General features: G+C 56.0%; 1 protein-coding gene across 1 annotated transcript; it reads left to right on the forward strand.

The window, feature by feature from the left end:
• The first annotated feature begins 372 nt into the window (after nt 1-372).
• On the forward strand, nt 373-102,554 carry POLH (DNA polymerase eta). Its single transcript, XM_075584981.1, is given in 14 exon segments — nt 373-860; nt 2,389-2,443; nt 6,906-7,079; nt 12,879-13,013; nt 18,270-18,502; nt 27,642-27,811; nt 28,897-29,000; nt 31,586-31,705; nt 40,848-40,971; nt 45,836-45,901; nt 95,702-95,812; nt 95,814-95,859; nt 96,536-96,560; nt 96,751-102,554. Coding segments are annotated over 13 exon segments (2,787 nt in total). The 5' UTR covers nt 373-860; nt 2,389-2,396; the 3' UTR covers nt 98,183-102,554.
• The last annotated feature ends 39,807 nt before the right edge of the window (nt 102,555-142,361 follow it).

Raw genomic sequence — 142,361 nt, forward strand, 5'->3', positions numbered from 1 at the left:
TCATGCGCAGAGGCCCGTGACGTGTGACCTCTTGCGCATGCGCAGAATCCGTGGCGTGTATCCCTGCCCACCGTGTTCAGTGCTGGTCGCCGCGCATGCGCGTTCCCTGCGGGATATCGAAGCGTTCACATTACTAGAGAACAGTCTGAAGCGGGTTATCTGCGCATGCGCGTATCTCTGGGGGGGGGGCTCCTGCACTGCGCGGGAGTTTTGTCTCTGACGTCACAGTGTCCCGCGCTCCAGGAGCCCGAGGAACCGGAAACTACCGGGGAGCGGAGAGACTGCACCGGAAACTACCGGGGAGTGGAGAGACTGCACCGGAAACTACCGGGGAGTGGAGAGACCACCGGAAACTACCGGGGGAGCGGAAGAGGCTGCACCGGAAACTACCGGGGAGCGGAGAGACCACCGGAAACTACCGGGGAGCGGAGAGGCTGCACCGGAAACTACCGGGGAGTGGAGAGACCACCGGAAACTACCGGGGAGCGGAGAGGCTGCACCGGAAACTACCGGGGAGCGGAGAGACCACCGGAAACTACCGGGGAGCGGAGAGGCTGCACCGGAAACTACCGGGGAGCGGAGAGGGCTGCACCGGAAACTACCGGGGATCGGAGAGGCTGCACCGGAAACTACCGGGGAGTGGAGAGACCACCGGAAACTACCGGGGAGCGGAGAGGCTGTACCGGAAACTACCGGGGAGCAGAGAGGCTGCACCGGAAACTACCGGGGAGCGGAGAGGCTGCACCGGAAACTACCGAGGAGCGAGAGGCTGCACCGGAAACTACCGGGGAGCGGAGAGGCTGCACCGGAAACTACCGGGGGAGCGGAGAGACCGCACAGTATAGTACTCCTCCAGACAGGTGAGCTCTCCCTGCAGTTGTAGTGTTGGCCATCTTTGTGTATCCCGGCACGTCTGTATCCCCAGAGCTGGTAGGGCTGTCCTGTGTCCAGTATTGAATCGGACACTGTCCAGTAATAAATTAGAGCTAATACTGGACATGTATGTGAATACTGGACATGTATGTGAATACTGGACATGTATGTGAATACTGGACATTGGACATGTATGTGAATACTGGACATGTATGTGAATACTGGACATGTATGTGAATACTGGACATTGGACATTGGACATGTATGTGAATACTGGATATGTATGTGAATACTGGACATTGGACATGTATGTTAATACTGGACATGTATGTGAATACTGGACATTGGACATGTATGTGAATACTGGACATTGGACATGTATGTGAATACTGGACATTGGACATGTATGTGAATACTGGACATGTATGTGAATACTGGACATTGGACATGTATGTGAATACTGGACATTGGACATGTATGTGAATACTGGACATTGGACATGTATGTGAATACTGGACATTGGACATGTATGTGAATACTGGTGTCATGAGGGAGAGGATTTGGCCTGGGATTAAAGGGGTTACACCCCATTTTGCCCCCCTTCTCTCACCTGGGAAGCAAGGGGTTAACTGGACTGAGGTCCAGTAATGTGGTTTTTACCTTACTTCAGTATCCAAATGTTTATTCCCCTGTATAAATGTAATGTCTCCTCCTGGTGTTTGCACTCACACATTCACTGGGATTGATGCGGGAGGCTTAAGGGGTTAATGAGCTACAGTTTTAGGAAAATACAAATATGTGTGGTGTCTTTTCAGAAATATCTGGGCTTCAACAGGCGTGATTGAAGTTGGGTGTGAAAAGTACAGAGGGGGTTTAGTGCACAGTATGTTAATACCTAATTTGGCAGGCCAAGGGTATATTGCTGTTAGAGACAGCTAGGACCCAGGCTGGGGCAGTGGGTGTGAAATATAGCACCGGTGACAAATGGTCACTACACACAGGCCCAGCTTCAAAGGATTTCTTGATGGGGGCCAGGGGTGCTGTTACGCAAGGAGATCTCAGAATGAGTGACCTTATTAAATATAAGAATATTATGAGATGTCCTCGGCTGAACGTGCTAAAAGCTAGGTGTGTAACCGGGGGGACCGAGCCGCAAATAAAGATTACAGACACCTGATGTCTGGCAGGTACTAAGAGACAGATATTAATATCTCTCTTAATTTTAGTATTACACGGTAATATTTAGTCTTATTGGGAGCGTCATGCGTGCCGGAATGTATTAATATGTCTCGCGTGCCAGTAAGTATTACTGAACTGAAGTTATGAAGTTATTTAGATAGGAAAAACAGTTTTTAAACGTCCTTGGCTGGGAGGAGTTTTACTCTGAGGAAAACTGTCAACCTCACCACTGATTTATGAGAGGGGCTGGGTTTAGGTTGGTTCAAAGGGAAATAATTGTATAAGAACCAGGCTCAGCCTATGGTTATTGTCTTTCGTGTCTTTGTGATTTTCAAGATTGCTGCATGAACTGCCAGTCTACATATGACTGTTTCATCATTCCCAACTTTAAGTAAGTGCATATTTTGTCTGTTATTTGTATATCTCGTGTGTTCACCTTTTTCAAAGAATAAATTATATTTTATCATATCTAAGTCTCGTTCAGTATCAACCCAGTTATATATTTTGGTGTGTATTATTAATAGCCTGTTTCAAAGCTACCGTCACAACTGGACATTGGACATGTATGTGAATACTGGACATGTATATGTATTATCTCTCTGGACATGTATGTGTATACTGGTATTACCTCTGGAGTCTGGACATAGGGACCTGACCGGCTTGGGGTGGCCGTGGAATTTCCCCTATTTGGACTCATTCATGCCTTATTAACCCTTGTTAGGATACTACCTGGTTACATTATTCCCTACTAGGATACATCCATGTCTCATTGCCCATTTCTTTTTGGTGCTTTCTTTGGGAGACGTGTATAGGGGACTAGGGAAGTACCATTGGATACCCTGTGTCTTTTGGGAACGGGCCTGAAGAAGGGGTTCATACCCCGAAACGTTGCCGCCCCCTTTTCCCCTATACTTTTACGTTGGTTCACCCCACCCCTTCCCTCCCTCCCCCTTTTTGTATTGTGGTTTTTTCACTCACTTTGTTGTGCTCATTAAACTTTTTGGGTTACTGTTCCCCCATTTTCCTTCTTTTGTGTGCAGGGAACATTGTAATAAATAATACATTTCACCTGTCTCGCCAAGCGCCGCATGAGCGTGGCCGGCCTAATTCACATTCATTGTACTCAACGCGCCAAGGGCACTCAGCAGCAAAGTGGCCGCAGCCTTAGATTCAGTACCTGGTGGCGCCCCCTTGAGCAGCAATGACTTCAATTGCGAGTTTCCTATAACTGCCGGTCCGTCTCACATCGGCTTTGACCCATTCCTCCTTACAGAACTGCTTCAACTCAGTGATATTTGAGGACTTCCTTGTATGGACAGATCGCTTCATGTCCTGCCACAACATTTCAATGGGGTTTAGGTCCGAACTTTGACTAGGCCGTTCTAAAACGCAGAATTTCTTCTTCTGGAGCCATTCTTGTGTATCTCTGCTTGTATGTTTAGGGTCATTGTCTTGCTGCATGCCCCACTTTCACTTCAGCTTACGGACGGATGTCCTGACAGTCGCCTCTAGAATCTTCTGATACAATGCAGAAGTCATGGTTGTGTCAATGATGGCAAGCCACCCATGTCCTGAGGCAGCAAAGCCGTCCAAAACCACCCCACTCCCACCGTCATGCTTGACAGTTGGGATGAGGTTCTTCTGTTCAAATGCAGTGTTTGGTTTTCACCAACCATAACGTTTCTCTAAGTTAAAATTTCTACCTTTGACTCATCTGTCCAGAGAACATTGTTCCAGAAGTCTTGTGGATCATCTATGTGCACTTTGGAGAAGTTCAGACAGGCAGCAATGTTCTTTTTAGAAAGCAGTGGTTGGCTCCTGGCTATCCTTCCATGAACACCATCCTTGTTCAGTCTTTTTCTGATAGCTGAGCCATGAACACTTCCATTAGCCAAGGCGAGAGTGGCCTGCAGATCCTTGGATGTTACTCTGGGGTTTTGTGACTTCCTAGATGATTTGCTTGTTTGTTCTTGGAGAGATTTTGGTAGGACGGCCGCTCCTGGGTAGAGTGACGTGGTCGTGAACTTTCTCCATTTGTAGACTAATCTGTCTGATACTGGATTGGTGGAGCCCCAAATCCTTAGAAATGGTTTTGCAACTCTTACGAGACTGATGAGCATCAATAACGGCTTTTCCAGAGATTTATTTTGATCGTGGCATGACGTGTTTCCACACACCTGTATGGTGAAGACCAAACCCACAAAGTTTCTGATCTTTATATAGGGTGGGGACCTCCCAAAGGTCAGCATTGAAGATCTACCTAATTATTAAAACATCTGATTCTAATTATCTTCTTTAATGTAGCTGATTACGTCAGGGTTTCACATACTTTTGCCCATACCCTGACTCTTAATTACTCATTGTTTGTCTAATTCCTACATCATTTTGTTTCAAAAGACATGAAATTGGTTAATATTAACCCTATTGGATACTAAAGAAAAAAACTAGTTTTGATTGAAGAAGGTTATCATGGAAAAACTATGGAATTTCCGTAATTATCATTCTCTCTCGATCTCTCTCGATCTAAACGTCGTTTGTAAATGTTTTTTTCTACTCTGTCATAAAACTCGCCACTGATTTCTGACAGGGGTGCCGGGCTTATTTTGTTTCGGAAAGAGTGTATTTCTAAGTCTTAGCAAAGATTATGAGAATCAGATTTCAACAGAGGCGTGTTTGGACCAAACACGTGAGTCTCACTTCTGCACCAGTGACCTCTCTCTGGGGGAAAACATATGACATATGGTAATGTAAATGTTTTCTTTTATGTTATATCCCTTTATTTTGAGAAACTGTCCTGCATTTGTTGTAATTGTATGTTCCTGTAATCTCTCTTTTTTAGTAATCTAAGTACTGTATTTTTATATATATATTAAAGCATTTAATAAGTGATGCTTTGGGCTCTGAATGAACTGTTGCACGCTCTGGACAGAGTATTTCCATTTTCGGACACATTTTGCTACAACCGATTTTTGTGTGTTAAAGTGCATGTTTTTTTTTTCTATAATAACCTGGGACTCTAGCAAATATTAATTTGATATCTCTTATTTACATAAATATCCAGGCTGGTGGCAGCGTATAGATATCATTATTGCAATTAAGTTAGGGTTTAATATTAACTCATCGGAGGTACTTTGCGCCAGTGAAAGAGGAGTTGGCTAGAGTAGCCGTGTGTATTAACCCTGGTTGCATATCTATGTCACATGCCCACTTGTGTGCTGGTCAGGTGGTAGATGGGGGCGTATTTAGGGGAGATATTACTCATTTGATCGACCTTTACGAAGGTGAAGAGTGGTCCAGCTTGCGAGCCGTGTATTATCCCTTGTCCCGTATGCAGGTCACGTGCTCAGAGGTGTGCCGAACGTGACACGGATAAATGAAAGTTTATGCACTCGGGAAAGGCGACTTAAAAATGTAACTGGGGATAAATTGTGGGAATCCTTGACGGAGAAGGATTTAGGAGTGCTCGTAGGCCGCAGGCTTAGCAATGGTGCCCAAAGTCAGGCAGTACAGGTAGTCCTCGCTTATCCGACACAATGCGTCCTGCAAACCCCTGTCGGATAGCAGATTGCCGGAAAGCGGGACCAAAGTTAACGGATGGCGATTTCCGTCGGATACGCGAAAATTGCGGCGGATAATGCATTTTTATTATTGCATTGGGTGCCGTCGGAAAACGAGTCCAACGGAAAGCGAAACGTCGTACAGTGAGGACGCCCTGTAGCTGCAAAGGCAACAAGATCTTATCTTGCATCAAACGGGCAATGGGTGGAAGGGAAGTAAACATAATTATGCCCCTTTACAAAGCATTAGTAAGACCACACCTTGAATATGGAGTACAATTTTGGGCACCAATCCTAAGAAAAGACATTATGAAACTAGAGAGAGTGCAGAGAAGAGCCACCAAATTAATAAAGGGGATGGACATTCTAACTTATGAGGAGAGGCTAGCTAAAGTAGATGTATTTACATTAGAAAAGAGGCGTCTAAGAGGGGATATGATAACTATATACAAATATATTCAGGGACAATACAAGGAGCTTTCAAAAGAACTATTCATCCCACGGGTAGTACACAGGACTCGGGGCCATCCCTCACAGCCCAGGGTGCTTCCGCATCACGTGGGGCTATCAGAGCGACCAGAATAAGAAGTGAATGCTGCACACCTTGAAAATGATAACACTGATACAATTAGCGGTGCTCCTGTGCTGGAACGAAAGCCTGTTATCAGTCCTAGATCAGCAGCACAAGGAACCCCGGGCACAACGGGTTTGAAAATCCTATGCTCATTTATTTGAGGCAACACAACGTTTCGACCTCGGAGGTCTTTATCCAGTGACTTAGTGCTGCTTTCAGAGCGGCACCACCCTCCTAGCTCCTCCCTGTGTTATTGTGGCATTGGGTGCCAGTGCAACAGGCCTACGGTAACGCAAGCCCCACGTGATGCACCAGCACCCGGGGCTGTGAGGAACCAGTCCCTACCCACACGAACTGACGGACGCGTCTTAGCGAGGAGGAACGACCGTGCAGTCATCCCTGGACTACCTGACTACGGAAGTGTGCATATTCAGTGCCTGAATTGCACTGGTGTTTTGTAAGTGCGTTTTTACCTGTTTCTTGCTAAGTAATCTGTAATACTACACTATGAGGTGTGCGCTGTGTTATAGCTTCCATATGAGTAGGCTATTGTGATTTGTTTTGCGTGTTACATCTGTTGCGTTGGCTGTTTAGTGTTTCCCGCGCGCTTTGTATGTGCGTGTCTCTATGTGATTATCCCTGAGGATATCCGCATCGTTGTTTGATAAGAAGGAAGGGATGGTGTGAAGCTGACCGCTGCTCTCCCCGTCTCTCCCCCTCAGTACATTAACCGCGGTGACGGAAACCTCCCGCCACCCCATGGAGACCGGCAAGGATCGGGTTATCGCGCTGGTGGACATGGACTGTTTCTACGTCCAGGTGGAGCAGAGACTGAAACCGCAGCTGAAGAACAAGCCGGTGGCCGTAGTGCAGTACAAGACCTGGAAGGGAGGCGGGTGAGCGCGGTTAGGGCTTCACGCAGCCTGCGTGTGCGATAGCAAAGTCCTGCTCACAGGGGGGAGCGGTCATGCTGATTACACGTTGTTCACACTTTGCACATACATGTTTAGCTCTTCCTTTAATATGTGATGGAAGTTGAGTATGATGAGGGCGTGAATCCCTTTCCCATACAGTCTGTATCTCTGCCCTCCCTTTCCCGTACAGTCTGTATCTCTGACCTCCCTTTGCCATACAGTCTGTATCTCTGCCCTCCCTTTCCCGTACAGTCTGTATCTCTGACCTCCCTTTGCCATACAGTCTGTATCTCTGACCTCCCTTTCCCATACAGTCTGTATCTCTGACCTCCCTTTCCCATACAGTCTGTATCTCTGACCTCCCTTTCCCATACAGTCTGTATCTCTGACCTCCCTTTCCCATACAGTCTGTATCTCTGACCTCCCTTTCCCATACAGTCTGTATCTCTGACCTCCCTTTCCCATACAGTCTGTATCTCTGACCTCCCTTTCCCGTACAGTCTGTATCTCTGCCCTCCCTTTCCCATACAGTCTGTATCTCTGACCTCCCTTTGCCATACAGTCTGTATCTCTGCCCTCCCTTTCCCATACAGTCTGTATCTCTGACCTCCCTTTCCCATACAGTCTGTATCTCTGACCTCCCTTTCCCATACAGTCTGTATCTCTGACCTCCCTTTCCCGTACAGTCTGTATCTCTGCCCTCCCTTTCCCATACAGTCTGTATCTCCGACCTCCCTTTCCCATACAGTCTGTATCTCTGCCCTCCCTTTCCCATACAGTCTGTATCTCTGACCTCCCTTTCCCGTACAGTCTGTATCTCTGCCCTCCCTTTCCCATACAGTCTGTATCTCTGACCTCCCTTTCCCATACAGTCTGTATCTCTGACCTCCCTTTCCCATACAGTCTGTATCTCTGACCTCCCTTTCCCATACAGTCTGTATCTCTGACCTCCCTTTCCCATACAGTCTGTATCTCTGCCCTCCCTTTCCCATACAGTCTGTATCTCTGACCTCCCTTTCCCATACAGTCTGTATCTCTGCCCTCCCTTTCCCATACAGTCTGTATCTCTGACCTCCCTTTCCCATACAGTCTGTATCTGACCTCCCTTTCCCATACAGTCTGTATCTCTGACCTCCCTTTCCCATACAGTCTGTATCTGCCCTCCCTTTCCCATACAGTCTGTATCTCTGCCGTCCCTTTCCCATACAGTCTGTATCTGCCCTCCCTTTCCCGTACAGTCTGTATCTCTGCCCTCCCTTTCCCATACAGTCTGTATCTCTGCCGTCCCTTTCCCATACAGTCTGTATCTCTGCCCTCCCTTTCCCATACAGTCTGTATCTCTGCCGTCCCTTTCCCATACAGTCTGTATCTCTGCCCTCCCTTTCCCATACAGTCTGTATCTCTGCCCTCCCTTTCCCATACAGTCTGTATCTCTGCCCTCCCTTTCCCATACAGTCTGTATCTGCCCTCCCTTTCCCATACAGTCTGTATCTCTGACCTCCCTTTCCCATACAGTCTGTATCTCTGACCTCCCTTTCCCATACAGTCTGTATCTGCCCTCCCTTTCCCATACAGTCTGTATCTCTGACCTCCCTTTCCCATACAGTCTGTATCTCTGACCTCCCTTTCCCATACAGTCTGTATCTCTGACCTCCCTTTCCCATACAGTCTGTATCTCTGACCTCCCTTTCCCATACAGTCTGTATCTCTGACCTCCCTTTCCCATACAGTCTGTATCTCTGACCTCCCTTTCCCATACAGTCTGTATCTCTGACCTCCCTTTCCCATACAGTCTGTATCTCTGCCGTCCCTTTCCCATACAGTCTGTATCTCTGCCCTCCCTTTCCCATACAGTCTGTATCTCTGACCTCCCTTTCCCATACAGTCTGTATCTCTGCCCTCCCTTTCCCATACAGTCTGTATCTCTGCCCTTTCCCGTACAGTCTGTATCTCTGCCCTCCCTTTCCCATACAGTCTGTATCTCTGACCTCCCTTTCCCATACAGTCTGTATCTCTGCCCTCCCTTTCCCATACAGTCTGTATCTCTGACCTCCCTTTCCCATACAGTCTGTATCTCTGCCCTCCCTTTCCCATACAGTCTGTATCTCTGCCCTCCCTTTCCCATACAGTCTGTATCTCTGCCCTCCCTTTCCCATACAGTCTGTATCTCTGCCCTCCCTTTCCCATACAGTCTGTATCTCTGCCCTCCCTTTCCCATACAGTCTGTATCTCTGCCCTCCCTTTCCCATACAGTCTGTATCTCTGCCCTCCCTTTCCCATACAGTCTGTATCTCTGCCCTCCCTTTCCCATACAGTCTGTATCTCTGCCCTCCCTTTCCCATACAGTCTGTATCTCTGCCCTCCCTTTCCCATACAGTCTGTATCTCTGCCCTCCCTTTCCCATACAGTCTGTATCTCTGCCCTCCCTTTCCCATACGGTCTGTATCTCTGACCTCCCTTTCCCATACGGTCTGTATCTCTGACCTCCCTTTCCCATACGGTCTGTATCTCTGACCTCCCTTTCCCATACGGTCTGTATCTCTGACCTCCCTTTCCCATACGGTCTGTATCTCTGACCTCCCTTTCCCATACGGTCTGTATCTCTGACCTCCCTTTCCCATACGGTCTGTATCTCTGACCTCCCTTTCCCATACGGTCTGTATCTCTGACCTCCCTTTCCCATACGGTCTGTATCTCTGACCTCCCTTTCCCATACGGTCTGTATCTCTGACCTCCCTTTCCCATACGGTCTGTATCTCTGACCTCCCTTTCCCATACGGTCTGTATCTCTGACCTCCCTTTCCCATACGGTCTGTATCTCTGACCTCCCTTTCCCATACGGTCTGTATCTCTGACCTCCCTTTCCCATACGGTCTGTATCTCTGCCCTCCCTTTCCCATACGGTCTGTATCTCTGCCCTCCCTTTCCCGTACGGTCTGTATCTCTGACCTCCCTTTCCCGTACGGTCTGTATCTCTGACCTCCCTTTCCCGTACGGTCTGTATCTCTGACCTCCCTTTCCCGTACGGTCTGTATCTCTGACCTCCCTTTCCCGTACGGTCTGTATCTCTGACCTCCCTTTCCCGTACGGTCTGTATCTCTGACCTCCCTTTCCCGTACGGTCTGTATCTCTGACCTCCCTTTCCCGTACGGTCTGTATCTCTGACCTCCCTTTCCCGTACAGTCTGTATCTCTGACCTCCCTTTCCCGTACAGTCTGTATCTCTGACCTCCCTTTCCCGTACAGTCTGTATCTCTGACCTCCCTTTCCCGTACAGTCTGTATCTCTGACCTCCCTTTCCCGTACAGTCTGTATCTCTGACCTCCCTTTCCCGTACAGTCTGTATCTCTGACCTCCCTTTCCCGTACAGTCTGTATCTCTGACCTCCCTTTCCCGTACAGTCTGTATCTCTGACCTCCCTTTCCCGTACAGTCTGTATCTCTGACCTCCCTTTCCCGTACAGTCTGTATCTCTGACCTCCCTTTCCCGTACAGTCTGTATCTCTGACCTCCCTTTCCCGTACAGTCTGTATCTCTGACCTCCCTTTCCCGTACAGTCTGTATCTCTGACCTCCCTTTCCCGTACAGTCTGTATCTCTGACCTCCCTTTCCCGTACAGTCTGTATCTCTGCGTTCCTTTGGGATAACGAGTATCGGTCTTTGTTATGGGGGTTCCATAGTCCGACAATAGAGGTGTCCTATTTTGTACAAAGAGGAACATCACTGAGGGTAATGTAGGTACATTGTGTGTCTGTGTGTGTGTGTGTGCGTGTGTGCGTGTGTGCGTGCGTGCGTGTGTGTGTGCGTGCGTGCGTGCGCGCGCGTGTGCGCGTGTGTGTGTAGGTACATTGTGTGTCTGTGTGTGTCTAGCAAAAGTGGCAAAGCGCTGACCACAGAAACGGTGTATTGTTCTGTTACTGACACCTCGTGCCTCTCCCCCGCCCGCTCCTCCTCCTCCCGTGCCTCTCCCCCGCCCGCTCCTCCTCCTCCCGTGCCTCTCCCCCACCCGCTCCTCCCCCCGTGCCTCTCCCCCGCCCGCTCCTCCTCCTCCCGTGCCTCTCCCCCGCCCGCTCCTCCTCCTCCCGTGCCTCTCCCCCGCCCGCTCCTCCTCCTCCCGTGCCTCTCCCCTGCCCGCTTCTCCTCCTCCCGTGCCTCTCCCCCGCCTGCTCCTCCTCCCCCCGTGCCTCTCCCCCGCCCGCTCCTCCTCCTCCCGTGCCTCTCCCCCGCCCGCTCCTCCTTCCGTGCCTCTCCCCCGCCCGCTCCTCCTCCTCCCGTGGCTTCCCCCCGCCCGCTCCTCCTCCCCCCGTGCCTCTCCCCCGCCCGCTCCTCCTGTGCCTCTCCCCCGCCTGCTCCTCCTCCCGTGCCTCTCCCCCGCCTGCCCGCTCCTCCTCCCGTGCCTCTCCCCCGCCTGCCCGCTCCTCCTCCCGTGCCTCTCCCCCGCCCGCTCCTCCTCCCGTGCTTCTCCCCCGCCCGCTCCTCCTCCCGTGCCTCTCCCCCGCCCGCTCCTCCTCGTTCCTCTCCCCCGCCCGCTCCTCCTCCCGTGCCTCTCCCCCGCCCGCTCCTCCTCCCGTGCCTCTCCCCCGCCCGCTCCTCCTCCCGTGCCTCTCCCCCGCCCGCTCCTCCCGGGCCTCTCCCCCGCCCGCTCCTCCTCCTTCTGTGCCTCTCCCCCGCCCGCTCCTCCTCCTCCCGTGGCTTCCCCCCGCCCGCTCCTCCTCCCGTGCCTCTCCCCCGCCCGCTCCTCCTGTGCCTCTCCCCCGCCTGCTCCTCCTCCTCCCGTGCCTCTCCCCCGCCTGCCCGCTCCTTATCCCGTGCCTCTCCCCCGCCTGCCCGCTCCTCCTCCCGTGCCTCTCCCCCGCCCGCTCCTCCTCCCGTGCTTCTCCCCCGCCCGCTCCTCCTCCCGTGCCTCTCCCCCGCCCGCTCCTCCCGTGCCTCTCCCCCGCCCGCTCCTCCTCCCGTGCCTCTCCCCCGCCCGCTCCTCCTCCCGTGCCTCTCCCCCGCCCGCTCCTCCTCCCGGGCCTCTTCCCCGCCCGCTCCTCCTCCTCACGTGCCTCTCCCCCGCCCGCTCCTCCTCCTCCCGTGCCTCTCCCCGCCCGCTCCTCCTCCTCCTCCCGTCCCTCTCCCCCGCCCGCTCCTCCTCCTCCCGTGCCTCTCCCCCGCCCGCTCCTCCCCCCGTGCCTCTCCCCCGCCCGCTCCTCCCCCCGTGCCTCTCCCCCGCCCGCTCCTCCTCCTCCCGTGCCTCTCCCCCGCTCCTCCTCCTCCCGTGCCTCTCCCCCGCCCGCTCCTCCTCCTCCCTTGACTCTCCCCGCCCGCTCCTCGTCCTCCTCCTCTCGTGCCTCTCCCCGCCCGCTCCTCCTCCTCCCTTGCCTCTCCCCGCCCGCTCCTCGTCCTCCTCCTCTCGTGCCTCTCCCCCGCCCGCTCCTCCTCCTCCTCTCGTGCCTCTCCCCCGCCCGCTCCTCCTCCTCCTCTCGTGCCTCTCCCCCGCCCGCTCCTCCTCCTCCTCTCGTGCCTCTCCCCCGCCCGCTCCTCCTCCTCCCCTCGTGCCTCTCCCCCGCCCGCTCCTCCTCCTCCTCTCGTGCCTCTCCCCCGCCCGCTCCTCCCCCGTGCCTCTTCCCCGCCCGCTCCTCCTCTCCCGTGCCTCTCCCCCGCCCGCTCCTCCTCCTCCCCCCGTGCCTCTCCCCCGCCCGCTCCTCCTCCCCCCGTGCCTCTCCCCTGCCCGCTCCTCCTCCTCCCCCCGCCCGCTCCTCCTCCTCCCCCCGCCCGCTCCTCCTCCTCCCCCCGTGCAGCATTATTGCCGTTAGCTACGAAGCCCGGGCATATGGGGTGACCAGGAACATGTTTGCCAACGATGCCAAGAAGCTGTGCGCAGATCTGCAGCTGGCGCGCGTGAGAGAGGCGCACGGGAAAGCTGATCTCACAAAGTAAGTCTCGTACCCGTCAGCGGAGGTACACCGGGATCTTCTGTCACTCCCTGGGACACTGGGGTCTTCTGTCACTCCCTGGGACACTGGGGTCTTCTGTCACTCCCTGGGACACTGGGGTCTTCTGTCACTCCCTGGGACACCGGGTCTTCTGTCACTCCCTGGGACACCGGGGTCTTCTGTCACTCCCTGGGACACCGGGGTCTTCTGTCACTCCCTGGGACACCGGGTCTTCTGTCACTCCCTGGGACACCGGGTCTTCTGTCACTCCCTGGGACACTGGGGTCTTCTGTCACTCCCCGGGACACCGGGATCTTCTGTCACTCCCTGGGACACTGGGATATTCTGTCACTCCCTGGGACACCGGGATCTTCTGTCACTCCCTGGGACACTGGGGTCTTCTGTCACTCCCTGGGACACTGGGGTCTTCTGTCACTCCCTGGGGCACCGGGTCTTCTGTCACTCCCTGGGACACCGGGTCTTCTGTCACTCCCTGGGACACTGGGTCTTCTGTCACTCCCCGGGGCACCGGGTCTTCTGTCACTCCCCGGGACACCGGGTCTTCTGTCACTCCCTGGGACACCGGGGTCTTCTGTCACTCCCTGGGACACCGGGGTCTTCTGTCACTCCCTGGGACACCGGGGTCTTCTGTCACTCCCTGGGACACCGGGTCTTCTGTCACTCCCCGGGACACCGGGTCTTCTGTCACTCCCTGGGACACGGGGGTCTTCTGTCACTCCCTGGGGCACCGGGTCTTCTGTCACTCCCCGGGACACCGGGTCTTCTGTCACTCCCTGGGACACCGGGTCTTCTGTCACTCTCTGGGACACCGGGTCTTCTGTCACTCCCTGGGACACCGGGGTCTTCTGTCACTCCCTGGGACACCGGGTCTTCTGTCACTCCCTGGGACACCGGGTCTTCTGTCACTCCCTGGGGCACCGAGTCTTCTGTCACTCCCTGGGGCACCGGGGTCTTCTGTCACTCCCTGGGACACCGGGTCTTCTGTCACTCTCTGGGACACCGGGGTCTTCTGTCACTCCCTGGGACACCGGGGTCTTCTGTCACTCCCTGGGACACCGGGGTCTTCTGTCACTCCCTGGGACACCGGGGTCTTCTGTCACTCCCTGGGACACCGGGTCTTCTGTCACTCCCTGGGACACCGGGTCTTCTGTCACTCCCTGGGACACCGGGTCTTCTGTCACTCCCTGGGACACCGGGTCTTCTGTCACTCCCTGGGACACCGGGTCTTCTGTCACTCCCTGGGACACCGGGTCTTCTGTCACTCCCTGGGACACCGGGGTCTTCTGTCACTCCCTGGGACACCGGGTCTTCTGTCACTCCCTGGGGCACCAAGTCTTCTGTCACTCCCTGGGGCACCGGGGTCTTCTGTCACTCCCTGGGACACCGGGGTCTTCTATCACTCCCTGGGGCACCGGGTCTTCTGTCACTCCCTGGGGCACCGGGTCTTCTGTCACTCCCTGGGACACCGGGTCTTCTGTCACTCCCTGGGGCACCGGGGTCTTCTGTCACTCCCTGGGGCACCGGGTCTTCTGTCACTCCCTGGGACACCGGGGTCTTCTGTCACTCCCTGGGACACCGGGTCTTCTGTCACTCCCTGGGGCACCGGGTCTTCTGTCACTCCCTGGGGCACCGGGATATTCTGTCACTCCCTGGGGCACCGGGTCTTCTGTCACTCCCTGGGACACCGGGTCTTCTGTCACTCCCCGGGACACCGGGTCTTCTGTCACTCCCTGGGACACCGGGTCTTCTGTCACTCCCTGGGACACCGGGGTCTTCTGTCACTCCCTGGGACACCGGGTCTTCTGTCACTCCCTGGGACACGGGGGTCTTCTGTCACTCCCTGGGGCACCGGGTCTTCTGTCACTCCCCGGGACACCGGGTCTTCTGTCACTCCCTGGGACACCGGGTCTTCTGTCACTCCCTGGGACACCGGGTCTTCTGTCACTCCCTGGGACACCGGGTCTTCTGTCACTCCCTGGGGCACCGGGTCTTCTGTCACTCCCTGGGGCACCGGGTCTTCTGTCACTCCCTGGGACACCGGGTCTTCTGTCACTCCCTGGGACACCGGGGTCTTCTGTCACTCCCCGGGGCACCGGGTCTTCTGTCACTCCCTGGGACACCGGGTCTTCTGTCACTCCCTGGGACACCGGGTCTTCTGTCACTCCCTGGGACACCGGGTCTTCTGTCACTCCCTGGGGCACCGGGTCTTCTGTCACTCCCTGGGGCACCGGGGTCTTCTGTCACTCCCTGGGGCACCGGGTCTTCTGTCACTCCCTGGGACACCGGGTCTTCTGTCACTCCCTGGGACACGGGGGTCTTCTGTCACTCCCTGGGACACGGGGGTCTTCTGTCACTCCCTGGGACACCGGGGTCTTCTGTCACTCCCTGGGACACCGGGGTCTTCTGTCACTCCCTGGGGCACCGGGTCTTCTATCACTCCCTGGGACACCGGGGTCTTCTGTCACTCCCTGGGGCACCGGGGTCTTCTGTCACTCCCTGGGACACCGGGTCTTCTGTCACTCCCTGGGACACCGGGTCTTCTGTCACTCTCTGGGACACCGGGTCTTCTGTCACTCCCTGGGACACCGGGTCTTCTGTCACTCCCTGGGACACCGGGTCTTCTGTCACTCCCTGGGACACCGGGTCTTCTGTCACTCCCTGGGACACCGGGTCTTCTGTCACTCCCTGGGACACCGGGTCTTCTGTCACTCCCTGGGGCACCGGGTCTTCTGTCACTCCCTGGGGCACCGGGTCTTCTATCACTCCCTGGGACACCGGGGTCTTCTGTCACTCCCTGGGACACCGGGTCTTCTGTCACTCCCTGGGACACCGGGGTCTTCTGTCACTCCCTGGGACACCGGGGTCTTCTGTCACTCCCCGGGACACCGGGGTCTTCTGTCACTCCCTGGGACACCGGGTCTTCTGTCACTCCCTGGGACACCGGGTCTTCTGTCACTCCCTGGGACACTGGGGTCTTCTGTCACTCCCTGGGACACCGGGATCTTCTGTCACTCCCTGGGGCACCGGGTCTTCTGTCACTCCCTGGGGCACCGGGTCTTCTGTCACTCCCTGGGGCACCGGGTCTTCTGTCACTCCCTGGGACACTGGGGTCTTCTGTCACTCCCTGGGGCACCGGGTCTTCTGTCACTCCCTGGGGCACCGGGTCTTCTGTCACTCCCTGGGACACTGGGATATTCTGTCACTCCCTGGGACACCGGGATCTTCTGTCACTCCCTGGGGCACCGGGTCTTCTGTCACTCCCTGGGACACCGGGTCTTCTGTCACTCCCTGGGACACTGGGGTCTTCTGTCACTCCCTGGGGCACCGGGTCTTCTGTCACTCCCTGGGGCACCGGGTCTTCTGTCACTCCCTGGGGCACCGGGTCTTCTGTCACTCCCTGGGACACCGGGTCTTCTGTCACTCCCCGGGACACCGGGTCTTCTGTCACTCCCCGGGACACCGGGGTCTTCTGTCACTCCCTGGGACACCGGGGTCTTCTGTCACTCCCTGGGACACCGGGGTCTTCTGTCACTCCCTGGGACACCGGGGTCTTCTGTCACTCCCCGGGACACCGGGGTCTTCTGTCACTCCCTGGGACACCGGGGTCTTCTGTCACTCCCCGGGGCACCGGGGTCTTCTGTCACTCCCCGGGGCACTGGGCACCAGGAACTTGTCACTCTTCCCCCCCCCCCCCCCCCACCCCGCACTCTTGGGGGAGAAACCGACACCCACAGAGTGCTGGGGGGGAGATCTGGGTGCGGGTGCTGCGGGGGATCTGGGTGTTGGTGCTGGGGGAGATCTGGGGGGGGGGATCTGGGTGCGGGTGCTGGGGGGGATCTGGGTGTGGGTGCTGGGGGTGAGATCTGGGTGTGGGTGCTGGGGGGATCTGGGTGTGGGTGCTGGGGGTGAGATCTGGGTGTGGGTGCTGGGGTGAGATCTGGGTGTGGGTGCTGGGGGGGATCTGGGTGTGGGTGCTGGGGGGGATCTGGGTGTGGGTGCTGGGGGGGATCTGGGTATGGGTACTGGGGGGGAGATCTGGGTGTGGGTGCTGGGGGGGATCTGGGTGTGGGTGCTGGGGGGGATCTGGGTGTGGGTTCTGGGGGGGAGATCTGGGTGTGGGTTCTGGGGGGGAGATCTGGGTGTGGGTTCTGGGGGGGAGATCTGGGTGTGGGTTCTGGGGGGGAGATCTGGGTGTGGGTTCTGGGGGGGAGATCTGGGTGTGGGTTCTGGGGTGGAGATCTGGGTGTGGGTTCTGGGGGGAGGTGTGGGTGTTGGGGGGGGAGATCTGGGTGTGGGTTCTGGGGGGGAGATCTGGGTGTGGGTGTTGGGGGGGAGATGTGGGTGTTGGGGGGGAGATCTGGGTGTGGGTGCTGGGGGGGATCTTGGTGTGAGTGCTGGGGGAGATCTGTGTGTGTGTGCTGGGGGGGATCTGGGTGTGGGGGCTGGGGGGGAGATCTGGGTGTGGGTTCTGGGGGGGAGATCTGGGTGTGGGTTCTGGGGGGGAGATCTGGGTGTGGGTTCTGGGGGGGAGATCTGGGTGTGGGTTCTGGGGTGGAGATCTGGGTGTGGGTTCTGGGGGGAGGTGTGGGTGTTGGGGGGGAGATCTGGGTGTGGGTTCTGGGGGGGAGATCTGGGTGTGGGTGTTGGGGGGGAGATGTGGGTGTTGGGGGGGAGATCTGGGTGTGGGTGCTGGGGGGGATCTTGGTGTGAGTGCTGGGGGAGATCTGTGTGTGTGTGCTGGGGGGGATCTGGGTGTGGGGGCTGGGGGGAGATGTGGGTACTGGGGGGGAGATCTGGGTGTGGGTGCTGGGGAGGAGATCTGGGTGTGGGTGCTGGGGGTGGATCTGGGTGCAGGTGCTGGGGGGGGATCTGGGTGCGGGTGCTGGGGGGGGGTCTGGGTGCGGGTGCTGGGGGGGGGGATCTGGGTGCGGGTGCTGGGGGGGGAGATCTGGGTGCGTGTGCTGGGGGGGAGATCTGGGTGCGGGTGCTGGGGGAGATCTGGGTGAGTGCTGGGGGGGATCTGGGTGCGTGTGCTGGGGGGGGATCTGGGTGCGTGTGCTGGGGGGGGGAATCTGGGTGCGGGTGCTGGGGGAGATCTGGGTGAGTGCTGGGGGGGATCTGGGTGCGTGTGCTGGGGGGGGGAATCTGGGTCCGTGTGCTGGGGGGGGGATCTGGGTGCGTGTGCTGGGGGGGGATCTGGGTGTGAGTGCAGATAAAGGCTCCACATCCCAACAGGTATCGGGAGGCCAGCGTGGAAGTGATTGAGGTGATGTCGCGTTTCGCGGTGGTGGAACGCGCCAGCATCGACGAGGCCTACATCGACCTGACGGACACCGTGCAGAAGAGACTGCGAGACTTGGGAACCTCTCCCATCCCGGAGGCGCTCCTGCAGAACACCTACGTGCAGGGTTACCCGGAGCCCCGCCAGGGGACGGGGCAGGACGACACGGATCCTGAGCTACCGAAAGGTACAACTCTGCACCGTACCATACCGATAAGGAATAGTTATCACACCGGTAACACCGACTCACTACCATACTGATAAGGAATAGTTATCACACTGGTAACACCGACTCACTACCATACTGATAAGGAATAGTTATCACACTGGTAACACCGACTCACTACCATACTGATAAGGAATAGTTATCACACTGGTAACACCGACTCAATACCATACTGATAAGGAATAGTTATCACACCGGTAACACCGACTCACTACCATACTGATAAGGAATAGTTATCACACTGGTAACACCGACTCACTACCATACTGATAAGGAATAGTTATCACACCGGTAACACCGACTCACTACCATACTGATAAGGAATAGTTATCACACTGGTAACACCGACTCACTACCATACTGATAAGGAATAGTTATCACACCGGTAACACCGACTCACTGCCATACTGATAAGGAATAGTTATCACACTGGTAACACCGATTCACTACCATACTGATAAGGAATAGTTATCACTCCGGTAACACTGACTCACTACCATACCGATAAGGAATAGTTATCACACCGGTAACACCGACTCACTACCATACTGATAAGGAATAGTTATCACACTGGTAACACCGACTCACTACCATACTGATAAGGAATAGTTATCACACTGGTAACACCGACTCAATACCATACTGATAAGGAATAGTTATCACACCGGTAACACCGACTCACTACCATACTGATAAGGAATAGTTATCACACTGGTAACACCGACTCACTACCATACTGATAAGGAATAGTTATCACACCGGTAACACCGACTCACTACCATACTGATAAGGAATAGTTATCACACTGGTAACACCGACTCACTACCATACTGATAAGGAATAGTTATCACACCGGTAACACCGACTCACTGCCATACTGATAAGGAATAGTTATCACACTGGTAACACCGATTCACTACCATACTGATAAGGAATAGTTATCACTCCGGTAACACTGACTCACTACCATACCGATAAGGAATAGTTATCACACCGGTAACACCGACTCACTACCATACTGATAAGGAATAGTTATCACACCGGTAACACCGACTCACTACCATACCGATAAGCAATAGTTATCACACCGGTAACACCGACTCACTACCATACCGATAAGGAATAGTTATCACACCGGTAACACCGACTCACTACCATACCGATAAGGAATAGTTATCACACCGGTAACACCGACTCACTACCATACCGATAAGGAATAGTTATCACACCGGTAACACCGACTCACTACCATACCGATAAGGAATAGTTATCACACTGGTAACACCGATTCACTACCATACTGATAAGGAATAGTTAGCACACCGACTCACTACCATACTGATAAGGAATAGTTATCACACCGGTAACACCGACTCACTACCATATAGTTATCACACCGGTAACACTCACTACCATACCGATAAGGAATAGTTATCACACCGGTAACACCGACTCACTACCATACCGATAAAGAATAGTTATCACACCGGTAACACCGACTCACTACCATACTGATGAGGAATAGTTATCACACTGGTAACACCCATTCACTACCATACTGATAAGGAATAGTTATCACACCGGTAACACTCACTACCATACTGATAAGGAATAGTTATCACACTGGTAACACCTACTCACTACCATACTGATAAGGAATAGTTATCACACTGGTAACACCGACTCACTACCATACTGATAAGGAATAGTTATCACACCGGTAACACCGATTCACTACCATACTGATAAGGAATAGTTATCACACTGGTAACACCGACTCACTACCATACTGATAAGGAATAGTTATCACACTGGTAACACCGACTCACTACCATACTGATAAGGAATAGTTATCACACTGGTAACACCGACTCACTACCATACCGATAAGGAATAGTTATCACACTGGTAACACCGACTCACTACCATACTGATAAGGAATAGTTATCACACTGGTAACACCGACTCACTACCATACTGATAAGGAATAGTTATTACACTGGTAACACCGATTCACTACCATACTGATAAGGAATAGTTGTCACACCGGTAACACCGATTCACTACCATACCGATAAGGAATAGTTATCACACTGGTAACACAGACTCACTACCATACTGATAAGGAATAGTTATCACACTGGTAACACCGACTCACTACCATACTGATAAGGAATAGTTATCACACCGGTAACACCGACTCACTACCATACTGATAAGGAATAGTTATCACACCGGTAACACTCACTACCATACCGATAAGGAATAGTTATCACACTGGTAACACCGACTCACTACCATACTGATAAGGAATAGTTATCACACTGGTAACACCGACTCGCTACCATACTGATAAGGAATAGTTATCACACCGGTAACACCGACTCCATACCGATGAGGAATAGTTATCACACCGGTAACACCGACTCACTACCATACCGATAAGGAATAGTTATCACACCGGTAACACCGACTCACTACCATACCGATAAGGAATAGTTATCACACCGGTAACACCGATTCACTACCATACTGATAAGGAATAGTTATCACACTGGTAACACCGACTCACTACCATACTGATAAGGAATAGTTATCACACCGGTAACACTAACTACCATACCGATAAGGAATAGTTATCACACCGGTAACACTGACTCACTACCATACTGATAAGGAATAGTTATCACACTGGTAACACCGACTCACTACCATACTGATAAGGAATAGTTATCACACCGGTAACACCGACTCACTACCATACCGATAAGGAATAGTTATCACACCGGTAACACCGACTCGCTACCATACTGATAAGGACCAGTTATCACACCGGTAACACCGACTCACTACCATACTGATGAGGAATAGTTATCACACTGGTAACACCCATTCACTACCATACTGATAAGGAATAGTTATCACACCGGTAACACTCACTACCATACTGATAAGGAATAGTTATCACACCGGTAACACTCACTACCATACTGATAAGGAATAGTTATCACACTGGTAACACCTACTCACTACCATACCGATAAGGAATAGTTATTACACTGGTAACACCGACTCACTACCATACTGATAAGGAATAGTTATCACACCGGTAACACCGACTCACTACCATATTGATAAGGAATAGTTATCACACTGGTAACACCGACTCACTACCATACTGATAAGGAATAGTTATCACACTGGTAACACCGATTCACTACCATACTGATAAGGAATAGTTATCACACTGGTAACACCGACTCACTACCATACTGATAAGGAATAGTTATCACACTGGTAACACCGACTCACTACCATACCGATAAGGAATAGTTATCACACTGGTAACACCGACTCACTACCATACTGATAAGGAATAGTTATCACACTGGTAACACCGACTCACTACCATACTGATAAGGAATAGTTATCACACTGGTAACACCGACTCACTACCATACTGATAAGGAATAGTTATCACACTGGTAACACCGACTCACTACCATACTGATAAGGAATAGTTATCACACTGGTAACACCGACTCACTACCATACCGATAAGGAATAGTTATCACACTGGTAACACCGACTCACTACCATACTGATAAGGAATAGTTAGCACTCCGGTAACACCGACTCACTACCATACTGATAAGGAATAGTTATCACACCGGTAACACCGACTCACTACCATACTGATAAGGAATAGTTATCACAACAGTAACACCGACTCACTACCATACTGATAAGGAATAGTTATCACACCAGTAACACTCACTACCATACCGATAAGGAATAGTTATCACACCGGTAACACTGACTCACTACCATACCGATAAAGAATAGTTATCACACCGGTAACACCGACTCACTACCATACTGATAAGGAATAGTTATCACACTGGTAACACCGATTGACTACCATACTGATAAGGAATAGTTATCACACTGGTAACACCGACTCACTACCATACTGATAAGGAATAGTTATCACACCGGTAACACCGACTCACTACCATACTGATAAGGAATAGTTATCACACCGGTAACACCGACTCACTACCATACTGATAAGGAATAGTTATCACACCGGTAACACCGACTCACTACCATACTGATAAGGAATAGTTATCACACCGGTAACACCGACTCACTACCATACTGATAAGGAATAGTTATCACACCGGTAACACCAATTCTTCACACTGATTGCTTGGTAATGTCTCCGTACAGACATCAATGTGTCCACACAGAGAGGGTGTGTTAGTGGGAGCAGATATTGTGCTGTGTGAGTCTCCGTGCTAACAGCCATACCATTAGTACAGAATTATATATATTGTGTCCAGTAACAGGACAGGTTTTAGCAGCTCTCAGCTTAGCATGCTAGGATGTTGAAACGTGCCTACGGTCCACAAAACCCAAAACCCCCTCGCGGATGACCAGTCGTGGCTGGGATAGGTAACCTCAGCGAGCAGTGTGGTGTGAGCGCTGATACAGTATAGAGACCAGTCGTGGCTGGGATAGGTAACCTCAGCGAGCAGTGTGGTGTGTGCACTGATACAGTATTGAGACCAGTCGTGGCTGGGATAGGTAACCTCGGCGAGCAGTGTGGTGTGTGCGCTGATACAGTATTGAGACCAGTCGTGGCTGGGATAGGTAACCTCGGCGAGCAGTGTGGTGTGTGCGCTGATACAGTATTGAGACCAGTCGTGGCTGGGATAGGTAACCTCGGCGAGCAGTGTGGTGTGTGCGCTGATACAGTATTGAGACCAGTCGTGGCTGGGATAGGTAACCTCGGCGAGCAGTGTGGTGTGTGCGCTGATACAGTATTGAGACCAGTCGTGGCTGGGATAGGTAACCTCGGCGAGCAGTGTGGTGTGTGCGCTGATACAGTATTGAGACCAGTCGTGGCTGGGATAGGTAACCTCGGCGAGCAGTGTGGTGTGTGCGCTGATACAGTATTGAGACCAGTCGTGGCTGGGATAGGTAACCTCGGCGAGCAGTGTGGTGTGTGCGCTGATACAGTATTGAGACCAGTCGTGGCTGGGATAGGTAACCTCAGCGAGCAGGCTGGTGTGTGCGCTGATACAGTATTGAGACCAGTCGTGGCTGGGATAGGTAACCTCAGCGAGCAGTGTGGGGTGTGCGCTGATACTGTATTGAGACCAGTCGTGGCTGGGATAGGTAACCTCGGCGAGCAGTGTGGTGTGTGCGCTGATACAGTATTGAGACCAGTCGTGGCTGGGATAGGTAACCTCAGCGAGCAGGCTGGTGTGTGCGCTGATACAGTATTGAGACCAGTCGTGGCTGGGATAGGTAACCTCAGCGAGCAGTGTGGTGTGTGCGCTGATACAGTATTGAGACCAGTCGTGGCTGGGATAGGTAACCTCGGCGAGCAGTGTGGGGTGTGCGCTGATACTGTATTGAGACCAGTCGTGGCTGGGATAGGTAACCTCAGCGAGCAGTGTGGTGTGTGCGCTGATACAGTATTGAGACCAGTCGTGGCTGGGATAGGTAACAGCACACACCAGCCTGCTCGCTGAGGTTACCTATCCCAGCCACGACTGGTCTCAATACTGTATCGGCGCACACACCACACTGCTCGCTGAGGTTACCTATCCCAGCCACGACTGGTCTCAATACTGTATCAGCGCACACACCACACTGCTCGCTGAGGTTACCTATCCCAGCCACGACTGGTCTCAATACTGTATCAGCGCACACCCCACACTGCTCGCTGAGGTTACCTATCCCAGCCACGACTGGTCTCTATACTGTATCAGCGCACACACCACACTGCTCGCCGAGGTTACCTATCCCAGCCACGACTGGTCTCAATACTGTATCAGCGCACACCCCACACTGCTCGCCGAGGTTACCTATCCCAGCCATGACTGGTCTCAATACTGTATCAGCGCACACACCACACTGCTCGCTGAGGTTACCTATCCCAGCCACGACTGGTCTCAATACTGTATCAGCGCACACACCAGCCTGCTCGCTGAGGTTACCTATCCCAGCCACGACTGGTCTCAATACTGTATCAGCGCACACACCACACTGCTCGCCGAGGTTACCTATCCCAGCCACGACTGGTCTCAATACTGTATCAGCGCACACACCACACTGCTCGCCGAGGTTACCTATCCCAGCCACGACTGGTCTCAATACTGTATCAGCGCACACACCACACTGCTCGCCGAGGTTACCTATCCCAGCCACGACTGGTCTCAATACTGTATCAGCGCACACACCACACTGCTCGCCGAGGTTACCTATCCCAGCCACGACTGGTCTCAATACTGTATCAGCGCACACACCACACTGCTCGCCGAGGTTACCTATCCCAGCCACGACTGGTCTCAATACTGTATCAGCGCACACACCACACTGCTCGCCAAGGTTACCTATCCCAGCCACGACTGGTCTCAATACTGTATCAGCGCACACACCACACTGCTCGCTGAGGTTACCTATCCCAGCCACGACTGGTCTCAATACTGTATCAGCGCACACACCAGCCTGCTCGCTGAGGTTACCTATCCCAGCCACGACTGGTCTCAATACTGTATCAGCGCACACACCACACTGCTCGCCAAGGTTACCTATCCCAGCCACGACTGGTCTCAATACTGTATCAGCGCACACCCCACACTGCTCGCTGAGGTTACCTATCCCAGCCACGACTGGTCTCAATACTGTATCAGCGCACACACCACACTGCTCGCCGAGGTTACCTATCCCAGCCACGACTGGTCTCAATACTGTATCAGCGCACACACCACACTGCTCGCCGAGGTTACCTATCCCAGCCACGACTGGTCTCAATACTGTATCAGCGCACACACCACACTGCTCGCTGAGGTTACCTATCCCAGCCACGACTGGTCTCAATACTGTATCAGCGCACACACCACACTGCTCGCTGAGGTTACCTATCCCAGCCACGACTGGTCTCAATACTGTATCAGCGCACACACCACACTGCTCGCCGAGGTTACCTATCCCAGCCACGACTGGTCTCAATACTGTATCAGCGCACACACCACACTGCTCGCCGAGGTTACCTATCCCAGCCACGACTGGTCTCAATACTGTATCAGCGCACACACCACACTGCTCGCCGAGGTTACCTATCCCAGCCACGACTGGTCTCAATACTGTATCAGCGCACACACCACACTGCTCGCCGAGGTTACCTATCCCAGCCACGACTGGTCTCAATACTGTATCAGCGCACACACCACACTGCTCGCTGAGGTTACCTATCCCAGCCACGACTGGTCTCAATACTGTATCAGCGCACACACCACACTGCTCGCCGAGGTTACCTATCCCAGCCACGACTGGTCTCAATACTGTATCAGCGCACACACCACACTGCTCGCCAAGGTTACCTATCCCAGCCACGACTGGTCTCAATACTGTATCAGCGCACACACCACACTGCTCGCTGAGGTTACCTATCCCAGCCACGACTGGTCTCAATACTGTATCAGCGCACACACCAGCCTGCTCGCTGAGGTTACCTATCCCAGCCACGACTGGTCTCAATACTGTATCAGCGCACACACCACACTGCTCGCCAAGGTTACCTATCCCAGCCACGACTGGTCTCAATACTGTATCAGCGCACACCCCACACTGCTCGCTGAGGTTACCTATCCCAGCCACGACTGGTCTCAATACTGTATCAGCGCACACACCACACTGCTCGCCGAGGTTACCTATCCCAGCCACGACTGGTCTCAATACTGTATCAGCGCACACACCACACTGCTCGCCGAGGTTACCTATCCCAGCCACGACTGGTCTCAATACTGTATCAGCGCACACACCACACTGCTCGCTGAGGTTACCTATCCCAGCCACGACTGGTCTCAATACTGTATCAGCGCACACACCACACTGCTCGCTGAGGTTACCTATCCCAGCCACGACTGGTCTCAATACTGTATCAGCGCACACACCACACTGCTCGCCGAGGTTACCTATCCCAGCCACGACTGGTCTCAATACTGTATCAGCGCACACACCACACTGCTCGCCGAGGTTACCTATCCCAGCCACGACTGGTCTCAATACTGTATCAGCGCACACACCACACTGCTCGCCGAGGTTACCTATCCCAGCCACGACTGGTCTCAATACTGTATCAGCGCACACACCACACTGCTCGCCGAGGTTACCTATCCCAGCCACGACTGGTCTCAATACTGTATCAGCGCACACACCACACTGCTCGCTGAGGTTACCTATCCCAGCCACGACTGGTCTCAATACTGTATCAGCGCACACACCACACTGCTCGCCGAGGTTACCTATCCCAGCCACGACTGGTCTCAATACTGTATCAGCGCACACACCACACTGCTCGCTGAGGTTACCTATCCCAGCCATACATACACTACTGCTCTAATACAAACATGTTTCATTCCGCAAACTCCCAGGGTCCTATGTGAGCAAGGCTGCGGTTATACCAGAATACGCCGGTGGTGTCTCCCCGAGCGACACACACACATTGTGAAAAAGCATGCGCTGTCCCCGCTTGGCAGCGGCGAGCGGGAGAGCGCGCAGTTTGGCCACTTATCACATTTCTATTAACCTTGTTTTTTGCGGCGCGCAGTGTCGCTACGGGAGGCACCACCAGCGTTTTCTGGTAAAACCGCACCCTTTAACTCCTCCTATAATCTCCGGATCTCGTCCCCGGAGCGCGCCCGGCTCTTCTCTCCGGTTCTGTTTGTTTACACAATGGGGGCTGCTCCATTTTAAACTCCCGGACGCGCGGTTTCTGAAAGTCCTTTATCTGCTGAACGGAGCTTCAGATTTAAAAAAGAAAAACCGTGTTGGAAACGGCGAGACGCGGTCTCTTAAACTAAATCAAAATGGCGGGCAGTGTGGACTGCTGCTTCAAGTAGATTTGTAATCTCCCAGACATAGCAGTTGCCGCCTCGAGTTTGGTCCGACGTGGCACTACTCCGTGGCCTCGCCTTCCGCGGCACGTCTTGTATTTATGTGTGGTGTTGGCGTTCTGTATAGTTGTTATTGTGTAGCCGGTGAGGTGTGACCCGGGCTGCCCTCTCTCCCCCCCCCCCCTCAGAGGAGCGGCGCCGGCGTGGGTTGGAGCAGTGGCTGGGACCCCTCTCGCTGGGGGACCCGCAGAGCGCAGAGTTACAGCTGACCGTGGGCGCCACCATTGTGCAGGAGATGAGGGACGCGATAGAGGAGGAGACCGGCTTCCAGTGCTCTGCGGGGATCTCTTACAACAAGGTACACAATCGCGCACACACACACACCCACACACGCGCGCGCACACACACACACACACACATGTACACACAGAGGAGGAGACCGGCTTCCAGTGCTCTGCGGGGATCTCTTACAACAAGGTACACAATCGCGCGCACACACACACCCACACACGTGCGCGCACACACACACACACACACACACGTACACAGCAGTGCCACAAACATCTCCCAATACCCCCGGCATTCTCCCTGGGGTCCCCACACACACACAATCTCACACACATGTACACACAGCGTGTTGTCCCGCACACATTTTGTTACTGGGGTGGGAGGTCAGGGAGCAGAGGTCAGAGCTGCGATCTCCCGCTCATACTGACCGGCATTTAGACGGCTTTGTGTGGTCCTTGGATGTACCCGTGTTCCTCCTCATGCCATGCTCATGTTCTCTGCATGTACTTCTTGGTATTAGCGTGTACTCGTGTTCCTCCTCATGCTATGCTCATGTTCTCTGCATGTACTTCTTGGTATTAGCGTGTACTCGTGTTCCTCCTCATGCCATGCTCATGTTCTCTGCATGTACTTCTTGGTATTAGCGTGTACTCGTGTTCCTCCTCATGCTATGCTATGCTCATGTTCTCTGCATGTACTTCTTGGTATTAGTGTGTACTCGTGTTCCTCCTCATGCCATGCTCATGTTCTCTACATGTACTTCTTGGTATTAGCGTGTACCCGTGTTCCTCTTCATGCTATGCTATGCTCATGTTCTCTGCATGTACTTCTTGGTATTAGTGTGTACTCGTGTTCCTCCTCATGCCATGCTCATGTTCTCTGCATGTACTTCTTGGTATTAGCGTGTACCCGTGTTCCTCCTCATGCCATGCTCATATTCTCTGCATGTACTTCTTGGTATTAGCGTGTACCCGTGTTCCTCCTCATGCTATGCTCATGTTCTCTGCATGTACTTCTTGGTATTAGCGTGTACTCGTGTTCCTCCTCATGCCATGCTCATGTTCTCTGCATGTACTTCTTGGTATTAGCGTGTATCCGTGTTCCTCCTCATGCCATGCTCATGTTCTCTGCATGTACTCCCTCTCCCTTCCCCAGGTGCTGGCCAAGTTGGCTTGTGGCTTAAACAAGCCCAACCGTCAAACTATCGTGGCCAGGGGATCCGTGGCCGACATGTTCAACCAGCTGCCCATCGGCAAAATGTGAGGGTCCTGTGCCTGAGAGAGGGGGCTCAGTATGTGTGAGGCCGGCAGTGTCCGGCGCCCCCGTCCCTTACCCCGCAACCCCCCCCCAGTCCCTTACCCCGTGCGTGCCCCCCCCCCCCCGTCCCTTACCCCACGCCCCCCCCCCTGTCCCTTACCCCACGCCCCCCCCCCCCCGTCCCTTGCCCCCCCCCCCCCCGTCCCTTACCCCGCGCACGCCCCCACTCCCGCCCCGTCCCTTACCCCGCGCCCCCCCCGTCCCTTACCCCGCGCGCCCCCCCCCCGTCCCTTACCCTGCGCGCCCTCCCCGTCCCTTACCCCGCGCGCCCTCCCCGTCCCTTACCCCGCGCGCCCCCCCCCTTCCCTTACCCCGCGCCCCCCCCTGTCCCTTACCCCGCACGCGCCCCCCGTCCCTTACCCCACGCCCCCCCCGTCCCTTACCCCCCGCGTGTACTAATGGCAGTGACAGGGTTAAGGGGTCAGTCCCTCCTAGGGGCAAAGTGTACTAATGGCAGTGACAGGGTTAAGGGGTCAGTCCCTCCTAGGGGCAAAGTGTACTAATGGCAGTGACAGGGTTAAGGGGTCAGCCCCTCCTAGAGGCAAAGTGTACTAATGGCAGTGACAGGGTTAAGGGGCCAGTCCCTCCTAGGGGCAAAGTGTACTAATGGCAGTGACAGGGTTAAGGGGTCAGTCCCTCCTAGGGGCAAAGTGTACTAATGGCAGTGACAGGGTTAAGGGGTCAGTCCCTCCTAGGGGCAGAGTGTACTAATGGCAGTGACAGGGTTAAGGGGTCAGTCCCTCCTAGGGGCAAAGTGTACTAATGCCAGTGACAGGGTTAAGGGGTCAGTCTCTCCTAGGGGCAAAGTGTACTAATGGCAGTGACAGGGTTAAGGGATCAGTCCCTCCTAGGGGCAAAGTGTACTAATGGCAGTGACAGGGTTAAGGGGCCAGTCCCTCCTAGGGGCAAAGTGTACTAATGGCAGTGACAGGGTTAAGGGGTTAGTCCCTCCTAGGGGCAAAGTGTACTAATGGCAGTGACAGGTTTAAGGGGTCAGTCTCTCCTAGAGGCAAAGTGTACTAATGGCAGTGACAGGGTTAAGGGGTCAGTCCCTCCTATGGGCAAAGTGTACTAATGGCAGTGACAGGGTTAAGAGGTCAGTCCCTCCTAGGGGCAAAGTGTACTAATGGCAGTGACATGGTTAAGGGGTCAGTCCCTCCTAGGGGCAAAGTGTACTAATGGCAGTGACAGGGTTAAGGGGTCAGTCCCTCCTAGGGACAAAGTGTACTAATGGCAGTGACATGGTTAAGGGGTCAGTCCCTCCTAGGGGCAAAGTGTACTAATGGCAGTGACAGGGTTAAGAGGTCAGTCCCTCCTAGGGGCAAAGTGTACTAATGGCAGTGACAGGGTTAAGGGGTCAGTCCCTCCTAGGGGCAAAGTGTACTAATGGCAGTGACAGGGTTAAGGGGTCAGTCCCTCCTAGGGGCAAAGTGTACTAATGGCAGTGACAGGGTTAAGGGGTCAGTCCCTCCTAGGGGCAAAGTGTACTAATGGCAGTGACATGGTTAAGGGGTCTGTCCCTCCTAGGGGCAAAGTGTACTAATGGCAGTGACATGGTTAAGGGGTCAGTCCCTCCTAGGGACAAAGTGTACTAATGGCAGTGACATGGTTAAGGGGTCAGTCCCTCCTAGGGGCAAAGTGTACTAATGGCAGTGACATGGTTAAGGGGTCTGTCCCTCCTAGGGGCAAAGTGTACTAATGGCAGTGACAGGGTTAAGGGGTCAGTCCCTCCTAGGGGCAGAGTGTAGTAATGGCAGTGACATGGTTAAGGGGTCAGTCCCTCCTAGGGGCAAAGTGTACTAATGGCAGTGACAGGGTTAAGAGGTCAGTCCCTCCTAGGGGCAATGTGTACTAATGGCAGTGACAGGGTTAAGGGGTCAGTCTCTCCTAGGGGCAAAGTGTACTAATGGCAGTGACAGGGTTAAGGGATCAGTCCCTCCTAGGGGCAAAGTGTACTAATGGCAGTGACATGGTTAAGGGGTCAGTCCCTCCTAGGGGCAAAGTGTACTAATGGCAGTGACAGGGTTAAGGTGTCAGTCCCTCCTAGGGGCAAAGTGTACTAATGGCAGTGACATGGTTAAGGGGTCAGTCCCTCCTAGGGGCAAAGTGTACTAATGGCAGTGACAGGGTTAAGGGATCAGTCCCTCCTAGGGGCAAAGTGTACTAATGGCAGTGACAGGGTTAAGGGGTCTGTCCCTCCTAGGGGCAAAGTGTACTAATGGCAGTGACAGGATTAAGGGGTCAGTCCCTCCTATGGGCAAAGTGTACTAATGGCAGTGACAGGGTTAAGGGGTCAGTCCCTCCTAGGGGCAAAGTGTACTAATGGCAGTGACAGGGTTAAGGTGTCAGTCCCTCCTAGGGGCAAAGTGTACTAATGGCAGTGACAGGGTTAAGGGGCACCGTGTACTCTCTTTAATAGCCAGATCTTTGCTTTGCGCATGGTTATATCTGTATAAGGAAGCCATTTAGCAGCAGTCCTGTATCGCACCGGGGGCTGCACCTTTAACCCGCTCTCTCCGCGGATCAGCCGTCACCTCGGAGGGAAACTGGGCAGCTCCATCAGCGCGATTCTGGGCGTGGAGTACATGGGTCAGCTGACCCAGTTCAGCGAATCAAATCTCCAGAGCCACTTCGGGGACAAAACAGGGTAGGTAAAGCAGGCAGCGAGTGTAAGCTCTGCGGGCAGGGGTTCCCTTAGCTGCTGTGTGCTCGTCACCCAACCCCCTCCTCTCTATGGGGGGAGGTACCGCGCGCATGCGGGGGAGGTGTCGCGGGATTGCAGTGAGATACCCTGAATCGGAGGATCAGAGGAGGGGAGCCCACGGGAGGGGAGCCCACGGGAGGGGAGGAGGAGGGGAGCCCACAGGAGGGGAGCCCACGGGAGGGGAGCCCACGGGAGGGGAGCCCACGGGAGGATCAGAGGAGGGGAGCCCACGGGAGGGGAGGAGGAGGGGAGCCCACGGGAGGATCAGAGGAGGGGAGCCCACGGGAGGGGCGGAGGATCAGAGGAGGGGAGCCCACGGGAGGGGAGGAGGATCAGAGGAGGGGAGCCCACGGGAGGATCAGAGGAGGGGAGCCCACGGGAGGGGCGGAGGATCGGAGGAGGGGGGCCCACGGGAGGATCAGAGGAGGGGAGCCCACGGGAGGAGCGGAGGATCAGAGGACGGGAGCCCACGGGAGGATCAGAGGAGGGGAGCCCACGGGAGGGGCGGAGGATCAGAGGAGGGGAGCCCACGGGAGGGGAGGAGGATCAGAGGAGGGGAGCCCACGGGAGGATCAGAGGAGGGGAGCCCACGGGAGGGGCGGAGGATCAGAGGACGGGAGCCCACGGGAGGATCAGAGGAGGGGAGCCCACGGGAGGGGCGGAGGATCAGAGGAGGGGAGCCCACGGGAGGGGAGGAGGATCAGAGGAGGGGAGCCCACGGGAGGATCAGAGGAGGGGAGCCCACGGGAGGGGCGGAGGATCAGAGGAGGGGAGCCCACGGGAGGATCAGAGGAGGGGAGCCCACGGGAGGGGCGGAGGTCAGAGGAGGGGAGCCCACGGGAGGATCAGAGGAGGGGAGCCCATGGGAGGGGCGGAGGATCAGGAAAGGGGAGCCCACGGGAGGGGAGGAGGAGGGGAGCCCACGGGAGGGGCGGAGGATCAGAGGAGGGGAGCCCACGGGAGGATCAGAGGAGGGGAGCCCACGGGAGGGGAGGAGGAGGGGAGCCCACGGGAGGGGCGGAGGATCAGAGGAGGGGAGCCCACGGGAGGATCAGAGGAGGGGAGCCCACGGGAGGGGCGGAGGATCAGAGGAGGGGAGCCCACGGGAGGGGCGGAGGAGGGGAGCCCACGGGAGGGGCGGAGGTCAGAGGAGGGGAGCCCACGGGAGGATCAGAGGAGGGGAGCCCACGGGAGGATCAGAGGAGGGGAGCCCACGGGAGGGGCGGAGGATCAGGAAAGGGGAGCCCACGGGAGGGGCGGAGGAGGGGAGCCCTCGGGAGGGGCGGAGGAGGGGAGCCCACGGGAGGGGCGGAGGATCGGAGGAGGGGAGCCCACGGGAGGGGAGGAGGGGGCTGAGTTTTGTATATTGAGATATATATATACGCACACGCACGCACGCACGCACGCACACACATACACACATACACACATGCACACACATACACACACACACACACACACCAGGGGCGGCCAACTCCAGTCCTCAAAGGCCACCAACAGGTCAGGTTTTCAGCCTATCCCTGCTTCAGCAAAAGTGGCTCAGTCATAAAGACTGCACCACCTGTGCTGAAGCAGGGATATCCTTACAACCTGGCCTGTTGGTGCCCTTGAGGACCTCCCCTGACAGTATGAGAGTGCTGCGAGACCCCCTGTGACCCCGATCTCCCCGCGTGAGGACGGAGTGTGACCTCCCCTGACAGTATGAGAGAGAGTGCTGTGAGACCCCCTGTGACCCCGATCTCCCCGCGTGAGGACGGAGTGTGACCTCCCCTGACAGTATGAGAGAGAGTGCTGTGAGACCCCCTGTGACCCCGATCTCCCCGCGTGAGGACGGAGTGTGACCTCCCCTGACAGTATGAGTGTGCTGCGAGACCCCCTGTGACCCCGATCTCCCCGCGTGAGGACGGTGTGTGACCTCCCCTGACAGTATGAGAGAGAGTGCTGTGAGACCCCCTGTGACCCCGATCTCCCCGCGTGAGGACGGAGTGTGACCTCCCCTGACAGTATGAGAGTGCTGTGAGACCCCCTGTGACCCCGATCTCCCCGCGTGAGGACGGAGTGTGACCTCCCCTGACAGTATGAGAGAGAGTGCTGTGAGACCCCCTGTGACCCCGATCTCCCCGCGTGAGGACGGAGTGTGACCTCCCCTGACAGTATGAGAGTGCTGTGAGACCCCCTGTGACCCCGATCTCCCCGCGTGAGGACGGAGTGTGACCTCCCCTGACAGTATGAGAGAGAGTGCTGTGAGACCCCCTGTGACCCCGATCTCCCCGCGTGAGGACAGAGTGTGACCTCCCCTGAAAGTATGAGAGAGAGTGCTGTGAGACCCCCTGTGACCCCGATCTCCCCGCGTGAGGACGGAGTGTGACCTCCCCTGACAGTATGAGAGAGAGTGCTGTGAGACCCCCTGTGACCCCGATCTCCCCGCGTGAGGACGGAGTGTGACCTCCCCTGACAGTATGAGAGAGAGTGCTGTGATACCCCTGTGACCCCGATCTCCCCGCGTGAGGACGGACTGTGACCTCCCCTGACAGTATGAGAGAGAGTGCTGTGAGACCCCCTGTGACCCCGATCTCCCCGCGTGAGGACGGAGTGTGACCTCCCCTGACAGTATGAGAGTGCTGTGAGACCCCCTGCCTGATCTCCCCGCGTGAGGACGGAGTGTGACCTCCCCTGACAGTATGAGAGTGCTGTGAGACCCCCTGTGACCCCGATCTCCCCGCGTGAGGACGGAGTGTGACCTCCCCTGACAGTATGAGAGAGAGTGCTGTGAGACCCCCTGTGACCCCGATCTCCCCGTGTGAGGACGGAGTGTGACCTCCCCTGACAGTATGAGAGAGTGTGCTGTGAGACCCCCTGTGTCCCCGATCTCCCCGCGTGAGGACGGAGTGTGACCTCCCCTGACAGTATGAGAGTGCTGTGAGACCCCCTGTGACCCCGATCTCCCAGCGTGAGGACGGAGTGTGACCTCCCCTGACAGTATGAGAGAGTGCTGTGAGACCCCCTGTGACCCCGATCTCCCCGCGTGAGGACGGACTGTGACCTCCCCTGACAGTATGAGAGTGCTGTGAGACCCCCTGTGACCCCGATCTCCCCGCGTGAGGACGGTGTGTGCCCTCCCCTGACAGTATGAGAGAGAGTGCTGTGAGACCCCCTGTGACCCCGATCTCCCCGCGTGAGGACGGAGTGTGACCTCCCCTGACAGTATGAGAGAGTGCTGTGAGACCCCCTGTGTCCCCGATCTCCCCGCGTGAGGACGGAGTGTGACCTCCCCTGACAGTATGAGAGAGAGTGCTGTGAGACCCCCTGTGACCCCGATCTCCCCGCGTGAGGACGGAGTGTGACCTCCCCTGACAGTATGAGAGTGCTGTGAGACCCCCTGTGACCCCGATCTCCCCGCGTGAGGACGGAGTGTGACCTCCCCTGACAGTATGAGAGAGAGTGCTGTGAGACCCCCTGTGACCCCGATCTCCCCGCGTGAGGACAGAGTGTGACCTCCCCTGAAAGTATGAGAGAGAGTGCTGTGAGACCCCCTGTGACCCCGATCTCCCCGCGTGAGGACGGAGTGTGACCTCCCCTGACAGTATGAGAGAGAGTGCTGTGAGACCCCCTGTGACCCCGATCTCCCCGCGTGAGGACGGAGTGTGACCTCCCCTGACAGTATGAGAGAGAGTGCTGTGATACCCCTGTGACCCCGATCTCCCCGCGTGAGGACGGACTGTGACCTCCCCTGACAGTATGAGAGAGAGTGCTGTGAGACCCCCTGTGACCCCGATCTCCCCGCGTGAGGACGGAGTGTGACCTCCCCTGACAGTATGAGAGTGCTGTGAGACCCCCTGCCTGATCTCCCCGCGTGAGGACGGAGTGTGACCTCCCCTGACAGTATGAGAGTGCTGTGAGACCCCCTGTGACCCCGATCTCCCCGCGTGAGGACGGAGTGTGACCTCCCCTGACAGTATGAGAGAGAGTGCTGTGAGACCCCCTGTGACCCCGATCTCCCCGTGTGAGGACGGAGTGTGACCTCCCCTGACAGTATGAGAGAGTGTGCTGTGAGACCCCCTGTGTCCCCGATCTCCCCGCGTGAGGACGGAGTGTGACCTCCCCTGACAGTATGAGAGTGCTGTGAGACCCCCTGTGACCCCGATCTCCCAGCGTGAGGACGGAGTGTGACCTCCCCTGACAGTATGAGAGAGTGCTGTGAGACCCCCTGTGACCCCGATCTCCCCGCGTGAGGACGGACTGTGACCTCCCCTGACAGTATGAGAGTGCTGTGAGACCCCCTGTGACCCCGATCTCCCCGCGTGAGGACGGTGTGTGCCCTCCCCTGACAGTATGAGAGAGAGTGCTGTGAGACCCCCTGTGACCCCGATCTCCCCGCGTGAGGACGGAGTGTGACCTCCCCTGACAGTATGAGAGAGTGCTGTGAGACCCCCTGTGTCCCCGATCTCCCCGCGTGAGGACGGAGTGTGACCTCCCCTGACAGTATGAGAGAGAGTGCTGTGAGACCCCCTGTGACCCCGATCTCCCCGCGTGAGGACGGACTGTGACCTCCCCTGACAGTATGAGAGTGCTGTGAGACCCCCTGTGACCCCGATCTCCCCGCGTGAGGACGGAGCGTGACCTCCCATGACAGTATGAGAGAGAGTGCTGTGAGACCCCCTGTGACCCCGATCTCCCCGGGTGAGGACGGAGTGTGACCTCCCCTGACAGTATGAGAGTGCTGTGAGACCCCCTGTGACCCCGATCTCCCCGCGTGAGGACGGAGCGTGACCTCCCATGACAGTATGAGAGAGAGTGCTGTGAGACCCCCTGTGACCCCGATCTCCCTGCGTGAGGACGGAGTGTGACCTCCGCTGACAGTATGAGAGAGAGTGCTTTGAGACCCCCTGTGACCCCGATCTCCCCGCGTGAGGACGGTGTGTGACCTCCCCTGACAGTATGAGAGAGAGTGCTGTGAGACCCCTGTGACCCCGATCTCCCCGCGTGAGGACGGAGTGTGACCTCCCCTGACAGTATGAGAGTGCTGTGAGACCCCCTGTGACCCCGATCTCCCCGCGTGAGGACGGAGTGTGACCTCCCCTGACAGTATGAGAGAGAGTGCTGTGAGACCCCCTGTGACCCCGATCTCCCCGCGTGAGGACGGAGTGTGACCTCCCCTGACAGTATGAGAGTGCTGTGAGACCCCCTGTGACCCCGATCTCCCCGCGTGAGGACGGAGCGTGACCTCCCATGACAGTATGAGAGAGAGTGCTGTGAGACCCCCTGTGTCCCCGATCTCCCCGCGTGAGGACGGAGCGTGACCTCCCATGACAGTATGAGAGAGAGTGCTGTGAGACCCCCTGTGACCCCGATCTCCCCGCGTGAGGACGGTGTGTGACCTCCCCTGACAGTATGAGAGAGAGTGCTGTGAGACCCCCTGTGTCCCCGATCTCCCCGCGTGAGGACGGAGTGTGACCTCCCCTGACAGTATGAGAGAGAGTGCTGTGAGACCCCCTGTGACCCCGATCTCCCCGCGTGAGGACGGACTGTGACCTCCCCTGACAGTATGAGAGTGCTGTGAGACCCCCTGTGACCCCGATCTCCCCGCGTGAGGACAGAGTGTGACCTCCCCTGACAGTATGAGAGTGCTGTGATACCCCCTGTGACCCCGATCTCCCCGCATGAGGACGGAGTGTGACCTCCCCTGACAGTATGAGAGTGCTGTGAGACCCCCTGTGACCCCGATCTCCCCGCGTGAGGACGGAGCGTGACCTCCCATGACAGTATGAGAGAGAGTGCTGTGAGACCCCCTGTGACCCCGATCTCCCCGCGTGAGGACGGAGTGTGACCTCCCCTGACAGTATGAGAGTGCTGTGAGACCCCCTGTGACCCCGATCTCCCCGCGTGAGGACGGAGTGTGACCTCCCCTGACAGTATTAGAGAGTGCTGTGAGACCCCCTGTGACCCCGATCTCCCCGCGTGAGGACAGAGTGTGACCTCCCCTGACAGTATGAGAGTGCTGTGATACCCCCTGTGACCTCGATCTCCCCGCATGAGGACGGAGTGTGACCTCCCCTGACAGTATGAGAGTGCTGTGAGACCCCCTGTGACCCCGATCTCCCCGCGTGAGGACGGAGTGTGACCTCCCCTGACAGTATGAGAGAGAGTGCTGTGAGACCCCCTGTGACCCCGATCTCCCCGCGTGAGGACGGAGTGTGACCTCCCCTGACAGTATGAGAGTGCTGTGAGACCCCCTGTGACCCCGATCTCCCCGCGTGAGGACGGAGCGTGACCTCCCATGACAGTATGAGAGAGAGTGCTGTGAGACCCCCTGTGACCCCGATCTCCCCGCGTGAGGACGGAGCGTGACCTCCCATGACAGTATGAGAGAGAGTGCTGTGAGACCCCCTGTGACCCCGATCTCCCCGCGTGAGGACGGTGTGTGACCTCCCCTGACAGTATGAGAGAGAGTGCTGTGAGACCCCCTGTGTCCCCGATCTCCCCGCGTGAGGACGGAGTGTGACCTCCCCTGACAGTATGAGAGAGAGTGCTGTGAGACCCCCTGTGACCCCGATCTCCCCGCGTGAGGACGGACTGTGACCTCCCCTGACAGTATGAGAGTGCTGTGAGACCCCCTGTGACCCCGATCTCCCCGCGTGAGGACAGAGTGTGACCTCCCCTGACAGTATGAGAGTGCTGTGATACCCCCTGTGACCCCGATCTCCCCGCATGAGGACGGAGTGTGACCTCCCCTGACAGTATGAGAGTGCTGTGAGACCCCCTGTGACCCCGATCTCCCCGCGTGAGGACGGTGTGTGCCCTCCCCTGACAGTATGAGAGAGAGTGCTGTGAGACCCCCTGTGACCCCGATCTCCCCGCGTGAGGACAGAGTGTGACCTCCCCTGACAGTATGAGAGTGCTGTGATACCCCCTGTGACCCCGATCTCCCCGCGTGAGGACGGTGTGTGACCTCCCCTGACAGTATGAGAGAGAGTGCTGTGAGACCCCCTGTGACCCCGATCTCCCCGCGTGAGGACGGAGTGTGACCTCCCCTGACAGTATGAGAGTGCTGTGAGACCCCCTGTGACCCCGATCTCCCCGCGTGAGGACGGAGTGTGACCTCCCCTGACAGTATGAGAGTGCTGTGAGACCCCCTGTGACCCCGATCTCCCCGCGTGAGGACGGTATGTGACCTCCCCTGACAGTATGAGAGTGCTGTGAGACCCCCTGTGACCCCGATCTCCCCGCGTGAGGACGGAGTGTGACCTCCCCTGACAGTATGAGAGAGAGTGCTGTGAGACCCCCTGTGACCCCGATCTCCCCGCGTGAGGACGGAGTGTGACCTCCCCTGACAGTATGAGAGAGAGTGCTGTGAGACCCCCTGTGACCCCGATCTCCCCGCGTGAGGACGGAGTGTGACCTCCCCTGACAGTATGAGAGAGAGTGCTGTGAGACCCCCTGTGACCCCGATCTCCCCGCGTGAGGACGGAGTGTGACCTCCCCTGACAGTATGAGAGTGCTGTGAGACCCCCTGTGACCCCGATCTCCCCGCGTGAGGACGGAGTGTGACCTCCCCTGACAGTATGAGAGTGCTGTGAGACCCCCTGTGACCCCGATCTCCCCGCGTGAGGACAGAGTGTGCCCTCCCCTGACAGTATGAGAGAGAGTGCTGTGAGACCCCCTGTGTCCCCGATCTCCCCGCGTGAGGACGGAGTGTGACCTCCCCTGACAGTATGAGAGTGCTGTGAGACCCCCTGTGACCCCGATCTCCCCGCGTGAGGACGGAGTGTGACCTCCCCTGACAGTATGAGAGTGCTGCGTGACCCCTGTGACCCCGATCTCCCTGCGTGAGGACGGTGTGTGCCCTCCCCTGACAGTATGAGAGTGCTGTGAGACCCCCTGTGACCCCGATCTCCCCGCGTGAGGACGGAGTGTGACCTCCCCTGACAGTATGAGAGTGCTGTGAGACCCCCTGTGACCCCGATCTCCCCGCGTGAGGACGGAGTGTGCCCTCCCCTGACAGTATGAGAGAGAGTGCTGTGAGACCCCCTGTGTCCCCGATCTCCCCGCGTGAGGACGGAGTGTGACCTCCCCTGACAGTATGAGAGTGCTGTGAGACCCCCTGTGACCCCGATCTCCCCGCGTGAGGACGGAGTGTGACCTCCCCTGACAGTATGAGAGTGCTGCGTGACCCCTGTGACCCCGATCTCCCTGCGTGAGGACGGTGTGTGCCCTCCCCTGACAGTATGAGAGTGCTGTGAGACCCCCTGTGACCCCGATCTCCCCGCGTGAGGACGGAGTGTGCCCTCCCCTGACAGTATGAGAGTGCTGTGAGACCCCCTGTGACCCCGATCTCCCCGCGTGAGGACGGTGTGTGACCTCCCCTGACAGTATGAGAGTGCTGTGAGACCCCCTGTGACCCCGATCTCCCCGCGTGAGGACGGAGTGTGACCTCCCCTGACAGTATGAGAGTGCTGCGTGACCCCTGTGACCCCGATCTCCCCGCGTGAGGACGGAGTGTGCCCTCCCCTGACAGTATGAGAGTGCTGTGAGACCCCCTGTGACCCCGATCTCCCCGCGTGAGGACGGAGTGTGACCTCCCCTGACAGTATGAGAGTGCTGTGAGACCCCCTGTGACCCCGATCTCCCCGCGTGAGGACGGTGTGTGACCTCCCCTGACAGTATGAGAGAGTGCTGTGAGACCCCCTGTGACCCCGATCTCCCCGCGTGAGGACGGAGCGTGACCTCCCCTGACAGTATGAGAGAGAGTGGTGTGAGACCCCCTGTGACCCCGATCTCCCCGCGTGAGGACGGAGTGTGACCTCCCCTGACAGTATGAGAGTGCTGCGTGACCCCTGTGACCCCGATCTCCCCGCGTGAGGACGGAGTGTGCCCTCCCCTGACAGTATGAGAGTGCTGTGAGACCCCCTGTGACCCCGATCTCCCCGCGTGAGGACGGAGTGTGACCTCCCCTGACAGTATGAGAGAGAGTGCTGTGAGACCCCCTGTGACCCCGATCTCCCCGCGTGAGGACGGTGTGTGACCTCCCCTGACAGTATGAGAGTGCTGCGTGACCCCTGTGACCCCGATCTTCTCCCCGCGGCAGGTCCTGGCTGTACTTCCTGTGCCGCGGAATAGAAGATGAGCCCGTGATACCCAGACACTTACCCAAATCCATTGGCTGCAGCAAGAACTTCCCCGGGGCAACTGCCCTGTCCACCCGAGAGCAGGTGCGTGGGGCAAACAAGGCGGCCGGTGTAATGCTGCTGCTTCTGTCCCCCAGTACCCCAACTCCTGCAGTGCCTCCAGTGTCAGGAACCCTGACACATCTGGGGATGAGAGAGAGACGGTTACCTGGGGCTTTAGACCAGGGGTGCGCATACGGGGGGCGCGGGCGGCTGCAGAGACCCCGCGCTCTTCCCCAAGGCATTTAAATGAAATGCCGGGGGACCGCACAAGGCCGCTGCAACTTCCCCTTACCGTGATTCAGTCCGCTTCCCGCCGCGTCATTTAACGCTTCAGCGCAGGTAAGGGGAGCGCGAGCAGGATGGGAGAGCCAGCAGGGGGAGCGGGAGCAGGATGGGAGAGCCAGCAGGGGGAGCGGGAGCAGGATGGGAGAGCCAGCAGGGGGGGCGGGAGCAGGATGGGAGAGCCAGCAGGGGGAGCGGGAGCAGGATGGGAGAGCCAGCAGGGGGAGCGGGAGCAGGATGGGAGAGCCAGCAGGGGGGGCGGGAGCAGGATGGGAGAGCCAGCAGGGGGGGCGGGAGCAGGATGGGAGAGCCAGCAGGGGGGGCGGGAGCAGGATGGGAGAGCCAGCAGAGGGAGCGGGAGCAGGATGGGAGAGCCAGCAGGGGGGGCGGGAGCAGGATGGGAGAGCCAGCAGGGGGGGCGGGAGCAGGATGGGAGAGCCAGCAGGGGGGGCGGGAGCAGGATGGGGGAGCCAGCAGGGGGAGCGGGAGCAGGATGGGAGAGCCAGCAGGGGGGGCGGGAGCAGGATGGGAGAGCCAGCAGGGGGAGCGGGAGCAGGATGGGAGAGCCAGCAGGGGGGGCGGGAGCAGGATGGGAGAGCCAGCAGGGGGAGCGGGAGCAGGATGGGAGAGCCAGCAGGGGGGGCGGGAGCAGGATGGGAGAGCCAGCAGGGGGGGCGGGAGCAGGATGGGAGAGCCAGCAGGGGGAGCGGGAGCAGGATGGGAGAGCCAGCAGAGGGAGCGGGAGCAGGATGGGAGAGCCAGCAGGGGGGGCGGGAGCAGGATGGGAGAGCCAGCAGGGGGGGCGGGAGCAGGATGGGAGAGCCAGCAGGGGGGGCGGGAGCAGGATGGGGGAGCCAGCAGGGGGAGCGGGAGCAGGATGGGAGAGCCAGCAGGGGGGGCGGGAGCAGGATGGGAGAGCCAGCAGGGGGGGCGGGAGCAGGATGGGGGAGCCAGCAGGGGGAGCGGGAGCAGGATGGGAGAGCCAGCAGGGGGGGCGGGAGCAGGATGGGAGAGCCAGCAGGGGGGGCGGGAGCAGGATGGGAGAGCCAGCAGGGGGGGCGGGAGCAGGATGGGAGAGCCAGCAGGGGGAGCGGGAGCAGGATGGGAGAGCCAGCAGGGGGGGGGGGCGGGAGCAGGATGGGAGAGCCAGCAGGGGGGGCGGGAGCAGGATGGGAGAGCCAGCAGGGGGGGCGGGAGCAGGATGGGAGAGCCAGCAGGGGGGGCGGGAGCAGGATGGGGGAGCCAGCAGGGGGAGCGGGAGCAGGATGGGAGAGCCAGCAGGGGGGGCGGGAGCAGGATGGGAGAGCCAGCAGGGGGGGCGGGAGCAGGATGGGAGAGCCAGCAGGGGGGGCGGGAGCAGGATGGGGGAGCCAGCAGGGGGAGCGGGAGCAGGATGGGAGAGCCAGCAGGGGGGGCGGGAGCAGGATGGGAGAGCCAGCAGGGGGGGCGGGAGCAGGATGGGGGAGCCAGCAGGGGGAGCGGGAGCAGGATGGGAGAGCCAGCAGGGGGGGCGGGAGCAGGATGGGAGAGCCAGCAGGGGGGGCGGGAGCAGGATGGGAGAGCCAGCAGGGGGAGCGGGAGCAGGATGGGAGAGCCAGCAGAGGGAGCGGGAGCAGGATGGGAGAGCCAGCAGGGGGAGCGGGAGCAGGATGGGAGAGCCAGCAGGGGGGGCGGGAGCAGGATGGGAGAGCCAGCAGGGGGGGCGGGAGCAGGATGGGAGAGCCAGCAGGGGGAGCGGGAGCAGGATGGGAGAGCCAGCAGGGGGGGCGGGAGCAGGATGGGAGAGCCAGCAGGGGGGGCGGGAGCAGGATGGGGGAGCCAGCAGGGGGAGCGGGAGCAGGATGGGAGAGCCAGCAGGGGGGGCGGGAGCAGGATGGGAGAGCCAGCAGGGGGGGCGGGAGCAGGATGGGAGAGCCAGCAGGGGGGGCGGGAGCAGGATGGGAGAGCCAGCAGGGGGAGCGGGAGCAGGATGGGAGAGCCAGCAGGGGGGGGGGGCGGGAGCAGGATGGGAGAGCCAGCAGGGGGGGCGGGAGCAGGATGGGAGAGCCAGCAGGGGGGGCGGGAGCAGGATGGGAGAGCCAGCAGGGGGAGCGGGAGCAGGATGGGAGAGCCAGCAGGGGGAGCGGGAGCAGGATGGGAGAGCCAGCAGGGGGGGCGGGAGCAGGATGGGAGAGCCAGCAGGGGGGGCGGGAGCAGGATGGGAGAGCCAGCAGGGGGGGCGGGAGCAGGATGGGAGAGCCAGCAGGGGGGGCGGGAGCAGGATGGGAGAGCCAGCAGGGGGGGCGGGAGCAGGATGGGGGAGCCAGCAGGGGGAGCGGGAGCAGGATGGGAGAGCCAGCAGGGGGGGCGGGAGCAGGATGGGAGAGCCAGCAGGGGGGGCGGGAGCAGGATGGGGGAGCCAGCAGGGGGAGCGGGAGCAGGATGGGAGAGCCAGCAGGGGGGGCGGGAGCAGGATGGGAGAGCCAGCAGGGGGGGCGGGAGCAGGATGGGAGAGCCAGCAGGGGGGGCGGGAGCAGGATGGGGAGAGCCAGCAGGGGGAGCGCGAGCAGGATGGGAGAGCCAGCAGGGGGGGCGGGAGCAGGATGGGAGAGCCAGCAGGGGGGGCGGGGAGCAGGATGGGAGAGCCAGCAGGGAGGATGGGAGAGCCAGCAGGGGGGGCGGGAGCAGGATGGGAGAGCCAGCAGGGGGGGCGGGAGCAGGATGGGAGAGCCAGCAGGGGGAGCGGGAGCAGGATGGGAGAGCCAGCAGGGGGGGGGGCGGGAGCAGGATGGGAGAGCCAGCAGGGGGGGCGGGAGCAGGATGGGAGAGCCAGCAGGGGGGGCGGGAGCAGGATGGGAGAGCCAGCAGGGGGAGCGGGAGCAGGATGGGAGAGCCAGCAGGGGGGAGCGGGAGCAGGATGGGAGAGCCAGCAGGGGGGGCGGGAGCAGGATGGGAGAGCCAGCAGGGGGGGCGGGAGCAGGATGGGGGAGCCAGCAGGGGGAGCGGGAGCAGGATGGGAGAGCCAGCAGGGGGGGCGGGAGCAGGATGGGAGAGCCAGCAGGGGGGGCGGGAGCAGGATGGGGGAGCCAGCAGGGGGAGCGGGAGCAGGATGGGAGAGCCAGCAGGGGGGGCGGGAGCAGGATGGGAGAGCCAGCAGGGGGGGCGGGAGCAGGATGGGGGAGCCAGCAGGGGGAGCGGGAGCAGGATGGGAGAGCCAGCAGGGGGGGCGGGAGCAGGATGGGAGAGCCAGCAGGGGGGGCGGGAGCAGGATGGGGGAGCCAGCAGGGGGAGCGGGAGCAGGATGGGAGAGCCAGCAGGGGGGGCGGGAGCAGGATGGGAGAGCCAGCAGGGGGGGCGGGAGCAGGATGGGAGAGCCAGCAGGGGGAGCGGGAGCAGGATGGGAGAGCCAGCAGGGGGGGCGGGAGCAGGATGGGAGAGCCAGCAGGGGGGGCGGGAGCAGGATGGGGGAGCCAGCAGGGGGAGCGGGAGCAGGATGGGAGAGCCAGCACGGGGGGCGGGAGCAGGATGGGAGAGCCAGCAGGGGGGGCGGGAGCAGGATGGGGGAGCCAGCAGGGGGAGCGGGAGCAGGATGGGAGAGCCAGCAGGGGGGGCGGGAGCAGGATGGGAGAGCCAGCAGGGGGGGCGGGAGCAGGATGGGAGAGCCAGCAGGGGGGGCGGGAGCAGGATGGGAGAGCCAGCAGGGGGAGCGCGAGCAGGATGGGAGAGCCAGCAGGGGGGGCGGGAGCAGGATGGGAGAGCCAGCAGGGGGGGCGGGGAGCAGGATGGGAGAGCCAGCAGGGGGGGCGGGAGCAGGATGGGAGAGCCAGCAGGGGGGGCGGGAGCAGGATGGGAGAGCCAGCAGGGGGGGCGGGAGCAGGATGGGAGAGCCAGCAGGGGGAGCGGGAGCAGGATGGGAGAGCCAGCAGGGGGGGCGGGAGCAGGATGGGAGAGCCAGCAGGGGGGGCGGGAGCAGGATGGGAGAGCCAGCAGGGGGAGCGGGAGCAGGATGGGAGAGCCAGCAGGGGGAGCGGGAGCAGGATGGGAGAGCCAGCAGGGGGAGCGGGAGCAGGATGGGAGAGCCAGCAGGGGGGCCGGGAGCAGGATGGGAGAGCCAGCAGGGTTAGCGCGAGCAGGATGGGAGAGCCAGTAGGGGGGGCGGGAGCAGGATGGGAGAGCCAGCAGGGGGAGCGCGAGCAGGATATAGGGGGCAGTATTACCCCAGTTCTGGGGATATCAGGGGGGCGTGCCAGGATATAGGGCGCAGTGTTACCCCAGTTCTGGGGGTATCAGGGGGGCGTGCCAGGATATAGGGGGCAGTATTACCCCAGTTCTGGGGGTATCCGTGGGGCGTGCCAGGATATAGGGGGCAGTATTACCCCAGTTCAGGGGACATCCGTGGGGCGTGCCAGGATATAGGGGGCAGTGTTACCCCAGTTCTGGGGGTATCAGTGGGGCGTGCCAGGATATCGGGCGCAGTATTACCCCAGTTCTGGGCACATGCGTGGGGCGTGCCAGGATATCGGGCGCAGTATTACCCCAGTTGTTGAAACCAAGAGCCGTGAGAGTGGTGCCCTGTGGACTCACCCAAAGTGCAGTCTGACCTCTGTGTCCCCAAAGTGACCCCCCGCTCTGTCCCCCTGCGCAGGTGCAGCACTGGCTGCTTCAGCTGTCCCTGGAGCTTGCGGAGAGATTAGGGAAGGACCGGGAGACTGTGAGTATCGCCTCCTGTGCGCAGGATACGCGCAGTGCGAGGGGGCCGCAGGATACGCGCGGTGTGAGGGGGCCGCAGGATACGCGCGGTGTGAGGGGGCCGCAGGATACGCGCGGTGTGAGGGGGCCGCAGGATACGCGCGGTGCGAGGGGGCCGCAGGATACGCGCGGTGTGAGGGGGCCGCAGGATACGCGCGGTGTGAGGGGGCCGCAGGATACGCGCGGTGTGAGGGGGCCGCAGGATACGCGCGGTGTGAGGGGGCCGCAGGATACGCGCGGTGCGAGGGGGCCGCAGGATACGCGCGGTGCGAGGGGGCCGCAGGATACGCGCGGTGCGAGGGGGCCGCAGGATACGCGCGGTGTGAGGGCCGCAGGATACGCGCGGTGTGAGGGGGCCGCAGGATACGCGCGGTGCGAGGGGGCCGCAGGATACGCGCGGTGCGAGGGGGCCGCAGGATACGCGCGGTGCGAGGGGGCCGCAGGATACGCGCGGTGCGAGGGGGCCGCAGGATACGCGCGGTGCGAGGGGGCCGCAGGATACGCGCGGTGTGAGGGCCGCAGGATACGCGCGGTGTGAGGGGGCCGCAGGATACGCGCGGTGTGAGGGGGCCGCAGGATACGCGCGGTGTGAGGGGGCCGCAGGATACGCGCGGTGCGAGGGGGCCGCAGGATACGCGCGGTGTGAGGGGGCCGCAGGATACGCGCGGTGTGAGGGGGCCGCAGGATACGCGCGTTGTGAGGGGGCCGCAGGATACGCGCGGTGCGAGGGGGCCGCAGGATACGCGCGGTGCGAGGGGGCCGCAGGATACGCGCGGTGCGAGGGGGCCGCAGGATACGCGCGGTGCGAGGGGGCCGCAGGATACGCGCGGTGCGAGGGGGCCGCAGGATACGCGCGGTGTGAGGGGGGCCGCAGGATACGCGCGGTGTGAGGGGGGCCGCAGGATACGCGCGGTGCGAGGGGGCCGCAGGATACGCGCGGTGCGAGGGGGCCGCAGGATACGCGCGGTGCGAGGGGGCCGCAGGATACGCGCGGTGCGAGGGGGCCGCAGGATACGCGCGGTGTGAGGGGGCCGCAGGATACGCGCGGTGTGAGGGGGCCGCAGTATACGCGCGGTGCGAGGGGGCCGCAGGATACGCGCGGTGTGAGGGGGCCGCAGGATACGCGCGGTGTGAGGGGGCCGCAGGATACGCGCGGTGTGAGGGGGCCGCAGGATACGCGCGGTGTGAGGGGGCCGCAGGATACGCGCGGTGTGAGGGGCCGCAGGATACGCGCGGTGCGAGGGGGCCGCAGGATACGCGCGGTGCGAGGGGGCCGCAGGATACGCGCGGTGCGAGGGGGCCGCAGGATACGCGCGGTGTGAGGGGGCCGCAGGATACGCGCGGTGTGAGGGGGCCGCAGGATACGCGCGGTGCGAGGGGGCCGCAGGATACGCGCGGTGCGAGGGGGCCGCAGGATACGCGCGGTGCGAGGGGGCCGCAGGATACGCGCGGTGCGAGGGGGCCGCAGGATACGCGCGGTGCGAGGGGGCTGCAGGGTACGCGCGGTGCGAGGGGGCCGCAGGGTACGCGCGGTGCGAGGGGGCCGCAGGGTACGCGCGGTGCGAGGGGGCCGCAGGGTACGCGCGGTGCGAGGGGGCCGCAGGGTACGCGCGGTGCGAGGGGGCCGCAGGGTACGCGCGGTGCGAGGGGGCCGCAGGATACGCGCGGTGCGAGGGGGCCGCAGGGTACGCGCGGTGCGAGGGGGCCGCAGGGTACGCGCGGTGCGAGGGGGCCGCAGGATACGCGCGGTGTGAGGGGGCCGCAGGATACGCGCGGTGCGAGGGGGCCGCAGGATACGCGCGGTGCGAGGGGGCCGCAGGATACGCGCGGCGGTGTGAGGGGGCCGCAGGATACGCGCGGTGCGAGGGGGCCGCAGGATACGCGCGGTGCGAGGGGGCCGCAGGATACGCGCGGTGTGAGGGGGCCGCAGGATACGCGCGGTGCGAGGGGGCCGCAGGATACGCGCGGTGCGAGGGGGCCGCAGGATACGCGCGGTGCGAGGGGGCCGCAGGATACGCGCGGTGCGAGGGGGCCGCAGGATACGCGCGGTGTGAGGGGGCCGCAGGATACGCGCGGTGTGAGGGGGGCCGCAGGATACGCGCGGTGCGAGGGGGCCGCAGTATACGCGCGGTGCGAGGGGGCCGCAGGATACGCGCGGTGTGAGGGGGGCCGCAGGATACGCGCGGTGCGAGGGGGCCGCAGGATACGCGCGGTGCGAGGGGGCCGCAGGATACGCGCGGTGCGAGGGGGCCGCAGGATACGCGCGGTGCGAGGGGGCCGCAGGATACGCGCGGTGTGAGGGGGGCCGCAGGATACGCGCGGTGCGAGGGGGGCCGCAGGATACGCGCGGTGCGAGGGGGCCGCAGGATACGCGCGGTGCGAGGGGGCCGCAGGATACGCGCGGTGCGAGGGGGCCGCAGGATACGCGCGGTGCGAGGGGGCCGCAGGATACGCGCGGTGCGAGGGGGCCGCAGGATACGCGCGGTGCGAGGGGGCCGCAGGATACGCGCGGTGCGAGGGGGCCGCAGGATACGCGCGGTGCGAGGGGGCCGCAGGATACGCGCGGTGCGAGGGGGCCGCAGGATACGCGCGGTGCGAGGGGGCCGCAGGATACGCGCGGTGCGAGGGGGCCGCAGGATACGCGCGGTGCGAGGGGGCCGCAGGATACGCGCGGTGCGAGGGGGCCGCAGGATACGCGCGGTGCGAGGGGGCCGCAGGATACGCGCGGTGCGAGGGGGCCGCAGGATACGCGCGGTGCGAGGGGGCCGCAGGATACGCGCGGTGCGAGGGGGCCGCAGGATACGCGCGGTGTGAGGGGGGCCGCAGGATACGCGCGGTGCGAGGGGGCCGCAGGATACGCGCGGTGCGAGGGGGCCGCAGGATACGCGCGGTGCGAGGGGGCCGCAGGATACGCGCGGTGCGAGGGGGCCGCAGGATACGCGCGGTGCGAGGGGGCCGCAGGATACGCGCGGTGCGAGGGGGCCGCAGGATACGCGCGGTGCGAGGGGGCCGCAGGATACGCGCGGTGCGAGGGGGCCGCAGGATACGCGCGGTGCGAGGGGGCCGCAGGATACGCGCGGTGCGAGGGGGCCGCAGGATACGCGCGGTGCGAGGGGGCCGCAGGATACGCGCGGTGTGAGGGGGGCCGCAGGATACGCGCGGTGTGAGGGGGGCCGCAGGATACGCGCGGTGCGAGGGGGCCGCAGGATACGCGCGGTGCGAGGGGGCCGCAGTATACGCGCGGTGCGAGGGGGCCGCAGGATACGCGCGGTGCGAGGGGGCCGCAGGGTACGCGCGGTGTGAGGGGGCCGCAGGATACGCGCGGTGTGAGGGGGCCGCAGGATACGCGCGGTGTGAGGGGGCCGCAGGATACGCGCGGTGTGAGGGGGCCGCAGGATACGCGCGGTGTGAGGGGGCAGAATACGCGCGGTGTGAGGGGGCCGCAGGATACGCGCGGTGTGAGGGGGCCGCAGGATACGCGCGGTGTGAGGGGGCCGCAGGATACGCGCGGTGTGAGGGGGCCGCAGGATACGCGCGGTGCGAGGGGGCCGCAGGATACGCGCGGTGTGAGGGGGCAGAATACGCGCGGTGCGAGGGGGCCGCAGGATACGCGCGGTGCGAGGGGGCCGCAGGGTACGCGCGGTGTGAGGGGGCCGCAGGATACGCGCGGTGTGAGGGGGCCGCAGGATACGCGCGGTGTGAGGGGGCCGCAGGATACGCGCGGTGTGAGGGGGCCGCAGGATACGCGCGGTGTGAGGGGGCAGAATACGCGCGGTGTGAGGGGGCCGCAGGATACGCGCGGTGTGAGGGGGCCGCAGGATACGCGCGGTGTGAGGGGGCCGCAGGATACGCGCGGTGTGAGGGGGCCGCAGGATACGCGCGGTGCGAGGGGGCCGCAGGATACGCGCGGTGTGAGGGGGCAGAATACGCGCGGTGCGAGGGGGCCGCAGGATACGCGCGGTGTGAGGGGGCCGCAGGATACGCGCGGTGTGAGGGGGCCGCAGGATACGCGCGGTGTGAGGGGGCCGCAGGATACGCGCGGTGTGAGGGGGCCGCAGGATACGCGCGGTGTGAGGGGGCAGAATACGCGCGGTGCGAGGGGGCCGCAGGATACGCGCGGTGCGAGGGGGCCGCAGGATACGCGCGGTGTGAGGGGGCCGCAGGATACGCGCGGTGTGAGGGGGCCGCAGGATACGCGCGGTGTGAGGGGGCCGCAGGATACGCGCGGTGTGAGGGGGCCGCAGGATACGCGCGGTGTGAGGGGGCCGCAGTATACGCGCGGTGTGAGGGGGCCGCAGTATACGCGCGGTGCGAGGGGGCCGCAGGATACGCGCGGTGTGAGGGGGCCGCAGGATACGCGCGGTGTGAGGGGGCCGCAGGATACGCGCGGTGTGAGGGGGCCGCAGGATACGCGCGGTGCGAGGGGGCCGCAGGATACGCGCGGTGCGAGGGGGCCGCAGGATACGCGCGGTGCGAGGGGGCCGCAGGATACGCGCGGTGCGAGGGGGCCGCAGGATACGCGCGGTGTGAGGGGGGCCGCAGGATACGCGCGGTGTGAGGGGGCCGCAGGATACGCGCGGTGTGAGGGGGCCGCAGGATACGCGCGGTGTGAGGGGGCCGCAGGATACGCGCGGTGCGAGGGGGCCGCAGGATACGCGCGGTGCGAGGGGGCCGCAGGATACGCGCGGTGCGAGGGGGCCGCAGGATACGCGCGGTGCGAGGGGGCCGCAGGATACGCGCGGTGTGAGGGGGCCGCAGGATACGCGCGGTGCGAGGGGGCCGCAGGAAACGCGCGGTGTGAGGGGGCCGCAGGATACGCGCGGTGTGAGGGGGCCGCAGGATACGCGCGGTGCGAGGGGGCCGCAGGATACGCGCGGTGCGAGGGGGCCGCAGGATACGCGCGGTGCGAGGGGGCCGCAGGATACGCGCGGTGCGAGGGGGCCGCAGGATACGCGCGGTGCGAGGGGGCCGCAGGATACGCGCGGTGCGAGGGGGCCGCAGGATACGCGCGGTGCGAGGGGGCCGCAGGAAACGCGCAGTGTGAGGGGGGCCGCAGGATACGCGCGGTGTGAGGGGGCCGCAGGATACGCGCGGTGCGAGGGGGCCGCAGGATACGCGCGGTGCGAGGGGGCCGCAGGATACGCGCGGTGTGAGGGGGCCGCAGGATACGCGCTGTGCGAGGGGGCCGCAGGATACGCGCGGTGTGAGGGGGCCGCAGGATACGCGCGGTGCGAGGGGGCCGCAGGAAACGCGCAGTGTGAGGGGGGCCGCAGGATACGCGCGGTGCGAGGGGGCCGCAGGATACGCGCGGTGCGAGGGGGCCGCAGGATACGCGCGGTGCGAGGGGGCCGCAGGATACGCGCGGTGCGAGGGGGCCGCAGGATACGCGCGGTGCGAGGGGGCCGCAGGATACGCGCGGTGTGAGGGGGCCGCAGGATACGCGCGGTGTGAGGGCCGCAGGATACGCGCGGTGTGAGGGGGCCGCAGGATACGCGCGGTGCGAGGGGGCCGCAGGATACGCGCGGTGCGAGGGGGCCGCAGGATACGCGCGGTGCGAGGGGGCCGCAGGATACGCGCGGTGCGAGGGGGCCGCAGGATACGCGCGGTGCGAGGGGGCCGCAGGATACGCGCGGTGCGAGGGGGCCGCAGGATACGCGCGGTGTGAGGGGGCCGCAGGATACGCGCGGTGTTTGGGGATTATACGGCCGGTGAAGTCTCTCCCGGGTGTTTCTCTGTATCTGTGTGTTTGGGGATTATACGGCCGGTGACGTCTCTCCCGGGTGTTACTTTGTATCTGTGTGTTTGGGGATTATACGGCCGGTGACGTCTCTCCCGGGTGTTACTTTGTATCTGTGTGTTTGGGGATTATACGGCCGGTGAAGTCTCTCCCGGGTGTTTCTCTGTATCTGTGTGTTTGGGGATTATACGGCCGGTGAAGTCTCTCCCGGGTGTTTCTCTGTATCTGTGTGTTTGGGGATTATACGGCCGGTGAAGTCTCTCCCGGGTGTTACTTTGTATCTGTGTGTTTGGGGATTATACGGCCGGTGAAGTCTCTCCCGGGTGTTTCTTTGTATCTGTGTGTTTGGGGATTATACGGCCGGTGAAGTCTCTCCCGGGTGTTTCTCTGTATCTGTGTGTTTGGGGATTATACGGCCGGTGAAGTCTCTCCCGGGTGTTTCTCTGTATCTGTGTGTTTGGGGATTATACGGCCGGTGAAGTCTCTCCCGGGTGTTTCTCTGTATCTGTGTGTTTGGGGATTATACGGCCGGTGAAGTCTCTCCCGGGTGTTTCTCTGTATCTGTGTGTTTGGGGATTATACGGCCGGTGAAGTCTCTCCCGGGTGTTTCTCTGTATCTGTGTGTTTGGGGATTATACGGCCGGTGAAGTCTCTCCCGGGTGTTACTCTGTATCTGTGTGTTTGGGGATTATACGGCCGGTGAAGTCTCTCCCGGGTGTTACTTTGTATCTGTGTGTTTGGGGATTATACGGCCGGTGACGTCTCTCCCGGGTGTTACTTTGTATCTGTGTGTTTGGGGATTATACGGCCGGTGACGTCTCTCCCGGGTGTTACTTTGTATCTGTGTGTTTGGGGATTATACGGCCGGTGACGTCTCTCCCGGGTGTTTCTCTGTATCTGTGTGTTTGGGGATTATACGGCCGGTGAAGTCTCTCTCCCGGGTGTTTCTCTGTATCTGTGTGTTTGGGGATTATACGGCCGGTGAAGGCTCTCCCGGGTGTTACTCTGTATCTGTGTGTTTGGGGATTATACGGCCGGTGAAGTCTCTCCCGGGTGTTACTCTGTATCTGTGTGTTTGGGGATTATACGGCCGGTGAAGTCTCTCCCGGGTGTTACTTTGTATCTGTGTGTTTGGGGATTATACGGCCGGTGAAGTCTCTCCCGGGTGTTACTTTGTATCTGTGTGTTTGGGGATTATACGGCCGGTGAAGTCTCTCCCGGGTGTTTCTCTGTATCTGTGTGTTTGGGGATTATACGGCCGGTGAAGTCTCTCCCGGGTGTTACTCTGTATCTGTGTGTTTGGGTATTATACGGCCGGTGAAGTCTCTCCCGGGTGTTACTTTGTATCTGTGTGTTTGGGGATTATACGGCCGGTGAAGTCTCTCCCGGGTGTTACTTTGTATCTGTGTGTTTGGGGATTATACGGCCGGTGAAGTCTCTCCCGGGTGTTACTTTGTATCTGTGTGTTTGGGGATTATACGGCCGGTGACGTCTCTCCCGGGTGTTTCTCTGTATCTGTGTGTTTGGGGATTATACGGCCGGTGAAGTCTCTCCCGGGTGTTACTTTGTATCTGTGTGTTTGGGGATTATACGGCCGGTGAAGTCTCTCCCGGGTGTTACTTTGTATCTGTGTGTTTGGGGATTATACGGCCGGTGACGTCTCTCCCGGGTGTTACTTTGTATCTGTGTGTTTGGGGATTATACGGCCGGTGAAGTCTCTCCCGGGTGTTACTTTGTATCTGTGTGTTTGGGGATTATACGGCCGGTGAAGTCTCTCCCGGGTGTTACTTTGTATCTGTGTGTTTGGGGATTATACGGCCGGTGAAGTCTCTCCCGGGTGTTACTCTGTATCTGTGTGTTTGGGGATTATACGGCCGGTGAAGTCTCTCCCGGGTGTTTCTCTGTATCTGTGTGTTTGGGGATTATACGGCCGGTGACGTCTCTCCCGGGTGTTTCTCTGTATCTGTGTGTTTGGGGATTATACGGCCGGTGAAGTCTCTCCCGGGTGTTACTTTGTATCTGTGTGTTTGGGGATTATACGGCCGGTGACGTCTCTCCCGGGTGTTTCTCTGTATCTGTGTGTTTGGGGATTATACGGCCGGTGACGTCTCTCCCGGGTGTTACTTTGTATCTGTGTGTGTGGGGATTATACGGCCGGTGAAGTCTCTCCCGGGTGTTTCTCTGTATCTGTGTGTTTGGGGATTATACGGCCGGTGAAGTCTCTCCCGGGTGTTTCTCTGTATCTGTGTGTTTGGGGATTATACGGCCGGTGAAGTCTCTCCCGGGTGTTACTTTGTATCTGTGTGTTTGGGGATTATACGGCCGGTGAAGTCTCTCCCGGGTGTTACTTTGTATCTGTGTGTTTGGGGATTATACGGCCGGTGAAGTCTCTCCCGGGTGTTACTTTGTATCTGTGTGTTTGGGGATTATACGGCCGGTGAAGTCTCTCCCGGGTGTTTCTCTGTATCTGTGTGTTTGGGGATTATACGGCCGGTGAAGTCTCTCCCGGGTGTTTCTCTGTATCTGTGTGTTTGGGGATTATACAGCCGGTGAAGTCTCTCCCGGGTGTGTCTCTGTATCTGTGTGTTTGGGGATTATACGGCCGGTGAAGTCTCTCCCGGGTGTTACTTTGTATCGGTGTGTTTGGGGATTATACGGCCGGTGACGTCTCTCCCGGGTGTTACTTTGTATCTGTGTGTGTGGGGATTATACGGCCGGTGAAGTCTCTCCCGGGTGTTTCTCTGTATCTGTGTGTTTGGGGATTATACGGCCGGTGAAGTCTCTCCCGGGTGTTTCTCTGTATCTGTGTGTTTGGGGATTATACGGCCGGTGAAGTCTCTCCCGGGTGTTACTTTGTATCTGTGTGTTTGGGGATTATACGGCCGGTGAAGTCTCTCCCGGGTGTTACTTTGTATCTGTGTGTTTGGGGATTATACGGCCGGTGAAGTCTCTCCCGGGTGTTACTTTGTATCTGTGTGTTTGGGGATTATACGGCCGGTGAAGTCTCTCCCGGGTGTTTCTCTGTATCTGTGTGTTTGGGGATTATACGGCCGGTGAAGTCTCTCCCGGGTGTTTCTCTGTATCTGTGTGTTTGGGGATTATACAGCCGGTGAAGTCTCTCCCGGGTGTGTCTCTGTATCTGTGTGTTTGGGGATTATACGGCCGGTGAAGTCTCTCCCGGGTGTTACTTTGTATCGGTGTGTTTGGGGATTATACGGCCGGTGACGTCTCTCCCGGGTGTTACTTTGTATCTGTGTGTTTGGGGATTATACGGCCGGTGAAGTCTCTCCCGGGTGTTACTCTGTATCTGTGTGTTTGGGGATTATACGGCCGGTGAAGTCTCTCCCGAGTGTTTCTCTGTATCTGTGTGTTTGGGGATTATACGGCCGGTGAAGTCTCTCCCGGGTGTTACTCTGTATCTGTGTGTTTGGGGATTATACGGCCGGTGAAGTCTCTCCCGGGTGTTTCTCTGTATCTGTGTGTTTGGGGATTATACGGCCGGTGAAGTCTCTCCCGGGTGTTACTTTGTATCTGTGTGTTTGGGGATTATACAGCCGGTGAAGTCTCTCCCGGGTGTTACTTTGTATCTGTGTGTTTGGGGATTATACGGCCGGTGAAGTCTCTCCCGGGTGTTACTTTGTATCTGTGTGTTTGGGGATTATACGGCCGGTGAAGTCTCTCCCGGGTGTTACTTTGTATCTGTGTGTTTGGGGATTATACGGCCGGTGAAGTCTCTCCCGGGTGTTACTTTGTATCTGTGTGTTTGGGGATTATACGGCCGGTGAAGTCTCTCCCGGGTGTTTCTCTGTATCTGTGTGTTTGGGGATTATACGGCCGGTGAAGTCTCTCCCGGGTGTTTCTCTGTATCTGTGTGTTTGGGGATTATACGGCCGGTGAAGTCTCTCCCGGGTGTTTCTCTGTATCTGTGTGTTTGGGGATTATACGGCCGGTGAAGTCTCTCCCGGGTGTTACTCTGTATCTGTGTGTTTGGGGATTATACGGCCGGTGAAGTCTCTCCCGGGTGTTACTTTGTATCTGTGTGTTTGGGGATTATACGGCCGGTGAAGTCTCTCCCGGGTGTTACTTTGTATCTGTGTGTTTGGGGATTATACGGCCGGTGAAGTCTCTCCCGGGTGTTACTCTGTATCTGTGTGTTTGGGGATTATACGGCCGGTGAAGTCTCTCCCGGGTGTTACTTTGTATCTGTGTTTGGGGATTATACGGCCGGTGAAGTCTCTCCCGGGTGTTTCTCTGTATCTGTGTGTTTGGGGATTATACGGCCGGTGAAGTCTCTCCCGGGTGTTACTTTGTATCTGTGTGTTTGGGGATTATACGGCCGGTGAAGTCTCTCCCGGGTGTTTCTCTGTATCTGTGTGTTTGGGGATTATACGGCCGGTGAAGTCTCTCCCGGGTGTTTCTCTGTATCTGTGTGTTTGGGGATTATACGGCCGGTGAAGTCTCTCCCGGGTGTTTCTCTGTATCTGTGTGTTTGGGGATTATACGGCCGGTGAAGTCTCTCCCGGGTGTTACTTTGTATCTGTGTGTTTGGGGATTATACGGCCGGTGAAGTCTCTCCCGGGTGTTACTCTGTATCTGTGTGTTTGGGGATTATACGGCCGGTGAAGTCTCTCCTGGGTGTTTCTCTGTATCTGTGTGTTTGGGGATTATACGGCCGGTGAAGTCTCTCCCGGGTGTTACTTTGTATCTGTGTGTTTGGGGATTATACGGCCGGTGAAGTCTCTCCCGGGTGTTTCTCTGTATCTGTGTGTTTGGGGATTATACGGCCGGTGAAGTCTCTCCCGGGTGTTTCTCTGCATCTGTGTGTTTGGGGATTATACGGCCGGTGAAGTCTCTCCCGGGTGTTTCTCTGTATCTGTGTGTTTGGGGATTATACGGCCGGTGAAGTCTCTCCCGGGTGTTTCTCTGTATCTGTGTGTTTGGGGATTATACGGCCGGTGAAGTCTCTCCCGGGTGTTTCTTTGTATCTGTGTGTTTGGGGATTATACGGCCGGTGAAGTCTCTCCCGGGTGTTTCTTTGTATCTGTGTGTTTGGGGATTATACGGCCGGTGAAGTCTCTCCCGGGTGTTACTTTGTATCTGTGTGTTTGGGGATTATACGGCCGGTGAAGTCTCTCCCGGGTGTTACTTTGTATCTGTGTGTTTGGGGATTATACGGCCGGTGAAGTCTCTCCCGGGTGTTTCTCTGTATCTGTGTGTTTGGGGATTATACGGCCGGTGAAGTCTCTCCCGGGTGTTTCTTTGTATCTGTGTGTTTGGGGATTATACGGCCGGTGACGTCTCTCCCGGGTGTTACTTTGTATCTGTGTGTTTGGGGATTATACGGCCGGTGACGTCTCTCCCGGGTGTTACTTTGTATCTGTGTGTTTGGGGATTATACGGCCGGTGAAGTCTCTCCCGGGTGTTACTTTGTATCAGTGTGTTTGGGGATTATACGGCCGGTGAAGTCTCTCCCGGGTGTTACTTTGTATCTGTGTGTTTGGGGATTATACGGCCGGTGAAGTCTCTCCCGGGTGTTTCTCTGTATCTGTGTGTTTGGGGATTATACGGCCGGTGACGTCTCTCCCGGGTGTTTCTTTGTATCTGTGTGTTTGGGGATTATACGGCCGGTGAAGTCTCTCCCGGGTGTTTCTCTGTATCTGTGTGTTTGGGGATTATACGGCCGGTGAAGTCTCTCCCGGGTGTTTCTCTGTATCTGTGTGTTTGGGGATTATACGGCCGGTGAAGTCTCTCCCGGGTGTTACTTTGTATCTGTGTGTTTGGGGATTATACGGCCGGTGAAGTCTCTCCCGGGTGTTACTTTGTATCTGTGTGTTTGGGGATTATACGGCCGGTGAAGTCTCTCCCGGGTGTTACTCTGTATCTGTGTGTTTGGGGATTATACGGCCGGTGAAGTCTCTCCCGGGTGTTACTTTGTATCTGTGTGTTTGGGGATTATACGGCCGGTGAAGTCTCTCCCGGGTGTTTCTCTGTATCTGTGTGTTTGGGGATTATACGGCCGGTGAAGTCTCTCCCGGGTGTTACTCTGTATCTGTGTGTTTGGGGATTATACGGCCGGTGAAGTCTCTCCCGGGTGTTTCTCTGTATCTGTGTGTTTGGGGATTATACGGCCGGTGAAGTCTCTCCCGGGTGTTACTTTGTATCTGTGTGTTTGGGGATTATACGGCCGGTGAAGTCTCTCCCGGGTGTTTCTCTGTATCTGTGTGTTTGGGGATTATACGGCCGGTGAAGTCTCTCCCGGGTGTTTCTCTGTATCTGTGTGTTTGGGGATTATACGGCCGGTGAAGTCTCTCCCGGGTGTTACTCTGTATCTGTGTGTTTGGGGATTATACGGCCGGTGAAGTCTCTCCCGGGTGTTACTCTGTATCTGTGTGTTTGGGGATTATACGGCCGGTGAAGTCTCTCCCGGGTGTTACTCTGTATCTGTGTGTTTGGGGATTATACGGCCGGTGAAGTCTCTCTCCCGGGTGTTACTCTGTATCTGTGTGTTTGGGGATTATACGGCCGGTGAAGTCTCTCCCGGGTGTTACTCTGTATCTGTGTGTTTGGGGATTATACGGCCGGTGAAGTCTCTCCCGGGTGTTTCTCTGTATCTGTGTGTTTGGGGATTATACGGCCGGTGAAGTCTCTCCCGGGTGTTACTTTGTATCTGTGTGTTTGGGGATTATACGGCCGGTGACGTCTCTCCCGGGTGTTACTTTGTATCTGTGTGTTTGGGGATTATACGGCCGGTGAAGTCTCTCCCGGGTGTTACTTTGTATCTGTGTGTTTGGGGATTATACGGCCGGTGAAGTCTCTCCCGGGTGTTACTTTGTATCTGTGTGTTTGGGGATTATACGGCCGGTGAAGTCTCTCCCGGGTGTTACTCTGTATCTGTGTGTTTGGGGATTATACGGCCGGTGAAGTCTCTCCCGGGTGTTACTTTGTATCTGTGTGTTTGGGGATTATACGGCCGGTGAAGTCTCTCCCGGGTGTTTCTCTGTATCTGTGTGTTTGGGGATTATACGGCCGGTGACGTCTCTCCCGGGTGTTACTTTGTATCTGTGTGTTTGGGGATTATACGGCCGGTGAAGTCTCTCCCGGGTGTTTCTCTGTATCTGTGTGTTTGGGGATTATACGGCCGGTGAAGTCTCTCCCGGGTGTTACTCTGTATCTGTGTGTTTGGGGATTATACGGCCGGTGAAGTCTCTCCCGGGTGTTACTCTGTATCTGTGTGTTTGGGGATTATACGGCCGGTGAAGTCTCTCCCGGGTGTTACTCTGTATCTGTGTGTTTGGGGATTATACGGCCGGTGAAGTCTCTCCCGGGTGTTACTTTGTATCTGTGTGTTTGGGGATTATACGGCCGGTGAAGTCTCTCCCGGGTGTTTCTCTGTATCTGTGTGTTTGGGGATTATACGGCCGGTGAAGTCTCTCCCGGGTGTTACTCTGTATCTGTGTGTTTGGGGATTATACGGCCGGTGAAGTCTCTCCCGGGTGTTACTTTGTATCTGTGTGTTTGGGGATTATACGGCCGGTGAAGTCTCTCCCGGGTGTTACTTTGTATCTGTGTGTTTGGGGATTATACGGCCGGTGAAGTCTCTCTCCCGGGTGTTTCTCTGTATCTGTGTGTTTGGGGATTATACGGCCGGTGAAGTCTCTCTCCCGGGTGTTACTTTGTATCTGTGTGTTTGGGGATTATACGGCCGGTGAAGTCTCTCCCGGGTGTTACTTTGTATCTGTGTGTTTGGGGGTTATACGGCCGGTGAAGTCTCTCCCGGGTGTTACTCTGTATCTGTGTGTTTGGGGATTATACGGCCGGTGAAGTCTCTCCCGGGTGTTACTCTGTATCTGTGTGTTTGGGGATTATACGGCCGGTGAAGTCTCTCCCGGGTGTTTCTCTGTATCTGTGTGTTTGGGGATTATACGGCCGGTGAAGTCTCTCCCGGGTGTTTCTCTGTATCTGTGTGTTTGGGGATTATACGGCCGGTGAAGTCTCTCCCGGGTGTTACTCTGTATCTGTGTGTTTGGGGATTATACGGCCGGTGAAGTCTCTCCCGGGTGTTACTTTGTATCTGTGTGTTTGGGGATTATACGGCCGGTGAAGTCTCTCCCGGGTGTTTCTCTGCATCTGTGTGTTTGGGGATTATACGGCCGGTGAAGTCTCTCCCGGGTGTTACTTTGTATCTGTGTGTTTGGGGATTATACGGCCGGTGAAGTCTCTCCCGGGTGTTACTCTGTATCTGTGTGTTTGGGGATTATACGGCCGGTGAAGTCTCTCCCGGGTGTTACTCTGTATCTGTGTGTTTGGGGATTATACGGCCGGTGAAGTCTCTCCCGGGTGTTTCTCTGTATCTGTGTGTTTGGGGATTATACGGCCGGTGAAGTCTCTCCCGGGTGTTTCTCTGTATCTGTGTGTTTGGGGATTATACGGCCGGTGAAGTCTCTCCCGGGTGTTTCTCTGTATCTGTGTGTTTGGGGATTATACGGCCGGTGAAGTCTCTCCCGGGTGTTTCTCTGTATCTGTGTGTTTGGGGGTTATACGGCCGGTGAAGTCTCTCCCGGGTGTTACTCTGTATCTGTGTGTTTGGGGATTATACGGCCGGTGAAGTCTCTCCCGGGTGTTACTTTGTATCTGTGTGTTTGGGGATTATACGGCCGGTGAAGTCTCTCCCGGGTGTTACTTTGTATCTGTGTGTTTGGGGATTATACGGCCGGTGACGTCTCTCCCGGGTGTTACTCTGTATCTGTGTGTTTGGGGATTATACGGCCGGTGAAGTCTCTCCCGGGTGTTTCTCTGTATCTGTGTGTTTGGGGATTATACGGCCGGTGAAGTCTCTCCCGGGTGTTTCTCTGTATCTGTGTGTTTGGGGATTATACGGCCGGTGAAGTCTCTCCCGGGTGTTTCTCTGTATCTGTGTGTTTGGGGATTATACGGCCGGTGAAGTCTCTCCCGGGTGTTACTTTGTATCTGTGTGTTTGGGGATTATACGGCCGGTGAAGTCTCTCCCGGGTGTTTCTCTGTATCTGTGTGTTTGGGGATTATACGGCCGGTGAAGTCTCTCCCGGGTGTTACTTTGTATCTGTGTGTTTGGGGATTATACGGCCGGTGAAGTCTCTCCCGGGTGTTTCTCTGTATCTGTGTGTTTGGGGATTATACGGCCGGTGAAGTCTCTCCCGGGTGTTTCTTTGTATCTGTGTGTTTGGGGATTATACGGCCGGTGAAGTCTCTCCCGGGTGTTACTTTGTATCTGTGTGTTTGGGGATTATACGGCCGGTGAAGTCTCTCCCGGGTGTGTCTCTGTATCTGTGTGTTTGGGGATTATACGGCCGGTGAAGTCTCTCCCGGGTGTTTCTCTGTATCTGTGTGTTTGGGGATTATACGGCCGGTGAAGTCTCTCCCGGGTGTTACTTTGTATCTGTGTGTTTGGGGATTATACGGCCGGTGAAGTCTCTCCCGGGTGTTACTTTGTATCTGTGTGTTTGGGGATTATACGGCCGGTGAAGTCTCTCCCGGGTGTTACTTTGTATCTGTGTGTTTGGGGATTATACGGCCGGTGAAGTCTCTCCCGGGTGTTTCTCTGTATCTGTGTGTTTGGGGATTATACGGCCGGTGAAGTCTCTCCCGGGTGTTACTCTGTATCTGTGTGTTTGGGGATTATACGGCCGGTGAAGTCTCTCCCGGGTGTTTCTCTGTATCTGTGTGTTTGGGGATTATACGGCCGGTGAAGTCTCTCCCGGGTGTTTCTCTGTATCTGTGTGTTTGGGGATTATACGGCCGGTGAAGTCTCTCCCGGGTGTTACTTTGTATCTGTGTGTTTGGGGATTATACGGCCGGTGAAGTCTCTCCCGGGTGTTTCTCTGTATCTGTGTGTTTGGGGATTATACGGCCGGTGAAGTCTCTCCCGGGTGTTTCTTTGTATCTGTGTGTTTGGGGATTATACGGCCGGTGAAGTCTCTCCCGGGTGTTACTTTGTATCTGTGTGTTTGGGGATTATACGGCCGGTGAAGTCTCTCCCGGGTGTTTCTCTGTATCTGTGTGTTTGGGGATTATACGGCCGGTGAAGTCTCTCCCGGGTGTTACTTTGTATCTGTGTGTTTGGGGATTATACGGCCGGTGACGTCTCTCCCGGGTGTTTCTCTGTATCTGTGTGTTTGGGGATTATACGGCCGGTGAAGTCTCTCCCGGGTGTTTCTCTGTATCTGTGTGTTTGGGGATTATACGGCCGGTGAAGTCTCTCCCGGGTGTTACTTTGTATCTGTGTGTTTGGGGATTATACGGCCGGTGAAGTCTCTCCCGGGTGTTTCTCTGTATCTGTGTGTTTGGGGATTATACGGCCGGTGAAGTCTCTCCCGGGTGTTTCTCTGTATCTGTGTGTTTGGGGATTATACGGCCGGTGAAGTCTCTCCCGGGTGTTACTTTGTATCTGTGTGTTTGGGGATTATACGGCCGGTGAAGTCTCTCCCGGGTGTTTCTCTGTATCTGTGTGTTTGGGGATTATACGGCCGGTGAAGTCTCTCCCGGGTGTTTCTCTGTATCTGTGTGTTTGGGGATTATACGGCCGGTGAAGTCTCTCCCGGGTGTTTCTCTGTATCTGTGTGTTTGGTGATTATACGTCCGGTGAAGTCTCTCCCGGGTGTTACTTTGTATCTGTGTGTTTGGGGATTATACGGCCGGTGAAGTCTCTCCCGGGTGTTTCTCTGTATCTGTGTGTTTGGGGATTATACGGCCGGTGAAGTCTCTCCCGGGTGTTTCTCTGTATCTGTGTGTTTGGGGATTATGCAGCCGGTGAAGTCTCTCCCGGGTGTTTCTCTGTATCTGTGTGTTTGGGGATTATGCAGCCGGTGAAGTCTCTCCCGGGTGTTACTTTGTATCTGTGTGTTTGGGGATTATACGGCCGGTGACGTCTCTCCCGGGTGTTTCTCTGTATCTGTGTGTTTGGGGATTATACGGCCGGTGACGTCTCTCCCGGGTGTTACTCTGTATCTGTGTGTTTGGGGATTATACGGCCGGTGACGTCTCTCCCGGGTGTTACTCTGTATCTGTGTGTTTGGGGATTATACGGCCGGTGAAGTCTCTCTCCCGGGTGTTTCTCTGTATCTGTGTGTTTGGGGATTATACGGCCGGTGAAGTCTCTCCCGGGTGTTTCTCTGTATCTGTGTGTTTGGGGATTATACGGCCGGTGAAGTCTCTCCCGGGTGTTACTCTGTATCTGTGTGTTTGGGGATTATACGGCCGGTGACGTCTCTCCCGGGTGTTTCTCTGTATCTGTGTGTTTGGGGATTATACGGCCGGTGAAGTCTCTCCCGGGTGTTTCTCTGTATCTGTGTGTTTGGGGATTATACGGCCGGTGAAGTCTCTCCCGGGTGTTACTCTGTATCTGTGTGTTTGGGGATTATACGGCCGGTGAAGTCTCTCCCGGGTGTTTCTCTGTATCTGTGTGTTTGGGGATTATACGGCCGGTGAAGTCTCTCCCGGGTGTTTCTCTGTATCTGTGTGTTTGGGGATTATACGGCCGGTGAAGTCTCTCCCGGGTGTTTCTCTGTATCTGTGTGTTTGGGGATTATACGGCCGGTGAAGTCTCTCCCGGGTGTTACTCTGTATCTGTGTGTGTGGGGATTATACGGCCGGTGAAGTCTCTCCTGGGTGTTTCTCTGTATCTGTGTGTTTGGGGATTATACGGCCGGTGAAGTCTCTCCCGGGTGTTTCTCTGTATCTGTGTGTTTGGGGATTATACGGCCGGTGAAGTCTCTCCCGGGTGTTACTCTGTATCTGTGTGTTTGGGGATTATACGGCCGGTGAAGTCTCTCCCGGGTGTTTCTCTGTATCTGTGTGTTTGGGGATTATACGGCCGGTGAAGTCTCTCCCGGGTGTTTCTCTGTATCTGTGTGTTTGGGGATTATACGGCCGGTGAAGTCTCTCCCGGGTGTTTCTCTGTATCTGTGTGTTTGGGGATTATACGGCCGGTGAAGTCTCTCCCGGGTGTTACTCTGTATCTGTGTGTTTGGGGATTATACGGCCGGTGAAGTCTCTCCCGGGTGTTTCTCTGTATCTGTGTGTTTGGGGATTATACGGCCGGTGAAGTCTCTCTCCCGGGTGTTTCTCTGTATCTGTGTGTTTGGGGATTATACGGCCGGTGACGTCTCTCCCGGGTGTGTCTCTGTATCTGTGTGTTTGGGGATTATACGGCCGGTGAAGTCTCTCCCGGGTGTTACTTTGTATCTGTGTGTTTGGGGATTATACGGCCGGTGAAGTCTCTCCCGGGTGTTACTTTGTATCTGTGTGTTTGGGGATTATACGGCCGGTGAAGTCTCTCCCGGGTGTTTCTTTGTATCTGTGTGTTTGGGGATTATACGGCCGGTGAAGTCTCTCCCGGGTGTTTCTCTGTATCTGTGTGTTTGGGGATTATACGGCCGGTGAAGTCTCTCCCGGGTGTTTCTCTGTATCTGTGTGTTTGGGGATTATACGGCCGGTGAAGTCTCTCCCGGGTGTTACTTTGTATCTGTGTGTTTGGGGATTATACGGCCGGTGAAGTCTCTCCCGGGTGTTACTTTGTATCTGTGTGTTTGGGGATTATACGGCCGGTGAAGTCTCTCCCGGGTGTTTCTCTGTATCTGTGTGTGTGGGGATTATACGGCCGGTGAAGTCTCTCCCGGGTGTTACTTTGTATCTGTGTGTTTGGGGATTATACGGCCGGTGAAGTCTCTCCCGGGTGTTTCTCTGTATCTGTGTGTTTGGGGATTATACGGCCGGTGAAGTCTCTCCCGGGTGTTTCTTTGTATCTGTGTGTTTGGGGATTATACGGCCGGTGAAGTGTCTCCCGGGTGTTTCTCTGTATCTGTGTGTTTGGGGATTATACGGCCGGTGAAGTCTCTCCCGGGTGTTACTTTGTATCTGTGTGTTTGGGGATTATACGGCCGGTGAAGTCTCTCCCGGGTGTTACTTTGTATCTGTGTGTTTGGGGATTATACGGCCGGTGAAGTCTCTCCCGGGTGTTACTTTGTATCTGTGTGTTTGGAGATTATACGGCCGGTGACGTCTCTCCCGGGTGTTTCTCTGTATCTGTGTGTTTGGGGATTATACGGCCGGTGAAGTCTCTCCCGGGTGTTACTCTGTATCTGTGTGTTTGGGGATTATACGGCCGGTGAAGTCTCTCCCGGGTGTTACTTTGTATCTGTGTGTTTGGGGATTATACGGCCGGTGAAGTCTCTCCCGGGTGTTTCTTTGTATCTGTGTGTTTGGGGATTATACGGCCGGTGAAGTCTCTCCCGGGTGTTACTTTGTATCTGTGTGTTTGGGGATTATACGGCCGGTGAAGTCTCTCCCGGGTGTTTCTCTGTATCTGTGTGTTTGGGGATTATACGGCCGGTGAAGTCTCTCCCGGGTGTTACTTTGTATCTGTGTGTTTGGGGATTATACGGCCGGTGAAGTCTCTCCCGGGTGTTACTTTGTATCTGTGTGTTTGGGGATTATACGGCCGGTGAAGTCTCTCCCGGGTGTTTCTCTGTATCTGTGTGTTTGGGGATTATACGGCCGGTGAAGTCTCTCCCGGGTGTTACTCTGTATCTGTGTGTTTGGGGATTATACGGCCGGTGAAGTCTCTCCCGGGTGTTACTTTGTATCTGTGTGTTTGGGGATTATACGGCCGGTGAAGTCTCTCCCGGGTGTTTCTCTGTATCTGTGTGTTTGGGGATTATACGGCCGGTGAAGTCTCTCCCGGGTGTTACTTTGTATCTGTGTGTTTGGGGATTATACGGCCGGTGAAGTCTCTCCCGGGTGTTACTCTGTATCTGTGTGTTTGGGGATTATACGGCCGGTGAAGTCTCTCCCGGGTGTTTCTCTGTATCTGTGTGTTTGGGGATTATACGGCCGGTGAAGTCTCTCCCGGGTGTTACTTTGTATCTGTGTGTTTGGGGATTATACGGCCGGTGAAGTCTCTCCCGGATGTTTCTCTGTATCTGTGTGTTTGGGGATTATACGGCCGGTGAAGTCTCTCCCGGGTGTTTCTCTGTATCTGTGTGTTTGGGGATTATACGGCCGGTGAAGTCTCTCCCGGGTGTTACTTTGTATCTGTGTGTTTGGGGATTATACGGCCGGTGAAGTCTCTCTCCCGGGTGTTTCTTTGTATCTGTGTGTTTGGGGATTATACGGCCGGTGAAGTCTCTCTCCCGGGTGTTTCTTTGTATCTGTGTGTTTGGGGATTATACGGCCGGTGAAGTCTCTCCCGGGTGTTTCTTTGTATCTGTGTGTTTGGGGATTATACGGCCGGTGAAGTCTCTCTCCCGGGTGTTTCTTTGTATCTGTGTGTTTGGGGATTATACGGCCGGTGAAGTCTCTCTCCCGGGTGTTTCTCTGTATCTGTGTGTTTGGGGATTATACGGCCGGTGAAGTCTCTCCCGGGTGTTACTTTGTATCTGTGTGTTTGGGATTATACGGCCGGTGAAGTCTCTCCCGGGTGTTTCTCTGTATCTGTGTGTTTGGGGATTATACGGCCGGTGAAGTCTCTCCCGGATGTTACTTTGTATCTGTGTGTTTGGGGATTATACGGCCGGTGAAGTCTCTCCCGGGTGTTTCTCTGTATCTGTGTGTTTGGGGATTATACGGCCGGTGAAATCTCTCCCGGGTGTTTCTCTGTATCTGTGTGTTTGGGGATTATACGTCCGGTGAAGTCTCTCCCGGGTGTTACTCTGTATCTGTGTGTTTGGGGATTATACGGCCGGTGAAGTCTCTCCCGGGTGTTTCTCTGTATCTCTGTGTTTGGGGATTATACGGCCGGTGAAGTCTCTCCCGGGTGTTTCTCTGTATCTGTGTGTTTGGGGATTATACGGCCGGTGAAGTCTCTCCGGGTGTTTCTCTGTATCTGTGTGTTTGGGGATTATACGGCCGGTGAAGTCTCTCCCGGGTGTTACTTTGTATCTGTGTTTGGGGATTATACGGCCGGTGAAGTCTCTCCCGGGTGTTTCTCTGTATCTCTGTGTTTGGGGATTATACGGCCGGTGAAGTCTCTCCCGGGTGTTTCTCTGTATCTGTGTGTTTGGGGATTATACGGCCGGTGAAGTCTCTCCCGGGTGTTTCTCTGTATCTGTGTGTTTGGGGATTATACGGCCGGTGAAGTCTCTCCCGGGTGTTTCTCTGTATCTGTGTGTTTGGGGATTATACGGCCGGTGAAGTCTCTCCCGGGTGTTTCTCTGTATCTGTGTGTTTGGGGATTATACGGCCGGTGAAGTCTCTCCCGGGTGTTTCTCTGTATCTGTGTGTTTGGGGATTATACGGCCGGTGAAGTCTCTCCCGGGTGTTACTTTGTATCTGTGTGTTTGGGGATTATACGGCCGGTGAAGTCTCTCCCGGGTGTTTCTCTGTATCTGTGTGTTTGGGGATTATACGGCCGGTGAAGTCTCTCCCGGGTGTTACTCTGTATCTGTGTGTTTGGGGATTATACGGCCGGTGAAGTCTCTCCCGGGTGTTACTTTGTATCTGTGTGTTTGGGGATTATACGGCCGGTGAAGTCTCTCCCGGGTGTTTCTCTGTATCTGTGTGTTTGGGGATTATACGGCCGGTGAAGTCTCTCCCGGGTGTTTCTCTGTATCTGTGTGTTTGGGGATTATACGGCCGGTGAAGTCTCTCCCGGGTGTTACTTTGTATCTGTGTGTTTGGGGATTATACGGCCGGTGAAGTCTCTCCCGGGTGTTTCTCTGTATCTGTGTGTTTGGGGATTATACAGCCGGTGAAGTCTCTCCCGGGTGTTACTCTGTATCTGTGTGTTTGGGGATTATACGGCCGGTGAAGTCTCTCCCGGGTGTTACTTTGTATCTGTGTGTTTGGGGATTATACGGCCGGTGAAGTCTCTCCCGGGTGTTACTTTGTATCTGTGTGTTTGGGGATTATACGGCCGGTGAAGTCTCTCCCGGGTGTTACTTTGTATCTGTGTGTTTGGGGATTATACGGCCGGTGAAGTCTCTCCCGGGTGTTTCTCTGTATCTGTGTGTTTGGGGATTATACGGCCGGTGAAGTCTCTCTCCCGGGTGTTACTTTGTATCTGTGTGTTTGGGGATTATACGGCCGGTGAAGTCTCTCCCGGGTGTTTCTCTGTATCTGTGTGTTTGGGGATTATACGGCCGGTGAAGTCTCTCCCGGGTGTTACTTTGTATCTGTGTGTTTGGGGATTATACGGCCGGTGAAGTCTCTCTCCCGGGTGTTTCTCTGTATCTGTGTGTTTGGGGATTATACGGCCGGTGAAGTCTCTCCCGGGTGTTACTCTGTATCTGTGTGTTTGGGGATTATACGGCCGGTGAAGTCTCTCCCGGGTGTTACTTTGTATCTGTGTGTTTGGGGATTATACGGCCGGTGAAGTCTCTCCCGGGTGTTTCTCTGTATCTGTGTGTTTGGGGATTATACCGCCGGTGAAGTCTCTCCCGGGTGTTTCTCTGTATCTGTGTGTTTGGGGATTATACGGCCGGTGAAGTCTCTCTCCCGGGTGTTTCTCTGTATCTGTGTGTTTGGGGATTATACGGCCGGTGAAGTCTCTCCCGGGTGTTACTTTGTATCTGTGTGTTTGGGGATTATTCGGCCGGTGAAGTCTCTCCCGGGTGTTACTTTGTTTCTGTGTGTTTGGGGATTATACGGCCGGTGAAGTCTCTCCCGGATGTTTCTCTGTATCTGTGTGTTTGGGGATTATACGGCCGGTGAAGTCTCTCTCGGGTGTTACTTTGTATCTGTGTGTTTGGGGATTATACGGCCGGTGAAGTCTCTCCCGGGTGTTACTTTGTATCTGTGTGTTTGGGGATTATACGGCCGGTGAAGTCTCTCCCGGGTGTTTCTCTGTATCTGTGTGTTTGGGGATTATACGGCCGGTGAAGTCTCTCTCCCGGGTGTTTCTCTGTATCTGTGTGTTTGGGGATTATACGGCCGGTGACGTCTCTCCCGGGTGTTACTTTGTATCTGTGTGTTTGGGGATTATACGACCGGTGAAGTCTCTCCCGGGTGTTACTTTGTATCTGTGTGTTTGGGGATTATACGGCCGGTGAAGTCTCTCCTGGGTGTTACTTTGTATCTGTGTGTTTGGGGATTATACGGCCGGTGAAGTCTCTCCCGGGTGTTTCTCTGTATCTGTGTGTTTGGGGATTATACGGCCGGTGAAGTCTCTCCCGGGTGTTTCTCTGTATCTGTGTGTTTGGGGATTATACGGCCGGTGAAGTCTCTCCCGGGTGTTTCTCTGTATCTGTGTGTTTGGGGATTATACGGCCGGTGAAGTCTCTCCCGGGTGTTACTTTGTATCTGTGTGTTTGGGGATTATACGGCCGGTGAAGTCTCTCCCGGGTGTTACTTTGTATCTGTGTGTTTGGGGATTATACGGCCGGTGAAGTCTCTCCCGGGTGTTTCTCTGTATCTGTGTGTTTGGGGATTATACGGCCGGTGACGTCTCTCCCGGGTGTTTCTCTGTATCTGTGTGTTTGGGGATTATACGGCCGGTGAAGTCTCTCCCGGGTGTTACTTTGTATCTGTGTGTTTGGGGATTATACGGCCGGTGAAGTCTCTCCCGGGTGTTACTTTGTATCTGTGTGTTTGGGGATTATACGGCCGGTGAAGTCTCTCCCGGGTGTTACTTTGTATCTGTGTGTTTGGGGATTATACGGCCGGTGAAGTCTCTCCCGGGTGTTTCTCTGTATCTGTGTGTTTGGGGATTATACGGCCGGTGAAGTCTCTCTCCCGGGTGTTACTTTGTATCTGTGTGTTTGGGGATTATACGGCCGGTGAAGTCTCTCCCGGGTGTTACTCTGTATCTGTGTGTTTGGGGATTATACGGCCGGTGAAGTCTCTCCCGGGTGTTTCTCTGTATCTGTGTGTTTGGGGATTATACGGCCGGTGAAGTCTCTCCCGGGTGTTTCTCTGTATCTGTGTGTTTGGGGATTATACGGACGGTGACGTCTCTCCCGGGTGTTACTCTGTATCTGTGTGTTTGGGGATTATACGGCCGGTGAAGTCTCTCCCGGGTGTTACTTTGTATCTGTGTGTTTGGGGATTATACGGCCGGTGAAGTCTCTCCCGGGTGTTTCTTTGTATCTGTGTGTTTGGGGATTATACCGCCGGTGAAGTCTCTCCCGGGTGTTACTCTGTATCTGTGTGTTTGGGGATTATACGGCCGGTGAAGTCTCTCCCGGGTGTTACTCTGTATCTGTGTGTTTGGGGATTATACGGCCGGTGAAGTCTCTCCCGGGTGTTACTCTGTATCTGTGTGTTTGGGGATTATACGGCCGGTGACGTCTCTCCCGGATGTTTCTCTGTATCTGTGTGTTTGGGGATTATACGGCCGGTGAAGTCTCTCCCGGGTGTTTCTCTGTATCTGTGTGTTTGGGGATTATACGGCCGGTGAAGTCTCTCCCGGGTGTTTCTCTGTATCTGTGTGTTTGGGGATTATACGGCCGGTGAAGTCTCTCCCGGGTGTTTCTCTGTATCTGTGTGTTTGGGGATTATACGGCCGGTGAAGTCTCTCCCGGGTGTTACTCTGTATCTGTGTGTTTGGGGATTATACGGCCGGTGAAGTCTCTCCCGGGTGTTTCTCTGTATCTGTGTGTTTGGGGATTATACGGCCGGTGAAGTCTCTCCCGGGTGTTACTTTGTATCTGTGTGTTTGGGGATTATACGGCCGGTGAAGTCTCTCTCCCGGGTGTTTCTCTGTATCTGTGTGTTTGGGGATTATACGGCCGGTGAAGTCTCTCCCGGGTGTTTCTCTGTATCTGTGTGTTTGGGGATTATACGGCCGGTGAAGTCTCTCCCGGGTGTTTCTCTGTATCTGTGTGTTTGGGGATTATACGGCCGGTGAAGTCTCTCCCGGGTGTTTCTCTGTATCTGTGTGTTTGGGGATTATACGGCCGGTGAAGTCTCTCCCGGGTGTTACTTTGTATCTGTGTGTTTGGGGATTATACGGCCGGTGAAGTCTCTCCCGGGTGTTACTTTGTATCTGTGTGTTTCGGGATTATACGGCCGGTGAAGTCTCTCCTGGGTGTTTCTCTGTATCTGTGTGTTTGGGGATTATACGGCCGGTGAAGTCTCTCCCGGGTGTTTCTTGGTATCTGTGTGTTTGGGGATTATACGGCCGGTGAAGTCTCTCCCGGGTGTTACTTTGTATCTGTGTGTTTGGGGATTATACGGCCGGTGAAGTCTCTCCCGGGTGTTTCTCTGTATCTGTGTGTTTGGGGATTATACGGCCGGTGAAGTCTCTCCCGGGTGTTTCTCTGTATCTGTGTGTTTGGGGATTATACGGCCGGTGAAGTCTCTCCCGGGTGTTACTTTGTATCTGTGTGTTTGGGGATTATACGGCCGGTGAAGTCTCTCCCGGGTGTTTCTCTGTATCTGTGTGTTTGGGGATTATACGGCCGGTGAAGTCTCTCCCGGGTGTTTCTCTGTATCTGTGTGTTTGGGGATTATACGGCCGGTGACGTGTCTCCCGGGTGTTTCTCTGTATCTGTGTGTTTGGGGATTATACGGCCGGTGAAGTCTCTCCCGGGTGTTTCTCTGTATCTGTGTGTTTGGGGATTATACGGCCGGTGAAGTCTCTCCCGGGTGTTTCTCTGTATCTGTGTGTTTGGGGATTATACGGCCGGTGAAGTCTCTCCCGGGTGTTTCTCTGTATCTGTGTGTTTGGGGATTATACGGCCGGTGAAGTCTCTCCCGGGTGTTACTCTGTATCTGTGTGTTTGGGGATTATACGGCCGGTGAAGTCTCTCCCGGGTGTTTCTCTGTATCTGTGTGTTTGGGGATTATACGACCGGTGAAGTCTCTCCCGGGTGTTTCTCTGTATCTGTGTGTTTGGGGATTATACGGCCGGTGAAGTCTCTCCCGGGTGTTTCTTTGTATCTGTGTGTTTGGGGATTATACGGCCGGTGAAGTCTCTCCCGGGTGTTACTTTGTATCTGTGTGTTTGGGGATTATACGGCCGGTGAAGTCTCTCCCGGGTGTTACTTTGTATCTGTGTGTTTGGGGATTATACGGCCGGTGAAGTCTCTCCCGGGTGTTACTTTGTATCTGTGTGTTTGGGGATTATACGGCCGGTGAAGTCTCTCTCCCGGGTGTTACTTTGTATCTGTGTGTTTGGGGATTATACGGCCGGTGAAGTCTCTCCCGGGTGTTTCTCTGTATCTGTGTGTTTGGGGATTATACGGCCGGTGAAGTCTCTCCCGGGTGTTTCTCTGTATCTGTGTGTTTGGGGATTATACGGCCGGTGAAGTCTCTCCCGGGTGTTACTTTGTATCTGTGTGTTTGGGGATTATACGGCCGGTGAAGTCTCTCCCGGGTGTTACTTTGTATCTGTGTGTTTGGGGATTATACGGCCGGTGAAGTCTCTCCCGGGTGTTACTTTGTATCTGTGTGTTTGGGGATTATACGGCCGGTGAAGTCTCTCCCGGGTGTTTCTCTGTATCTGTGTGTTTGGGGATTATACGGCCGGTGAAGTCTCTCCCGGGTGTTACTTTGTATCTGTGTGTTTGGGGATTATACGGCCGGTGAAGTCTCTCCCGGGTGTTTCTCTGTATCTGTGTGTTTGGGGATTATACGGCCGGTGAAGTCTCTCCCGGGTGTTTCTCTGTATCTGTGTGTTTGGGGATTATACGGCCGGTGAAGTCTCTCCCGGGTGTTTCTCTGTATCTGTGTGTTTGGGATTATACGGCCGGTGAAGTCTCTCCCGGGTGTTACTTTGTATCTGTGTGTTTGGGGATTATATGGCCGGTGAAGTCTCTCCCGGGTGTTTCTCTGTATCTGTGTGTTTGGGGATTATACGGCCGGTGAAGTCTCTCCCGGGTGTTACTTTGTATCTGTGTGTTTGGGGATTATACGGCCGGTGAAGTCTCTCCCGGGTGTTTCTCTGTATCTGTGTGTTTGGGGATTATACGGCCGGTGAAGTCTCTCCCGGGTGTTACTTTGTATCTGTGTGTTTGGGGATTATACGGCCGGTGAAGTCTCTCCCGGGTGTTACTTTGTATCTGTGTGTTTGGGGATTATACGGCCGGTGAAGTCTCTCCCGGGTGTGTCTCTGTATCTGTGTGTTTGGGGATTATACGGCCGGTGAAGTCTCTCCCGGGTGTTACTTTGTATCTGTGTGTTTGGGGATTATACGGCCGGTGAAGTCTCTCCCGGGTGTTACTTTGTATCTGTGTGTTTGGGGATTATACGGCCGGTGAAGTCTCTCCCGGGTGTTACTCTGTATCTGTGTGTTTGGGGATTATACGGCCGGTGAAGTCTCTCCCGGGTGTTTCTCTGTATCTGTGTGTTTGGGGATTATACGGCCGGTGAAGTCTCTCCCGGGTGTTACTCTGTATCTGTGTGTTTGGGGATTATACGGCCGGTGAAGTCTCTCCCGGGTGTTTCTCTGTATCTGTGTGTTTGGGGATTATACGGCCGGTGAAGTCTCTCCCGGGTGTTTCTCTGTATCTGTGTGTTTGGGGATTATACGGCCGGTGAAGTCTCTCCCGGGTGTTACTTTTTATCTGTGTGTTTGGGGATTATACGGCCGGTGAAGTCTCTCCCGGGTGTTACTTTGTATCTGTGTGTTTGGGGATTATACGGCCGGTGAAGTCTCTCCCGGGTGTTACTTTGTATCTGTGTGTTTGGGGATTATACGGCCGGTGAAGTCTCTCCCGGGTGTTACTCTGTATCTGTGTGTTTGGGGATTATACGGCCGGTGAAGTCTCTCCCGGGTGTTTCTCTGTATCTGTGTGTTTGGGGATTATACGGCCGGTGAAGTCTCTCCCGGGTGTTTCTCTGTATCTGTGTGTTTGGGGATTATACGGCCGGTGAAGTCTCTCCCGGGTGTTTCTCTGTATCTGTGTGTTTGGGGATTATACGGCCGGTGAAGTCTCTCCCGGGTGTTTCTTTGTATCTGTGTGTTTGGGGATTATACGGCCGGTGAAGTCTCTCCCGGGTGTTACTTTGTATCTGTGTGTTTGGGGATTATACGGCCGGTGAAGTCTCTCTCCCGGGTGTTTCTCTGTATCTGTGTGTTTGGGGATTATACGGCCGGTGAAGTCTCTCCCGGGTGTTACTTTGTATCTGTGTGTTTGGGGATTATACGGCCGGTGAAGTCTCTCCCGGGTGTTTCTCTGTATCTGTGTGTTTGGGGATTATACGGCCGGTGAAGTCTCTCCCGGGTGTTACTTTGTATCTGTGTGTTTGGGGATTATATGGCCGGTGAAGTCTCTCCCGGGTGTTTCTCTGTATCTGTGTGTTTGGGGATTATACGGCCGGTGAAGTCTCTCCCGGGTGTTACTTTGTATCTGTGTGTTTGGGGATTATACGGCCGGTGAAGTCTCTCCCGGGTGTTACTCTGTATCTGTGTGTTTGGGGATTATACGGCCGGTGAAGTCTCTCCCGGGTGTTACTCTGTATCTGTGTGTTTTGGGATTATATGGCCGGTGAAGTCTCTCCCGGGTGTTACTTTGTATCTGTGTGTTTGGGGATTATACGGCCGGTGAAGTCTCTCCCGGGTGTTACTCTGTATCTGTGTGTTTGGGGATTATACGGCCGGTGACGTCTCTCCCGGGTGTTACTTTGTATCTGTGTGTTTGGGGATTATACGGCCGGTGAAGTCTCTCCCGGGTGTTTCTCTGTATCTGTGTGTTTGGGGATTATACGGCCGGTGAAGTCTCTCCCGGGTGTTACTTTGTATCTGTGTGTTTGGGGATTATACGGCCGGTGAAGTCTCTCCCGGGTGTTACTTTGTATCTGTGTGTTTGGGGATTATACGGCCGGTGAAGTCTCTCCCGGGTGTTTCTCTGTATCTGTGTGTTTGGGGATTATACGGCCGGTGAAGTCTCTCCCGGGTGTTTCTCTGTATCTGTGTGTTTGGGGATTATACGGCCGGTGAAGTCTCTCCCGGGTGTTTCTCTGTATCTGTGTGTTTGGGGATTATACGGCCGGTGAAGTCTCTCCCGGGTGTTTCTTTGTATCTGTGTGTTTGGGGATTATACGGCCGGTGAAGTCTCTCCCGGGTGTTTCTCTGTATCTGTGTGTTTGGGGATTATACGGCCGGTGAAGTCTCTCCCGGGTGTTTCTCTATATCTGTGTGTTTGGGGATTATACGGCCGGTGAAGTCTCTCCCGGGTGTTACTTTGTATCTGTGTGTTTGGGGATTATACGGCCGGTGAAGTCTCTCCCGGGTGTTACTTTGTATCTGTGTGTTTGGGGATTATACGGCCGGTGAAGTCTCTCCCGGGTGTTTCTCTGTATCTGTGTGTTTGGGGATTATACGGCCGGTGAAGTCTCTCCCGGGTGTTTCTCTATATCTGTGTGTTTGGGGATTATACGGCCGGTGAAGTCTCTCCCGGGTGTTACTTTGTATCTGTGTGTTTGGGGATTATACGGCCGGTGAAGTCTCTCCCGGGTGTTTCTCTGTATCTGTGTGTTTGGGGATTATACGGCCGGTGAAGTCTCTCCCGGGTGTTACTTTGTATCTGTGTGTTTGGGGATTATACGGCCGGTGAAGTCTCTCCCGGGTGTTACTTTGTATCTGTGTGTTTGGGGATTATACGGCCGGTGAAGTCTCTCCCGTGTGTTTCTCTGTATCTGTGTGTTTGGGGATTATACGGCCGGTGAAGTCTCTCTCCCGGGTGTTACTTTGTATCTGTGTGTTTGGGGATTATACGGCCGGTGAAGTCTCTCCCGGGTGTTTCTCTGTATCTGTGTGTTTGGGGATTATACGGCCGGTGAAGTCTCTCCCGGGTGTTACTTTGTATCTGTGTGTTTGGGGATTATACGGCCGGTGAAGTCTCTCCCGGGTGTTTCTCTGTATCTGTGTGTTTGGGGATTATACGGCCGGTGAAGTCTCTCCCGGGTGTTTCTCTGTATCTGTGTTTGGGGATTATACGGCCGGTGAAGTCTCTCCCGGGTGTTTCTCTGTATCTGTGTGTTTGGGGATTATACGGCCGGTGAAGTCTCTCCCGGGTGTTTCTCTGTATCTGTGTGTTTGGGGATTATACGGCCGGTGAAGTCTCTCCCGGGTGTTTCTCTGTATCTGTGTGTTTGGGGATTATACGGCCGGTGAAGTCTCTCCCGGGTGTTACTTTGTATCTGTGTGTTTGGGGATTATACGGCCGGTGAAGTCTCTCCCGGGTGTTTCTCTGTATCTGTGTGTTTGGGGATTATACGGCCGGTGAAGTCTCTCCCGGGTGTTTCTCTGTATCTGTGTGTTTGGGGATTATACGGCCGGTGAAGTCTCTCCCGGGTGTTACTTTGTATCTGTGTGTTTGGGGATTATACGGCCGGTGAAGTCTCTCCCGGGTGTTACTTTGTATCTGTGTGTTTGGGGATTATACGGCCGGTGACGTCTCTCCCGGGTGTTACTTTGTATCTGTGTGTTTGGGGATTATACGGCCGGTGAAGTCTCTCCCGGGTGTTTCTCTGTATCTGTGTTTGGGGATTATACGGCCGGTGAAGTCTCTCCCGGGTGTTTCTCTGTATCTGTGTGTTTGGGGATTATACGGCCGGTGAAGTCTCTCCCGGGTGTTTCTCTGTATCTGTGTGTTTGGGGATTATACGGCCGGTGAAGTCTCTCCCGGGTGTTACTTTGTATCTGTGTGTTTGGGGATTATGCGGCCGGTGAAGTCTCTCCCGGGTGTTTCTCTGTATCTGTGTGTTTGGGGATTATACGGCCGGTGAAGTCTCTCCCGGGTGTTACTTTGTATCTGTGTGTTTGGGGATTATACGGCCGGTGAAGTCTCTCCCGGGTGTTACTTTGTATCTGTGTGTTTGGGGATTATACGGCCGGTGAAGTCTCTCCCGGGTGTTTCTCTGTATCTGTGTGTTTGGGGATTATACGGCCGGTGAAGTCTCTCCCGGGTGTTACTCTGTATCTGTGTGTTTGGGGATTATACGGCCGGTGACGTCTCTCCCGGGTGTTTCTCTGTATCTGTGTGTTTGGGGATTATACGGCCGGTGAAGTCTCTCCCGGGTGTTTCTCTGTATCTGTGTGTTTGGGGATTATACGGCCGGTGAAGTCTCTCCCGGGTGTTTCTTTGTATCTGTGTGTTTGGGGATTATACGGCCGGTGAAGTCTCTCCCGGGTGTTTCTTTGTATCTGTGTGTTTGGGGATTATACGGCCGGTGAAGTCTCTCCCGGGTGTTTCTCTATATCTGTGTGTTTGGGGATTATACGGCCGGTGAAGTCTCTCCCGGGTGTTACTTTGTATCTGTGTGTTTGGGGATTATACGGCCGGTGAAGTCTCTCCCGGGTGTTTCTCTGTATCTGTGTGTTTGGGGATTATACGGCCGGTGAAGTCTCTCCCGGGTGTTACTCTGTATCTGTGTGTTTGGGGATTATACGGCCGGTGACGTCTCTCCCGGGTGTTACTTTGTATCTGTGTGTTTGGGGATTATACGGCCGGTGAAGTCTCTCCCGGGTGTTACTTTGTATCTGTGTGTTTGGGGATTATACGGCCGGTGAAGTCTCTCCCGGGTGTTACTTTGTATCTGTGTGTTTGGGGATTATACGGCCGGTGAAGTCTCTCCCGGGTGTTTCTCTGTATCTGTGTGTTTGGGGATTATACGGCCGGTGAAGTCTCTCCCGGGTGTTACTCTGTATCTGTGTGTTTGGGGATTATACGGCCGGTGAAGTCTCTCCCGGGTGTTACTTTGTATCTGTGTGTTTGGGGATTATACGGCCGGTGAAGTCTCTCCCGGGTGTTACTTTGTATCTGTGTGTTTGGGGATTATACGGCCGGTGAAGTCTCTCCCGGGTGTTTCTCTGTATCTGTGTGTTTGGGGATTATACGGCCGGTGAAGTCTCTCCCGGGTGTTACTTTGTATCTGTGTGTTTGGGGATTATACGGCCGGTGAAGTCTCTCCCGGGTGTTTCTCTGTATCTGTGTGTTTGGGGATTATACGGCCGGTGAAGTCTCTCCCGGGTGTTTCTCTGTATCTGTGTGTTTGGGGATTATACGGCCGGTGAAGTCTCTCCCGGGTGTTTCTCTGTATCTGTGTGTTTGGGGATTATACGGCCGGTGAAGTCTCTCCCGGGTGTTTCTCTGTATCTGTGTGTTTGGGGATTATACGGCCGGTGAAGTCTCTCCCGGGTGTTACTCTGTATCTGTGTGTTTGGGGATTATACGGCCGGTGAAGTCTCTCCCGGGTGTTTCTCTGTATCTGTGTGTTTGGGGATTATACGGCCGGTGAAGTCTCTCCCGGGTGTTTCTCTGTATCTGTGTGTTTGGGGATTATACGGCCGGTGAAGTCTCTCCCGGGTGTTTCTCTGTATCTGTGTGTTTGGGGATTATACGGCCGGTGAAGTCTCTCCCGGGTGTTACTTTGTATCGGTGTGTTTGGGGATTATACGGCCGGTGACGTCTCTCCCGGGTGTTTCTCTGTATCTGTGTGTTTGGGGATTATACGGCCGGTGAAGTCTCTCCCGGGTGTTACTTTGTATCTGTGTGTTTGGGGATTATACGGCCGGTGAAGTCTCTCCCGGGTGTTTCTCTGTATCTGTGTGTTTGGGGATTATACGGCCGGTGAAGTCTCTCTCCCGGGTGTTTCTCTGTATCTGTGTGTTTGGGGATTATACGGCCGGTGAAGTCTCTCCCGGGTGTTTCTCTGTATCTGTGTGTTTGGGGATTATACGGCCGGTGAAGTCTCTCCCGGGTGTTACTTTGTATCTGTGTGTTTGGGGATTATACGGCCGGTGAAGTCTCTCCCGGGTGTTACTCTGTATCTGTGTGTTTGGGGATTATACGGCCGGTGAAGTCTCTCCCGGGTGTTTCTCTGTATCTGTGTGTTTGGGGATTATACGGCCGGTGAAGTCTCTCCCGGGTGTTACTCTGTATCTGTGTGTTTGGGGATTATACGGCCGGTGAAGTCTCTCCCGGGTGTTTCTCTGTATCTGTGTGTTTGGGGATTATACGGCCGGTGAAGTCTCTCCCGGGTGTTTCTCTGTATCTGTGTGTTTGGGGATTATACGGCCGGTGAAGTCTCTCCCGGGTGTTTCTTTGTATCTGTGTGTTTGGGGATTATACGGCCGGTGAAGTCTCTCCCGGGTGTTACTGTGTATCTGTGTGTTTGGGGATTATACGGCCGGTGAAGTCTCTCTCCCGGGTGTTTCTCTGTATCTGTGTGTTTGGGGATTATACGGCCGGTGAAGTCTCTCCCGGGTGTTACTCTGTATCTGTGTGTTTGGGGATTATACGGCCGGGGAAGTCTCTCCCGGGTGTTTCTCTGTATCTGTGTGTTTGGGGATTATACGTCCGGTGAAGTCTCTCCCGGGTGTTTCTCTGTATCTGTGTGTTTGGGGATTATACGGCCGGTGAAGTCTCTCCCGGGTGTTTCTCTGTATCTGTGTGTTTGGGGATTATACGTCCGGTGAAGTCTCTCCCGGGTGTTACTTTGTATCTGTGTGTTTGGGGATTATACGGCCGGTGAAGTCTCTCCCGGGTGTTTCTCTGTATCTGTGTGTTTGGGGATTATACGGCCGGTGAAGTCTCTCCCGGGTGTTTCTCTGTATCTGTGTGTTTGGGGATTATACGGCCGGTGAAGTCTCTCCCGGGTGTTTCTCTGTATCTGTGTGTTTGGGGATTATACGGCCGGTGAAGTCTCTCCCGGGTGTTTCTTTGTATCTGTGTGTTTGGGGATTATACGGCCGGTGAAGTCTCTCCCGGGTGTTACTGTGTATCTGTGTGTTTGGGGATTATACGGCCGGTGAAGTCTCTCTCCCGGGTGTTTCTCTGTATCTGTGTGTTTGGGGATTATACGGCCGGTGAAGTCTCTCCCGGGTGTTACTCTGTATCTGTGTGTTTGGGGATTATACGGCCGGTGAAGTCTCTCCCGGGTGTTTCTCTGTATCTGTGTGTTTGGGGATTATACGTCCGGTGAAGTCTCTCCCGGGTGTTTCTCTGTATCTGTGTGTTTGGGGATTATACGGCCGGGGAAGTCTCTCCCGGGTGTTTCTCTGTATCTGTGTGTTTGGGGATTATACGTCCGGTGAAGTCTCTCCCGGGTGTTACTTTGTATCTGTGTGTTTGGGGATTATACGGCCGGTGAAGTCTCTCCCGGGTGTTTCTCTGTATCTGTGTGTTTGGGGATTATACGGCCGGTGAAGTCTCTCCCGGGTGTTTCTCTGTATCTGTGTGTTTGGGGATTATACGGCCGGTGAAGTCTCTCCCGGGTGTTTCTCTGTATCTGTGTGTTTGGGGATTATACGGCCGGGGAAGTCTCTCCCGGGTGTTTCTCTGTATCTGTGTGTTTGGGGATTATACCGCCGGTGAAGTCTCTCCCGGGTGTTTCTCTGTATCTGTGTGTTTGGGGATTATACGGCCGGTGAAGTCTCTCCCGGGTGTTTCTCTGTATCTGTGTGTTTGGGGATTATACGGCCGGTGAAGTCTCTCCCGGGTGTTTCTCTGTATCTGTGTGTTTGGGGATTATACGGCCGGGGAAGTCTCTCCCGGGTGTTACTTTGTATCTGTGTGTTTGGGGATTATACGGCCGGTGAAGTCTCTCCCGGGTGTTTCTCTGTATCTGTGTGTTTGGGGATTATACGGCCGGTGAAGTCTCTCCTGGGTGTTACTTTGTATCTGTGTGTTTGGGGATTATACGGCCGGTGAAGTCTCTCCCGGGTGTTACTCTGTATCTGTGTGTTTGGGGATTATACGGCCGGTGAAGTCTCTCCCGGGTGTTTCTCTGTATCTGTGTGTTTGGGGATTATACGGCCGGTGAAGTCTCTCCCGGGTGTTTCTCTGTATCTGTGTGTTTGGGGATTATACGGCCGGTGACGTCTCTCCCGGGTGTTTCTCTGTATCTGTGTGTTTGGGGATTATACGGCCGGTGAAGTCTCTCCCGGGTGTTACTTTGTATCTGTGTGTTTGGGGATTATACGGCCGGTGAAGTCTCTCCCGGGTGTTTCTCTGTATCTGTGTGTTTGGGGATTATACGGCCGGTGAAGTCTCTCCCGGGTGTTTCTCTGTATCTGTGTGTTTGGGGATTATACGGCCGGTGAAGTCTCTCCCGGGTGTTACTCTGTATCTGTGTGTTTGGGGATTATACGGCCGGTGAAGTCTCTCCCGGGTGTTTCTCTGTATCTGTGTGTTTGGGGATTATACGGCCGGTGAAGTCTCTCCCGGGTGTTACTTTGTATCTGTGTGTTTGGGGATTATACGGCCGGTGAAGTCTCTCCCGGGTGTTTCTCTGTATCTGTGTGTTTGGGGATTATACGGCCGGTGAAGTCTCTCCCGGGTGTTTCTCTGTATCTGTGTGTTTGGGGATTATACGGCCGGTGAAGTCTCTCCCGGGTGTTTCTCTGTATCTGTGTGTTTGGGGATTATACGGCCGGTGAAGTCTCTCCCGGGTGTTACTCTGTATCTGTGTGTTTGGGGATTATACGGCCGGTGAAGTCTCTCCCGGGTGTTTCTCTGTATCTGTGTGTTTGGGGATTATACGGCCGGTGAAGTCTCTCCCGGGTGTTACTTTGTATCTGTGTGTTTGGGGATTATACGGCCGGTGAAGTCTCTCCCGGGTGTTTCTCTGTATCTGTGTGTTTGGGGATTATACGGCCGGTGAAGTCTCTCCCGGGTGTTTCTCTGTATCTGTGTGTTTGGGGATTATACGGCCGGTGAAGTCTCTCTCCCGGGTGTTTCTCTGTATCTGTGTGTTTGGGGATTATACGGCCGGTGAAGTCTCTCCCGGGTGTTACTTTGTATCTGTGTGTTTGGGGATTATACGGCCGGTGAAGTCTCTCCCGGGTGTTACTGTGTATCTGTGTGTTTGGGGATTATACGGCCGGTGAAGTCTCTCCCGGGTGTTTCTCTGTATCTGTGTGTTTGGGGATTATACGGCCGGTGAAGTCTCTCCCGGGTGTTACTCTGTATCTGTGTGTTTGGGGATTATACGGCCGGTGAAGTCTCTCCCGGGTGTTTCTCTGTATCTGTGTGTTTGGGGATTATACGGCCGGTGAAGTCTCTCCCGGGTGTTTCTCTGTATCTGTGTGTTTGGGGATTATACGGCCGGTGAAGTCTCTCCCGGGTGTTTCTTTGTATCTGTGTGTTTGGGGATTATACGGCCGGTGAAGTCTCTCCCGGGTGTTTCTTTGTATCTGTGTGTTTGGGGATTATACGGCCGGTGAAGTCTCTCTCCCGGGTGTTACTTTGTATCTGTGTGTTTGGGGATTATACGGCCGGTGAAGTCTCTCTCCCGGGTGTTACTTTGTATCTGTGTGTTTGGGGATTATACGGCCGGTGAAGTCTCTCCCGGGTGTTTCTCTGTATCTGTGTGTTTGGGGATTATACGGCCGGTGAAGTCTCTCCCGGGTGTTACTCTGTATCTGTGTGTTTGGGGATTATACGGCCGGTGAAGTCTCTCCCGGGTGTTTCTCTGTATCTGTGTGTTTGGGGATTATACGGCCGGTGAAGTCTCTCCCGGGTGTTACTTTGTATCTGTGTGTTTGGGGATTATACGGCCGGTGAAGTCTCTCCCGGGTGTTACTCTGTATCTGTGTGTTTGGGGATTATACGGCCGGTGAAGTCTCTCCCGGGTGTTTCTCTGTATCTGTGTGTTTGGGGATTATACGGCCGGTGAAGTCTCTCCCGGGTGTTTCTCTGTATCTGTGTGTTTGGGGATTATACGGCCGGTGAAGTCTCTCCCGGGTGTTTCTCTGTATCTGTGTGTTTGGGGATTATACGGCCGGTGAAGTCTCTCCCGGGTGTTTCTCTGTATCTGTGTGTTTGGGGATTATACGGCCGGTGAAGTCTCTCCCGGGTGTTTCTCTGTATCTGTGTGTTTGGGGATTATACGGCCGGTGAAGTCTCTCCCGGGTGTTTCTCTGTATCTGTGTGTTTGGGGATTATACGGCCGGTGAAGTCTCTCCCGGGTGTTTCTCTGTATCTGTGTGTTTGGGGATTATACGGCCGGTGAAGTCTCTCCCGGGTGTTACTTTGTATCTGTGTGTTTGGGGATTATACGGCCGGTGAAGTCTCTCCCGGGTGTTTCTCTGTATCTGTGTGTTTGGAGATTATACGGCCGGTGAAGTCTCTCCCGGTTGTTACTTTGTATCTGTGTGTTTGGGGATTATACGGCCGGTGAAGTCTCTCCCGGGTGTTACTTTGTATCTGTGTGTTTGGGGATTATACGGCCGGTGAAGTCTCTCCCGGGTGTTACTCTGTATCTGTGTGTTTGGGGATTATACGGCCGGTGAAGTCTCTCCCGGGTGTTACTCTGTATCTGTGTGTTTGGGGATTATACGGCCGGTGAAGTCTCTCCCGGGTGTTACTTTGTATCTGTGTGTTTGGGGATTATACGGCCGGTGAAGTCTCTCCCGGGTGTTACTTTGTATCTGTGTGTTTGGGGATTATACGGCCGGTGAAGTCTCTCCCGGGTGTTTCTCTGTATCTGTGTGTTTGGGGATTATACGGCCGGTGACGTCTCTCCCGGGTGTTTCTCTGTATCTGTGAGTTTGGGGATTATACGGCCGGTGACGTCTCTCCCGGGTGTTACTCTGTATCTGTGTGTTTGGGGATTATACGGCCGGTGAAGTCTCTCCCGGGTGTTTCTCTGTATCTGTGTGTTTGGGGATTATACGGCCGGTGAAGTCTCTCCCGGGTGTTTCTCTGTATCTGTGTGTTTGGGGATTATACGGCCGGTGACGTCTCTCCCGGGTGTTTCTCTGTATCTGTGTGTTTGGGGATTATACGGCCGGTGACGTCTCTCCCGGGTGTTACTCTGTATCTGTGTGTTTGGGATTATACGGCCGGTGAAGTCTCTCCCGGGTGTTTCTCTGTATCTGTGTGTTTGGGGATTATACGGCCGGTGAAGTCTCTCCCGGGTGTTTCTCTGTATCTGTGTGTTTGGGGATTATACGGCCGGTGACGTCTCTCCCGGGTGTTTCTCTGTATCTGTGTGTTTGGGGATTATACGGCCGGTGAAGTCTCTCCCGGGTGTTACTTTGTATCTGTGTGTTTGGGGATTATACGGCCGGTGAAGTCTCTCCCGGGTGTTTCTCTGTATCTGTGTGTTTGGGGATTATACGGCCGGTGAAGTCTCTCCCGGGTGTTTCTCTGTATCTGTGTGTTTGGGGATTATACGGCCGGTGAAGTCTCTCCCGGGTGTTTCTCTGTATCTGTGTGTTTGGGGATTATACGGCCGGTGAAGTCTCTCCCGGGTGTTACTTTGTATCTGTGTGTTTGGGGATTATACGGCCGGTGAAGTCTCTCTCCCGGGTGTTACTCTGTATCTGTGTGTTTGGGGATTATACGGCCGGTGAAGTCTCTCCCGGGTGTTACTTTGTATCTGTGTGTTTGGGGATTATACGGCCGGTGACGTCTCTCCCGGGTGTTTCTCTGTATCTGTGTGTTTGGGGATTATACGGCCGGTGAAGTCTCTCCCGGGTGTTTCTCTGTATCTGTGTGTTTGGGGATTATACGGCCGGTGAAGTCTCTCCCGGGTGTTACTCTGTATCTGTGTGTTTGGGGATTATACGGCCGGTGAAGTCTCTCCCGGGTGTTACTTTGTATCTGTGTGTTTGGGGATTATACGGCCGGTGAAGTCTCTCCCGGGTGTTTCTCTGTATCTGTGTGTTTGGGGATTATACGGCCGGTGAAGTCTCTCCCGGGTGTTACTTTGTATCTGTGTGTTTGGGGATTATACGGCCGGTGAAGTCTCTCCCGGGTGTTTCTCTGTATCTGTGTGTTTGGGGATTATACGGCCGGTGAAGTCTCTCCCGGGTGTTACTTTGTATCTGTGTGTTTGGGGATTATACGGCCGGTGAAGTCTCTCCCGGGTGTTTCTCTGTATCTGTGTGTTTGGGGATTATACGGCCGGTGAAGTCTCTCCCGGGTGTTTCTCTGTATCTGTGTGTTTGGGGATTATACGGCCGGTGAAGTCTCTCCCGGGTGTTTCTCTGTATCTGTGTGTTTGGGGATTATACGGCCGGTGAAGTCTCTCCCGGGTGTTACTTTGTATCTGTGTGTTTGGGGATTATACGGCCGGTGACGTCTCTCCCGGGTGTTTCTCTGTATCTGTGTGTTTGGGGATTATACGGCCGGTGAAGTCTCTCCCGGGTGTTTCTCTGTATCTGTGTGTTTGGGGATTATACGGCCGGTGAAGTCTCTCCCGGGTGTTACTTTGTATCTGTGTGTTTGGGGATTATACGGCCGGTGAAGTCTCTCTCCCGGGTGTTTCTCTGTATCTGTGTGTTTGGGGATTATACGGCCGGTGAAGTCTCTCCCGGGTGTTACTCTGTATCTGTGTGTTTGGGGATTATACGGCCGGTGAAGTCTCTCCCGGGTGTTACTTTGTATCTGTGTGTTTGGGGATTATACGGCCGGTGACGTCTCTCCCGGGTGTTTCTCTGTATCTGTGTGTTTGGGGATTATACGGCCGGTGAAGTCTCTCCCGGGTGTTTCTCTGTATCTGTGTGTTTGGGGATTATACGGCCGGTGAAGTCTCTCCCGGGTGTTTCTCTGTATCTGTGTGTTTGGGGATTATACGGCCGGTGAAGTCTCTCCCGGGTGTTACTTTGTATCTGTGTGTTTGGGGATTATACGGCCGGTGACGTCTCTCCCGGGTGTTTCTCTGTATCTGTGTGTTTGGGGATTATACGGCCGGTGAAGTCTCTCCCGGGTGTTACTCTGTATCTGTGTGTTTGGGGATTATACGGCCGGTGAAGTCTCTCCCGGGTGTTACTCTGTATCTGTGTGTTTGGGGATTATACGGCCGGTGAAGTCTCTCCTGGGTGTTTCTTTGTATCTGTGTGTTTGGGGATTATACGGCCGGTGAAGTCTCTCCCGGGTGTTACTTTGTATCTGTGTGTTTGGGGATTATACGGCCGGTGAAGTCTCTCCCGGGTGTTACTTTGTATCTGTGTGTTTGGGGATTATACGGCCGGTGAAGTCTCTCCCGGGTGTTTCTCTGTATCTGTGTGTTTGGGGATTATACGGCCGGTGAAGTCTCTCCCGGGTGTTACTTTGTATCTGTGTGTTTGGGGATTATACGGCCGGTGAAGTCTCTCCCGGGTGTTTCTCTGTATCTGTGTGTTTGGGGATTATACGGCCGGTGAAGTCTCTCCCGGGTGTTACTTTGTATCTGTGTGTTTGGGGATTATACGGCCGGTGAAGTCTCTCCCGGGTGTTACTCTGTATCTGTGTGTTTGGGGATTATACGGCCGGTGACGTCTCTCCCGGGTGTTTCTCTGTATCTGTGTGTTTGGGGATTATACGGCCGGTGAAGTCTCTCCCGGGTGTTTCTCTGTATCTGTGTGTTTGGGGATTATACGGCCGGTGAAGTCTCTCCCGGGTGTTTCTCTGTATCTGTGTGTTTGGGGATTATACGGCCGGTGAAGTCTCTCCCGGGTGTTTCTCTGTATCTGTGTGTTTGGGGATTATACGGCCGGTGAAGTCTCTCCCGGGTGTTACTCTGTATCTGTGTGTTTGGGGATTATACGGCCGGTGAAGTCTCTCCCGGGTGTTTCTCTGCATCTGTGTGTTTGGGGATTATACGGCCGGTGAAGTCTCTCCCGGGTGTTACTTTGTATCTGTGTGTTTGGGGATTATACGGCCGGTGAAGTCTCTCCCGGGTGTTTCTTTGTATCTGTGTGTTTGGGGATTATACGGCCGGTGAAGTCTCTCCCGGGTGTTACTCTGTATCTGTGTGTTTGGGGATTATACGGCCGGTGAAGTCTCTCCCGGGTGTTACTCTGTATCTGTGTGTTTGGGGATTATACGGCCGGTGAAGTCTCTCCCGGGTGTTTCTCTGTATCTGTGTGTTTGGGGATTATACGGCCGGTGAAGTCTCTCCCGGGTGTTACTTTGTATCTGTGTGTTTGGGGATTATACGGCCGGTGAAGTCTCTCCCGGGTGTTACTTTGTATCTGTGTGTTTGGGGATTATACGGCCGGTGAAGTCTCTCCCGGGTGTTTCTCTGTATCTGTGTGTTTGGGGATTATACGGCCGGTGAAGTCTCTCCCGGGTGTTACTTTGTATCTGTGTGTTTGGGGATTATACGGCCGGTGAAGTCTCTCCCGGGTGTTACTCTGTATCTGTGTGTTTGGGGATTATACGGCCGGTGAAGTCTCTCCCGGGTGTTACTCTGTATCTGTGTGTTTGGGGATTATACGGCCGGTGAAGTCTCTCCCGGGTGTTACTTTGTATCTGTGTGTTTGGGGATTATACGGCCGGTGACGTCTCTCCCGGGTGTTACTTTGTATCTGTGTGTTTGGGGATTATACGGCCGGTGAAGTCTCTCCCGGGTGTTTCTCTGTATCTGTGTGTTTGGGGATTATACGGCCGGTGAAGTCTCTCCCGGGTGTTACTCTGTATCTGTGTGTTTGGGGATTATACGGCCGGTGAAGTCTCTCCCGGGTGTTACTTTGTATCTGTGTGTTTGGGGATTATACGGCCGGTGAAGTCTCTCCCGGGTGTTTCTCTGTATCTGTGTGTTTGGGGATTATACGGCCGGTGAAGTCTCTCCCGGGTGTTACTTTGTATCTGTGTGTTTGGGGATTATACGGCCGGTGAAGTCTCTCCCGGGTGTTACTCTGTATCTGTGTGTTTGGGGATTATACGGCCGGTGAAGTCTCTCCCGGGTGTTACTCTGTATCTGTGTGTTTGGGGATTATACGGCCGGTGAAGTCTCTCCCGGGTGTTACTCTGTATCTGTGTGTTTGGGGATTATACGGCCGGTGAAGTCTCTCCCGGGTGTTTCTCTGTATCTGTGTGTTTGGGGATTATACGGCCGGTGAAGTCTCTCCCGGGTGTTACTCTGTATCTGTGTGTTTGGGGATTATACGGCCGGTGAAGTCTCTCCCGGGTGTTACTCTGTATCTGTGTGTTTGGGGATTATACGGCCGGTGAAGTCTCTCCCGGGTGTTTCTCTGTATCTGTGTGTTTGGGGATTATACGGCCGGTGAAGTCTCTCCCGGGTGTTACTTTGTATCTGTGTGTTTGGGGATTATACGGCCGGTGAAGTCTCTCCCGGGTGTTACTCTGTATCTGTGTGTTTGGGGATTATACGGCCGGTGAAGTCTCTCCCGGGTGTTACTCTGTATCTGTGTGTTTGGGGATTATACGGCCGGTGAAGTCTCTCCCGGGTGTTACTTTGTATCTGTGTGTTTGGGGATTATACGGCCGGTGACGTCTCTCCCGGGTGTTACTTTGTATCTGTGTGTTTGGGGATTATACGGCCGGTGAAGTCTCTCCCGGGTGTTTCTCTGTATCTGTGTGTTTGGGGATTATACGGCCGGTGAAGTCTCTCCCGGGTGTTACTCTGTATCTGTGTGTTTGGGGATTATACGGCCGGTGAAGTCTCTCCCGGGTGTTACTTTGTATCTGTGTGTTTGGGGATTATACGGCCGGTGAAGTCTCTCCCGGGTGTTTCTCTGTATCTGTGTGTTTGGGGATTATACGGCCGGTGAAGTCTCTCCCGGGTGTTACTTTGTATCTGTGTGTTTGGGGATTATACGGCCGGTGAAGTCTCTCCCGGGTGTTACTCTGTATCTGTGTGTTTGGGGATTATACGGCCGGTGAAGTCTCTCCCGGGTGTTACTCTGTATCTGTGTGTTTGGGGATTATACGGCCGGTGAAGTCTCTCCCGGGTGTTACTCTGTATCTGTGTGTTTGGGGATTATACGGCCGGTGAAGTCTCTCCCGGGTGTTTCTCTGTATCTGTGTGTTTGGGGATTATACGGCCGGTGAAGTCTCTCCCGGGTGTTACTCTGTATCTGTGTGTTTGGGGATTATACGGCCGGTGAAGTCTCTCCCGGGTGTTACTCTGTATCTGTGTGTTTGGGGATTATACGGCCGGTGAAGTCTCTCCCGGGTGTTTCTCTGTATCTGTGTGTTTGGGGATTATACGGCCGGTGAAGTCTCTCCCGGGTGTTTCTCTGTATCTGTGTGTTTGGGGATTATACGGCCGGTGAAGTCTCTCCCGGGTGTTACTTTGTATCTTTGTGTTTTGGGATTATACGGCCGGTGAAGTCTCTCCCGGGTGTTTCTCTGTATCTGTGTGTTTGGGGATTATACGGCCGGTGAAGTCTCTCCCGGGTGTTACTTTGTATCTGTGTGTTTGGGGATTATACGGCCGGTGAAGTCTCTCCCGGGTGTTACTTTGTATCTGTGTGTTTGGGGATTATACGGCCGGTGAAGTCTCTCCCGGGTGTCACTTTGTATCTGTGTGTTTGGGGATTATACGGCCGGTGAAGTCTCTCCCGGGTGTTTCTCTGTATCTGTGTGTTTGGGGATTATACGGCCGGTGAAGTCTCTCCCGGGTGTTACTTTGTATCTGTGTGTTTGGGGATTATACGGCCGGTGAAGTCTCTCCCGGGTGTTACTTTGTATCTGTGTGTTTGGGGATTATACGGCCGGTGAAGTCTCTCCCGGGTGTTTCTCTGTATCTGTGTGTTTGGGGATTATACGGCCGGTGAAGTCTCTCCCGGGTGTTACTTTGTATCTGTGTGTTTGGGGATTATACGGCCGGTGAAGTCTCTCCCGGGTGTTTCTCTGTATCTGTGTGTTTGGGGATTATACGGCCGGTGAAGTCTCTCCCGGGTGTTTCTCTGTATCTGTGTGTTTGGGGATTATACGGCCGGTGAAGTCTCTCCCGGGTGTTACTCTGTATCTGTGTGTTTGGGGATTATACGGCCGGTGAAGTCTCTCCCGGGTGTTTCTCTGTATCTGTGTGTTTGGGGATTATACGGCCGGTGAAGTCTCTCCCGGGTGTTACTTTGTATCTTTGTGTTTTGGGATTATACGGCCGGTGAAGTCTCTCCCGGGTGTTTCTCTGTATCTGTGTGTTTGGGGATTATACGGCCGGTGAAGTCTCTCCCGGGTGTTACTTTGTATCTGTGTGTTTGGGGATTATACGGCCGGTGAAGTCTCTCCCGGGTGTTTCTTTGTATCTGTGTGTTTGGGGATTATACGGCCGGTGAAGTCTCTCCCGGGTGTCACTTTGTATCTGTGTGTTTGGGGATTATACGGCCGGTGAAGTCTCTCCCGGGTGTTTCTCTGTATCTGTGTGTTTGGGGATTATACGGCCGGTGAAGTCTCTCCCGGGTGTTACTTTGTATCTGTGTGTTTGGGGATTATACGGCCGGTGAAGTCTCTCCCGGGTGTTACTTTGTATCTGTGTGTTTGGGGATTATACGGCCGGTGAAGTCTCTCCCGGGTGTTTCTCTGTATCTGTGTGTTTGGGGATTATACGGCCGGTGAAGTCTCTCCCGGGTGTTACTCTGTATCTGTGTGTTTGGGGATTATACGGCCGGTGAAGTCTCTCCCGGGTGTTACTTTGTATCTGTGTGTTTGGGGATTATACAGCCGGTGAAGTCTCTCCCGGGTGTTTCTCTGTATCTGTGTGTTTGGGGATTATACGGCCGGTGAAGTCTCTCCTGGGTGTTTCTCTGTATCTGTGTGTTTGGGGATTATACGGCCGGTGAAGTCTCTCCCGGGTGTTTCTCTGTATCTGTGTGTTTGGGGATTATACGGCCGGTGAAGTCTCTCCCGGGTGTTTCTCTGTATCTGTGTGTTTGGGGATTATACGGCCGGTGAAGTCTCTCCCGGGTGTTACTTTGTATCTGTGTGTTTGGGGATTATACGGCAGGTGAAGTCTCTCCCGGGTGTTACTTTGTATCTGTGTGTTTGGGGATTATACGGCCGGTGACGTCTCTCCCGGGTGTTACTTTGTATCTGTGTGTTTGGGGATTATACGGCCGGTGAAGTCTCTCCCGGGTGTTTCTCTGTATCTGTGTGTTTGGGGATTATACGGCCGGTGAAGTCTCTCCCGGGTGTTTCTCTGTATCTGTGTGTTTGGGGATTATACGGCCGGTGAAGTCTCTCCCGGGTGTTACTTTGTATCTGTGTGTTTGGGGATTATACGGCCGGTGAAGTCTCTCCCGGGTGTTACTCTGTATCTGTGTGTTTGGGGATTATACGGCCGGTGACGTCTCTCCCGGGTGTTACTTTGTATCTGTGTGTTTGGGGATTATACGGCCGGTGAAGTCTCTCCCGGGTGTTTCTCTGTATCTGTGTGTTTGGGGATTATACGGCCGGTGAAGTCTCTCCCGGGTGTTTCTCTGTATCTGTGTGTTTGGGGATTATACGGCCGGTGACGTGTCTCCCGGGTGTTTCTCTGTATCTGTGTGTTTGGGGATTATACGGCCGGTGAAGTCTCTCCCGGGTGTTACTTTGTATCTGTGTGTTTGGGGATTATACGGCCGGTGAAGTCTCTCCCGGGTGTTACTTTGTATCTGTGTGTTTGGGGATTATACGGCCGGTGAAGTCTCTCCCGGGTGTTTCTCTGTATCTGTGTGTTTGGGGGATTATACGGCGGTGAAGTCTCTCCCGGGTGTTACTTTGTATCTGTGTGTTTGGGGATTATACGGCCGGTGAAGTCTCTCCCGGGTGTTTCTCTGTATCTGTGTGTTTGGGGATTATACGGCCGGTGAAGTCTCTCCCGGGTGTTTCTCTGTATCTGTGTGTTTGGGGATTATACGGCCGGTGACGTCTCTCCCGGGTGTTTCTCTGTATCTGTGTGTTTGGGGATTATACGGCCGGTGAAGTCTCTCCCGGGTGTTTCTCTGTATCTGTGTGTTTGGGGATTATAAGGCCGGTGAAGTCTCTCCCGGGTGTTACTTTGTATCTGTGTGTTTGGGGATTATACGGCCGGTGAAGTCTCTCCCGGGTGTTACTTTGTATCTGTGTGTTTGGGGATTATACGGCCGGTGAAGTCTCTCCCGGGTGTTTCTCTGTATCTGTGTGTTTGGGGATTATACGGCCGGTGAAGTCTCTCCGTGTGTTACTTTGTATCTGTGTGTTTGGGATTATACGGCCGGTGAAGTCTCTCCCGGGTGTTACTTTGTATCTGTGTGTTTGGGGATTATACGGCCGGTGAAGTCTCTCCCGTGTGTTACTTTGTATCTGTGTGTTTGGGATTATACGGCCGGTGAAGTCTCTCCCGGGTGTTACTTTGTATCTGTGTGTTTGGGGATTATACGGCCGGTGAAGTCTCTCCCGGGTGTTTCTTTGTATCTGTGTGTTTGGGGATTATACGGCCGGTGAAGTCTCTCCCGGGTGTTACTTTGTATCTGTGTGTTTGGGGATTATACGGCCGGTGAAGTCTCTCCCGGGTGTTACTTTGTATCTGTGTGTTTGGGGATTATACGGCCGGTGAAGTCTCTCCCGGGTGTTTCTCTGTATCTGTGTGTTTGGGGATTATACGGCCGGTGAAGTCTCTCCCGGGTGTTATTTTGTATCTGTGTGTTTGGGGATTATACGGCCGGTGAAGTCTCTCCCGGGTGTTACTTTGTATCTGTGTGTTTGGGGATTATACGGCCGGTGAAGTCTCTCCCGGGTGTTACTCTGTATCTGTGTGTTTGGGGATTATACGGCCGGTGAAGTCTCTCCCGGGTGTTTCTCTGTATCTGTGTGTTTGGGGATTATACGGCCGGTGAAGTCTCTCCCGGGTGTTACTCTGTATCTGTGTGTTTGGGGATTATACGGCCGGTGAAGTCTCTCCCGGGTGTTTCTCTGTATCTGTGTGTTTGGGGATTATACGGCCGGTGAAGTCTCTCCCGGGTGTTTCTCTGTATCTGTGTGTTTGGGGATTATACGGCCGGTGAAGTCTCTCCCGGGTGTTACTTTGTATCTGTGTGTTTGGGGATTATACGGCCGGTGAAGTCTCTCCCGGGTGTTACTTTGTATCTGTGTGTTTGGGGATTATACGGCCGGTGAAGTCTCTCCCGGGTGTTTCTCTGTATCTGTGTGTTTGGGGATTATACGGCCGGTGAAGTCTCTCCCGGGTGTTACTTTGTATCGGTGTGTTTGGGATTATACGGCCGGTGAAGTCTCTCCCGGGTGTTTCTCTGTATCTGTGTGTTTGGGGATTATACGGCCGGTGAAGTCTCTCCCGGGTGTGTCTCTGTATCTGTGTGTTTGGGGATTATACGGCCGGTGAAGTCTCTCCCGGGTGTTACTTTGTATCTGTGTGTTTGGGGATTATACGGCCGGTGAAGTCTCTCCCGGGTGTTTCTCTGTATCTGTGTGTTTGGGGATTATACGGCCGGTGAAGTCTCTCCCGGGTGTTACTCTGTATCTGTGTGTTTGGGGATTATACGGCCGGTGAAGTCTCTCCCGGGTGTTTCTCTGTATCTGTGTGTTTGGGGATTATACGGCCGGTGAAGTCTCTCCCGGGTGTTACTTTGTATCTGTGTGTTTGGGGATTATACGGCCGGTGAAGTCTCTCCCGGGTGTTTCTCTGTATCTGTGTGTTTGGGGATTATACGGCCGGTGAAGTCTCTCCCGGGTGTGTCTCTGTATCTGTGTGTTTGGGATTATACGGCCGGTGAAGTCTCTCCCGGGTGTTTCTCTGTATCTGTGTGTTTGGGGATTATACGGCCGGTGAAGTCTCTCCCGGGTGTTTCTCTGTATCTGTGTGTTTGGGGATTATACGGCCGGTGAAGTCTCTCCCGGGTGTTACTCTGTATCTGTGTGTTTGGGGATTATACGGCCGGTGAAGTCTCTCCGGGTGTGTCTCTGTATCTGTGTGTTTGGGGATTATACGGCCGGTGAAGTCTCTCCCGGGTGTTACTTTGTATCTGTGTGTTTGGGGATTATACGGCCGGTGAAGTCTCTCCCGGGTGTTACTTTGTATCTGTGTGTTTGGGGATTATACGGCCGGTGAAGTCTCTCTCCCGGGTGTTTCTCTGTATCTGTGTGTTTGGGGATTATACGGCCGGTGAAGTCTCTCCCGGGTGTTACTTTGTATCTGTGTGTTTGGGGATTATACGGCCGGTGACGTCTCTCCCGGGTGTTTCTCTGTATCTGTGTGTTTGGGGATTATACGGCCGGTGACGTCTCTCCCGGGTGTTTCTCTGTATCTGTGTGTTTGGGGATTATACGGCCGGTGACGTCTCTCCCGGGTGTTACTTTGTATCTGTGTGTTTGGGGATTATACGGCCGGTGAAGTCTCTCCCGGGTGTTACTCTGTATCTGTGTGTTTGGGGATTATACGGCCGGTGAAGTCTCTCCCGGGTGTTACTCTGTATCTGTGTGTTTGGGTATTATACGGCCGGTGAAGTCTCTCCCGGGTGTTACTTTGTATCTGTGTGTTTGGGGATTATACGGCCGGTGAAGTCTCTCTCCCGGGTGTTACTCTGTATCTGTGTGTTTGGGGATTATACGGCCGGTGAAGTCTCTCCCGGGTGTTACTTTGTATCTGTGTGTTTGGGGATTATACGGCCGGTGAAGTCTCTCCCGGGTGTTACTTTGTATCTGTGTGTTTGGGGATTATACGGCCGGTGAAGTCTCTCCCGGGTGTTTCTCTGTATCTGTGTGTTTGGGGATTATACGGCCGGTGAAGTCTCTCCCGGGTGTTTCTCTGTATCTGTGTGTTTGGGGATTATACGGCCGGTGAAGTCTCTCCCGGGTGTTTCTCTGTATCTGTGTGTTTGGGGATTATACGGCCGGTGAAGTCTCTCCCGGGTGTTTCTCTGTATCTGTGTGTTTGGGGATTATACGGCCGGTGACGTCTCTCCCGGGTGTTTCTCTGTATCTGTGTGTTTGGGGATTATACGGCCGGTGACGTGTCTCCCGGGTGTTTCTCTGTATCTGTGTGTTTGGGGATTATACGGCCGGTGAAGTCTCTCCCGGGTGTTACTCTGTATCTGTGTGTTTGGGGATTATACGGCCGGTGAAGTCTCTCCCGGGTGTTTCTCTGTATCTGTGTTTGGGGATTATACGGCCGGTGAAGTCTCTCCCGGGTGTTTCTCTGTATCTGTGTGTTTGGGGATTATACGGCCGGTGAAGTCTCTCCCGGGTGTTTCTCTGTATCTGTGTGTTTGGGGATTATACGGCCGGTGAAGTCTCTCCCGGGTGTTACTCTGTATCTGTGTGTTTGGGGATTATACGGCCGGTGAAGTCTCTCCCGGGTGTTACTTTGTATCTGTGTGTTTGGGGATTATACGGCCGGTGAAGTCTCTCCCGGGTGTTACTCTGTATCTGTGTGTTTGGGGATTATACGGCCGGTGAAGTCTCTCCCGGGTGTTTCTCTGTATCTGTGTGTTTGGGGATTATACGGCCGGTGAAGTCTCTCCCGGGTGTTTCTCTGTATCTGTGTGTTTGGGGATTATACGGCCGGTGAAGTCTCTCCCGGGTGTTTCTCTGTATCTGTGTGTTTGGGGATTATACGGCCGGTGACGTCTCTCCCGGGTGTTTCTCTGTATCTGTGTGTTTGGGGATTATACGGCCGGTGAAGTCTCTCCCGGGTGTTTCTCTGTATCTGTGTGTTTGGGGATTATACGGCCGGTGAAGTCTCTCCCGGGTGTTTCTCTGTATCTGTGTGTTTGGGGATTATACGGCCGGTGAAGTCTCTCCCGGGTGTTACTCTGTATCTGTGTGTTTGGGGATTATACGGCCGGTGAAGTCTCTCCCGGGTGTTTCTCTGTATCTGTGTGTTTGGGGATTATACGGCCGGTGAAGTCTCTCCCGGGTGTTACTCTGTATCTGTGTGTTTGGGGATTATACGGCCGGTGAAGTCTCTCCCGGGTGTTACTTTGTATCTGTGTGTTTGGGGATTATACGGCCGGTGAAGTCTCTCCCGGGTGTTTCTCTGTATCTGTGTGTTTGGGATTATACGGCCGGTGAAGTCTCTCCCGGGTGTTTCTCTGTATCTGTGTGTTTGGGGATTATACGGCCGGTGAAGTCTCTCCCGGGTGTTTCTCTGTATCTGTGTGTTTGGGGATTATACGGCCGGTGAAGTCTCTCCCGGGTGTTTCTCTGTATCTGTGTGTTTGGGGATTATACAGCCGGTGAAGTCTGCTCCCTTCATCTCTCGCTTCTGAGGTTACCATGGTAACCGTTGGACACCACCGGGCTCTGGGGGAAGTCTCCATTTTAACCTCCCGGACACTTAATATTTAAATCGCATATATCTGCTGAACCAAGCATGAGATTTAAAGAATAGAAACCGCTTTGGAAAGTGGAATAAATAAGAAGTCGGTCAGCACAGACTGCTCCTTTTACGTAGAAATTCGCGGCGCGCTGAGGTGCGTGTGCTTAACGTGTGCGTAATATTCCCCTTCCCTCTCAGAATCACAGGGTGGCCAAACAGCTGACCGTGGGCTTGCACCAGCAGGGAGACCGGCGCCGCAGCGGCATGTCACGGTGCTGCGCCCTCGCTCGCTACGACGCACAACGGATTCAGCAGCGACGCCTTCGTACTACTGAAAAGCTTCAACACCGCAGGGGGTGCACCAGGCAGCCTGGTGAGGAAGGGGGGTGCGGGGGAGGGAGGGGGTGCACCAGGCAGCCTGGGGAGGAAGGGGGTTGCGGGGGAGGGAGGGGGTGCACCAGGCAGCCTGGGGAGGAAGGGAGGTGCGGGGGAGGGAGGGGGTGCACCAGGCAGCCTGGGGAGGAAGGGGGGTGCGGGGGAGGGAGGGGTGCACCAGGCAGCCTGGGGAGGAAGGGGGGTGCGGGGGAGGGAGGGGACGGCACCAGGCAGCCTGGTGAGGAAGGGGGGTGCGGGGGAGTGAAGGGGTGCACCAGGCAGCTTGGTGAGGAAGGGGGGGGGTGCGGGGGAGGGAGGGGGCTGCACCAGGCAGCTTGGTGAGGAAGTTGGGGGGTGCGGGGGAGGGAGGGGGCTGCACCAGGCAGCCTGGTGAGGAAGGGGGGTGCGGGGGAGGGAGGGGGTGCACCAGGCAGCCTGGTGAGGAAGGGGGGTGCGGGGGAGGGAGGGGGTGCACCAGGCAGCTTGGTGAGGAAGGGGGTGCGGGGGAGGGAGGGGGCTGCAGCAGGCAGCCTGTTGAGGAAGGGGGGGTGCGGGGGAGGGAGGGGGCTGCACCAGGCAGCCTGGTGAGGAAGGGGGGTGCGGGGGAGGGAGGGGGCTGCACCAGGCAGCCTGGTGAGGAAGGGGGGTGCGGGGGAGGGTGGGGGCTGCAGCAGGCAGCCTGGTGAGGAAGGTGGGTGCGGGGGAGGGAGGGGGTGCACCAGGCAGCCTGGTGAGGAAAGGGGGTGCGTGGGAGGGAGGGGGTGCATCAGACAGCTTGGTGAGGAAGGGGGGTGCGGGGGAGGGAGGGGGGTGCGGTTTGTTATCTCTGGTACCCAGCCACATAACCTGACTTCCCCTCCTCTCCCTGGCAGGTCCCCTCCCCTGAGTCTGCTCCAGCTCTGCGCCAGCAAATTCTCCCCGACCGCCCCCTCCGGGGGGGGAATCACCAGCTTCATGAGCAAGGAAGCAGCCGGAGAACAGACGCCGTGCTCAGACGCCGCGGCACAGCCGGCCAGCCCCAGGACACCGCAGAATGAGAGAAAGGACACGGAGAGAAGAACACCCAATACCATCCAGGGCCTGTTCCAGAGAGCAGCAGAGAAGAGGAGGGAGGCCAGAGAGCAGCGGTCACTTACCGCCGGTGCACAGGGCTCTCCCAGGGAGGAGCGGTCACTTACTGCCGGTGCACAGGGCTCTCCCAGAGAGCAGCGGTCACTTACTGCCAGTGCACAGGGCTCTCCCAGGGAGGCCAGAGAGCAGCGGTCACTTACCGCCGGTGCACAGGGCTCTCCCAGGGAGGAGCGGTCACTTACTGCCGTTGCACAGGGCTCTCCCAGAGAGCAGCGGTCACTTACTGCCGGTGCACAGGGCTCTCCCAGGGAGGAGCGGTCACTTACTGCCGTTGCACAGGGCTCTCCCAGAGAGCAGCGGTCACTTACTGCCAGTGCACAGGGCTCTCCCAGGGAGGAGCGGTCACTTACTGCCAGTGCACAGGGCTCTCCCAGGGAGCAGCGGTCACTTACTGCCGTTGCACAGGGCTCTCCCAGAGAGCAGCGGTCACTTACTGCCGGTGCACAGGGCTCTCCGGCTGCCCCTCCATTTAAACAAGACTGCGAGAGTGCGACTGGGCGCAAGTCATTCTTTCAGACGCGCGCTCAGGCGCTGCTGGGAGCCTGCGGTGACGAATCTTCAAGTGAATCCTCCAGCACCTTCGCGGATGAAGCAGCGTCTTGCAGCAGTGGGACAGACCCCGCAGGTGGCAGTGCCCGCGCAGAGCCCGCAGGTGGCAGTGCCCGCGCAGAGCCCGCAGGTGGCAGTGCCCGCGCAGAGCCCGCAGGTGGCAGTGCCCGCGCAGAGCCCGCAGGTGGCAGTGCCCGCGCAGAGCCCGCAGGTGGCAGTGCCCACGCAGAGCCCGCAGGTGGCAGTGCCCGCGCAGAGCCCGCAGGTTGCTCCTCTTTCACAGGCTTCGCTGGAGGGTCCTGCTCGCAGCCAGCAGAGCACAGGACAGGGCACAGTGAGGTGTGTCTCCTGGGTCCTAGCGAGGAGGACATGGTGAGCTGTGAAAAGTGCGACCTCCGGGTGCTGGTGTGGGAGATCCCAGAGCACATGGACTATCACTTCGCACAGGAACTCCAGGACTCCTTCTCCACGCCCAGCCCTGCCAAGGCCCTGTCCAGCCCTGCTCTAACAACCCCGACCAGGCCCAAGAGCAAACCCAGGAACCAGCTTGCCCCCAGAGCCAAGCGCCCTCGCAGTGAGCCTGGCAGAACACTGGACGCCTTCTTTAAAAGGACCCCGCAGTGACCACTCTGCTTATACCAACGTGGCGCCGGGAGAGAGAGATGTGTGCCTGCTCCCAGCCGGGAGAGAGAGAGAGAGATGTGTGCCTGCTCCCAGCCGAGAGAGAGAGAGATGTGTGTCTGCTCCCAGCCGGGAGAGAGAGAGAGAGATGTGTGCTTCCTCCCAGCTGGGAGAGAGAGAGAGATGTGTGCCTCCTCCCAGCCGGGAGAGAGAGATATGTGCCTCCTCCTAGCCGGGAGAGAGAGATTTGTGTGCCTGCTCCCAGCCGGGAGAGAGAGAGAGAGATGTGTGCCTCCTCCCAGCCGGGAGAGAGAGAGAGAGATGTATGCCTCCTCCCAGCCGGGAGAGAGAGAGAGAGAGATGTGTGCCTGCTCCCAGCCGGGAGAGAGAGAGAGAGAGATGTGTGCCTCCTCCCCGCCGGGAGAGAGAGAGATGTGTGCCTCCTCCCAGCAGGGAGAGAGAGAGATATGTGTGCCTGCTCCCAGCCGGGAGAGATAGAGAGAGAGATGTGTGCCTCCTCCCAGCAGGGAGAGAGAGAGATATGTGTGCCTCCTCCCAGCCGGGAGAGATAGAGAGATGTGTGCCTGCTCCCAGCCGGGAGAGATAGAGAGAGAGATGTGTGCCTCCTCCCCGCCGGGAGAGAGAGAGATATGTGTGCCTCCTCCCAGCCGAGAGAGAGAGGTGTGTGAGCGCTCCCAGCCGAGAGAGAGAAGAAAAATCTGTGTTAGAACGTGGTTGGAAAGGGCACGCTGGAACGAAGCGTTTCGCTCTGGCAAGCGTATAGTTTTTTTCTTCATATTTTGAGCCGTGCTCCGATTCCTTATTTTCTGCTTGAATAAATTAAATCAATGGCACAATACCGCACCGCATTCCCACCGGGGATTACAGGAAGATACACAGCTGCATCTGCTTTAATCTGAACACCGGAGATTGTATTAATACAGCGGCCCGTTATCCTGATGTTTCTAACTTTACCCATCACGTGTCTTTAAACCGCAGGAGTAGGTCACATGACTGACCTGCGGACATGTCACGACTGTATAACGGGGGGTTTATTATTGGCACATACGCTGGGATTGTAACATAATTACAAGGTCACTCATCATCATTACAATTGGTTCTCATATCTACTTTAGCAGACTCGCTCCACTGGGTTTTGTGCTTGTGAACATAAAGTTGCCCAGGTAAAGGTGTGCTGCGGTGTGCTGCACCGGTAAAGGTGTGCTGCGGTGTGCTGCACCGGTAAAGGTGTGGTGTGTGCTGCACAGCCGATACATCTCGCCAAATAAAACGTGATGATAATCTATTAATAGTTCTGTTAATAGCACAAACACCCCCTCTCTCCCCGATATTTGGAATGAGTTTTATTTCCCCCCGAGCTCTCTCTATGTCCTCTGGCTGCCGCCCTCCGCCCCGATTCTTTAACCTTGACGTTGCACTGGAACGGTTTCCTCCCTTGGGTACTTAGAATACACGCTGGACACATGCTGAACTTCCGCAGCCTGAGACATCTTTCTTGCACACGTGATTTCTTTCAGATTCGGCAGATGAAAAGAAAAAATATTGTTAACTGAAGAGAAATGTTAATTCCCAAAATACGACAAATAAGACTAGAAGGACACTGTGAAACAAGACTAGTTTACAGAAATGTGGGGGTTTTTTTTTTTAACTAATAAAACAGAATTATTTATTGACGTAAATGTGTCCCCACAAGAAAACTGGTTGCGCATCTCGTATGGACGACCAGGAGTTTCTATGCTACTCACTATCAGTGTATTCAGCCTCAATAAGAAAGGCGTCCGTCTGCCTCTGTCACCGGTGCCACTGCAACGTTGTCATGCAAACGTGGCGGTTGCAGCACCGAAGGCTTAACACTGGGGGGGTTACTACTCAGAAGCATGGATCCACCGAGGTCGCGGCAGACGCCGTCTGTCACGGGAGACCAGCACTTTTAACACCTTAATACCCGGATCTTTTGATTGAGCAAAGCGAAGAGGTAAAATAAATTGTGATTTCTTTACAGAAATTAACACACACACATTAGTTTACAAAAACACTTGAAATACACTTACTGGGACGGGATAAAACAAAATCTATTCCCAAAACGAAATCTTTAGAAATACAGTCTCTAGGCACAATTTCCCAGGAGCGGTAGTTGTGCGCAGAGAGTCGAAAACGGTCTTTGGACCGTGGCGCCTCTCGCAACCGCTGTGTAAGGTTCCTAAACTTATTATACACCGGGGACCACCTCGGACAGCCGGCTGTTACTGGAAACTTGCTCTAGCCGGGGAGACTTAACCACGCCCTGGGCTGTTGGAATCTGATCTGATGACGTATGAGGGCTTGGTAAACGAAGAGACAGAGACACACAGGGTAATTCTGACTCCTCGGCTCAACTTTATTACAGAAAAGCAATACTTTTTATACAGAGAAATAAGGTGTTAATTAGAGGCGTAACAACATTAGCATATTACTAAATAACTTCCTGGGGACTTTCCATTTAGCCTTGCATTCTGTAAACAAAACCTGCGGGCAAGCCGATTCAAAGAAAACACAGTACTGGTGTCCAGCAAACAGAACAATTCTGCCTGTCTGGATGTCGTTTCTTGCGGAGATATATCACTTAGTTCAAGAAAAAGTTCAAGCAGACAAGATGGAGGTTCTGGCATTTACATTTAACCCTTTCAGGCCCTCCTTTTGTTCTCAAAACGAACATTTTTAATCGCACTCATTTTCTAAGACTAGCGCATTGTGGCAGCTAAGGGATTCGTATAATATTTTAGTAAGTAAATCTCCCTGCTAAAAATAAATGACAGTACATTTTATACAGTTTCAATACGTAATACGTCCCTTAAGGTTTTTTTAAATGTTTCGATTGCAAAGCCTGCAAACATGCGGGTAAAGAGACACTAAGTTTTAGTTCAAACGTTACCAAAGAAGTTTATAAAACTAGACAACTCATAAACTGCAGGACTACTTTCGTGGTGTATTTGCTCGAATGCCCGTGCGGACTCCAGTATGTTGGCCGAACCTCAAGAAGTCTTAGAGTCCGCATACTGGAGCACATAGGCAACATTAGAAGAGGCCTTACAACTCATAATGTACCAATACACTTTAGTTTGGCCCACGGGGGAGACCCATTGGGCCTGCTCTACAGGGGAATAGAGCTAGTTACTGAGAACTGGAGAGGAGGTGATAGACTCAGGCGTTTAAGACAAAGAGAAACATTCTGGATCTATCAACTTAAAACTCTAGCACTAAACGGCCTAAATGTTGATTTGGATATCTCAGCTTTTATATAGACACGTTGGATACTTACATCACTGCAGTGCAACTAAACCTAACGACCCTATCTATTGGAACGAAAGCAATTTTAAATTGATTTTATTTAATACTAATACTTTCCCTTGTTCCCCACCTTCCACCCCCCCCCCCCCCCCTTCGGTTCCCCTTCCTTTCCCTTTCTTTTCTTTGCAGTAACATGGCATTTTTGAGGTTTTGACTTATATATATGTATATTGACATTTTAAAATATATTTTTTACCATGGATTTATGTGGGACACTTTTTAGTCAATCAAGACTTGGGGATATTCACGGATTTATCCTAGTATCAGCCAGACATGTATTTAGGGGTAAAGATTTAATTTTAATTTTAACCATTATTTTAACATCGCTTTTAAGAACACAAATAAATAGAAAATGTGTGAGGTTTTTAAGATAATTGTATAAAAATTGTTGTTTTTAAACTTTATTGTATAAACTATATGACTAAATGTTATTAATAAATTTGAATGATTATAGATGATGGAGAAATAGATTTCAAAAGATGTTGGAACTATTATGATCCATTGACTGAGGAAACAGAGTCTAAAGGGTTAATTTAAACAAACCAAAGCACTGAAAAATATAAGGGTGCAGTAGATAGAAATAAGCATTAGCGAATTTAATTGTAACATATATTTATTGATACAATAGCAGTTTTACACAAAACCACCTAGGGAGTTATCAATTAGCATCAAGAGAATGGCACTTATTGCAGGGAACTGTGTACGCCCCACAAGCATTTCCATTAACTAATTAACTAGTAAGGAGGGTCTATATAAGCTCATCAGACCCTCCACACGTCACTGAATGAGCCTGACGAAGCCGTCCAATCGCGAAACGCGTTGCTCAAATCCTGTTCCTGTTTTGTCCCACGGAGGCTTCCGTAGCCATCCTTTCAGCAGCATCTGCAGCCGGGCAGACCAGTCCCAGCTCTCTGCACCTCGGACGCGGGGCCGGAGCGGTTTACTGCTGGATTGGGCCACACGGAGAAGCCAGGGGATACTGTTTATGTTATGTGAGTGTGATAGTATTGTCTTCTTTATCCGAATAAATACCCTTTTTATACCTATCACTGAAACTGTGCCTCACTTATCCCTCTATACCGCTGAATGGGGGGAGTTAACCTGCTTGATCACAAGCAATAGAGGAGGGCAGACCGGCTAATCCAACGCTAAAGACATCTGCCCTGGGCCGTGTGAGTATTTATTTATATTTATATATAAAAACTTACTGTGACCCCCCTGTACCCACCTGCGGAAGGGCCAGCATCTATCACAAAGACACCCTCTTTGGATTGTGCTTACACATGGCCGTGTAAGTATTTATATTATATTTTATTATCTCCTGTCCTACCCCCACTGCACTGGGTTTACTATATGTATATCTAACCATCGGAAATTGCATAAACGTATATCTACTAATCCCTCGCTCCCCCTACTCTGTTTGTCTCTACGTCCCTTAAGGGGGCCTGCTTAAAAATACAGAGTTTTATACACATAATGCTAAAAACCCTTATTTTATGTAAGCGACCTTTACATATTCATGCTTACATCTGAACAGAAAACATTTTGCAGCCTTGGGGTACAACTGCAGATAAAGAAAAATGGCCTACATCTCCATACGTCACATAACCTGATGGTTAGCTATTTCTGAGAATTGGTGGGGGCTAATTTAACTGGGAGTGACTGCTCAAACATCCTGCTTGCACACATCTTTCAAACTGCATTTACTCAGAATGGCAAAACAGACAAAACGGTTGCTATGGTCAAAATGGCTGACGTGATCCTTTCCTTGTGGTTGACTCACGCCCCTGAGTGACCTTCCACCTTCCTCATATCCAATATTCTCAGTCCCCTCTTATTCTTAAGAGACAGTCTATTTAAGGAACAGTTAACCATTTCATAGTCCTGCTGGACCAAGACGTTGTCCAATTGTGCATGACTTTATTCCTTTCCGGCCATTATATTGGCCCAGTTGACTTCTTCGGTATCTTCTTCTGGGGGACTGCCGACATCTTCATCATCGAAAAGAAGCATAGCATCGTGGGGGGTGCAACGCACTTTTGGATCAAAGTTTGCTGCACATTACTCTATGTATGTGTTATGAGTAGGACAAACACACAAAACCATTCGCCAGCTTCGCTCCCAGTGAACCAATCACCAAGTCCCAACAGATCCTAAATCTTGGCTAAATACACAACATTGCTCTTTAACTAGGGCACATACATACACCTCCCTTTAAGGCTAAAATATAGTCTAGAGCCATTTCATTCTGTAGAGCCATTAGTCTGATCTGAGCCGGTTCTTGGTTAAGTGAGTTAATGGCTGGGGTTGTATGATTGAGGACATCTACTACATCTACAAGTGCATTGAACCTGTCCTACAGTAACCCAACTCCTACATTTGGGAATAAGCTCGCCGAAACTTGTTCTTCCCATAGACTACTTTTTAACATGTGTATTGGGTGTATCTCTCCTGTTTCTGAGTCTACCTGTGGGCAATTAACACAACCGTGTGTTTGACTGATAAAACATCCTCCCATCGGGATATCATTCTGGAGGGAGATTCTATTAATCTATACATCCAAACAAAATAAACAGAGTTAAGCAAATAATACCTTCTACTATTTTGTCATCCTTATGGGACGCCACTTACGCAAACCTAATACATACATTGTACAGTAACTGAAAAATGATAAAACCTGTAAAAAAAAGGGTAAAAAGTTTGTGTTGAGGCCTGGACTTTTGCCTGTGACCTTTCTCCCTCAATAATTAGTAGTCAGGGAGTATTATGCCCTTCAAAACACTAATTTGCAGGCACTTTGTTTTTATTAGCTGTTTGTGCTGGGGCTGGCACTATTTTGACGTGCGTGATGTGTATCCACGATAATTCCGCAACTTTTACTGCAGTGTTGATGGTGAGTAGTACTTTAAATGGGCCTTTTCATCTGGGATGCAGAACGTTCTTGCTTAGGAAATGCTTGACCATTAACCTGTCTCGACTTGGTGCACTTTCAACTTTGACCTGTACTTAGAGACTCAAAAAATATATTACCCACTGATTTTGACAATAACTACAGCTTATACAAAAAAGGGAAAACTTTGGAAAGAAAATGGTTAAAAGTTATAAAGTTGGCAGATATGATATATCCTCAACATATGGGCGGCTTGCTGCTTGCTTTGCTGTAGCATCTGCAAAGGTATTTCCTAATGAGAGCCTGTCAGCCCTGTTAGTATGTGCAGCAACCTTTATTACTGCAAGAGCCCTTGGAGGTAACATTGCTTCAAATAAATTCTGAACCTGCTGTGCATTGTGTACTGTCAACAAACATATCAGGTTCTGGACCTCTACAGGGATCTCAAAGAGTCCTTCCCTAACCTGTGTAACAGTATCTGTGTCACTAACAGTTGTGTGGAATTCCTGCCTTAGGTGTTGGTAGTAAAGTAGCGGGATTTAATGTTGTGCATCTGTGAACGGTAATATTGTCAGAGCCCTGCAGCATTATCTCGTATTTGGTCAGCCTGTTATTGGTCAATTGTGTGGACCTGCGCAGAAGTAAAGAAGAGACTGCATGGGGGACATAAACCTGTAAGGTGCGCCCCTGTACTAGAGTCTGGGCCGTGTCAACAAGAGTTGCAGCAGCCACTACAGCTCTTAGACACGGGGGAAATGCTAGTGCGAGAGAATCTAAGCGTTACCGTGCAAAAAGCTTGTTCTGCTGCATCATTGCTTCGAGGAGAGCCATATCTGGGTATCTCCCCACTTTTGTTCATATATTAGCTATATACCATGTGCACAATATATATAAACATATTTATGAAAACAGTAGTGGCGAAAGTGTTGGTTGCTTGATCAGTAGCAAAATTAAACTGGGAAATAGATTTGTATGTGTAGCGACCATAACAATATTTACTGCTTGTGGTAAAAGTAAAAGCCTGTAGCAGGTCTTTTAACATCTGTGGCATTGGCAATAGGGAACCTGTAAATGTAAGAAAAACCCTGAAACCTTGGGCAGGAGATTTCCATTTAAAATAGAGAAATGATTTTGTATAGGACTCCACACTCATTTCTCAAATAATATAATGTCTTTATAAAGTGCCGAGCACACTGCTTGCGTTCTGCCTTTAAAAGACACTCAGTACTCTTCCATTTAATTTTTTTTTTTTTAATAATTGTTTATCCCGGGCATTCCGCCAGCCTGGACTTACCGCCAAAAGACATTTTTTTCGTATCCTACATATTAATCAAAGTTAAAATGCTGTTTTCTCCACAGCCCTAAGAACTACATTTTTATGGCATCCCAAAAATAAAAACAACGGGACATTTGTACCAATAGGTCAGATAACTTATAAACACACACTAATTTCCCACAAGCGCATGCTACGTTCCTACACTCGTTCCTCCTAACGCCTTCTGCAACTCTGCCTTCTCTCCAGCGAAATAAACCTACTTTTCTTCATTAATCAGCACGATTCTTCTCTGTCTTTGACGCTCTACTTAAACCACCCTCAGCTGCCTCTTCTTCCTTCATCTCAAATCAGGACTTTGCTGACTATTTTAAGGAAAAGATGGAATCCATACATGAGAACATCCCCTCTTACCTAAAGCCCTTTCCCACTTTAAACCTTTCTCACTGACTAGCACCCTCTCTATCCACCTTTAAGACCCACCTTAAGACACACTTGCTTAAAGAAGCATATGAGTAGCCCCGTGAATAATACTGGACACATGATTCATAAAGCTTGGCCCCCTTCAGACGCACTTACCAGAACTCCCTCTTTTTTTAAAAAATATTCCCAAACATATCCTAATCCTATAGAAATAAACTTGAAATGTGTATTTTACTGGTTACACACAAACAAAGAACACAGAGACAGAAAACCTCTCATACACAGCCAACCAACTTCACAAAAATAACAAACAAACAAAAGAAAAGCTGGTTAACTTTCACGTCTGGAATGTGAATGCTGCGCTTTCTTTAAACTGGAGGGGAGGGGCGGTTTCTCTCCTTTCTTTGAGATAGGAGAGAATAAAGGTGGATTCGGTGGATTCTGTAATAAAGATAAAGGTGGATTCGTCTGGCCAGAACGAATAAACCTTTTAAATTAGCACCAGTGACAGAGCTGAATATATGCCCGTTCTTTTCCGTTGTCCTCTCCTTCTATAATGGATGTACACCTTTTAAAAATTTAGACTTCATCGTGAGCAATTAATAATATTCGTATTTTTCACACGGAATCATTCAGGAAAAAATTAATCAGCGATTCAAACAAACTTTTTACATGAGGTGTGGTTTTTTTTAGCTCGGACTTGCACTCTGAGCCTTCCCGGGTGAACCAGCAGTTATAGGGGCACTCTCTGCCAATGACCAAAATTACCACAGGTAAAGGCACCATTATTCTGAGCTCTTCCTCCTGACTGATTTCTAGGTCCAGCATAAAATCTCTGTCTATTCTGCCCTCTGCCTTGTCTCCTACCGCGGTGTCATCCATTATCAAAATACATTGCGCCCCCTTCTCGGCAAGAGGATAAGGCAAAGTAACCTGCCACACAATCTACAAACGGGTCACAATAATAACCACCAGCCGAAGAACCAAATTGTTTAGGAGTCAGACCAGGTTTAAGCTTGCAAGGGACAACTTGTTTAGTCTTATTCTTAGCATTGTTAACATTGTTAGTCTTATCCTTAATAACCTCTAGCTTACCTCCAGAGTCGTTCATGTTAGTACCCATTAGTAGCTTTATAGAAAAACACCGAAATGATGACAAATAGCAGATAAGTAATTAGCATTCTTATACTTTACATAATATACAAAAGTCGTGCATCTAAATCAGAGATGACAGCCCAGTCTGGTTTCTAGGGCTTCAACCTAGATTTCCTGACTCATACTCACACTCGCACAGATTCAGGAATACCTGTTAAAAACTTAGCGACCTAACCCCTTAACTTCACAGTCACAATTTAACCAGGAGATTCCCAGAGGGGGGGGAGACATTGAATATCAAATATACTCACCATCCAGTGGAAATGCCGCTTCTGACACCAATTGTAAGGTTCGGAAACTTATAATACACCGGGGACCACCTCGGACAGCCAGCCGTGACTGGAAACAGTGTTTCTCTACCCGGGGAGACTTAACCACGCCCTGGGCTGTTGGAATTTGATCTGATGACGTATGCGCGCTCGGTAAACGAAGAGACTGACACACACAGGGTAGTTCTGACTCCTCGTCTCAACTTTATTACGGAAAAGCAATACTTTTTATACAGAGAAATAAGGTGTAAATTAGAGGCGTAAAAACATTAGCATATTACTAAATAACAACTTTTCCTGGGGAATTTCCATCTAGCCTTGCATTCTGTAAACAAAACCTGCGGGCAAGCCGATTCAAAGAAAACACAGTACTGGTGTCCAGCAAACAGAACAATTCTGCCTGTCTGGATGTCGTTTCTTGCGTACATAAATCACTTAGTTCAGGAAAAAGTTCAGGCAGACAAGATGGAGGTTCTGGCCTTTACTTTTAACCCTTTCACGCTGTTTCTCCGCCAGAGCTGCTTTCTTCGTTCTACCACCGTAGAATTGGTTCTAGAATCTTTAGTTCTTACGAAATCTTGACTTGGGTTACGATGGTAAAAAGTTTAAGGTCAAGCTTAAATGGAACTGACTCCCGATCGGCTGCAGGGATTCTTATGCAGTAAAAAAAACCTATCTTTAACATCTGCAGCCAATCGCACCGTGGGAACAAATATTCCCACCTATCGCAGAGTTGCCCATACTTGGCAAAACCTGGCAGAGGGCTTCTTAGTTTGCTAAGGGCATGTGCGAACCTAGCACCTTTGCCGCTTAGCATACCCGACCCGTCCCCCTTACCTGGCGACATTTTGTCTGAGCTGGCTGGACATCTGGCCCATTTGCCCGGACATTTACTAAGATGGGGATACTTGCATTACCGCTCCCCAATTAACACCTTAGTCGGCCGAAGCCTTTTAATTCCGGACTTTTTCAGACATCTTGGCTCTGAGCCAGCGGGGTGTCTTACAAGTCCGGGCTAAATATGCGTCACTTACCTCGCAGGAATTTCCTGCTATGCATTTCTAAAGTACAGTGATTACAAATTCAGTGTTTCCTCTGTTCCGGCCGTCTGAATGAAAATCCCCATATGCCTATATTGTTGGAAAAATTAAAATAAGGGGACTTTCATTCATTAATTTTTATATAACTTTATAAAAATTGCGCTATAAACATTTCCATGATTTTTACCCAACCAGCGCTCACAGCAAATCTCAGCGCGCTAGGAGCTTCCTAGCAGAAGTTAGCTACACGCCGCCTGCTAAGCCGCGAGCTGCTGGGTTTTAAAACCATTTTTCCTTTGCGCGGTTTACAGTGAAACACTGCTACGGTTATACATTGCATTTAGAAATGACATTATTCGCGCCACCTTATACCTGGTGGGAGAGACACATACATTTTTATTAAAATCACAGTGTTACTGCCCTTACTGGGCTGCAGAGCTGGCAATCTAAGCTGGCAATCTACAATTCCCCAATATGGCTCGGAGGCCCCCAGCCGGGCATAATACCTTTATTACTGGCCTGGGTACCCCTTCACCGTCACACCGTCCCCAGCACGTCTTACTACATCTGTATGTCATACAAAGGCCTCCTCCCACACGTGGGGTTTGTCACCGGTGGGAGGAGAGGTAGTTTAACCTCGCTGCTGCTGGACATCTGTAGCTGTCATCATCTTGAACCTGCAGCTTATGTAACACGGGAAGCCCCCTGAAGGGGAGGAAAGACCGTGCGGAAATAGCAGATATGTGAACCGAAACACAACAATTCCCTCACCACAGGCGATCACACCACCGGCGATCACACCACCGGCGATCACACCACCGGCGATCACACCACCGGCGATCACACCACCGGCGATCACACCACCGGCGATCACACCACCGGCGATCACACCACCGGCGATCACACCACCGGCGATCACACCACCGGCGATCACACCACCGGCGATCACACCACCGGCGATCACACCACCGGCGATCACACCACCGGCGATCACACCACAGGCGATCACACCACAGCTAAAGGAGCATTCCAAGGCGGCACATTTGTGTTCATATTTTTAAATGTTTATTATATAGCTTTGAAGCCGGGGCTCTCCTGAGCTGAACCCCGCTAATTTCAGCTCCGGGCCCCCCTGCTTCTGTAGCTACGTGTGAACTAGGTGCCGGTAGCTGCTCCGGCTCAGCAGGCAGGACGTTTAAAGCTCCCGCGTCACATGGGCCAATGAGAAGTCGCACCGATGATGTCACAGCTTCCTAGTGACCCGCAGAATGCGAAAACTTTCAACAGCAGACTATTGTGAACCCTGGCAGCCGGAGAGAGCGGTTACCGGCGTCTAATTCAGAGGTAAGTATCTCCAGAGCTGAAATGACCGGGGTTCATCTCCGGAGACCCCTGCTTCAGCTCCGGAGACCCGTGCTTCTGCTCCGGAGACCCGTGCTTCTGCTCCGGAGACCCGTGCTTCTGCTCCGGAGACCCCTGCTTCAGCTCCGGAGACCCCTGCTTCAGCTCCGGAGACCCCTGCTTCAGCTCCGGGGACCCCTTGCTTCAGCTCCGGAGACCCCTGCTTCAGCTCCGGAGACCCCTGCTTCAGCTCCGAAGACCATTGCTTCAGCTCCGGAGACCCGTGCTTCAGCTCCGGAGACCCGTGCTTCTGCTCCGGAGACCCCTGCTTCAGCTCCGGAGACCCGTGCTTCAGCTCTGGAGACCCCTGCTTCAGCTCCGGAGACCCCTGCTTCAGCTCCGGAGACCCCTGCTTCTGCTCCGGAGACCCCTGCTTCAGCTCCGGAGACCCCTGCTTCAGCTCCGGAGACCATTGCTTCAGCTCCGGAGACCCCTGCTTCAGCTCCGGAGACCCGTGCTTCTGCTCCGGAGACCCCTGCTTCAGCTCCGGAGACCCCTGCTTCAGCTCCGGAGACCCCTGCTTCTGCTCCAGAGACCCCTACTTCAGCTCCAGAGACCCCTGCTTCAGCTCCGGAGACCCCTGCTTCAGCTCCGGAGACCCCTGCTTCAGCTCCAGAGACCCCTGCTTCAGCTCCAGAGACCCCTGCTTCTGCTCCGGAGACCCCTGCTTCAGCTCCGGAGACCCCTGCTTCAGCTCCGGAGACCCCTGCTTCAGCTCCGGAGACCCCTGCTTCTGCTCCGGAGACCCCTGCTTCTGCTCCGGAGACCCCTGCTTCTGCTCCGGAGACCCCTGCTTCAGCTCCGGAGACCCCTGCTTCAGCTCCGGAGACCCCTGCTTCAGCTCCGGAGACCCCTGCTTCAGCTCCGGAGACCCCTGCTTCAGTGATATATAACAAAATAAACAATATCTGCCTGTTGGATTCCTTGGCGCTGCTCCTCACTCCGTGCCGTATATAAGCGAAAAAATGAAGAGAACGCAGAGTGTATACAGTGCAAATAACAGTAACACCGCTGGGAACAGGTGGTTGGAAGCGGATGTGGATACAGTGCAAATAACAGTGACCCCGCTGGGAACAGGTGGTTGGAAGCGGATGTGGATACAGTGCAAATAACAGTGACCCCGCTGGGAACAGGTGGTTGGAAGCGGATGTGGATACAGTGCAAATAACAGTGACCCCGCTGGGAACAGGTGGTTGGAAGCGGATGTGGATACAGTGCAAATAACAGTGACCCCGCTGGGAACAGGTGGTTGGAAGCGGATGTGGATACAGTGCAAATAACAGTGACCCCGCTGGGAACAGGTGGTTGGAAGCGGATGTGGATACCTAACGAGGATTCACTTCAGATTGACCCATTCATTATTGGAAACAACAATAAACTGCCCGGCGCTTCCTTAATACAGTGCCACAGCACCACCCAGTGGTGAAAAAATATAACAAGCAAATGCAAGAAAGGGATAATATGCAATATAAATAAGGTAACAACAGTAAAATATATATAATCAAAGGACCACTCAACCTTAAGAGGAAAAAGCCACAATCCTCTAGAGAACAGAAAACGCAAGGGATGAGGGAGTGTGTCCTAGATTTGACCAATGGTGTTCTGCAGCAGCTTCAGATGATGAACTGCCTGGTAACCAAGCTAGAGCTGGTAGGGAAGATAAACGGGAAGGGGGGGGGGGGGAAGGAGACAAAGAAGGGGCTGATGGTGTAGTAATATAAAACACCTATAATAAATGACACACAAAAAAGCCCCCCTGAGGGCGTACTCACACTCTGTACTGCCACTCAGGGCACATAAGGGTATCTTTACAGCCAATGCTGTCCGGTGTGCGTCTCCTCCGTCTCTGGCAGTCTCTGACAGTCCCTACAAGTGGCCGCTGGGGTTCTCGTGCAGCTTGACTGGAGTCGGCATCTGGCGTCACGAGCAACCGGGAACGGATTGCCTCCTCCTCCTCTTCCACTCAACGCGTTTCACAATATAGGGTTAACTTGCTTCGTCAGGAGTGAAACTCAGACTCCAGTCAAGCTGCACAAGAACCCCAGCGGCTTGCTATTTTAGGACAAGCGTTTGAGAGTCCAGTCTTCCTCTGGTCAAGCAATAACACCCCCATGTGATTGGCAACATGTTATTGTAGGTCAGTAACTAATTAGAGCAGGGGCGCACAGTGGCTGCAGGAGGGGGGCGAGGTGGCTGCAGGAGGGGGGGCGCACAGTGGCTGCAGGAGGGGGGGCGAGGTGGCTGCAGGAGGGGGGGCGAGGTGGCTGCAGGAGGGGGGGCGAGGTGGCTGCAGGAGGGGGGACGAGGTGGCTGCAGGAGGGGGGACGAGGTGGCTGCAGGAGGGGGGCGAGGTAGCTGCAGGAGGGGGGGCGCACAGTGGCTGCAGGTGGGGGGCGAGGTGGCTGCAGGAGGGGGGGCGAGGTGGCTGCAGGAGGGGGGCGAGGTGGCTGCAGGAGGGGGGACGAGGTGGCTGCAGGAGGGGGGCGAGGTAGCTGCAGGAGGGGGGGCGCACAGTGGCTGCAGGAGGGGGGCGAGGTGGCTGCAGGAGGGGGGGCGAGGTGGCTGCAAGAGGGGGGGCGAGGTGGCTGCAAGAGGGGGGGCGAGGTGGCTGCAGGAGGGGGGGCGAGGTGGCTGCAGGAGGGGGGGCGAGGTGGCTGCAGGAGGGGGGGCGAGGTGGCTGCAGGAGGGGGCGCGTTGGCTGCAGGAGGGGGGCGAGGTAGCTGCAGGAGGGGGGGTGCGGTGGCTGCAGGAGGGGGGGTGCGGTGGCTGCAGGAGGGGGGGTGCGGTGGCTGCAGGAGGGGGGGCGCGGTGGCTGCAGGAGGGGGGGCGCGGTGGCTGCAGGAGGGGGGGGGCACGGTGGCTGCAGGAGGGGGGGGCGTGGTGGCTGCAGGAGGGGGACCGCGTTGGCTGCAGGAGGGGGGCGCGGTGGCTGCAGAAGGGGGGTGAGGTGGCTGCAGGAGGGGGGTGCGGTGGCTGCAGGAGGGGGGGTGAGGTGGCTGCAGGAGGGGGGGCGCGGTGGCTGCAGGAGGGGGGGCGCGGTGGCTGCAGGAGGGGGGGCGCGGTGGCTGCAGGAGGGGGCGCGGTGGCTACAGGAGGGGCGAGGGGTACAAAGCAGTAACTTACAGGCAGCAGGCGAGGGGTACAGAGCAGTTACTTACAGGCAGCGGGCGAGGGGTACAGAGCAGTTACTTACAGGCAGCGGGCGAGGGGTACAGAGCAGTTACTTACAGGCAGCGGGGCGAGGGGTACAGAGCAGTTACTTACAGGCAGCGGGCGAGGGGTACAGAGCAGTTACTTACAGGCAGTGGGCGAGGGGAACAGAGCAGTTACTTACAGGCAGCGGGCGAGGGGTACAGAGCAGTTACTTACAGGCAGCGGGCGAGGGGTACAGAGCAGTTACTTACAGGCAGCGGGTGAGGGATACAGAGCAGTTACTTACAGGCAGCGGGCGAGGGGTACAGAGCAGTTACTTACAGGCAGCGGGGCGAGGGGTACAGAGCAGTTACTTACAGGCAGCGGGCGAGGGATACAGAGCAGTTACTTACAGGCAGCGGGCGAGGGGTACAGAGCAGTTACTTACAGGCAGCGGGCGAGGGGTACAGAGCAGTTACTTACAGGCAGCGGGCGAGGGGTACAGAGCAGTTACTTACAGGAAGCTGGGCGAGGGGTACAGAGCAGTAACTTACAGGCAGCGGGCGAGGGGTACAGAGCAGTTACTTACAGGCAGCGGGCGAGGGGTACAGAGCAGTTACTGACAGGCAGCGGGCGAGGGGTACAGAGCAGTTATTTACAGAGCAGTTACTTACAGGCAGCGGGCGAGGGGTACAGAGCAGTTACTTACAGGCAGCGGGCGAGGGGGACAGAGTAGTAACTTACAGGCAGCGGGCGAGGGGTACAGAGCAGTTACTTACAGGCAGCGGGCGAGGGGTACAGAGCAGTTACTTACAGGCAGCGGGCGAGGGGGACAGAGCAGTTACTTACAGGCAGCGGGCGAGGGGTACAGAGCAGTTACTTACAGGCAGTGGGCGAGGGGTACAGAGCAGTTACTTACAGGCAGCGGGCGAGGGGTACAGAGCAGTTACTTACAGGCAGCGAGCGAGGGGTACAGAGCAGTTACTTACAGGCAGCGGGCGAGGGGTACAGAGCAGTTACTTACAGGCAGCGGGCGAGGGGTACAGAGCAGTTACTTACAGGCAGCGGGCGAGGGGTACAGAGCAGTTACTTACAGGCAGCGGGCGAGGGGTACAGAGCAGTTACTTACAGGCAGCGGGATACAGAGCAGTTACTTACAGGCAGCGGGCGAGGGGTACAGAGCAGTTACTTACAGGCAGCGGGGCGAGGGGTACAGAGCAGTTACTTACAGGCAGCGGGGTACAGAGCAGTTACTTACAGGCAGCGGGGCGAGGGGTACAGAGCAGTTACTTACAGGCAGCGGGGCGAGGGGTACAGAGCAGTTACAGGCAGCGGGCGAGGGGTACAGAGCAGTTACTTACAGGCAGCGGGCGAGGGGTACAGAGCAGTTACTTACAGGCAGCGGGCGAGGGGTACAGAGCAGTTACAGGCAGCGGGCGAGGGGTACAGAGCAGTTACTTACAGGCAGCGGGCGAGGGGTAAAGAGCAGTTACTTACAGGCAGCAGGCGAGGGGTACAGAGCAGTTACATACAGGCAGCGGGCGCGGGGTACAGGGCAGTTACTTACAGGCAGCGGGCAAGGGGTACAGAGCAGTTACTTACAGGCAGCGGGCGAGGGGTACAGAGCAGTTACTTACAGGCAGCGGGCGAGGGGTACAGAGCAGTTACTTACAGGCAGCAGGCGAGGGGTACAGAGCAGTTACTTACAGGCAGCGGGCGACGGGTACAGAGCAGTTACTTACAGGCAGCAGGCGAGGGGTACAGAGCAGTTACTTACAGGCAGCGGGCGCGGGGTACAGGGCAGTTACTTACAGGCAGCGGGCGAGGGGTACAGAGCAGTTACTTACAGGCAGCGGGCGAGGGGTACAGAGCAGTTACTTACAGGCAGCGGGCGAGGGGTACAGAGCAGTTACTTACAGGCAGCGGGGCGAGGGGTACAGAGCAGTTACTTACAGGCATCGGGGCGAGGGGTACAGAGCAGTTACTTACAGGCAGCGGGCGAGGGGGATAGAGCAGTTACTTACAGGCAGTGGGCGCGGGGTACAGAGCAGTTACTTACAGGCAGCGGGCGAGGGGTACAGAGCAGTTACTTACAGGCAGCGGGCGAGGGGTACAGAGCAGTAACTTACAGGCAGCGGGGCGAGGGGTACAGAGCAGTTACTTACAGGCAGCGGGGCGAGGGGTACAGAGCAGTAACTTACAGGCAGCGGGCGAGGGGGACAGAGCAGTTACTTACAGGCAGCGGGCGAGGGGGACAGAGCAGTTACTTACAGGCAGCGGGCGAGGGGTACAGAGCAGTTACTTACAGGCAGCGGGGCGAGGGGTACAGAGCAGTTACTTACAGGCAGCGGGCGAGGGGTACAGAGCAGTTACTTACAGGCAGCGGGCGAGGGGTACAGAGCAGTAACTTACAGGCAGCAGGTGAGGGGGACAGAGCAGTTACTTACAGGCAGCGGGCGAGGGGTACAGAGCAGTTACTTACAGGCAGCGGGCGAGGGGTACAGAGCAGTTACTTACAGGCAGCGGGGTACAGAGCAGTTACTTACAGGCAGCGGGCGAGGGGTACAGAACAGTTACAGGCAGCGGGCGAGGGGTACAGAGCAGTTACATACAGGCAGCGGGCGAGGGGTACAGAGCAGTTACATACAGGCAGCGGGCGCGGGGTACAGAGCAGTTATTTACAGGCAGCGGGCGAGGGGTACAGAGCAGTTACTTACAGGCAGCGAGCGAGGGGTACAGAGCAGTTATTTACAGGCAGCGGGCGAGGGGGACAGAGCAGTTACTTACAGGCAGCGGGCGAGGGGGACAGAGCAGTTACTTACAGGCAGCGGGCGAGGGGTACAGAGCAGTTACTTACAGGCAGCGGGCGAGGGGTACAGAGCAGTTACTTACAGGCAGTGGGCGAGGGGCACAGAGCAGTTACTTACAGGCAGCGGGGTACAGAGCAGTTACTTACAGGCAGCGGGCGAGAGGTACAGAACAGTTACTTACAGGCAGCGGGCGAGGGGTACAGAGCAGTTACTTACAGGCAGCGGGCGAGGGGTACAGAGCAGTTACTTACAGGCAGCGGGCGAGGGGTACAGAGCAGTAACTTACAGGCAGCAGGCGAGGGGGACAGAGCAGTTACTTACAGGCAGCGGGCGAGGGGTACAGAGCAGTTACTTACAGGCAGCGGGCGAGGGGTACAGAGCAGTTACTTACAGGCAGCGGGCGAGGGGGACAGAGCAGTTACTTACAGGCAGCGGGCGAGGGGTACAGAGCAGTTACTTACAGGCAGCGGGCGAGGGGTACAGAGCAGTTACTTACAGGCAGCGGGGTACAGAGCAGTTACTTACAGGCAGCGGGCGAGGGGTACAGAACAGTTACAGGCAGCGGGCGAGGGGTACAGAGCAGTTACATACAGGCAGCGGGCGAGGGGTACAGAGCAGTTACATACAGGCAGCGGGCGTGGGGTACAGAGCAGTTATTTACAGGCAGCGGGCGAGGGGTACAGAGCAGTTACTTACAGGCAGCGAGCGAGGGGTACAGAGCAGTTATTTACAGGCAGCGGGCGAGGGAGACAGAGCAGTTACTTACAGGCAGCGGGCGAGGGGGACAGAGCAGTTACTTACAGGCAGCGGGCGAGGGGTACAGAGCAGTTACTTACAGGCAGCGGGCGAGGGGTACAGAGCAGTTACTTACAGGCAGTGGGCGAGGGGTACAGAGCAGTTACTTACAGGCAGCGGGGTACAGAGCAGTTACTTACAGGCAGCGGGCGAGGGGTACAGAGCAGTTACTTACAGGCAGCGGGCGCGGGGTACAGAGCAGTTACTTACAGGCAGCGGGCGAGAGGTACAGAGCAGTTACTTACAGGCAGCGGGCGAGGGGTACAGAGCAGTTACAGGCAGCGGGCGAGGGGGACAGAGCAGTTACTTACAGGCAGCGGGCGAGGGGTACAGAGCAGTTACTTACAGGCAGCGGGCGCGGGGTACAGAGCAGTTACTTACAGGCAGCGGGGTACAGAGTAGTTACTTACAGGCAGCGGGCGAGAGGTACAGAGCAGTTACTTACAGGCAGCGGGCGAGGGGTACAGAGCAGTTACAGGCAGCGGGCGAGGGGGACAGAGCAGTTACTTACAGGCAGCGGGCGAGGGGGACAGAGCAGTTACTTACAGGCAGCGGGCGAGGGGTACAGAGCAGTTACTTACAGGCAGCGGGCGAGGGGTACAGAGCAGTTACTTACAGGCAGCGGGCGAGGGGTACAGAGCAGTTACTTACAGGCAGCGGGGTACAGAGCAGTTACTTACAGGCAGCGGGCGAGGGGTACAGAGCAGTTACTTACAGGCAGCGGGCGAGGGGTACAGAGCAGTTACTTACAGGCAGCGGGCGAGGGGTACAGAGCAGTTACTTACAGGCAGCGGGGTACAGAGCAGTTACTTACAGGCAGCGGGCGAGGGGTACAGAGCAGTTACTTACTGGCAGCGGGCGAGGGGTACAGAGCAGTTACTTACAGGCAGCGGGCGAGGGGTACAGAGCAGTTACTTACAGGCAGCCGGCGCGGGGTACAGAGCAGTTACTTACAGGCAGCGGGCGAGAGGTACAGAGCAGTTACTTACAGGCAGCGGGCGAGGGGTACAGAGCAGTTACAGGCAGCGGGCGAGGGGTACAGAGCAGTTACAGGCAGCGGGCGAGGGGTACAGAGCAGTTACTTACAGGCAGCGGGCGAGGGGTACAGAGCAGTTACTTACAGGCAGCGGGGTACAGAGCAGTTACTTACAGGCAGCGGGCGAGGGGGACAGAGCAGTTACTTACAGGCAGCGGGCGAGGGGTACAGAGCAGTTACTTACAGGCAGCGGGCGAGGGGTACAGAGCAGTTACTTACAGGCAGCGGGCGAGGGGTACAGAGCAGTTACTTACAGGCAGCGGGCGAGGGGTACAGAGCAGTTACTTACAGGCAGCGGGCGAGAGGTACAGAGCAGTTACTTACAGGCAGCGGGCGAGGGGTACAGAGCAGTTACTTACAGGCAGCGGGCGAGGGGTACAGAGCAGTTACTTACAGGCAGCGGGGCGAGGGGTACAGAGCAGTTACTTACAGGCAGCGGGCGAGGGGTACAGAGCAGTTACTTACAGGCAGCGGGGCGAGGGGTACAGAGCAGTTACTTACAGGCAGCAGGCGAGGGGTACAGAGCAGTTACTTACAGGCAGCGGGCGAGGGATACAGAGCAGTTACTTACAGGCAGCGGGCGAGGGGTACAGAGCAGTTACTTACAGGCAGCGGGCGAGGGGTACAGAGCAGTTACTTACAGGCAGCGGGATACAGAGCAGTTACTTACAGGCAGCGGGCGAGGGGTACAGAGCAGTTACTTACAGGCAGCGGGCGAGGGGTACAGAGCAGTTACTTACAGGCAGCGGGGCGAGGGGTACAGAGCAGTTACTTACAGGCAGCAGGCGAGGGGTAAAGAGCAGTTACTTACAGGCAGCGGGCGAGGGGGACAGAGCAGTTACTTACAGGCAGCGGGCGAGGGGTACAGAGCAGTTACTTACAGGCAGCGGGCGAGGGGGACAGAGCAGTTACTTACAGGCAGCAGGCGAGGGGTAAAGAGCAGTTACTTACAGGCAGCGGGCGAGGGGTACAGAGCAGTTACTTACAGGCAGCGGGCGAGGGGTACAGAGCAGTTACTTACAGGCAGCGGGCGAGAGGTACAGAGCAGTTACTTACAGGCAGCGGGCGAGGGGTACAGAGCAGTTACTTACAGGCAGCGGGCGAGGGGTACAGAGCAGTTACTTACAGGCAGCGGGCGAGGAGGACAGAGCAGTAACTTACAGGCAGCGGGCGAGGGGGACAGAGCAGTTACTTACAGGCAGCGGGGCGAGGGGTACAGAGCAGTTACTTACAGGCAGCGGGGCGAGGGGTACAGAGCAGTTACTTACAGGCAGCGGGCGAGGGGTACAGAGCAGTAACTTACAGGCAGCGGGCGAGGGGGACAGAGCAGTTACTTACAGGCAGCGGGCGAGGGGTACAGAGCAGTTACTTACAGGCAGCGGGCGAGGGGTACAGAGCAGTTACAGGCAGCGGGCGAGGGGTACAGAGCAGTTACTTACAGGCAGCGGGCGAGGGGTACAGAGCAGTTACAGGCAGCGGGCGAGGGGTACAGAGCAGTTACTTACAGGCAGCGAGCGAGGGGTACAGAGCAGTTACTTACAGGCAGCGGGCGAGGGGTACAGAGCAGTAACTTACAGGCAGCGGGCGAGGGGGACAGAGCAGTTACTTACAGGCAGCGGGCGAGGGGTACAGAGCAGTTACTTACAGGCAGCGGGCGAGGGGTACAGAGCAGTTACTTACAGGCAGCGGGGCGAGGGGTACAGAGCAGTTACTTACAGGCAGCGGGTGAGGGGGACAGAGCAGTAACTTACAGGCAGCGGGGCGAGGGGTACAGAGCAGTTACTTACAGGCAGCGGGCGAGGGGTACAGAGCAGTTACTTACAGGCAGCGGGGTACAGAGCAGTTACTTACAGGCAGCGGGCGAGGGATACAGAGCAGTTACTTACAGGCAGCGGGCGAGGGGTACAGAGCAGTTACTTACAGGCAGCGGGCGAGGGGTACAGAGCAGTTACTTACAAGCAGCGGGCGAGGGGTACAGAGCAGTTACTTACAGGCAGCGGGGTACAGAGCAGTTACTTACAGGCAGCGGGCGAGGGATACAGAGCAGATACTTACAGGCAGCGGGCGAGGGGTACAGAGCAGTTACTTACAGGCAGCGGGCGAGGGGTACAGAGCAGTTACTTACAAGCAGCGGGCGAGGGGTACAGAGCAGTTACTTACAGGCAGCGGGGTACAGAGCAGTTACTTACAGGCAGCGGGGCGAGGGGTACAGAGCAGTTACTTACAGGCAGCGGGCGAGGGGGACAGAGCAGTTACTTACAGGCAGCGGGCGAGGGGTACAGAGCAGTTACTTACAGGCAGCGGGCGAGGGGTACAGAGCAGTTACTTACAGGCAGCGGGCGAGGGGTACAGAGCAGTTACTTACAGGCAGCGGGCGAGGGGGACAGAGCAGTTACTTACAGGCAGCGGGCGAGGGGTACAGAGCAGTTACTTACAGGCAGCGGGCGAGGGGTACAGAGCAGTTACTTACAGGCAGCGGGCGAGGGATACAGAGCAGTTACTTACAGGCAGCGGGCGAGAGGTACAGAGCAGTTACTTACAGGCAGCGGGCGAGGGGGACAGAGCAGTTACTTACAGGCAGCGGGCGAGGGGGACAGAGCAGTTACTTACAGGCAGCGGGGCGAGGGGTACAGAGCAGTTACTTACAGGCAGCGGGGCGAGGGGTACAGAGCAATAACTTACAGGCAGCGGGGCGAGGGGTACAGAGCAGTTACTTACAGGCAGTGGGCGAGGGGTACAGAGCAGTTACTTACAGGCAGCGGGGCGAGGGGTACAGAGCAGTTACTTACAGGCAGCGGGCGAGGGGTACAGAGCAGTTACTTACAGGCAGCGGGTGAGGGGGACAGAGCAGTTAATTACAGGCAGCGGGTGTGGGGGACAGAGCAGTTACTTACAGGCAGCGGGCGAGGGGTACAGAGCAGTTACTTACAGGCAGCGGGCGAGGGGGACAGAGTAGTAACTTACAGGCAGCGGGCGAGGGGTACAGAGCAGTTACTTACAGGCAGCGGGCGAGGGGTACAGAGCAGTTACTTACAGGCAGCGGGCGAGGGGGACAGAGCAGTTACTTACAGGCAGCGGGCGAGGGGTACAGAGCAGTTACTTACAGGCAGTGGGCGAGGGGTACAGAGCAGTTACTTACAGGCAGCGGGCGAGGGGTACAGAGCAGTTACTTACAGGCAGCGAGCGAGGGGTACAGAGCAGTTACTTACAGGCAGCGGGCGAGGGGTACAGAGCAGTTACTTACAGGCAGCGGGCGAGGGGTACAGAGCAGTTACTTACAGGCAGCGGGCGAGGGGTACAGAGCAGTTACTTACAGGCAGCGGGCGAGGGGTACAGAGCAGTTACTTACAGGCAGCGGGATACAGAGCAGTTACTTACAGGCAGCGGGCGAGGGGTACAGAGCAGTTACTTACAGGCAGCGGGGCGAGGGGTACAGAGCAGTTACTTACAGGCAGCGGGGTACAGAGCAGTTACTTACAGGCAGTGGGGCGAGGGGTACAGAGCAGTTACTTACAGGCAGCGGGGCGAGGGGTACAGAGCAGTTACAGGCAGCGGGCGAGGGGTACAGAGCAGTTACTTACAGGCAGCGGGCGAGGGGTACAGAGCAGTTACTTACAGGCAGCGGGCGAGGGGTACAGAGCAGTTACATGCAGCGGGCGAGGGGTACAGAGCAGTTACTTACAGGCAGCGGGCGAGGGGTAAAGAGCAGTTACTTACAGGCAGCAGGCGAGGGGTACAGAGCAGTTACATACAGGCAGCGGGCGCGGGGTACAGGGCAGTTACAGGCAGCGGGCAAGGGGTACAGAGCAGTTACTTACAGGCAGCGGGCGAGGGGTACAGAGCAGTTACTTACAGGCAGCGGGCGAGGGGTACAGAGCAGTTACTTACAGGCAGCAGGCGAGGGGTACAGAGCAGTTACTTACAGGCAGCGGGCGAGGGGTACAGAGCAGTTACTTACAGGCAGCAGGCGAGGGGTACAGAGCAGTTACTTACAGGCAGCGGGCGCGGGGTACAGGGCAGTTACTTACAGGCAGCGGGCGAGGGGTACAGAGCAGTTACTTACAGGCAGCGGGCGAGGGGTACAGAGCAGTTACTTACAGGCAGCGGGCGAGGGGTACAGAGCAGTTACTTACAGGCAGCGGGGCGAGGGGTACAGAGCAGTTACTTACAGGCATCGGGGCGAGGGGTACAGAGCAGTTACTTACAGGCAGCGGGCGAGGGGGATAGAGCAGTTACTTACAGGCAGTGGGCGCGGGGTACAGAGCAGTTACTTACAGGCAGCGGGCGAGGGGTGCAGAGCAGTTACTTACAGGCAGCGGGCGAGGGGTACAGAGCAGTAACTTACAGGCAGCGGGGCGAGGGGTACAGAGCAGTTACTTACAGGCAGCGGGGCGAGGGGTACAGAGCAGTAACTTACAGGCAGCAGGCGAGGGGGACAGAGCAGTTACTTACAGGCAGCGGGCGAGGGGTACAGAGCAGTTACTTACTGGCAGCGGGCGAGGGGTACAGAGCAGTTACTTACAGGCAGCGGGGTACAGAGCAGTTACTTACAGGCAGCGGGCGAGGGGTACAGAACAGTTACAGGCAGCGGGCGAGGGGTACAGAGCAGTTACATACAGGCAGCGGGCGAGGGGTACAGAGCAGTTACATACAGGCAGCGGGCGCGGGGTACAGAGCAGTTATTTACAGGCAGCGGGCGAGGGGTACAGAGCAGTTACTTACAGGCAGCGAGCGAGGGGTACAGAGCAGTTATTTACAGGCAGCGGGCGAGGGGGACAGAGCAGTTACTTACAGGCAGCGGGCGAGGGGGACAGAGCAGTTACTTACAGGCAGCGGGCGAGGGGTACAGAGCAGTTACTTACAGGCAGCGGGCGAGGGGTACAGAGCAGTTACTTACAGGCAGTGGGCGAGGGGCACAGAGCAGTTACTTACAGGCAGCGGGCGAGGGGTACAGAGCAGTTACTTACAGGCAGCGGGCGAGGGGTACAGAGCAGTTACTTACAGGCAGCGGGCGAGGGGTACAGAGCAGTTACTTACAGGCAGCGGGCGCGGGGTACAGAGCAGTTACTTACAGGCAGCGGGCGAGAGGTACAGAGCAGTTACTTACAGGCAGCGGGCGAGGGGTACAGAGCAGTTACTTACAGGCAGCGGGCGAGGGGTACAGAGCAGTTACTTACAGGCAGCGGGCGAGGGGTACAGAGCAGTAACTTACAGGCAGCAGGCGAGGGGGACAGAGCAGTTACTTACAGGCAGCGGGCGAGGGGTACAGAGCAGTTACTTACAGGCAGCGGGCGAGGGGTACAGAGCAGTTACTTACAGGCAGCGGGCGAGGGGGACAGAGCAGTTACTTACAGGCAGCGGGCGAGGGGTACAGAGCAGTTACTTACAGGCAGCGGGCGAGGGGTACAGAGCAGTTACTTACAGGCAGCGGGGTACAGAGCAGTTACTTACAGGCAGCGGGCGAGGGGTACAGAACAGTTACAGGCAGCGGGCGAGGGGTACAGAGCAGTTACATACAGGCAGCGGGCGAGGGGTACAGAGCAGTTACATACAGGCAGCGGGCGTGGAGTACAGAGCAGTTATTTACAGGCAGCGGGCGAGGGGTACAGAGCAGTTACTTACAGGCAGCGAGCGAGGGGTACAGAGCAGTTATTTACAGGCAGCGGGCGAGGGAGACAGAGCAGTTACTTACAGGCAGCGGGCGAGGGGGACAGAGCAGTTACTTACAGGCAGCGGGCGAGGGGTACAGAGCAGTTACTTACAGGCAGCGGGCGAGGGGTACAGAGCAGTTACTTACAGGCAGTGGGCGAGGGGTACAGAGCAGTTACTTACAGGCAGCGGGGTACAGAGCAGTTACTTACAGGCAGCGGGCGAGGGGTACAGAGCAGTTACTTACAGGCAGCGGGCGCGGGGTACAGAGCAGTTACTTACAGGCAGCGGGCGAGAGGTACAGAGCAGTTACTTACAGGCAGCGGGCGAGGGGTACAGAGCAGTTACAGGCAGCGGGCGAGGGGGACAGAGCAGTTACTTACAGGCAGCGGGCGAGGGGTACAGAGCAGTTACTTACAGGCAGCGGGCGCGGGGTACAGAGCAGTTACTTACAGGCAGCGGGGTACAGAGTAGTTACTAACAGGCAGCGGGCGAGAGGTACAGAGCAGTTACTTACAGGCAGCGGGCGAGGGGTACAGAGCAGTTACAGGCAGCGGGCGAGGGGGACAGAGCAGTTACTTACAGGCAGCGGGCGAGGGGGACAGAGCAGTTACTTACAGGCAGCGGGCGAGGGGTACAGAGCAGTTACTTACAGGCAGCGGGCGAGGGGTACAGAGCAGTTACTTACAGGCAGCGGGCGAGGGGTACAGAGCAGTTACTTACAGGCAGCGGGGTACAGAGCAGTTACTTACAGGCAGCGGGCGAGGGGTACAGAGCAGTTACTTACAGGCAGCGGGCGAGGGGTACAGAGCAGTTACTTACAGGCAGCGGGCGAGGGGTACAGAGCAGTTACTTACAGGCAGCGGGGTACAGAGCAGTTACTTACAGGCAGCGGGCGAGGGGTACAGAGCAGTTACTTACAGGCAGCGGGCGAGGGGTACAGAGCAGTTACTTACTGGCAGCGGGCGAGGGGTACAGAGCAGTTACTTACAGGCAGCGGGCGAGGGGTACAGAGCAGTTACTTACAGGCAGCCGGCGCGGGGTACAGAGCAGTTACTTACAGGCAGCGGGCGAGAGGTACAGAGCAGTTACTTACAGGCAGCGGGCGAGGGGTACAGAGCAGTTACAGGCAGCGGGCGAGGGGTACAGAGCAGTTACTTACAGGCAGCGGGCGAGGGGTACAGAGCAGTTACTTACAGGCAGCGGGCGAGGGGTACAGAGCAGTTACTTACAGGCAGCGGGGTACAGAGCAGTTACTTACAGGCAGCGGGCGAGGGGGACAGAGCAGTTACTTACAGGCAGCAGGCGAGGGGTAAAGAGCAGTTACTTACAGGCAGCGGGCGAGGGGTACAGAGCAGTTACTTACAGGCAGCGGGCGAGGGGTACAGAGCAGTTACTTACAGGCAGCGGGCGAGAGGTACAGAGCAGTTACTTACAGGCAGCGGGCGAGGGGTACAGAGCAGTTACTTACAGGCAGCGGGCGAGGGGTACAGAGCAGTTACTTACAGGCAGCGGGCGAGGAGGACAGAGCAGTAACTTACAGGCAGCGGGCGAGGGGGACAGAGCAGTTACTTACAGGCAGCGGGGCGAGGGGTACAGAGCAGTTACTTACAGGCAGCGGGGCGAGGGGTACAGAGCAGTTACTTACAGGCAGCGGGCGAGGGGTACAGAGCAGTAACTTACAGGCAGCGGGCGAGGGGGACAGAGCAGTTACTTACAGGCAGCGGGCGAGGGGTACAGAGCAGTTACTTACAGGCAGCGGGCGAGGGGTACAGAGCAGTTACAGGCAGCGGGCGAGGGGTACAGAGCAGTTACTTACAGGCAGCGGGCGAGGGGTACAGAGCAGTTACAGGCAGCGGGCGAGGGGTACAGAGCAGTTACTTACAGGCAGCGAGCGAGGGGTACAGAGCAGTTACTTACAGGCAGCGGGCGAGGGGTACAGAGCAGTAACTTACAGGCAGCGGGCGAGGGGGACAGAGCAGTTACTTACAGGCAGCGGGCGAGGGGTACAGAGCAGTTACTTACAGGCAGCGGGCGAGGGGTACAGAGCAGTTACTTACAGGCAGCGGGGCGAGGGGTACAGAGCAGTTACTTACAGGCAGCGGGTGAGGGGGACAGAGCAGTAACTTACAGGCAGCGGGGCGAGGGGTACAGAGCAGTTACTTACAGGCAGCGGGCGAGGGGTACAGAGCAGTTACTTACAGGCAGCGGGGTACAGAGCAGTTACTTACAGGCAGCGGGCGAGGGATACAGAGCAGTTACTTACAGGCAGCGGGCGAGGGGTACAGAGCAGTTACTTACAGGCAGCGGGCGAGGGGTACAGAGCAGTTACTTACAAGCAGCGGGCGAGGGGTACAGAGCAGTTACTTACAGGCAGCGGGGTACAGAGCAGTTACTTACAGGCAGCGGGCGAGGGATACAGAGCAGATACTTACAGGCAGCGGGCGAGGGGTACAGAGCAGTTACTTACAGGCAGCGGGCGAGGGGTACAGAGCAGTTACTTACAAGCAGCGGGCGAGGGGTACAGAGCAGTTACTTACAGGCAGCGGGGTACAGAGCAGTTACTTACAGGCAGCGGGGCGAGGGGTACAGAGCAGTTACTTACAGGCAGCGGGCGAGGGGGACAGAGCAGTTACTTACAGGCAGCGGGCGAGGGGTACAGAGCAGTTACTTACAGGCAGCGGGCGAGGGGTACAGAGCAGTTACTTACAGGCAGCGGGCGAGGGGTACAGAGCAGTTACTTACAGGCAGCGGGCGAGGGGGACAGAGCAGTTACTTACAGGCAGCGGGCGAGGGGTACAGAGCAGTTACTTACAGGCAGCGGGCGAGGGGTACAGAGCAGTTACTTACAGGCAGCGGGCGAGGGATACAGAGCAGTTACTTACAGGCAGCGGGCGAGAGGTACAGAGCAGTTACTTACAGGCAGCGGGCGAGGGGGACAGAGCAGTTACTTACAGGCAGCGGGCGAGGGGGACAGAGCAGTTACTTACAGGCAGCGGGGCGAGGGGTACAGAGCAGTTACTTACAGGCAGCGGGGCGAGGGGTACAGAGCAATAACTTACAGGCAGCGGGGCGAGGGGTACAGAGCAGTTACTTACAGGCAGTGGGCGAGGGGTACAGAGCAGTTACTTACAGGCAGCGGGGCGAGGGGTACAGAGCAGTTACTTACAGGCAGCGGGCGAGGGGTACAGAGCAGTTACTTACAGGCAGCGGGTGAGGGGGACAGAGCAGTTAATTACAGGCAGCGGGTGTGGGGGACAGAGCAGTTACTTACAGGCAGCGGGCGAGGGGTACAGAGCAGTTACTTACAGGCAGCGGGCGAGGGGGACAGAGTAGTAACTTACAGGCAGCGGGCGAGGGGTACAGAGCAGTTACTTACAGGCAGCGGGCGAGGGGTACAGAGCAGTTACTTACAGGCAGCGGGCGAGGGGGACAGAGCAGTTACTTACAGGCAGCGGGCGAGGGGTACAGAGCAGTTACTTACAGGCAGTGGGCGAGGGGTACAGAGCAGTTACTTACAGGCAGCGGGCGAGGGGTACAGAGCAGTTACTTACAGGCAGCGAGCGAGGGGTACAGAGCAGTTACTTACAGGCAGCGGGCGAGGGGTACAGAGCAGTTACTTACAGGCAGCGGGCGAGGGGTACAGAGCAGTTACTTACAGGCAGCGGGCGAGGGGTACAGAGCAGTTACTTACAGGCAGCGGGCGAGGGGTACAGAGCAGTTACTTACAGGCAGCGGGATACAGAGCAGTTACTTACAGGCAGCGGGCGAGGGGTACAGAGCAGTTACTTACAGGCAGCGGGGCGAGGGGTACAGAGCAGTTACTTACAGGCAGCGGGGTACAGAGCAGTTACTTACAGGCAGTGGGGCGAGGGGTACAGAGCAGTTACTTACAGGCAGCGGGGCGAGGGGTACAGAGCAGTTACAGGCAGCGGGCGAGGGGTACAGAGCAGTTACTTACAGGCAGCGGGCGAGGGGTACAGAGCAGTTACTTACAGGCAGCGGGCGAGGGGTACAGAGCAGTTACATGCAGCGGGCGAGGGGTACAGAGCAGTTACTTACAGGCAGCGGGCGAGGGGTAAAGAGCAGTTACTTACAGGCAGCAGGCGAGGGGTACAGAGCAGTTACATACAGGCAGCGGGCGCGGGGTACAGGGCAGTTACAGGCAGCGGGCAAGGGGTACAGAGCAGTTACTTACAGGCAGCGGGCGAGGGGTACAGAGCAGTTACTTACAGGCAGCGGGCGAGGGGTACAGAGCAGTTACTTACAGGCAGCAGGCGAGGGGTACAGAGCAGTTACTTACAGGCAGCGGGCGAGGGGTACAGAGCAGTTACTTACAGGCAGCAGGCGAGGGGTACAGAGCAGTTACTTACAGGCAGCGGGCGCGGGGTACAGGGCAGTTACTTACAGGCAGCGGGCGAGGGGTACAGAGCAGTTACTTACAGGCAGCGGGCGAGGGGTACAGAGCAGTTACTTACAGGCAGCGGGCGAGGGGTACAGAGCAGTTACTTACAGGCAGCGGGGCGAGGGGTACAGAGCAGTTACTTACAGGCATCGGGGCGAGGGGTACAGAGCAGTTACTTACAGGCAGCGGGCGAGGGGGATAGAGCAGTTACTTACAGGCAGTGGGCGCGGGGTACAGAGCAGTTACTTACAGGCAGCGGGCGAGGGGTGCAGAGCAGTTACTTACAGGCAGCGGGCGAGGGGTACAGAGCAGTAACTTACAGGCAGCGGGGCGAGGGGTACAGAGCAGTTACTTACAGGCAGCGGGGCGAGGGGTACAGAGCAGTAACTTACAGGCAGCAGGCGAGGGGGACAGAGCAGTTACTTACAGGCAGCGAGCGAGGGGTACAGAGCAGTTACTTACTGGCAGCGGGCGAGGGGTACAGAGCAGTTACTTACAGGCAGCGGGGTACAGAGCAGTTACTTACAGGCAGCGGGCGAGGGGTACAGAACAGTTACAGGCAGCGGGCGAGGGGTACAGAGCAGTTACATACAGGCAGCGGGCGAGGGGTACAGAGCAGTTACATACAGGCAGCGGGCGCGGGGTACAGAGCAGTTATTTACAGGCAGCGGGCGAGGGGTACAGAGCAGTTACTTACAGGCAGCGAGCGAGGGGTACAGAGCAGTTATTTACAGGCAGCGGGCGAGGGGGACAGAGCAGTTACTTACAGGCAGCGGGCGAGGGGGACAGAGCAGTTACTTACAGGCAGCGGGCGAGGGGTACAGAGCAGTTACTTACAGGCAGCGGGCGAGGGGTACAGAGCAGTTACTTACAGGCAGTGGGCGAGGGGCACAGAGCAGTTACTTACAGGCAGCGGGCGAGGGGTACAGAGCAGTTACTTACAGGCAGCGGGCGAGGGGTACAGAGCAGTTACTTACAGGCAGCGGGCGAGGGGTACAGAGCAGTTACTTACAGGCAGCGGGCGCGGGGTACAGAGCAGTTACTTACAGGCAGCGGGCGAGAGGTACAGAGCAGTTACTTACAGGCAGCGGGCGAGGGGTACAGAGCAGTTACTTACAGGCAGCGGGCGAGGGGTACAGAGCAGTTACTTACAGGCAGCGGGCGAGGGGTACAGAGCAGTAACTTACAGGCAGCAGGCGAGGGGGACAGAGCAGTTACTTACAGGCAGCGGGCGAGGGGTACAGAGCAGTTACTTACAGGCAGCGGGCGAGGGGTACAGAGCAGTTACTTACAGGCAGCGGGCGAGGGGGACAGAGCAGTTACTTACAGGCAGCGGGCGAGGGGTACAGAGCAGTTACTTACAGGCAGCGGGCGAGGGGTACAGAGCAGTTACTTACAGGCAGCGGGGTACAGAGCAGTTACTTACAGGCAGCGGGCGAGGGGTACAGAACAGTTACAGGCAGCGGGCGAGGGGTACAGAGCAGTTACATACAGGCAGCGGGCGAGGGGTACAGAGCAGTTACATACAGGCAGCGGGCGTGGAGTACAGAGCAGTTATTTACAGGCAGCGGGCGAGGGGTACAGAGCAGTTACTTACAGGCAGCGAGCGAGGGGTACAGAGCAGTTATTTACAGGCAGCGGGCGAGGGAGACAGAGCAGTTACTTACAGGCAGCGGGCGAGGGGGACAGAGCAGTTACTTACAGGCAGCGGGCGAGGGGTACAGAGCAGTTACTTACAGGCAGCGGGCGAGGGGTACAGAGCAGTTACTTACAGGCAGTGGGCGAGGGGTACAGAGCAGTTACTTACAGGCAGCGGGGTACAGAGCAGTTACTTACAGGCAGCGGGCGAGGGGTACAGAGCAGTTACTTACAGGCAGCGGGCGCGGGGTACAGAGCAGTTACTTACAGGCAGCGGGCGAGAGGTACAGAGCAGTTACTTACAGGCAGCGGGCGAGGGGTACAGAGCAGTTACAGGCAGCGGGCGAGGGGGACAGAGCAGTTACTTACAGGCAGCGGGCGAGGGGTACAGAGCAGTTACTTACAGGCAGCGGGCGCGGGGTACAGAGCAGTTACTTACAGGCAGCGGGGTACAGAGTAGTTACTAACAGGCAGCGGGCGAGAGGTACAGAGCAGTTACTTACAGGCAGCGGGCGAGGGGTACAGAGCAGTTACAGGCAGCGGGCGAGGGGGACAGAGCAGTTACTTACAGGCAGCGGGCGAGGGGGACAGAGCAGTTACTTACAGGCAGCGGGCGAGGGGTACAGAGCAGTTACTTACAGGCAGCGGGCGAGGGGTACAGAGCAGTTACTTACAGGCAGCGGGCGAGGGGTACAGAGCAGTTACTTACAGGCAGCGGGGTACAGAGCAGTTACTTACAGGCAGCGGGCGAGGGGTACAGAGCAGTTACTTACAGGCAGCGGGCGAGGGGTACAGAGCAGTTACTTACAGGCAGCGGGCGAGGGGTACAGAGCAGTTACTTACAGGCAGCGGGGTACAGAGCAGTTACTTACAGGCAGCGGGCGAGGGGTACAGAGCAGTTACTTACAGGCAGCGGGCGAGGGGTACAGAGCAGTTACTTACTGGCAGCGGGCGAGGGGTACAGAGCAGTTACTTACAGGCAGCGGGCGAGGGGTACAGAGCAGTTACTTACAGGCAGCCGGCGCGGGGTACAGAGCAGTTACTTACAGGCAGCGGGCGAGAGGTACAGAGCAGTTACTTACAGGCAGCGGGCGAGGGGTACAGAGCAGTTACAGGCAGCGGGCGAGGGGTACAGAGCAGTTACTTACAGGCAGCGGGCGAGGGGTACAGAGCAGTTACTTACAGGCAGCGGGCGAGGGGTACAGAGCAGTTACTTACAGGCAGCGGGGTACAGAGCAGTTACTTACAGGCAGCGGGCGAGGGGGACAGAGCAGTTACTTACAGGCAGCGGGCGAGGGGTACAGAGCAGTTACTTACAGGCAGCGGGCGAGGGGTACAGAGCAGTTACTTACAGGCAGCGGGCGAGGGGTACAGAGCAGTTACTTACAGGCAGCGGGCGAGGGGTACAGAGCAGTAACTTACAGGCAGCGGGCGAGAGGTACATAGCAGTTACTTACAGGCAGTGGGCGCGGGGTACAGAGCAGTTACTTACAGGCAGCGGGCGAGGGGTACAGAGCAGTTACTTACAGGCAGCGGGCGAGGGGTACAGAGCAGTCACTTACAGGCAGCGGGGCGAGGGGTACAGAGCAGTTACTTACAGGCAGCGGGGCGAGGGGTACAGAGCAGTAACTTACAGGCAGCAGGCGAGGGGGACAGAGCAGTTACTTACAGGCAGCGGGCGAGGGGGACAGAGCAGTTACTTACAGGCAGCGGGCGAGGGGTACAGAGCAGTTACTTACAGGCAGCGGGCGAGGGGTACAGAGCAGTTACTTACAGGCAGCGGGCGAGGGGTACAGAGCAGTTACTTACAGGCAGCGGGCGAGGGGTACAGAGCAGTAACTTACAGGCAGCAGGTGAGGGGGACAGAGCAGTTACTTACAGGCAGCGGGCGAGGGGTACAGAGCAGTTACTTACAGGCAGCGGGCGAGGGGTACAGAGCAGTTACTTACAGGCAGCGGGCGAGGGGTACAGAGCAGTTACTTACAGGCAGCGGGGCGAGGGGTACAGAGCAGTTACTTACAGGCAGCGGGCGAGGGGTACAGAGCAGTTACTTACAGGCAGCGGGCGAGGGGTACAGAGCAGTAACTTACAGGCAGCAGGTGAGGGGGACAGAGCAGTTACTTACAGGCAGCGGGCGAGGGGTACAGAGCAGTTACTTACTGGCAGCGGGCGAGGGGTACAGAGCAGTTACTTACAGGCAGCGGGGTACAGAGCAGTTACTTACAGGCAGCGGGCGAGGGGTACAGAACAGTTACAGGCAGCGGGCGAGGGGTACAGAGCAGTTACATACAGGCAGCGGGCGAGGGGTACAGAGCAGTTACATACAGGCAGCGGGCGCGGGGTACAGAGCAGTTATTTACAGGCAGCGGGCGAGGGGTACAGAGCAGTTACTTACAGGCAGCGAGCGAGGGGTACAGAGCAGTTATTTACAGGCAGCGGGCGAGGGGGACAGAGCAGTTACTTACAGGCAGCGGGCGAGGGGGACAGAGCAGTTACTTACAGGCAGCGGGCGAGGGGTACAGAGCAGTTACTTACAGGCAGCGGGCGAGGGGTACAGAGCAGTTACTTACAGGCAGTGGGCGAGGGGCACAGAGCAGTTACTTACAGGCAGCGGGGTACAGAGCAGTTACTTACAGGCAGCGGGCGAGGGGTACAGAGCAGTTACTTACAGGCAGCGGGCGCGGGGTACAGAGCAGTTACTTACAGGCAGCGGGCGAGAGGTACAGAGCAGTTACTTACAGGCAGCGGGCGAGGGGTACAGAGCAGTTACTTACAGGCAGCGGGCGAGGGGTACAGAGCAGTTACTTACAGGCAGCGGGCGAGGGGTACAGAGCAGTAACTTACAGGCAGCAGGCGAGGGGGACAGAGCAGTTACTTACAGGCAGCGGGCGAGGGGTACAGAGCAGTTACTTACAGGCAGCGGGCGAGGGGGACAGAGCAGTTACTTACAGGCAGCGGGCGAGGGGTACAGAGCAGTTACTTACAGGCAGCGGGCGAGGGGTACAGAGCAGTTACTTACAGGCAGCGGGGTACAGAGCAGTTACTTACAGGCAGCGGGCGAGGGGTACAGAACAGTTACAGGCAGCGGGCGAGGGGTACAGAGCAGTTACATACAGGCAGCGGGCGAGGGGTACAGAGCAGTTACATACAGGCAGCGGGCGTGGGGTACAGAGCAGTTATTTACAGGCAGCGGGCGAGGGGTACAGAGCAGTTACTTACAGGCAGCGAGCGAGGGGTACAGAGCAGTTTTTTACAGGCAGCGGGCGAGGGAGACAGAGCAGTTACTTACAGGCAGCGGGCGAGGGGGACAGAGCAGTTACTTACAGGCAGCGGGCGAGGGGTACAGAGCAGTTACTTACAGGCAGCGGGCGAAAGGTACAGAGCAGTTACTTACAGGCAGTGGGCGAGGGGTACAGAGCAGTTACTTACAGGCAGCGGGGTACAGAGCAGTTACTTACAGGCAGCGGGCGAGGGGTACAGAGCAGTTACTTACAGGCAGCGGGCGCGGGGTACAGAGCAGTTACTTACAGGCAGCGGGCGAGGGGTACAGAGCAGTTACTTACAGGCAGCGGGCGAGGGGTACAGAGCAGTTACAGGCAGCGGGCGAGGGGGACAGAGCAGTTACTTACAGGCAGCGGGCGAGGGGTACAGAGCAGTTACTTACAGGCAGCGGGCGCGGGGTACAGAGCAGTTACTTACAGGCAGCGGGGTACAGAGCAGTTACTTACAGGCAGCGGGCGAGGGGGTACAGAGCAGTTACTTACAGGCAGCGGGCGAGGGGTACAGAGCAGTTACTTACAGGCAGCGGGCGAGAGGTACAGAGCAGTTACTTACAGGCAGCGGGCGAGGGGTACAGAGCAGTTACAGGCAGCGGGCGAGGGGGACAGAGCAGTTACTTACAGGCAGCGGGCGAGGGGGACAGAGCAGTTACTTACAGGCAGCGGGCGAGGGGTACAGAGCAGTTACTTACAGGCAGCGGGCGAGGGGTACAGAGCAGTTACTTACAGGCAGCGGGCGAGGGGTACAGAGCAGTTACTTACAGGCAGCGGGGTACAGAGCAGTTACTTACAGGCAGCGGGCGAGGGGTACAGAGCAGTTACTTACAGGCAGCGGGCAAGGGGTACAGAGCAGTTACTTACAGGCAGCGGGCGAGGGGTACAGAGCAGTTACTTACTGGCAGCGGGCGAGGGGTACAGAGCAGTTACTTACAGGCAGCGGGCGAGGGGTACAGAGCAGTTACTTACAGGCAGCCGGCGCGGGGTACAGAGCAGTTACTTACAGGCAGCGGGCGAGAGGTACAGAGCAGTTACTTACAGGCAGCGGGCGAGAGGTACAGAGCAGTTACTTACAGGCAGCGGGCGAGGGGTACAGAGCAGTTACAGGCAGCGGGCGAGGGGTACAGAGCAGTTACTTACAGGAAGCGGGCGAGGGGTACAGAGCAGTTACTTACAGGCAGCGGGCGAGGGGTACAGAGCAGTTACTTACCGGCAGCGGGGTACAGAGCAGTTACTTACAGGCAGCGGGCGAGGGGGACAGAGCAGTTACTTACAGGCAGCGGGCGAGGGGTACAGAGCAGTTACTTACAGGCAGCGGGCGAGGGGTACAGAGCAGTTACTTACAGGCAGCGGGCGAGGGGTACAGAGCAGTTACTTACAGGCAGCGGGCGAGGGGTACAGAGCAGTTACTTACAGGCAGCGGGCGAGAGGTTCAGAGCAGTTACTTACAGGCAGCGGGCGAGGGGTACAGAGCAGTTACTTACAGGCAGCGGGCGAGGGGTACAGAGCAGTTACTTACAGGCAGCGGGGCGAGGGGTACAGAGCAGTTACTTACAGGCAGCGGGCGAGGGGTACAGAGCAGTTACTTACAGGCAGCGGGGCGAGGGGTACAGAGCAGTTACTTACAGGCAGCAGGCGAGGGGTACAGAGCAGTTACTTACAGGCAGCGGGCGAGGGATACAGAGCAGTTACTTACAGGCAGCGGGCGAGGGGTACAGAGCAGTTACTTACAGGCAGCGGGCGAGGGGTACAGAGCAGTTACTTACAGGCAGCGGGATACAGAGCAGTTACTTACAGGCAGCGGGCGAGGGGTACAGAGCAGTTACTTACAGGCAGCGGGCGAGGGGTACAGAGCAGTTACTTACAGGCAGCGGGGCGAGGGGTACAGAGCAGTTACTTACATGCAGCAGGCGAGGGGTAAAGAGCAGTTACTTACAGGCAGCGGGCGAGGGGGACAGAGCAGTTACTTACAGGCAGCGGGCGAGGGGTACAGAGCAGTTACTTACAGGCAGCGGGCGAGGGGGACAGAGCAGTTACTTACAGGCAGCAGGCGAGGGGTAAAGAGCAGTTACTTACAGGCAGCGGGCGAGGGGTACAGAGCAGTTACTTACAGGCAGCGGGCGAGGGGTACAGAGCAGTTACTTACAGGCAGCGGGCGAGAGGTACAGAGCAGTTACTTACAGGCAGCGGGCGAGGGGTACAGAGCAGTTACTTACAGGCAGCGGGCGAGGGGTACAGAGCAGTTACTTACAGGCAGCGGGCGAGGGGGACAGAGCAGTAACTTACAGGCAGCGGGGCGAGGGGGACAGAGCAGTTACTTACAGGCAGCGGGGCGAGGGGTACAGAGCAGTTACTTACAGGCAGCGGGGTACAGAGCAGTTACTTACAGGCAGCGGGCGAGGGGGACAGAGCAGTTACTTACAGGCAGCGGGCGAGGGGTACAGAGCAGTTACTTACAGGCAGCGGGCGAGGGGTACAGAGCAGTTACAGGCAGCGGGCGAGGGGTACAGAGCAGTTACTTACAGGCAGCGGGCGAGGGGTACAGAGCAGTTACAGGCAGCGGGCGAGGGGTACAGAGCAGTTACTTACAGGCAGCGAGCGAGGGGTACAGAGCAGTTACTTACAGGCAGCGGGCGAGGGGTACAGAGCAGTAACTTACAGGCAGCGGGCGAGGGGGACAGAGCAGTTACTTACAGGCAGCGGGCGAGGGGTACAGAGCAGTTACTTACAGGCAGCGGGCGAGGGGTACAGAGCAGTTACTTACAGGCAGCGGGGCGAGGGGTACAGAGCAGTTACTTACAGGCAGCGGGTGAGGGGGACAGAGCAGTAACTTACAGGCAGCGGGGCGAGGGGTACAGAGCAGTTACTTACAGGCAGCGGGCGAGGGGTACAGAGCAGTTACTTACAGGCAGCGGGGTACAGAGCAGTTACTTACAGGCAGCGGGCGAGGGATACAGAGCAGTTACTTACAGGCAGCGGGCGAGGGGTACAGAGCAGTTACTTACAGGCAGCGGGCGAGGGGTACAGAGCAGTTACTTACAAGCAGCGGGCGAGGGGTACAGAGCAGTTACTTACAGGCAGCGGGGTACAGAGCAGTTACTTACAGGCAGCGGGCGAGGGATACAGAGCAGTTACTTACAGGCAGCGGGCGAGGGGTACAGAGCAGTTACTTACAGGCAGCGGGCGAGGGGTACAGAGCAGTTACTTACAAGCAGCGGGCGAGGGGTACAGAGCAGTTACTTACAGGCAGCGGGGTACAGAGCAGTTACTTACAGGCAGCGGGGCGAGGGGTACAGAGCAGTTACTTACAGGCAGCGGGCGAGGGGGACAGAGCAGTTACTTACAGGCAGCGGGCGAGGGGTACAGAGCAGTTACTTACAGGCAGCGGGCGAGGGGTACAGAGCAGTTACTTACAGGCAGCGGGCGAGGGGTACAGAGCAGTTACTTACAGGCAGCGGGCGAGGGGGACAGAGCAGTTACTTACAGGCAGCGGGCGAGGGGTACAGAGCAGTTACTTACAGGCAGCGGGCGAGGGGTACAGAGCAGTTACTTACAGGCAGCGGGCGAGGGATACAGAGCAGTTACTTACAGGCAGCGGGCGAGAGGTACAGAGCAGTTACTTACAGGCAGCGGGCGAGGGGGACAGAGCAGTTACTTACAGGCAGCGGGCGAGGGGGACAGAGCAGTTACTTACAGGCAGCGGGGCGAGGGGTACAGAGCAGTTACTTACAGGCAGCGGGGCGAGGGGTACAGAGCAGTAACTTACAGGCAGCGGGGCGAGGGGTACAGAGCAGTTACTTACAGGCAGTGGGCGAGGGGTACAGAGCAGTTACTTACAGGCAGCGGGGCGAGGGGTACAGAGCAGTTACTTACAGGCAGCGGGCGAGGGGTACAGAGCAGTTACTTACAGGCAGCGGGCGAGGGGTACAGAGCAGTTACTTACAGGCCGCGGGGCGAGGGGTACAGAGCAGTTACTTACAGGCAGCGGGCGAGGGGTACAGAGCAGTTACTTACAGGCAGCGGGCGAGGGGTACAGAGCAGTTACTTACAGGCAGCGGGCGAGGGGTACAGAGCAGTTACTTACAGGCAGCGGGCGAGGGGTACAGAGCAGTTACTTACAGGCAGCGGGCGAGGGGTACAGAGCAGTTACTTACAGGCAGCGGGCGAGGGGGACAGAGCAGTTACTTACAGGCAGCGGGCGAGGGGTACAGAGCAGTTACTTACAGGCAGCGGGCGAGGGGTACAGAGCAGTTACTTACAGGCAGCGGGCGAGGGATACAGAGCAGTTACTTACAGGCAGCGGGCGAGAGGTACAGAGCAGTTACTTACAGGCAGCGGGCGAGGGGGACAGAGCAGTTACTTACAGGCAGCGGGCGAGGGGGACAGAGCAGTTACTTACAGGCAGCGGGGCGAGGGGTACAGAGCAGTTACTTACAGGCAGCGGGGCGAGGGGTACAGAGCAGTAACTTACAGGCAGCGGGCGAGGGGTACAGAGCAGTTACTTACAGGCAGTGGGCGAGGGGTACAGAGCAGTTACTTACAGGCAGCGGGGCGAGGGGTACAGAGCAGTTACTTACAGGCAGCGGACGAGGGGTACAGAGCAGTTACTTACAGGCAGCGGGTGAGGGGGACAGAGCAGTTAATTACAGGCAGCGGGTGTGGGGGACAGAGCAGTTACTTACAGGCAGCGGGCGAGGGGTACAGAGCAGTTACTTACAGGCAGCGGGCGAGGGGTACAGAGCAGTTACTTACAGGCAGCGGGCAAAGGGGTACAGAGCAGTTACTTACAGGCAGCGGGCGAGGGGTAAAGAGCAGTTACTTACAGGCAGCGGGCGAGGGGTACAGAGCAGTTACTAACAGGCAGCGGGCGAGGGGTACAGAGCAGTTACTTACAGGCAGCGGGCGAGGGGTACAGAGCAGTTACTTACAGGCAGCGGGCGAGGGGGACAGAGCAGTTACTTACAGGCAGCGGGCGAGGGGTACAGAGCAGTTACTTACAGGCAGCGGGCGAGGGGTACAGAGCAGTTACTTACAGGCAGCGGGCGAGGGGTACAGAGCAGTTACTTACAGGCAGCGGGCGAGGGGTACAGAGCAGTTACTTACAGGCAGCGGGCGAGGGGGACAGAGCAGTTACTTACAGGCAGCGGGCGAGGGGGACAGAGCAGTTACTTACAGGCAGCGGGGCGAGGGGTACAGAGCAGTTACTTACAGGCAGCGGGGCGAGGGGTACAGAGCAGTTACTTACAGGCAGCGGGGCGAGGGGTACAGAGCAGTTACTTACAGGCAGTGGGCGAGGGGTACAGAGCAGTTACTTACAGGCAGCGGGGCGAGGGGTACAGAGCAGTTACTTACAGGCAGCGGACGAGGGGTACAGAGCAGTTACTTACAGGCAGCGGGTGAGGGGGACAGAGCAGTTAATTACAGGCAGCGGGTGTGGGGGACAGAGCAGTTACTTACAGGCAGCGGGCGAGGGGTACAGAGCAGTTACTTACAGGCAGCGGGCGAGGGGTACAGAGCAGTTACTTACAGGCAGCGGGCAAAGGGGTACAGAGCAGTTACTTACAGGCAGCGGGCGAGGGGTAAAGAGCAGTTACTTACAGGCAGCGGGCGAGGGGTACAGAGCAGTTACTAACAGGCAGCGGGCGAGGGGTACAGAGCAGTTACTTACAGGCAGCGGGCGAGGGGTACAGAGCAGTTACTTACAGGCAGCGGGCGAGGGGGACAGAGCAGTTACTTACAGGCAGCGGGCGAGGGGTACAGAGCAGTTACTTACAGGCAGCGGGCGAGGGGTACAGAGCAGTTACTTACAGGCAGCGGGCGAGGGGTACAGAGCAGTTACTTACAGGCAGCGGGCGAGGGGTACAGAGCAGTTACTTACAGGCAGCGGGGCGAGGGGTACAGAGCAGTTACTTACAGGCAGCGGGCGAGGGGGACAGAGCAGTTACTTACAGGCAGCGGGCGAGGGGTACAGAGCAGTTACTTACAGGCAGCGGGGTACAGAGCAGTTACTTACAGGCAGCGGGCGAGGGGTACAGAGCAGTTACTTACAGGCAGCGGGCGAGGGGTACAGAGCAGTTACTTACAGGCAGCGGGCGAGGGGTACAGAGCAGTTACTTACAGGCAGTGGGCGAGGGGTACAGAGCAGTTACTTACAGGCAGCGGGCGCGGGGTACAGAGCAGTTACTTACAGGCAGCGGGCGAGAGGTACAGAGCAGTTACTTACAGGCAGCGGGCGAGGGGTACAGAGCAGTTACAGGCAGCGGGCGAGGGGTACAGAGCAGTTACTTACAGGCAGCGGGCGAGGGGTACAGAGCAGTTACTTACAGGCAGCGGGCGAGGGGTACAGAGCAGTTACTTACAGGCAGCGGGGTACAGAGCAGTTACTTACAGGCAGCGGGCGAGGGGGACAGAGCAGTTACTTACAGGCAGCGGGCGAGGGGTACAGAGCAGTTACTTACAGGCAGCGGGCGAGGGGTACAGAGCAGTTACTTACAGGCAGCGGGCGAGGGGTACAGAGCAGTTACTTACAGGCAGCGGGTGAGGGGTACAGAGCAGTTACTTACAGGCAGCGGGCGAGAGGTACAGAGCAGTTACTTACAGGCAGCGGGCGAGGGGTACAGAGCAGTTACTTACAGGCAGCGGGCGAGGGGTACAGAGCAGTTACTTACAGGCAGCGGGGCGAGGGGTACAGAGCAGTTACTTACAGGCAGCGGGCGAGGGGTACAGAGCAGTTACTTACAGGCAGCGGGCGAGGGGTACAGAGCAGTTACTTACAGGCAGCGGGGCGAGGGGTACAGAGCAGTTACTTACAGGCAGCGGGCGAGGGGTACAGAGCAGTTACTTACAGGCAGCGGGGCGAGGGGTACAGAGCAGTTACTTACAGGCAGCGGGCGAGGGGTACAGAGCAGTTACTTACAGGCAGCGGGATACAGAGCAGTTACTTACAGGCAGCGGGCGAGGGGTACAGAGCAGTTACTTACAGGCAGCGGGCGAGGGGTACAGAGCAGTTACTTACAGGCAGCGGGGCGAGGGGTACAGAGCAGTTACTTACAGGCAGCAGGCGAGGGGTAAAGAGCAGTTACTTACAGGCAGCGGGCGAGGGGTACAGAGCAGTTACTTACAGGCAGCGGGCGAGGGGTACAGAGCAGTTACTTACAGGCAGCGGGCGAGAGGTACAGAGCAGTTACTTACAGGCAGCGGGCGAGGGGTACAGAGCAGTTACTTACAGGCAGCGGGGGAGGGGGACAGAGCAGTTACTTACAGGCAGCGGGCGAGGGGGACAGAGCAGTTACTTACAGGCAGCGGGCGAGGGGTACAGAGCAGTTACTTACAGGCAGCGGGCGAGGGGTACAGAGCAGTTACTTACAGGCAGCGGGCGAGGGGGACAGAGCAGTAACTTACAGGCAGCGGGGCGAGGGGGACAGAGCAGTTACTTACAGGCAGCGGGGCGAGGGGTACAGAGCAGTTACTTACAGGCAGCGGGGCGAGGGGTACAGAGCAGTTACTTACAGGCAGCGGGGCGAGGGGTACAGAGCAGTTACTTACAGGCAGCGGGGCGAGGGGTACAGAGCAGTTACTTACAGGCAGCGGGCGAGGGGTACAGAGCAGTAACTTACAGGCAGCGGGCGAGGGGGACAGAGCAGTTACTTACAGGCAGCGGGCGAGGGGTACAGAGCAGTTACTTACAGGCAGCGGGCGAGGGGTACAGAGCAGTTACTTACAGGCAGCGGGCGAGGGGTACAGAGCAGTTACTTACAGGCAGCGGGCGAGGGGTACAGAGCAGTTACTTACAGGCAGCGGGGCGAGGGGTACAGAGCAGTTACTTACAGGCAGCGGGTGAGGGGGACAGAGCAGTTACTTACAGGCAGCGGGCGAGAGGTACAGAGCAGTTACAGGCAGCGGGGCGAGGGGTACAGAGCAGTTACAGGCAGCGGGCGAGGGGTACAGAGCAGTTACTTACAGGCAGCGGGCGAGGGGTACAGAGCAGTTACAGGCAGCGGGCGAGGGGTACAGAGCAGTTACTTACAGGCAGCGAGCGAGGGGTACAGAGCAGTTACTTACAGGCAGCGGGCGAGGGGTACAGAGCAGTAACTTACAGGCAGCGGGCGAGGGGTACAGAGCAGTTACTTACAGGCAGCGGGCGAGGGGTACAGAGCAGTTACTTACAGGCAGCGGGCGAGGGGTACAGAGCAGTTACTTACAGGCAGCGGGGCGAGGGGTACAGAGCAGTTACTTACAGGCAGCGGGCGAGGGGTACAGAGCAGTTACTTACAGGCAGCGAGCGAGGGGTACAGAGCAGTTACAGGCAGCGGGCGAGGGGTACAGAGCAGTTACTTACAGGCAGCGGGCGAGGGGTACAGAGCAGTTACTTACAGGCAGCGGGCGAGGGGTACAGAGCAGTTACAGGCAGCGGGCGAAGGGTACAGAGCAGTTACTTACAGGCAGCGAGCGAGGGGTACAGAGCAGTTACTTACAGGCAGCGGGCGAGGGGTACAGAGCAGTAACTTACAGGCAGCGGGCGAGGGGTACAGAGCAGTTACTTACAGGCAGCGGGCGAGGGGTACAGAGCAGTTACTTACAGGCAGCGGGCGAGGGGTACAGAGCAGTTACTTACAGGCAGCGGGGCGAGGGGTACAGAGCAGTTACTTACAGGCAGCGGGCGAGGGGTACAGAGCAGTTACTTACAGGCAGCGAGCGAGGGGTACAGAGCAGTTACTTACAGGCAGCGGGCGAGGGGTACAGAGCAGTTACTTACAGGCAGCGGGTGAGGGGGACAGAGCAGTTACTTACAGGCAGCGGGCGAGAGGTACAGAGCAGTTACTTACAGGCAGCGGGCGAGGGGGACAGAGCAGTTACTTACAGGCAGCGGGCGAGGGGGACAGAGCAGTTACTTACAGGCAGCGGGGCGAGGGGTACAGAGCAGTTACTTACAGGCAGCGGGGCGAGGGGTACAGAGCAGTAACTTACAGGCAGCGGGGCGAGGGGTACAGAGCAGTTACTTACAGGCAGCGGGGCGAGGGGTACAGAGCAGTTACTTACAGGCAGCGGGCGAGGGGTACAGAGCAGTTACTTACAGGCAGCGGGTGAGGGGGACAGAGCAGTTACTTACAGGCAGCGGGTGAGGGGGACAGAGCAGTTACTTACAGGCAGCGGGCGAGGGGTACAGAGCAGTTACTTACAGGCAGCGGGCGAGGGGTACAGAGCAGTTACTTACAGGCAGCGGGCAAAGGGGTACAGAGCAGTTACTTACAGGCAGCGGGCGAGGGGTAAAGAGCAGTTACTTACAGGCAGCGGGCGAGGGGTACAGAGCAGTTACTTACAGGCAGCGGGCGAGGGGTACAGAGCAGTTACTTACAGGCAGCGGGCGAGGGGGACAGAGCAGTTACTTACAGGCAGCAGGCGAGGGATACAGAGCAGTTACTTACAGGCAGCGGGCGAGAGGTACAGAGCAGTTACTTACAGGCAGCGGGCGAGGGGGACAGAGCAGTTACTTACAGGCAGCGGGCGAGGGGGACAGAGCAGTTACTTACAGGCAGCGGGCGAGGGGTACAGAGCAGTTACTTACAGGCAGCGGGCGAGGGGGACAGAGCAGTTACTTACAGGCAGCGGGCGAGGGGGACAGAGCAGTTACTTACAGGCAGCG

This window comes from Ascaphus truei, unplaced genomic scaffold (assembly GCF_040206685.1).
Source record: "Ascaphus truei isolate aAscTru1 unplaced genomic scaffold, aAscTru1.hap1 HAP1_SCAFFOLD_832, whole genome shotgun sequence".
Taxonomy (NCBI): domain Eukaryota; kingdom Metazoa; phylum Chordata; class Amphibia; order Anura; family Ascaphidae; genus Ascaphus; species Ascaphus truei.